This window comes from Mytilus edulis, chromosome 8 (assembly GCF_963676685.1).
Source record: "Mytilus edulis chromosome 8, xbMytEdul2.2, whole genome shotgun sequence".
Lineage (NCBI taxonomy): Eukaryota > Metazoa > Mollusca > Bivalvia > Mytilida > Mytilidae > Mytilus > Mytilus edulis.
The window spans coordinates 77,785,912-77,930,090 of NC_092351.1; the positions used below are offsets into that span (position 1 = coordinate 77,785,912).

The following is a 144,179-nucleotide window of genomic DNA, read 5'->3' on the forward strand; positions in this document are numbered from 1 at the left end:
AAAATCACTCCACAAAGAATCAAAAGTCCTTGATATTTGTTTAAAATAAACACTCAAGTTTAAACAGTTTCTAACAGGTATAATACAATGTAATAATTTAATTTAATAAATGTTGTTTTTATTAAAAAATCAATAGATTAAGATTAATAACATGAATATTACTTCAGACTTTTCAGGACATTTCAAATAATGTAGCCCCTCCCTTTTTTCCCTATTGATTTACCCACACACAATCATAAGATTGGCTGAAGCATTAATTATTTTTACCTGGAAATAAAATATATTGTACAAATCTATCAGTTAATCCTGAATTGAATTTAAACCAACACTGTAAAATGTAAAGGCCACTTTCTGGTGTTTATTTTTAAATATAATTATCAGTAATTATTAAAAGGCACTAGCTACGGTTACATGGAAATGTAACAATAATAAAAATATTATTGTTACATTGGAGACTAATTGCCGGAATGCAAAGTTGGGTAAGGAACCGATTAATTACGAATGTAACAATAATTATTGAGGCTACGGTTACATTGCGTTATTGTTACATGAAAAACAGCAATGTACGCTAGATTGATTAAACTTAAATCTTCTATATAGTTGTGTTGCTTAATTTATTCATGTCTACTAAATAATACTTGTTATAATGATAAATAATAAATATTATTATTCAACAAATGGTGTCTAAATAGTTTTAGGTATTAATGGATTTGATGTTCTTAAAGATACTACTTCAAATTAGTAGTGCCAAAGGCGAAAAATAAAGTTCAATGGTTTATTGTTGAAAACTCGGGCTGAGAAAACTGTTCACTTTTAAGTATTTAACTGCACACCTACTCGTATTACTGTCATTATACTTTGAACAAAAGATGAAGAGATTCCTATTACCAATTTTGTTTGGGTGAAAAATTTAAAACTTGCATGGGATGCGTTTGAAACGAAACTGAAACAATATCAAAACACAAATTTCATACAGCTATACGAACGCACTTACCAAAAATTGATACATCAAAAGCAAAGTCTGCTAACTGTGAACTAACACTGTGAACTTCTGTATACATGTATAAAATTGAGAATGGAAATGGGGAATGTGTCAAACGACAACAACCCGAACATAGAGCAGACAACAGCCGAAGGTCACCAATGGGTCTTCAATGTAGCGAGAAACTCCCGCACCCGTCGGAGGCGTCCTTCAGCTGGCCCCTTAACAAATATGTATACTAGTTCAGTGATAATGGACGTCATACCCTCCCCTATACCTCTAGCCAATGTAGAAAAACAAACGCACAACACTACGCACAGTAACACTCAGTTTAAGAGATGTCCGAGTCCGATTTCAGAATCCATGGAGGACGAACTATAAAAAAATAAAAAAAAATGTATTTTTACTTGTATGTTTTGTAAATATAAGATAATGTCTTCAACTTTTATTATTTAGTACATATTACTAGTCCCATCGAACATTGCTGTTATTCATGTAACAATAACGCAATGTAACCGTAGCCTCAATAATTATTGTTACATTCGTAATTAATCGGTTCCTTATCCAACCATGCATTCCGGCATTTAGTCCCCAATGTAACAATAATATTTTTATTATTGTCACATTTCCATGTAACCGTAGCCAGTGCCTTATTAAAATGCTTCAACAAATAGTAATTCAGCAAAAAAAATTAATCAAAATATATATATAATTTACTTATCTGATAACAAATCTGCTTTAGTTGACAGCTAGATTACTTCACTGCTCATCAAACATCTTCATTTGTATTATAAGCGTCAAAAACACCATTTTGCTGACGTAATAATGACGTTTTTCTATTCCCAGTATGTATGTATGTATGTTCCGTATCTCCCTCCTTTAGTAGGAGCACCACCAGTCACTTGTAATCATTTGTCTGCATTGCAATCTTTTGTCAAAGTCATTGAAGCGTTTTACAATAGGTAAACGTAATTCATTAATAATGATAACTATTGACACCGGTCTGCAATGTTTGGAAAAAAATGAATTGTTATTAATCTGTGTTTTTTTCCAAGTTCTTCTATGTGCCGTAGGATGGTTAAGAAAGGCACGTGTTTGAACTTGGAGAGACAATCAGAAATTACATCTATAGAAGAAAGAAATTAAGTTTACCATTGTCATGATTGTAAAAACGAAACATGAGAAACATCTCCAGCTCAAAGTAAGTTACAAAACTTCAAAGTTAGTCCCAAATTTTGTATGACTCTCAAAATGTAACACTCTTCTGGCGTAATATGAAAAAAAGAAAAAGGTGCTGAGCTAATTTCTGTTGTTAAATGAAAAGGAAATAATTTTTGAAGGACATAATTTTGCTTTATTAAACACATCGTGTATCACATGTATTGAAGTGATATGAGGCTTTACCTGTGAAAGGGAACTAATCAAATCTGTATGATCTGTTTTTAATTTTGCCCCTGTCGTAGCAGAGGGGGCATTAAGTTTTACCCTTGTCCCTCTGTATAGATGTACATGTACGTCCCAAAGTTGGTTTCAATTCTTTAAACTTTTGGGGAGTCGCAGCACAGCAAAAGTGAGTTTAAATATTTTTAATGCTTTTTGATATATATATACATGTATTTACACTTTTGCTATTCAACTGAATTTTGTCTCAAAATGATCTCAAGATCTGTAAATGAATAACCTGGAGGTCATGCTAAAAGCACTTTAATTGTGATGTCATGATACAATGTATGGATGTCAAATTTTATGAGGACTTGTAAAAATTGACAGTCAAATTTATGAATTTATTTATGAACTTTATGAATTCATTTATTCATTAAAAGTTCATAAAATGTTCATGAACATGTGTTATGAACAGTTTATGAACATAATGAACTGACTTACAGTTCATTAAAGTTCAGAAAATATTCATGAACTGCATTTTATGAACTATTTATGAACTAAATTCATGAACAAACTTAATTAACTCATTATGAACAGTCATGCATTGTTCATGAACATTCATGAACGGTTCATGGTGGTTCATCAGTTCATGAATTTCATCTCGCAGGGGAAATTAATAGACATTGATTTATAAATCAGGTTGGTTAATGGTCATTAAAATAAAAACATTAAAATCATGTCAAGTAATGGGCATAACTATATAAGTTATGTAAAGTAATGGGTCATTATATAGGTCTTGTACTAATTAATGGCCATTAAAAACAAAAAAGGTCATAACATTGATTTGATTTAATTTAATGGCTATTAGTTTGATATTATTTATCTCTTCCATGTAACAGGTGGGTGGTATAAGTATACATTTATCTGTTCTATGTGACAAAAAATGTCCATGTAACAGGTGAGTGTAATAGGTATACATGTATCTGTTCTATGTGACAAAAAATGTCCATGTAACAGGTGGGTGTAATAGGTATACATGTATCTGTTCTATGTGACAAAAAATGTCCATGTAACAGGTGGGTGGTATAGGTATACATGTATCTGTTCTATGTGACAAAAAATGTCCATGTAACAGGTGGGTGTTATAGGTATACATGTATCTGTTCTATGTGACAAAAAATGTCCATGTAACAGGTAGGTGGTATAGGTATACATGTATCTGTTCTATGTGACAAAAAATGTCCATGTAACAGATGGGTGGTATAGGTATACATGTATCTGTTCTATGTGACAAAAAATGTCCATGTAACAGATGGGTGGTATAGGTACAGCAATGTATACATGTGTCTGTTCTATGTGACAAAAAATGTTCATGTAACAGGTGGGTGGTATAAGTATACATTTATCTGTTCCATGTGACAAAAAATGTCCATGTAACAGGTGGGTGTAATAGGTATACATGTATCTGTTCTATGTGACAAAAAATGTCCATGTAACAGGTGGGTGGTATAGGTAGACATGTATCTGTTCTATGTGACAAAAAATGTCCATGTAACAGATGGGTGGTATAGGTATACATGTATCTGTTCTATGTGACAAAAAATGTCCATGTAACAGATGAGTGGTATAGGTACAGCAATGTATACATGTATCTGTTCTATGTGACCAAAAATGTCCATGTAACAGGTGGGTGGTATAAGTATACATTTATCTGTTCTATGTGACAAAAAATGTCCATGTAACAGGTGAGTGTAATAGGTATATATGTATCTGTTCTATGTGACAAAAAATGTCCATGTAACAGGTGGGTGTAATAGGTATACATGTATCTGTTCTATGTGACAAAAAATGTCCATGTAACAGATGGGTGGTATAGGTATACATGTATCTGTTCTATGTGACAAAAAATGTCCATGTAACAGGTGGGTGGTATAGGTATACATGTATCTGTTCTATGTGACAAAAAATGTCCATGTAACAGGTGGGTGTTATAGGTATACATGTATCTGTTCTATGTGACAAAAAATGTCCATGTAACAGGTAGGTGGTATATAGGTATACATGTATCTGTTCTATGTAACAAAAATGTCCATGTAACAGGTGGGTGTAATAGGTATACATGTATCTGTTCTATGTGACAAAAAATGTCCATGTAACAGGTGGGTGGTATAGGTATACATGAATCTGTTCTATGTGACAAAAAGTGTCATTTTAACAGGTTGGTGGTATAGCAAATACCAATAATATGAGACAGGCGTTACCTGAAATGCCAGCGAATACGGAATTGAGCCGCTGTTGATTGTGTTTGAACTGCTATTAAAGTTTCTAAAATTTAGAAAATTAAGACATGCACGTCCTTTACTTTAATTACAATGCATATATGATCTTGTTAACCTGGAATCCTGGTGAAATATTTTCGTTGTCGCAAGTAAAATTATATACCGCTTACGGTATTGAAATTAATCGTACAAGATTATAGGAGAGCGATGAAACTTTTCAGATGGGTCATATGGAAAGAGTTATCGTTCTTTAATTTGATACCTTTACCATAAGTGCCTGCTTCGCAGACATATCAAGCCTTTGGTGATCAAAATCTGAATCTAACAACTAAAAATAGAATGGGAATATTTTTTTATCGCTCGCAACATAGGTTTCACCTATTGACATATTATGGCTTCACTTGGACATGCGTTGTCCAGATTACACAATCTTCAGTAAGTTGAAGGCGGTCATCACAGAGTAGAAATAGAAGAAGTAGAGTCTAGAGAAATAAATATGTCAACAACCTCCCCCTTTTTCAACATTCAAGTTGCTATAAATTTACCAATAACGATACAGGTAGAATATAATTAAAAATCAACCCACGGGCTAACCACCAACATCCGACTATTCGGAACTCCTAAGAAATCTCGCGATAAATTTCAAGACTCAAATCGGTACGAAGCTGGGTACGATTATCGACGGAAACGTACCCTATTGGTACCATTCATCCAAAACACGGTACCCAGGGTACCATCATTGAAATTAAAAGTACCCAGGGTACGTTGATGGAGTACCCAGGTCGACAACGACCCGTTCGGCATTGGGCGTTACTTTTTTTTCTACAGAAAATAATGCCCATCATTATCTTAATTCCCATTAATCTCGTGGACTATTTCAGTCAAATTAATGAAAAAGTAATGGTAATTTCATTGATGCTTGTCATTAATTTTTATTTTAATGCCATATTTTACAAAACTATTAATTATTTTCTGACAGAAGTATGTATAAATATAATCCCTCGAAAACTCCTGCAATATAACAAATCTTCTTCGAACAATATTTGCCAATATCATTTAAATCCCTAATAAAGTATAGTGGAATACCCTTAAATGTATCTGTATACATAAAAAGAGTGCATCATATTTTTGTGACCGGTAAAATGTTCACACTAATTTAAGATCCAGATACAGGATGATAACGGAAATGGGGAAAGCGGGACAAGGGAAGGTTATGATTGGACTTGTCAAAACTCGATGAATTAATTGTACATTAAGGAATGAGCGTCCCTAGGCTTCCTTCTTACACTCACCTGTTAACTTGCAATGCTCATATATGCAGGTTAAGGAAACTTGTCTTAATAACAGTACAAAACTAATGATTCAAGTTTAATGGTGCATACTTTAGTCCCAACTCGAATTAATTTGCAGTGGCCATGTAAACGGGTTCCTTTCTACCAATCCCTTCTTTTCCTTTCTCTGTGTTCTGTTTCTGTCACCAGTGAATCAAATTCAGACCCAATTTTAACCTACACGTAGAATGCGTACGAATGCTAAACACACGTTAATTTCGCTTCCCGCCCTTTTTACTTCTTATTTATTCAAATATTTTTTTCACAAACTCTTAATTTATTGCCCCACCTCTTCTGTACTTATGAACACGTTTTATTTATCTTATGTCTTATAGATTCCAGTTATATATATACTCGAAGTAAGGATTTGAGGTTTCAATTTTAAAATGCATCGAGCGGTCTAATGAAGAAGACAACACACTGTACAAATTCAACCTGTATAATACGGAAGCCCGGGAGTGCCATGCAATAATAATTATATAAAAAACTTGCGCGCACGAGTTACTAAACTCCGAAGTATACAAATGAACTAAAGTTAAAATTCTAACTAACAAGAGCCGGTGACTCTTGACTTGAGACAGGCAAAAAATGAAGCGGGATTACACATTTTTTTTAGGTATCCCACTCCCCCCTACTCTTAGTAAAAAATACATTCGACTCATTCAGTGTATTGTTGCTTCGATTTGACCACACTGTTCCTAAATTCTGCTCTCCGAGTTCTTGCAGTCAATTAAATTTTGCCTATGAACAAAACTTACCTTAATTTCCTTTAGAATGTTTATCCGGCAGGATCAGTAAGCCTTTTAGGCAAAATGTGCGTTTGCCAATTAGATCAAACAACATAGTAACTCGGTGCGCACAAGTTGTAATTTTTTTTGGGGTGACACTTTAGGGCTTCATTCCGTATTAGAATAATACCCGAATCTAATTATTGGAGAATTTATTTTAATAAAACAAAACAAAAGTGTAAGGCCTTTTTTTAATTTACAGTAGATTGGTGTGTTCCCTTAATCAAAGATCAACACGGAATCATTTACGCATTTTTAAACCATTCAATATATTAAAGTGCAAATTACTATCATTTTTAAATGAGGAAATGCGTACTACCAAGTATCGTTAGATAGCCTAATTTATAGTTGAAAATCACGTGATGAAAAAGGCAGTAACACATGATGTTTGTTTATTCATAATGTTCATTGATTATTCTTAAATACATGTATTACATTTTATCATTTGAAGTCTTTGAAAAGTCGGATTATTGATGACAATAGCACACTACAGAACCTAAATTATTTTTTATTTAGGCAGAGATAGATATATATAAAATCCATGATGGGAGGCAAGCAATCGGTAAGTAGACATTTCTTGTCATGTTATTTTGTAATCAATATACAATGTGTATAAACTACGACCTAAAATACTACACAACAAAAATATTTATGTTTATGTAAATAAACAAGATTGATATGGTTTCATTGCGTTTGGAGGCCCTAAGTACTTATTAATGTTATACAGAAAAAGGGGGATATATTTGACCAGTTTCTATATATACTACCAGTATTATACCTTTCCATCTCATACTTATCACAAGTAATAACTTTTCAAAAGACAGCTACCTGCCTCTTAGCTGATGAAAGTGGAAAGTGTTCTCGCTATGTACATGTTGTAGATTAATTAATTCAGAATGGCCTTGCATTTCAATCAACAAATTTTACCACACGTAATATACATATGTATCTCTTTTTAGAGCAAACAATAGAGCTTTAAGTTGTGAAAAAGAAGTAGATAGTTCAAGTTTTGCAGAAAAAAAGTCCAATTGAAAAATTACATTGGCACTTTTGTAATTTTTTACTAGGAACTAGAAAGAATGCATCTAACCTTGCATTGGGAAGACTTCCTATAGAATTTAATATTAAAACACAAACTTTATTATATTTAAAGAGATTTGAATGCTGTAAGTTAAATCCTCTTTTGAAAGAAGCTTACACGCTTAGTAAAAACTGAGACTCAGAAGGAGTATACGTTTGGTTTACCTAGTATGTAAAAAAAATATTTTAAGTGAACTTTATGTAGATAAAGCACACATTCAACAAAATACTAGTTCAGACAAAAAAAAATCATTTAAAGTTTATATAAAAACAAGCTCTAAATATAAAAAAGAAGATGTGGTACGATTGCCAATGAGACAACTGTCCACAAGAGACCAAAATGACACAGACATAAACAACTATAGGTCACCTAAAACTACTTTCAAAATTTGATAAATAATAAGATGCAAAACATCGATGAAATTATGAAAAAGAAGACTTTATTTATATAAGAACCGTAAACAAAATTCATGTTTTGAAGACTATTTAAGATCATTAAACTTTACTTATAGAAAATTAATAATAAAACTAAGAATTAGTGACCATAATTTAAATATAGAAAAAGGCAGGCATTCATAACATTCCTACAGAGCAGAAATTATGCCTTAAATGTAAAACATAAGCAAACAAAAAACATTTAATATTAGATTGTAAATTAAATATGGAACTAAGAAACAACTTTTTGAACAATTTGGATTTTAATTTTTCTGTTCAAGATTTATCTGATGAAGAAAAGTTGTTCATTAGTAATTATATATAATCCCTGGAAATGACCAGTGATTTTAAATAATCACTGAACATTTTAATAATTATTCTACAAATTCCCTGATATGATTTCAGGGATTATGAATAATTTAATGGTCCTTTGTTTAATAAACAAAATTAATATAGACAAATTATCATTTTAAGTTTCTTTCATTTTCCTTGCCAGATGAAATAATTTAGCTTTTAAAATGTACACAGATGATGATCTAAAAGATATAACCAACACAAGGTTTCGCGATAAAGTTGAAGACTTCAAAATTAAAAATATTAACCTTCCCTTTATAACGATAGCTAAATACATGTATTGTTTGTTTATTAAAAGCCAGCGTCAAATGGAAATGCATGCTCTATTTGTAAATCCACAAGCATGTTATTTGTGATACATGTAAAGCAAATGGTGAAGTAGATTATGGAACAACTGTTTTGTGTGTGTTTTATTTGTTCAAAGAACAATTTGCAAGAAATTCAAACTGTGGGAACTGAGGCATCTAAATGTAAAGAAAAACGGGCAGAACTTGGGATTGACAAATAGAACAAACTTTAAGAGGAAGCTTGCATATTCTCATAGCAATTCGACAGGATAAATAATAAAGGGAAAACCAAAAAACATAATGGCAACTCTGAAAAAAGGTTTAATAAGGATATTGCCTGACCACAAAACAATGGTATCTTTATCTTTCTTGCTCGAATCAGTTCAAGATTGCAAATTCCCATTTATTTATTTTATTATTTTTTTTTTGGGGGGGGGGATACCTTCGTATGTTTTACTGAACTTTTTATTTCTCTTAGGTGTGTTGTTAAAATCTGATTCGATATGTGCAGGAAAAGTATTTTTAAAATGTGGATATTGTGGTAAAAACATATGTGAAGCATATTATTTTAATATATTGTGTTTAACATTTTAATAAAGTGTGCCTAATTTTAAAAAAAAATGGGTTTATCATTTTGATAATTGTTACAATTTTTGTTACTTTATCATGATGTTTTTATGAGATTTTATAGAATAAATTATTTAATTTTTATTAACTTTCTTTATAAATACAACTATTTCTTCATTTAAGTTATTATGTAGAATCCCTGACGTTTTTTCTAGTGATTATACATAATCTCTGAAAATTTCAGGGATTCTACATAATCTAAACTAGCCAGTGATTCTACATAATCCCTGAGAATTTCAGGGATTCTACATAATCACTGATTATACAAATTCACTGTAACATATATATATATATATATATATATATATATATATAGGTTTGAACGTAGTTTTCAATTTAGACTCGTTTATATATATATATATATATATATATATATATATACAACTCGTCTAAACATTAACCCAACAATGTTAGATCTGTAAATTTGCTTTCGCAAATTTTTGGTTCTTCCCTCGCCGGGATTCGAACCCATGCTACTGTGATATCGTGACACCAAATCGCCTGCACTGCAGCCGTCCCGCTAGACCACACGACCACCTGGGCTCTACAAAAATAGAGCTTTCGCTGGCCGTATGTTACCTTTCCTCGTCAGTTTTAATCTAGCGGCGTACTACTGTAACAGTACATGAGATATAAGGCATGAAGATGTTATTGTTACAAATCAGCTAAATTATCTATAGTAAAGGATCCTACAAATTAATGTAAGATACAGTCACATATATATATAAAAGCATATATATATATATATATATATATATATATATATATATATATATATATGAATAATTATATGAATTATAGTTATATTGTTTACTTATTGTATATGTCACAAACTTAATGTTTAAAGGTTAAATGGCAATAAATATTTGAATTTTTGAATTTATGAAGCAGTAAATCGTTTAATTTTGTGAGTGAAATAAGGTCCTTATCGTACAAATCCTTCAAAACATGGTTGCAAATGCTTTACATATTTATCAAACAATTTATTCTCTCATCATGAAATATCATAACCATGTTAAAGTGTTCGTGTGTTTATCGTGTATAAAATCACCGTGTATCATCAGTACAGCGGATATAGGTACTAACCAAACGGACGTGAGAGATTTGACCTTACACGGTAACGAAAATTTGTGTTTTGTTCACATAATATCAATGTGTACGTCAATGTAAACAGTTGTTGTTTTTGAGAAATTATTTGGTCGTAGGTTGATGATCAGAGATGTCTCGTTATTTTCCCAAAACAAGAACGAATACTCAAAACATGTGCAAAAACCTGTCAAAGAAGGTCACTGTGTGTGTGTAAAAAGTATACATGTAGCTGTTTCAATAATTGGCATTGAAGTTTTTCATACGTGAATGTATACATATGTTATTTTTTTTGATATTTTATTCCGGTAAGAAGCGTTGAGTAGGTACCAGTCTTGTATTACAACTCCAATTTCCGTCAAAACATGGAGGGAAACAAAACAGTGCATTTTATTCTGAATTTTTTTCTGAACTCAATTTTTTCTGTTTGATTATAGGTTTATGCTGAATTGAAATATATATATAGACTTTAAAAAAAATCTTGCATCTTTTGGTGATATCAATCCAGGAAAGTGGAAGGATATCATGTTTACTGGAAGCGGTGCGGCCTAGTAAAAATAGCAAACAGAAAGTAGAAAAAAAATGTTTTGACTTCAGGATTGCGTAACTTTTTATTCTTCTTGGCAAGACCCCCTTTTTTTCGATTAAATCACAATTTCACATTAGTACATACATGATATGAACATGATTTTTTTTTCTATTTAGCATTTTTTATTTTCAAAGATCAGCTGTTTTGCTATGGAGCAGTCAATTACAAGACTGCAACCTGTACGGTGTTTACCTGACGACATAAATCCTCCGTACGATGCATAGTTAGATTGCTGTACAGCGTAAACAAACTTTATTTTCATGAGTTTATGAGTTTATGATTGGTAACTATTAAATTTGCCCTGTATTAGCTATCTTTCAGATACAACATGTAAATGTATCAACAATTGTATCGTAATTGAAAGTTGATGTTGACATTCACAACTATTTGCACATTTACAAGTTTAAAATTGTTCTTATTAGAATATTAAAATTGTCTTATAAAGAGGAAAAAAAATCGGTGCGAAAATTATTTGGGAGCAGGAATTTCAGAGAAATGTTCACTGAATGTTGATAAAACAAAACAAAGATTTTCGTTACCATGTCACTTCAAAATCGATCATGCCCGCTTGGTTAGTACCTATATATCCGCAGTACGATGATACTCGGTGAAAATGTACGTATAACAATGTGTGACTGGATTGATGTAAAACACATCTTTTTGACCACATACTGAAGCCGATTTTGTTATATGGCCCAGAAATGTGGGGTCAATTCTCTCCAAATAAGTTACAATCAAAAGGAGACAACTATTTATTCCAAATGTGCAAAGATCTAATTATTGAAAAATTACATATTAAATTTTGTAAATATTCTCTACAGGTATCTAGAAGATCAACAAACCTAGCAGTGATGGGAGAATTGGGGCGCTACCCCCTATCTCTTGAGGTTATTCTAAATATGGCTAAATTTTGGCTCAGACTCACAGAACAAAATAACTCTCTCATTAAAGAAGCATTTGAAGAGTCCAAAATTTTATCTAAAACATATAAAGACAATTGGTTGGAAAGCATTTATTCATTATTTAAATATCTTAATTTAACCCCAGAATATTTTTTAAATCACAAATCTCATATAAAGTCAATTATCATTAAAATACTCCGAATTAAATATGATGAAATTTGGCTTAACCAACTAAATAATGACAAACCTGGCATGGTTCAAGGAAAGGAAATAAATTAAGGACCTTCAGACTATTTAAAAATAATATAGGCCTTGAAAAATATTAATTGTTAAATAATTGTAAAACATTAAATGAGTTAACCAAACTTAGAATTAGTGCCCATGAACTTGAAATAGAAAAGGGAAGACATAAGGGAATACCCCCAGATAAAAGATTTTGTAAATTATGTAATAATGACATTGTTGAGGATGAAATTCATTTTCTTCTTCTTGTCCATCACTTAAAACTGAAAGGTCCAGTTTTATTTCGGATTTATCCTCTAAATTTATTAATTTTAAAACTTTAAATGACCAATCTAAATTTGTATGGTTGATGTCAAATGAAGATCCATTTGTTAATAACATAATGATTAAATTAATAGATAGTGTAATAAAGACTAGAAGAGTTAAATTAAGCATTAACACATGAGTAGCCCACAGCTCTTCTTCTAATTATAAAACGGTACTGATTGTGTTCACTCACTCATTATCATTGAGAATATATACTGTATTTGTTGTCTCCCTTCTCTTATATAATATTGTTTTAGTTTTATTGTCATGTATTGTAATTTCAATGAAAAAATCAACACAATTATTTGTACACTTTAATTTAAACTGTAATTGTACTGCTCCTCTGGGCGTCTTGATTGACAAATAAAAATTGTTGTTGTTGTTGTTGTGCCACTGTGTGTTTACAAACAGGAGATTCGGCTAAAAGTAACCTTTGTACCGATAACGGATTAGTCTCGAGTACCCAGACGCATATTTGAATATAGCGTCTGGGGGGATTATCCCAGTGCATTACGTTTGCGCGCAAAAATCATTACGTTTGCGCATAGCTGTTGATTACAGTTGCGCGCATTTTTTTGACAGGTGAACTCTGGTGAAATACAGATAATAATACTTATTTATTTACAATTTGTTCAATCATTTACAAGTATAAGCACTCATACCGCTAGTCTTATTTCCCTGTTCACCAACGATTAGGCGGGATTTCGAGCAAGATAAGGGAGCTTCCATTTGATTAATATGGGGAGGGGGGCTAGGATGAAAAATGTTGTCCTGCATTTTTTTTAGCTGTAATCTCTGTCCTGCCTTTTTATTTTTCACTCTGTTCGGTCCTGCCTTTTTTTTTATAGTTTATCCTGACTTTTTTTTACCTAAATTGTCGTCCTGACTTTTTTTTTTGGTTTTCTGTATACCTTTGTTCAATATAGGTGATACCAGAACAAATGATATACATGTACGTATGAATTGTCAATAAACGTCTCGCAGTAAATGATTAATTATAACAAAAACTGTTTCAGAAAAAAATGTTATTCGTTGTCTGAATAGAACTTATTCCCCCGTTAGTAAAATTGTATAAGATATTATGGAATGCCATAGCTGTCTTCCGTTGTTCGTATTTAGTATATGCTGTGATTATTTAAATATTTTCAGCGTTTTTTTCTCGATTATGAGTGCCCTTTTCATTATGTTTAGTAGTATAACAATTATGTTGAGCAGTACATGTAACATCATAATGATCAGGAGTCGATATTAAGAATTGAACGATGGACACTTAGGGCGTGAATTTTTCTTGCTACCTCATCGGAAGATATTACGAGACGTGAAAAATCAAAATTTATTGATTGGTAACGACAATCCAAACCTAGAAAATGTCCTTCAATCCCGTAGAGTATCGGATTTGTCGTCTCTATTTTAGCAATTAGATTTTACACAGGGAACTTTTATCTATAAATAGACGAATCTTCTGGAGTAAACAACAACGTTAAACGATACTACTTCATAACGTGTGACCTCACGTGTGTGGTAAAATTTGTTGATTGATGCACGTGGCTATTTTAGTAAATAAATTAATCTACAAAGCGACAGTACTTTCCATTTTCATCAGCTAAGAGTCGAAAATAGCATTTTTTGAAAGGCTATCGCTTGTGTTGACTACAGAAACCGAAATATTCAGTGGTCAAACACACTTTATAATCAGTACTGTTATCAGTGTGTTGAGTGAAATAAATATTATGTTTTGTAGACTGATCATTATGTCATGTAAAATAAATATTATATGTTCAGTACAAACAACTTTATGATCAGTGGTCAAAATGTTTTATGTTTGGTTCAAACAATATTATACTATAGGTGGTTAATCAATTATATTCAGTGCTTTTTTCATTATGTGGTGGTGGTAGACTTCAGAAAATAACCGAAAACATACCAAGCCGGACAATGTTTTCGTTTTTTTCCCATACTGTCAACATGTCGTCTGCTATACAACGTGCTCTTGCAGAACTTAATTTGCAAATCTTTCAAAAGTTTAAAGATAAGAGGATAGAGGATGGCACTTTTCAGCACCTTACTGATCAAGACTTGACCAGACTAGGTGTTGAAACTATTGGTGATAGAACAAGATTGAGGGAAGCGATGAGGAAGACTCTGTGACTAAATGACACAGATATTAACAACTATAGGTCATCATAATGTCCCCCAATAATTAGAAAAGCCCCCGCATAGTCATATATAAAAGTGGGAGGAAAGATACCAGAGGGAGAACCCCCGAAATGCTGTGTGGCAGACAGTGTTATTAATCAATTATTAGCTCCCTTGGTAAAACTCCAAATTTCATATTTAATGAATGTCATTGTTAAATAGTTTACATGAAGCTTAATATGTTAATTGCATAGCTTTTGCTATATGAATTCTTTGGTTAAATATTTTTATTTATATTGTAAAGTTTAATGTTTGTATCGTTGCAAAATCTTTGGTTACCTTCTTTGGATACCTTCATATGGAAAGCCAACGGTGTCAAAATTCTTAATTGGTTGCTTGTCAATTCGTGTCTTGTAAGTGTGTAATTTCTAATTTGTCAATTTGTAAATTGTCAATTTGTAACTTGTTACTGTGAACATTCTTAATCGGTAAATTGTCAGTTTGATACTTGTAACTGTGCAATTTCATATTGCTTCATTCGTAAATTGTCGATTTGTAACTTGTCTCTTTGTATCAAAATTCAAAATACTTCATTTGTTAATTGTCAATGTGTAACTTGTAAATTTCAAAATTCTTTATTGGTAAATTGTCTTTTTGTATATTTATGTTTTGTAACTTGTAACATGTGACTTGTCGATTCGTGAATTGTCGATGTGTGAAATGTCGAAGTGTTAAATGTCATAGTTGTATTATGCTAACGATCATTATGACGACAGATGGCGCTCGGGTTCTTCTTCGGTGAATAATCCTCCTGTAAGTCGGAGTACCTCCATGTGGAATACATACCTAAGTAATTTTAATCCATTAATTACAGCAAATGCGTCTAAAAAAAGCAAAACAAAAATTGCATGTTTACAGGATCCCAGTTTTATTTTGTTTAGCGTTCGAGAATGGAAACTGTATAAAAAAACACATCCCGAGTAGTTCAGTACCTCAACAGTAGAGTATTATGAGACTGCACTCCACCTACTTTTCCTCGAGGACCCTCTAATCTCCTATAATCTTCTTAATTGAAGCTTTAATCCCCTATAATCTTCTTAATCCAGCTTATGATGCAACTTAAAGCAGCTCTCTAAGCAGCTTATTATGCAATCAATCGGATAAAGATAATCCTTATCTTTTAATCTAGATTAGTGCCCCTTTAATGTTTTTGTTCCTTTAAGCAGCTTATTATGCAAATCAATCGGATTAAGATAATCCTTATCTTTTAATCTAGATTAGTGCTCCTCAATGTTTTGTTCCTTTTTTTTTATCCCGATTAGAGTTAACAATTGCTAATTATAATCTATTTGTTTACGGATTAGAGAACCGAGTATTAACCCTTTTAATCCTGATTAGGGTAAACAAATGCTAATTACAATATATTTGTTTTCGGATTAGAGAAACGACTCTTAATTTTATATCCTAGATTAGAGGAATCCCTTTTGATTATAATTAACCAATTGTTTCCAGACAATCAAAAATCCAATTTGTTTTTCGAACTTAGTTAGTGGATCCTTTGTTTGAATAAAGGGAATTAATTGTAACGGAAGGAGAGACAGGCTATTTTTATTTTTACAGGAAATACTCTACACAACAGATTGCAAGAGAGAAGAAATAGTAACAAACCGCTAACTTTATTTTCTTACAAACTAGTTGAGATAAGGATAGTTAAAAATGAAAACAAGTTTTTCTTTCTTTCTCTTTGTAAATATATTATTTTCTTTCTTTTCTCAATTGGTTTGTTTAAAAATAAACACCTCGTTGTCTCATCTATATATAGTTTCTTTAAACACCAAATAATAACACATTTCATTATTAATCATTTATTTAAAATATTCTAGATTGTATTTGTTTTTTTAGTTAAAACATTTAAATTGTAACCATTTTTTTCTCTTCTTTTTTATTGTGAATATACTGTTTATGTCTCGTTGCACATACATTTTCTTTTGGCTTTCCAAATTAGTTTCTGTCTTTTTTGTCTTTTTATTCCGTTCGATGTATTCATTGTCACTATCTTCATCTGTTTCTTCTTTCTCCTTATTTTCTTCTTCTGTTTTCTTTTCTTTATTAAAGGTAGTCTTGAATCGTACTTTGTTTGTTTGTTCGACATTTCTAAACAAACGAAGTGGAATGTTAGTAGACTTAAGAAAGTGGTAGAAATGATGTATACCAGCTGTTAGTTTTCTACGACCAATTGGAACTGTTGAATCGCGTATCAAGTCAACGATATGAGAGTTTGAAATAACTTTTCCGTCAACGCAAACTTCACCTTGTTCGTCCCACTTAATAGATGGTCGTTTTTGTAAGTAAAGCAAAAGTCGCAAGGCTTTGTCTTTATATCTAGATGGAAAAGTGATATTGATTAACGATTGTAAATCATCATGTAACGGTTTCTGATCATAAGACAGATTGTGTTGGTTATTGTCTCGAGGTGGAGTACTGTCATTTAACACCACTTCCGCTTTCGCTTGATCTTCGTTTTGTTTTTGTAAGAGAGCCTCGAATTTATGTTTAGGAATAAGAATCATTTCCCTCGTCATTTTAAGTGAGCAAGCACAATCTTTACTACTATAGAATGAGATTTGATCGATACTTTAAAAGAAGTCTCTTTCGATGTAAACGTTGGGTGTCCTCGGCAGTGATTTTACGAATAACCGTTTTGTACTCAAACAGTTTCTTTTTATTTAGCGGAGATAGTGTAACGACTCCATGTAAAATGTTGTATATACATTCTAGTAGGATCTTAAATTGTTCGTTATTCATCGTTTTTATCATTGCGAGTCTTTGCTGATCCTCAGCGGAAGCCAATAAGGATAGAAAATTAACGTGTCTAATTACTTGCTTACTCATAGCTTTTGAAGTATTATCTCGGAAGAAAAACCACACAGTTCTCTCCAATGAATATATTTGTTCTAAGTAAATAAAGTTTGTCTGCGTGAGCGTTCAAATCAAGGTGTTTGGAAAGGTAAAAGTAAATGATCCCCCTTTGACATGTTTTGAGATCTTCTTTTTCACATATTGTTAAAATTTTTAGTTCGCGTTTTATATGTTTGATACAAACGTATATTTTTTATTTGGTTTGTTTTTGGTTGTGTTTAAGTTTTGATGAAAAACATTTTATCAAATCAATATTTACCACTCTTGCACAAAATTTCCAAATTGGTTTTCAAACTTAATAAATTACCCGAAAGCAGATAAATGACCAGCAACAATGTAAAAAAAAAACCACAAAGAAATGCACCAGTTCTATAGTGAAGAAATTTTAAAAGACAAACAAGAAAAAAAAAAAACAAGTTAAAGAATTATATTTGAATATTTATTAGACAAATAGAAATATTAAACACAGAAAAAGAAATGTCATATAAAGTGGTTGTGTAATAAAATAATCTAAATAGGACAATATACAAGAAATAGTGTTCTACTTTGATCTGACGATTTTCCGTTATTTCAAAATAGCCAGAGTTTTCAGCTACAATGAGTAAAGAGACAGTTTCTGGTAAGGGTGGTGCAAAATGACATTCAAGTCTTACTTTTCCTTGATTTACCAGTGACAGATAGTTGGCATCTAAAAAGTGAGGTTGTAAATCAAAACAGAATAAAGCATATCAATTGTTGAAGTCCGATCTAGTTATTTCATTCCCCGCATCTCCGCCCCACTTTCCACAGTTTTCAAACATTTTAACGTATGCTGCAACATTTGTTGCACCCCTGTCTTCGTTGAATTGTAGTTTCAGAGGAATTCCATCTACAGGAACTCCATCATAGTACAAAGTCATTTGTTGCAAGTCAAAATGTTGAAAGTTCCACGGATTAAGTTGATAATCACCGTTCACGGCGTTTGTCGAAGTTAGACCCATGATGATTCGTTTTGGTTTCACGTCTTGGAAAATGTTCTCCAACACTGCATTCGTACTACCCATCATAAGTGTAATATGTTTCATTACTGTTTTTGTATAGGGATATTTAGCATTCGTTAATTTCAATGCTTCCGAATGAGCAAAAATGATTGCTGGATTGACCTTAGTTTTACACACTTTAACGACAATATCTTCAATGACAATATCATAGTCTGCATCGTCTTCGCTTGACATTAGACAGAAACTCGGTCTACTTCTGAAAAGTTTCAATTTTACGTCTACCATATTTAATAAGTAACGATCCATTTCAAAAAGATCATGAAACAACATTCCTTCCATATCAAGGCTCTTAGAATTACCTATCAGTTTTTTCCTTTCGTGAAGACCCGTGTTAGTATCAAATGAGTCCATGTGTCCAATTCTGTCCTTATAAAACAACGCACTCGTTAGTTGTGATGCTTTTGCATCTTGTCCATAATCGAGTAACGCTTTCATCATGCATTTGTACGAGTAGTTGGTATTACTTGATGATACCAATGAACCTTGTAGGTAACAGTCGACCTGAGAAAAAAGTGCTTAGAAAAATCCATTTACTGGTGCCACCTTTGAATCTATAGCAATATTGTCTCCATTGCTATGTTTTACACGCAACTTAACATACAGTTTTGACCGTCTCAGATCGATGTATTCTAGTCCGTTCTAGGCACACAAATTAAATTCTATTGGGTTGTAGGCTGTAACTTGTGATGTAGGGCGGCATTCATCATACGAAATTGACTGAACTCCTAACTGGTATGGAGGTATATCGAAAACTTCTAATTGTGAAGGAATAGCTTCTGTGAAGTTGTTCTGTGATGTTAGTAAAGCAATTTTTAATTCATGTACTCTGAAAAAACGTCTCGTTTTGGTTCTCTTTTCTTTTTGCATACGCCAACTCCACTGCTGATTGCCTTATGACTGGTCTTTCGTTTACGTTTTTTTCCTTTTATATGCAAACCCTCATCTTCTAAAGACTCTTTAGCCATTTCGACCATTTGCGCACTTGAACTAACTAAATGAATATTGTACTTTTCATTAGATTTCGACGAGGTTGACGGCGATTTTTGATTCTCAATAGGTATCATAAAAGACCCATTACGTCCGGTATTTTTTATGTGCGTTATATACGTTTTGTTATTCCCCTGCACAACATTTTGATAATATTTTGACCACTTCTCCATGCTTGGAATGAACATTTTGTCTGCATTCATTGTTGACACTTCCCCTTTCTTTTTCTAATATGTAGTGTACAGGACAAACGTTGATTTAAAAATCACGCTTGTTCTCCACTTTCGTCGAAAATATGTATTTCTATGTCGCGGATTTCAGTTTTTTTCACAGGTACGAAAATAGGGTTAGAAAAAACGTAATTCCAAGTATTGTTTGGTGTAGGAAATTCACGTCGTAAAAGTGAAAACACATTGTGAAACAGACTTACACCCATACAAACGTCACAAAAAATGTATAGTTCGTGTTTGGTTTTTTTTACAGTTGAAATTTTCTCCTTGGAATAAAAATCCAAAACAGCTATTTCCCACTTTCCTTCTAAATACAACGTATCACTTAGGTGAACCTTGAAATTTGAAGGTATATTTTCAGGATAATACTTATTTGATTGATCGTTGAATAAGAAAATAATGTGATCCTCGTCAATATCGTCGTTTGTCATGATAATGTTTGAATGTCTTCCTCGGGAATGTATTGGTTATACTTATCAGGCCAACCTTGAAGCTTACATAAAAACTCGGTCTTTCCTCGCGTTTTACGCTTTTAAAGAACTTTTTCCACAACCCAAAGTGATTCATCTGATTTATCAACAGCCTGATTTATCATCCATCATGTTATACTGAACTTATATCCAAACAAACTCTTGAGAAACATACATAAAAATGGGAATTTTAAAACGATTGAAAATTTACAATAAAATTCTATTTACCGTCCACATTTTACCATAATAAATAAGTCTGTACCTTTGATCACTATGCATGTATGCTTACGTCTCAATGTCTTTATTCCACCAGAGTATCACCAATAAACACTTGTTATTATTATTTAACTAAAAAAACCTACTAGTTAATGCTTGTATTTATTTTCTTCTTCTAAACTATAACAAGTTGAGAATATGTACATTTTTATTTTCAAAACAAATATAAAACAAGATAAAAAAATATATTAACTGCAGACACACACTAAATAAAAAAAAATGTAAACAAAATAGGAAAAGAAAGTATAAAAACATTTTCTGACTTTGTCTAGCGAGAAAAGTATGAAAAGATATTTGAGATCATCAATCAAATTGTCCAGTAGGAACATGGAGATTGGGTACAATTTGGAAATTAATATGGCGTTCATTATCACTGAACTAGTATATATTTGTTTAGGGGCCAGCTGAAGGACGCCTCCGGGTGCGGGAATTTCTCGCTACATTGAAGACCTGTTGGTGACCTTCTGCTGTTGTTTTTTTATTTGGTCGGGTTGTTGTCTCTTTGACACATTCCCCATTTCCATTCTCAATTTTAACATAGCACAAATGTTTTATTCTCCTATGAAGACCACGAATAATTTATATCTTATATTTTTTTTGACAGTCGTGATATTAACGCACTTATATTTACACACCGCTTAGAAATGAAGAAAAAATTTACACAATTGTGTAAGGTCCATTTAAAGACCAGCCAATTTATTGAGAAAAGAGTGTATAATTTGTTGGTATGCTTGTTGTTGTTTGATTAAATTAAAAATGATTGGATGTTTTTTAATAATAAGTTTTTTTTTTTAGTTCATACTAGTTTATCATTTACCAATGAATATGTATCTTCAATATGTGATATTTGTCACTGTAATTTTAACAAACGTTAATGATACCGATGAATATGAATATGTATGTGGTATATGTAATATTTGTCATTGTACGTTTTATACACGTGAGGTGCGAACTTTATTCTAGTAAATCATGTGCCAATGAATATGTATGTAATATCGTTCTTTCGTCTTTTTTATCCTCGATGTTGTCAGATAATTTTTTTTCAATTTATGAATTTGAATGTCATTCTTGCATCTTTAGTCCCTCTTTTAAGAACTTTTTCATAAATTCCATTTAATACAAATAATGAATGAGATAGAGATGATTTATAACGCTTTCGTGTTCGAGGAGCGAAAAGGGAGATTGTATATATATATGTAAGTTAAAAAAACAAACATTGATTAAACTATATCATTTGTGTGTGGAAAAGAAGGAAATTGAACAGTGGAAGAAGGATCTTCTTTCCAATGTGTTCTTTACCTATAATTAATTGAAAGAGAGAAAGTTTTTTTGACTCTTTTTAAAACGTATTTAAAGGCATGAGTGATAAGCGACGTGGTTCCTTCATTATACTTAACAACATGGAAGAGACAAGAAGTAATACGGAGAGCACACAAACGACTTGGCGCTTCATGTGAGAAAATATACCCAAAGTAGGAATCGTGTATTTCTGTCAAATAATTATTGTAATAACAATTGTAATAGCATCACTTGTTAATATAACAATGCAAAATGGAAACACTGAATTATGAATTAGTTTATTGAGTGGGTGTACTGGAAATATCTTACCAAATCCTTCCATCCGAAAAGTTTAAGTAAAAAAACATGGCTATGCATGCACGAATATGGTATGACCCTACACATGAATATACCTGTATTTAAATCATCGTATTTAAAAACACCACAGTCATCATGACTCAGTGTCAAATAGATTTGGTGAGAGAAGAAACCAAATGTGATTACGAACACCTCGACACAAATTTATTGAAGAGAGAAGCTGTGTTTACCATTGACGACGAAACTCAAGTCATTATTAAGAAAACAGGAAGACGACTACAGCAAAAGACATTCATTCATATCGTTGTAAAGGGTAAAAAAAATCAAAATCAACAGAGACGTGTGGTTAAAATTGTGTAATTTGAAAGGGAGTATAGTGTTTCTACATTCTTTTATTGAAGATCACTAAACTTCATTTGTTTTGAGAACAATCGCCATGTTGGGCATGGAGAAGAAGCTTCTAACTACAGTCTTAATCTATTCTTTTGCCGAGGTGTTACAGGAATTGATTACAAAGAAAACGAAAGAAACGTGTTCTGGTTGCCAAGTTGAACACCCTAGTCAACATAACCACGAATGTTTGATGAAAAATGAACAGGAGCACTTTGAAAGACATTTTGAAACAGCATGTCGTTCGTTTTTACTTCTAGATGTGTTGATTAAATTCAGAGAAGACGTAATAAAACTGAACATGTATTCAGAATTTGTGTACAATTACTTCCTACTTAACGTGATTGTATTGGACAGACTACGTAGAAAAAGACAATGTTTACCTTTTAATGGAAAAAAGAATCAAATCACGTGAAAACTTAATATGACATTTTTTTCTTCTTATTGTTTTTCTTCTTCAGAAATTGTACATTGTATGTAATTTCAATTATTATTTATATTCTTGTATTCATGTTTGAAATTTTGTGCGTTTAATAAATATTGCTTAGCTTGTTTTCTTTTTGAAATTTGTTGGTAGAACGGAGGCTTTTCTTTCACGATTTGGTTTTACAATGTTGGTTTTCAATATTCTGTGGTCCAATGATTTTTTACAGTTTTTACATTGGTGGTCGCGTCAAAAAAGAACACCGATGCAAAACACGTAAAAAAACAACATACCAAAATATAACAAAAAGAAGCTAAATACATGTAAAAATGAAAAATCAACAAAAACTACTTATGTATCAAACATATAAAACTCGAACTTAAACTTTATTTCAGTCATTTGTGGGAAAATAAAAACTGAAAAAAACTCAGACCATGTCAAGTGGAGATCGTACGCTTTTACCTTTCCAAGCACCATGTTCTATTTTAATTGTTGGACCGACACAAAGTGGATAAACTATGTTGACTTTTCGCATAATTAAACAAGCTGGAGGTATGTTTTCAACACCTCCTGTAAAAATTGTATATTGCTATTCTGTTTATCAAGAATTATTCGCAAGTATGGAAAAAGAAATAAACAATATAACTTTTCATGAAGGTTTACCAAGCAGTGATCAAGTGGATGCATGGTCAGAAAAAAGGGAACATATGCTTCTGGTTTTAGACGATTTGCTCGCAACAGCAGTGAACGATGTGGAAGTTTTAAATTTATTTACGGTAAAATCTCATCATCAAAACATAAGTCTTTTAACGCTTACTCAGAATTTATATCATTCTCAGGGTAAATTCATGCGCACCATTTCCCCCAATGCATCTTACATTATTTGTCTGAAAAATCATCGTGATCAACACCAGTAAACCGTACTTGCTAAACAAATTTTACCAGGTCAGGTGAAATATTTCATATCGGCCTACGAACTCGCCACCAAAAAACGGATATCTGACGATTGATGTGAGACAGACAGACTTTATTTACTTAGAACAAATATATTCATTGGAGACAACTGTGTGGTTTTTCTTCCGAAATAATACTTAAAAAGCTATGAGTAAGCAAGTAATTAGACACGTTAATTTTCTTTCCTTATTGGCTTCCGCTGAGTATCAGCAAAGACTCGCAATGATAAAAACGATGAATAACGAACAATTTAAGATCCTACTAGAATGTATATACAACATTTTACATGGAGTCGTTACATTATCTCCGCTAAATAAAAAGAAACTGTTTGAGTACAAAACGGTTATTCGTAAAATCACTGCCGAGGACACCCAACGTTTACATCGAAAGAGACTTCTTTTAAAGTATCGATCAAATCTCATTCCTATAGTAGTAAAGATTGTGCTTGCTCACTTAAAATGACGAAGGAAATGATTCTTATTCCTAAACATAAATTCGAGGCTGTCTTACAAAAACAAAACGAAGATCAAGCGAAAGCGGAAGTGGTGTTAAATGACAGTACTCCACCTCGAGACAAAAACCAACACAATCTGTCTTATGATCAGAAACCGTTACATGATGATTTACAATCCTTAATCAATATCACTTTTCCATCTAGATGTAAAGACAAAGCCTTGCGACTTTTGCTTAACTTACAAAAACAACCATCTAATAAGTGGGACGAATAAGGTGAAGTTTGCATTGACGGAAAAGTTATTTCAAACTCTCATATCGTTGACATGATACGCGATTCAACAGTTCCAATTGGTCGTAGAAAACTAACAGCTGCAGAGCTCCAGATAAGAATTTACAAATTGGGTTTTTTACCCACCATTTTCTTATACAATTGGGTGATAAAGTTTTTTAATTGCATTATCAATTCCAATTCACCCCTCATGTTAATATCAAATTGGGTTTTTCACCACCAAGCTCCCTAATGTATTGGGTTTTTTCATCAACACAATATTGAATGTTTAGGCAATATCAACCCCAGATTTTTTTCCATCTTAAATATGTTTCTTTCTTTGTTTAGCTGTTTTATTTGATTTAGGGTTAGGGTTAGGGTTATTGTTAGCTGTTTTATTTGGTTTATTCACTGAGGAGCAATTGTAGGTTTAATTTGTGTTCCGTTTCAAACCTTCTGCCAGTTTTGTATTTCCTCATGTAAACTGTAAAAAATGTGTATTCACAGGCACTCGTCTTATACCTTTGTATAATAAATTCTGAGACCAGTGCATGCCTGTGTGTGTATTCATTAATTAACCGTAAAATGAAAAACAAATAGTATATAAACTCTAATTATACTTCAATGTTTTTGTTTTATTCCAATTTTCATAAATCTGGGTTTAGTTGTCTTTTATCAGAACTTTTGGTTTCTGATGCTTTATCATGTCATAATTGATTTGGCTTTTCACTTTTTCCAACTGATTTCGTTTTTGAGGAAACCCTGTTTTTAAAAGCAATGTTCTCGTTAAGGTACGCACACACGCCTGTGTGTTCGATGGACGCTTCCTCAAAACACTGGCTGAGTCTTGTTATCATCATAACTTTCCCTCAGCTTTTCAAAAGAAGCAGAAAAAACATGCTTCTATTCAATATTTTTACCGGACATTCACTTTCGTTTTAATTCAATGCATGCTATGATAAATCACGAGCAATGCGAAGAAATATGACTACATGACATACGCTAATTGGATGAACGCCGAGAAGATCGAAATGTTTTCAAAAACACGTGTACCTATTCAGCAACGGAAAACTCTAACAGGGACCCATTTCAGCTACTTGATGCAGGAATTTATTTTTAGAACGAAGGAAATTTCCAATTATAAATATTATAAAAATAGTTTACGCGATGACTGTAAACAGATAAGGGTAAATAACGCAAATGGTAGCCAATAAAAGGGTTGAGAACTCATGGTTTTGGCATATAATTGGGTTTTCCTTTGAATTAATTGGGTTATTGAACCCTGCAATGGGCAATTGCATTGGGTTTTTTATTATTTGTATTGCGTGATCACGCAAATACGCAGCTTATCTGGAGCTCTGCAGCTGGTATACATCATTTCTACCAATTTCTGAAGTCTACTAATATTCCACTTCGTTTGTTTAGAAATGTCGAACAAACAAACAAAGTACGATTCAAGACTACCTTTAATAAAGAAAAGAAAACAGAAGAAGAAAATAAGGAGAAAGAAGAAACAGATGAATACAGTGAAGATAGTGACAATGAATACATCCAACGGAATAAAAAGACAAAAAAGACAGAAACTAATTTGAAAACCCAAAAGAAAATGTATGTGCAACGAGACATAAACAGTATATTCACAATAAAAAAGAAGAGAAAAAAATGGTTACATTTTAAATGTTTTAACTAAAAAAAACAAATACAATCTAGAATATTTTAAATAAATGATTAAAAAATGAAATGTGTTATTATTTGATGTTTAAAGAAACTATATATAGATAAGACAACGAGGTGTTTATTTTTAAACAAACTAATTGAGAAAGGAAAGAAAATAATATCAGCAATTTACAAAGAGAAAGAAAGAAAAACTTTTTTTCATTTTTAACTATCCTTATCTCAACTAGTTTGTAAGAAAATAAAGTTAGCGGTTTGTTACTATTTCTTCTCTCTGGCAATCTGTTGTGTGGAGTATTTCCTGTAAAAATAAAAATAGCCTGTCTCTCCTTCCGTTACTATTAATTCCCTTTATTCAAACAAAGGATCCGCTAACTAAGTTCGAAAACAATTGGGCTTTTGATTGTCTGGAAACAATTGGTTAATTATAATCAAAAGGGATTCCTCTAATCTAGGATATAAAATTAAGAGTCGTTTCTCCAATCCGAAAACAAATATATTATAATTAACATTTGTTTACCCTAATCAGGATTTAAAGGGTTAATACTCGGTTCTCTAATCCGTAAACAAATAGATTATAATTAGCAATTGTTAACTCTAATCGGGATCAAAAAAGGAACAAAACATTGAGGAGCACTAATCTATATTAAAAGATAAGGATTATCTTAATCCGATTGATTTGCATAATAAGCTGCTTAAAGGAACAAAAACATTAAAGGGGCACTAATCTAGATTAAAAGATAAGGATTATCTTTATCCGATTAATTGCATAATAAGCTGCTTAGAGAGCTGCTTTAAGTTGCATCATAAGCTGGATTAAGAAGATTATAGGGGATTAAAGCTTCAATTAAGAAGATTACAGGAGATTAGAGGGTCCTCGAGGAAAAGTTGGTGGAGTGCAGTCTCATAATACTCTACTCTCAACGTCATTGAGGCTCTCCTAATTACGGTGTTAATGAAATAGTCGTTGGTCATGCTAATTCAGGTACATGTATATACAATATGAAAATGTGGTAATAAACCGCATTCGGGTTGTGAGTCCCGGATCATCACGGTCGTGTTTTTTGTAGCACCGCACTATACTTATTTATTGTTCATTTTCACATTTTCAGATTGAGTATCGACTTTATTTTGTTGTATACAAGTCAGATTAATATAATCTTTTCAATAATAGATACTAATTTATTTTGTTTAACCTTATTTACAGTATATATATAGTTTTTCTTTGTTTACCTTTGTCTTGTCCGCCATGATGGACGAGTCAGAAAATACTCAGTTCCGAACTGAGGATTTTTACAACGCATTGAGCAGTAGTGACCTAGAAACTACTGACAATGAAAGTCAACAGGGTCACTCATGGACAACCCAAGTTAAAAAACGTAAAAGAGTAGCAACAGGTTCCCCCGCTACCACCCATAACAACACAGTTATTAGAGTACCCTCCCTCCAAAATGCCCCCAACAAATATTTGCTCATAATAGCTAGTATAAACCCATCCATTAAACTTGGAAGACAAAACCCCATTAAAATTCAAAAGGCCCTATCGGATTCGGTAGGAGTTTCAAAAAATCTAAAGCAACTCGCAAACGGCAATTTACTAATCGAGTGCCAAGATAAACATCAATGGAAAGCCATCCAACAAAGAACCTCCATTGGTGAATGGTCGATTAGGTCAAGTTTGCCCAAATCGACTACATCATCAGCTGGAGTGATATACAACGTGCCGCTTGACATCGATATTGAGGATGAAGACTTAAAATCAGTCATGAAAGGTCAAAAAGATAGTAAGGCAACACGTTTAACATACTATGATAAAAATAGTAATACAAGAAAAACGTCAAGATCAGTCAAACTGATCTTTGATGTTCCAATACTACCCCAAACCATAAATATTGGATTCAATAGTTGCAAAATAAAGCTATATGTACCAAATCCCATCTAATGTTACAAATGTCAGGGATATGGGCATATGGCAGGTAATTGTAGCAATAAAAGAAAATGTAGGAAATGTGGTGAGGACCACCAATCCAATGAATGTAACACAGAATCCCCAAAGTGTGTAAATTGTAAAGGTCCATCGAACTATAAACTTTGTCCCTCAAGGGAGCAACAAAAACAAGCTCTAAAGGTAGTTAAAAGAGACAACATCACCTTGCATGAGGCAAATAAACAAGTAAAAGCTAAGGCTAAAGCAAGACCAGTTGTTCAGCAACTAGCTGCTGAACATACTGATATCAAAAAAGGTTATAAAAACACCAATATAATAGACCAAGTAATCCCAATTATAAGTGTTGCAATGATTAATATACTTACATCCCAAACCCCAACAAGTGAACTTAATTTAGAAAAAGTTATTGGTTTCGTATCGATGGCAACCAAACAAATGTTTGGATTTGATTATGATGTTTCGAAAGGTCTTCAATTGGCCAATAGAGTAACAACAGAAATGCTATAATGTATTATACAAATCATAAAATATTAACAGAAGTAATGTTATATGTTCTATCTGTGCTTATAATGGTTAACTTTACTAGTTTACTAATATACAACATAATGTTCAGTATTGTTCATTGGAACTGTCGTGGTATTCACAATAATGCTGCAGAGTATATAGCTATGTCGCAAATACAGCCCGATATAATATGCTTCCAGGAAACATGGTGTAAAAACGAACAAGACCATCCACATGTAATGGGTTATAAAATAGCTGATTTTTCTGTTCGTAATACTCCCATATCTGAAAAAGAATATTGATAGTAATTTAGAAATATCATGCATTAAATTTAATTTTGATAATAATGATATTACACTGGTCAATCTTTATGACACAGCATCAGATACCAAATTACCACAATATAATAATATATTTGACCAAATAGAGGGAAAATTTTTACTGTGTGGAGACTTTAATGCCCACCACACTATGTGGGGTGGTAAACATACACTCAGATACTAAGGGAAGAGAGTTGTTCTCTTTCCTTGAGTATAAAGATATAGTACTTCTTAATGATGGTACAGATACAAGGTGTAACCCCAGTACATTAGAACTGGCACCTTTTGATTTGTCTTTTTGTAATTCTAGTCTAGCTAGTAAAATAACATGGTCAGTTGACCTCACTAGTTCTTATGGCAGTGACCATCATGTTGTAAATATTAATTTTAGTCATAAACAAATACTAACTGATGATTCTGAATCAGTATATAATTATAAGAAAGCAGACTGGGAGGCATTCTCCAGCAAATGTAATGAACATTTGAGTCCTGACATGATTTCTGACAATATAGAAGAAACATGTTCAAGACTAACAAACAAAATACTCCAAATAGCTGGGGAGTGCATCCCAGTCAAATTAAAAAATAATAAACCCAAAAAACCACAAGTACCATGGTGGACACCTGAATGCACTAAAAGTGTTAAAGAAAGGAATATTTGTAAAAACCGTGCCCAACATACAGGTTTTGGTACTGATTTTACTATATATAGAGAAAAAGAAAGAGCGTGCAGAAAAACTATTAAAGCTGCACAAGCTATGTATTGGGAGAGCTATTGTAACTCGCTAAATAATGATAGTAAATTGTCAGATGTATGGAAAAAAGTAAAATCAATGTTGGGTAAAACATTTAAAAAATTAAATTTACCAACCCTATTATATAATAATACCAAAAATGAATGTACTCAAGACAAAGCAGATATACTTGCTACAAATTATGCTCAAGTCAGTAGTGATGATAACTATTCTGACAACTTTAAGTCAGAAACAAGATATAGAACAAAAGGAGTACAGTAAATTATTACACTACTATAAGGATAACTCTGATAGTTATAATGAACCATATACTATGCAAGAATTAAAAGACGCTATCAGTGATACATCTGATACCTCCCCTGGAAAAGACAAAATTACGTATTCTATGTTCAAACAATTTACAGACAAATCACTGTCTGTGTTATTACTTTTTATTAATAGAGTTTGGTTTTTACAAAAACTTCCAAGTGAATGGAAGCATTCCATTATATCTCCAGTACTTAAACCTGGAAAAAACCCCACAGACCCACAGTCATATAGACCAATAGCCCTTACATCTTACTTTGTAAAAATTATGGAGAAAATGGTCAATAATAGACTACGGTGGTATCTAGAAAATAATAATTTCTACACACCAAATCAGAGTGGATTTAGGAAAAATAGAAATACTATGGAGCAAATAATTAGAATTGATAATGATATTCATAAAGCATTTCTCAAAAAACATTTCACAGTTGGTGTATTTATAGACTTCCAAAAAGCATTTGATATGCTTTGGAAAAAAGGCTTATTAATAAAAATGGCCTCACTAGGTATAAGAGGTAATATGTTGGGATGGGTAAAGGATTTTCTTAGTGATAGAACAATACAAGTTAAAGTTAATAATACTTACTCTGAAATATTTATAATTCAGAATGGTACACCACAAGGTAGTTGTATAAGTCCTACACTATTTAACATCATGGTAAATGATATATCCAATTATTTAAAGTACTGTGCTATGTCACAATTTGCAGATGACAGTGCTATATGGTTATCTGGCAAAAGCAATAAATATCTACAAAAAAGAATACAAGAGGATATAGATACAATTAGTACTTGGTGTGATAAATGGGGTTTCCTCATATCACAAACAAAAACTGTAGCTATGATATTTAGTAAGAATAGTTCCCCTTGTATTAAAGGGAAACTTCGCAAAAAAAATAAAAAATTGATATTATGTTCATTCTGTATAAAAATGCTCAAATTCATAGATATTAAAGTTTTATTCCGCTAGATAAGCGATCACCATCGATTTTAAATTTAGAGTATCAATTCTCTGCGATCCGCCATTTTGTCTTCTTTCCCGATTAATAAAAACGATATGTCTATAAACCACAAAGAAACAAAACTACAGTAACCGATGTAGTCGTAATTGCGTGTCGATATTTTGTCAATCGTACGGTTGTTTTATCCGACTATCTAACTTGATACGAAAAATATTCTTACTTTTTTTAAATTACCATGGTCTGTTGTTTTTAAACTGTTGATATTGGAATTAGATGAAAAGTCAAAGTTGAAATCATAAATAAGTGTTCCGTGAAAATTGTTTTCGAAAATCTAATTTGTTCATAATTCTTTAAAGTAATAAACAAATATATTTTGATCTTCCCTCATCTGATCACCAGCATGGCTAAAGGTATTACTTCCAAAGGTATTGGGAGGGGTGGGAGGTGACACGTCCAGGTATTCAAGCGATTTCCTGTCGGGCTTGCAAGTTCATGCATCGTTTCACTTCTGCAGGTATTGATCAGTGTACACGGCTGATAACTTATAACTTTCCATTTTGAACTATCAGATGAATAATATACAACTCTGTCTTACTTGTCATTACTAAACTCATAGGCTTGTTTATAAATAACATTTCTGGTGTAAAGAATATAATTCATAAACATATAAATAATACCCAAAAAATAAGATTTGATGAAATTAAAATCTATTTAAATATTTTTTCCAAGGGTGAATTTGGGAAAATGTAATATATAGTCATTGTCAATAGTGAAGGACAGATTGGAACAGACCAGAAATATTGATTTAAAAAAATGTACGCACTTGCCGACGATTCGTTTATACGACTGGATAGAAAGTTACGGAACTATAGCGCAATCTAAAATATATACATGTATACATTGAACATAAGAAAAAAACATATATTTTGAATAAATAGGGGTAAAAGTGTTGTAAATAGACTAGTCCACGTATGCCAACAGTATGTAATCATCCAATGTCGATAGACTATTGTATACCAGAAGAAGAAGAGAACCAATTTGATTTAAATACAGTTCGATGTATAACTTTTGCTTTGGTTCATTGAAGCTGTGGACCTAGTAAAATCACAGATTTATATTTCAATAAGATTGTTCTCGAACAAAGGAAGTAATTCGTCATCACAATTGTTATATATGCCACTGGACGAACACTAATTATCCCCAGGGAATGTGAATATTTTGCTGGGAAACTTTTGAGTATCAAAGTTTCAAATTAATTTCGGGATTTATTTTCTTTCTTGGTATTCAATAACAGAAAAAAGAATAAATTACTTGTTCGCTAAATAGGGGTATTCTTGTCAGATAAAAGACTTTTAGTTATATTTAAAAAAATAGGGAAATATGACATTAAATTGGTTCTGTCTTTTTTTTTAAACATCGTTAAAAAGATGTGTGTCTAATGTGAACGCCACAAGAACCCTGTAATACTAGTACGAGAGTATAGCATGTAAACATTCCTTCTCAATAATATGGTTGTATTGGAAATCTTTTCATACAGATTGACAACTCATTGTCCGATATGCATGTAATATTTGCAACATGACGCCCATAGTTCTTTCTACCATCATCATCTTATTCTGTGATATTGCTGTAAACATCGATGGTTCACACCCAAACAAAATGGGAGTAATGGACCTTCAGAGCTTCTCCGTGTTATACACTTGTGAAATATATAGACGAAATTTCTGTATTGAAATGAATCTACATCTCACAAACAGGATTTTCAAATAACGATTGTGAGTAATCACCTTACAAACCAATATAAACGTATGGCAAGATATAACCATGAAGGAATTTAGTTTTTGTCAGACGCAAGAACTCATCACTATATATATCATAAACGTATACGTATATATATGCATACAGTTTCAAATATTAAGAACAAGCGGTCGATGCCGATAGTCTGTTTTCTAACTGTTCAGAGTTAGACATGTCACTTGTTCATTCTTGGAAGCCTTCATATTCCCCGTCTAACGATGGGAACTCTTTCTGATTGTGTTGACTATAAATGCTTGTATGGTAATTCTGTCGTTTATCTGTACAAGCGGTTGCATTTCCTCTCCTTTCCCAACAAACAAACGAACGAAACGCCACTAGTCTGATTTCTCTGGAGCTCATCCTCAATGGCTCTTATACGTCAGGAAACTTACATGTATACTAATAATGATTGTTTCAAGAACAACGATGTATGGACGAACTATTATAAATTCGTCAATATCAGTTATGCATGACTTAAATATAACTTGTATTACAACTGCTGTATTACTTATTTGGATTAACGACGGCTATCATGTTCAACATTGCACAAATATTATCATAGAATTTTTAAAAAGAATCCTCAAAAATCCTCAAAAGAAATAATGCCTTAGCTTAGATAATTGATATTCTTTTCACAAAAAGTTCGTGTAAATGATTGTCAAATGAATTTAATTATGTAAGAATAAAATGTTAAAAAGAAACTAAAAAAAAATCATGCATGTTGTATGTTGTATTTTTTTGTCAATTAAAAACTTTAAAATTGCAATAGTTTTATTAGCCTTTAAACACAGCCAGATTTGAATACAAGTTAAGAAATTCCGGTAAAGTCAATGATATCAAACAGATGTACAATGGTATATCAAATTGGGTAATATTGCATTTAGTTTTTATAAAAGATTAAAACTACTATTTTTTGCTTCATATTTGAATCTTTACGCCAATTGCCGCTAAGAAAGTAATCAAAAATTCTTTCCTTTTATTTTTATACACTTTCGGAATTACGAATCGGAATTTTATTTTCAATTAATTTACACAATTTAATTAATGTATCTTTATTCTCATCGTGTATTAAATCTTAGTGTATTAACATCGTGACAGCATACTCTTTCTAATCCTTTCTGTTTATCCTTTCCAAATAACAACATTTATACCTGTGTACGCTTGAACTCACACCTGCGGCTAAATAGCTACAAGGTAAACGAATTGACCTCAAGCCGAGAAATATACAGTGACCTTTACAAAATAATATACACACTCTGCTCACACATTAGTTGCATTAAAATGATTATCAAAACAATAACGGTAAATAGAACTGAAATATTTTCAGTTCAATATCAGTAAAAATGTTCAATAAATATTTTATGAAAAAAATCTCAACAATAATTAATTAAATTTATTCAAAAACATTTACTAGAGATATTTTATCATGTTTATAGGAGTTTAATTCAATCAATACAAAACGGTATATGCATATTCATTTTCGTTCATTCTTATATTGTGGTTAATAACTTCGACCATTCGTCAGCTGTGCGCTTTTAATAACGTATATTGTTGATAAGCTATAAGAGTTAAACAGATTTTATTTTTGCCCAGAATTCAATAAATCGGGCTAATACGTCACGACCCACTCGAGAATTCAACCAAAAAAGTTACAAATACTTGATTTTCTCCGATATTAGAAGGAATATAAATTTAAAACTTTGCAAATATGTTTTTTATGTTAAGATGAACATAATTAGATGATAAGTAAAAAATCGCGGAATTTCCCTTTAAACTTAAACTTGGAGAAACAATATTGTCATTTGTTAAAGAAGTCAAGTTTCTAGGTATGATTTTTGATTCAAAACTAACATGGTTAAAACATATACAATATATAGAAAGTAGATGTTCAAGGGTGTTAAACTGCATGAAATTGTTAACTGGTACCAAATGGGGTGCAAACTGTTCTACCCTGAGAACAATATATATATCAATGATAAGATCAAAGATAGATTATGGCTGTGAAGTTTATAACTCAGCCTCCCACTCTGTCAAGAAAAAACTAGATAGTATTCAAGCCCAAGCATCAGGAATATGTGCAGGTGCTCATAAAACTGCCAGTATAAGTGGATTACAGACTGAAATTGGTGACCCCCCATATGAGTTGAGAAGAAAAAGTCTTATTACTAAGTCTTTTTTAAATATATTAAGTCTGAATGACACAAACCCAACTATAAAGAGTTTACAAGAAAACGCTATATATGAATTTAATAAGGAAAAAATTAAGGAAAATCAAAAACCATATTGTGTTACTGCACATGATACTATAAATAAATTTAATGTAGACTATAATACTGTATACAAATGTAAAGAGTTCCCAACACCACCATGGCATGTTCTAAAACCTCAGGTCAGAACGGAACTTACAAATATTATTACAAAAAAGGATAGTCCTCACCTAATTAAAAGTGAAGGAAATATCCTCATTGATAACAAGTAGTAATTATTTAAAAATATATACAGATGGATCTAAGAATCCAGAAAACAACACAAATGCATTTGCTTTTGTAGTTCCGCAACTTAAAGTAAAAAAAGGTTTTAAATTACAAAATCATGTTTCAATATTTATGTGTGAATTGACAGCCATACTTTTATCTTTATATTGGTTAGAAGAATTTAAACCAGAAAATACTGTAATATTTGTAGATTCACTGTCAGCACTAAAAGCTATTACAGGAAGTATTTTTAAAGTTAAAACACAAATAATTTATGACATTCAATATATATATAGTAAACTGTCCAAATTAGGCTTAAATATCATTTTAGAATGGATACCCAGTCATGTGGGTTTAAGTGGTAATGAAATGGCAGACACAGCAGCTAAAAAGGCTCTCTCAATAGAAACATGTATAACTAGTATACCACTTTACAAAGAAGATATCAAATGTTTATGTAAAAATTTACTAAAAAAAATGTGGCAACAATACTGGGAAAATAACACAAAAAGTAAACAACTACACACTATTCAAAATAATGTTAACTTTTGTATTACCATACCAAAGAGTACTAGAGAAAGAGAAAGAACTCTATTTAAACTGAGATCAAGTTATATATTCACTAATAAATTCAAATACACAATGGGTAAATGTAATAGTGAACTGTGTGACATATATGTTTAGTAGTGGGGCCAAAATTAAAACATTGTTTGTTTGCCCTTTTCCGATCCTATGTTTTGAAACAGGGTAGGTAGGTAGGTAAAATATTTTATTTTTTCCCCAAAAAAAATAACGACTCGGTATATTTTTTTTCATGGGTAGACAGGTAGGTATAATATTTTATTTTATAGATACAAAATCTGCATAATGTCATTTTTGTCTGTTTTGCTTTTGCTAATACGTTTCTGGGACAACGTTTTGAGAAAAAAAATATCATGTAGAATGTGAAGTTAATTCATCTGGCTTTTTTTTTTTGCACTACTATTTTGTTCTCAAATATCAAAATAAAGAGCTGTGTCGCATATTTTAAACGTTTATTGATGCCTGGAACTTTGAAGAGTTTTAAATTGCACTAATAGTCTGTACTACATACCTTGTGCGCTTACCTCTACCTCAATGTTATCTGTAAGAGATAACTTTGTCCTGGTTAAATATGTCTTGGCGTCCGTCGTCGTCGTCGTCGTCGTCGTCGTCGTCTGTCGTCGTTAACAATTTTTCAAACATCTTCTCCTCTGAAACTATTGAATGGATTTGGATGAAACTTAGCATGATTGTTTCTTAGATTATCCTGCACAAAGTTTGTGCTTCGATTTTTGATCCGTCAAAAAACATGGCCGCCGTTACTTAAAATAGAACATAGGGGTCAAATGCAGTTTTTGGCTTATATCTCAAAAACGAAAGCATTTAGAGCTAATCTGACGTGGGTAAACATGTTCATTAGGTCAAGATCTATCAGCCCTGAAATTTTCAGATGAATCAAACAGCCCATTGTTGGGTTGCTGCCGCTTAATTGGTAAATTTAAGGAAATTTTGCAGTTTTTGGTCATTATCTTGAATATTATTATAGATAAAGATAAACTGTAAACAGCAAAAATGATCAGCAAAGTAAGATCTACAAATAAGTTAATACGACTAAAATTGTCAATTGACCCCTTAAGGGGTTATTTTCCTTTAATGACAGTTTTTCACAATTTGTTCATCATATTTGCCAACTTTAAAAAAAATCTTCTCCTCTAAAACTACTCAACCAAATTCAACCAAACTTCAACTGAATGATCAGTAGGGTGTATAAAATAAAGTTTGTGTTTTATTTTCTACTTCGTAAAAAAACATGGCCGTCATGGCTAAAAATAGAACACAGGGTAAAATGCAGTTTTTGGCTTATTTCTCAAAAACTCCAGCATTTAGAGCAAATAAGACAAGAAAATTAAAGTATTTATTAGGTCAAGGTCTACCTGTCCTGAAATTTTCAGCCGAATTGGGTAACTGGTTTTTCAGGTATAATGCCCCTGAATTGATGATTTTAAAGACATTTTGCAGTTTTTGATTATTATCTTGAATATTATTATATATACAGATAAACTGTTAATAGCAAAAATGTTAAGCAAAGTAAGATCTATAAATAAGTCAATTTGACAAAAATTGTCAATTGACCCCTTAAGGAGTTATTGCCCTTTAAAGACTTTTTTCACAATTTGTTCATCATGTTGACTTACTTTAAAAAATCTTCTCCTTTGAAACTGCTGTATCAATTTCAGCCAAACTTAGGCTAAATGAGTTTCAGAGTATCTAGTATAAATTTTATATCTTATTTCCTTGTATGTCAAGAAACATAGCTCCTATGGCTAAAATAGAACATAGGAGAAAATGTTTTTTTTTTGCTTTTGAAGAAAATAGGACGATTCAAAGATCATTTAAATAAATTGAAAAGCCAAAATAATCATTGATGAGAGATTTAACCAAAAAAATTAAGGTGAGCGATTCAGGCTCTTGAGGGCCTCTTGTTTGCGTTTTCCGAGAAGCTAGGTCTCAAGTGTTTAAACACAGGAATATTGGCTCTCAATTCTTTTTTCGCGTATTTCTAGAGACTAGGTTTCAAGTGTTTTAAACGGGCACTAGGCTGTCGCGTATTGCTAGAGGCTAGGCCTCAAGTGTTTAAAAACGGACACTATGCTCTCAACTTCTTTTTTTGCTTAATTCTGCAGGCTAGGTCTCAAGTATTTAAGAACAAGGCTCTTAATTCCTTAATCGCGTGTTCCTAGAGACTAGGTCTCAAGGGTTTCAACACTGGCACTAGGCTCTCAATACTTTTCGCGTGTTCCTAAATTATAGGTCTCAACTGTTTAAACACGAAAATATCGACTCTCAATTCTTTTTTTTGCGTAATCCTACAGGATATGTCTGAAGTGTTTTAACACTGGCACTACACAAACAAGTCATTTTTCGCGTTTTTCTAGAGTCTGGTTCCAAGTGTTTAAACACGGACACTTGGGGCAATATGCGTAATTGTTTCTACATAGGCCGTAATGGTAACGTTTTCTTCTGTTGCTCAGTCCATATTGTAAACTTGTATATGTATGATGGCTTGTTTCGAAGCTGAGACATTATTACATATGTGGTTAAATTTTCGGGGTACAAAGTGTGATTCATTTTTCCGTAAATTAGCAAACCCCGAGTATCCTTTTGCGATGTGGCTCCTCATGGTAAAAAATCCCATTTTTAACACAATAAGTGCATTAAAAATTTAATACTTTGAACACATTCAATAGCTCTATAGTTTTTACACATTTATTCTGTCTTTCCCTACTTCCTAAATTAACACAAATGGTTCAGCTCAGTCATTTTTTTATTATAGAAATGTGTCAAATATCACTACACAGAGATTTTTTGTTTACACGTGACTATTGTGTTCCTCATTTCAAGGCGCATTAGGAATATTGTCCCATATTGAAAACCATAGTTCTGATTTTTCCAAATATTTTTAGATTATCATTTTGAATAAATCTGTGTCTTTTTGTCCATTTCTGAAAAAAAAAATAAAGTCGTTTTAGCACTATATGGCAATGACAATTTTATCACTATATTCATTTATTTTGAATACAATGTGTATGTATAATTATTTTCTTCCAGTATACCTTCACTAGTCAAAACAAGCACAAAACTTCTAATGATAACCTTAAATTACAATACACAGACCCTGTTAAAGCATTTCATAACATTTTCTTGTGTCTAAAAGTACATTTTGACAGAGAAATTATGCAAAAATGTAGATTTAATAAAAAAAAAACACCAAAATAATTGTTCTTACAAGTGGACATCTGGTATCTAATACTGTAGAAACCCCTCTAAACTACTGGGAAAGTCATTCTTATCATATAATTAGAGTGCAATGAAGTGCAAATTTTCATAACTTGTTCAATCACATAATTATATTTGAGAAAAAAAGGTTATTTACATGTATTTCAGTGAAACCTTTTATCAGTGAGAAATCCACATGAGGTATTAAAGGAAACATTGTGACATCACATGTACTATGGCGTCATTAAATAACGACAGATCAAAATAGTGCTCAATATAGTTTGCAGTGTTACATAAGAAACAGTTGGCGCAAGATTTAACTCGAAATATCGAGTCGAAAAGATCAGTAACTAAGCCTTTTCATTTAATATCAAGACCATAGCAACAGTTTTCATATTAGCATATTTCCAACATACCGACTGTAATTTCAATTGCACAAATACCATAAATAAATAATTTAGAGCTTGCCTAATAAACCAAAATGCTTACCAGTTATTCCGGACTTATTAAAACCTCTAGTTTGCCATCTCATGTTAAAAAGTAATGGTATGTCTGGAACTGAAATATGACAAAAAATTTACTCAGGCTGTGTTATCATTTAATTTAAGTACATAAGTATTGTTGAGAGAGAAATATCTAATTCTTGAAAGTTTTATCACAAAGAAAGAAAAATGCTTCTCCCTTGTGGCTTAGCCACCTTCATTGAAACTGTTTATATAAGAAGCAATGAGTAGTAGCTACCTAGCTTAATAGTTGAATAGCAATGTTGTTTTCAAGAAGGTTTGACCCTCCCCCTTTTTCACTGAGAAATGACAATATCTTGTGTTGTGCTCGTGTGCATTAAAATAGTAATTCATGACTTTCTTAATACATGTACATGTTTTTTTTTCTTTCTGTTTATTTGCATATGATATCTACTGACCAGGGTCAAATCATTGGATAAAAGCATGTGATGATGTATCTCACTTTATTCGTGTGAAGTGTGTTATCTCCCTTGATTATCAGTTATTCCTGTAGACCAGAGTGATAATTTATACATAACAAATACTGTATTGTGTCGTGTTTACTTACAATTTGAAAATATTCCTTGTAAGGTATTTCTTGCCTTTTTCAATTAAATATAAACAATTCCTTTCGGATCACTCGGAGGTAAACAAAGTTATGATTGTGCCTCAAACAAGTGTTCAGCCCCGTGCCAGTAATGCATTTTAAAAGCGAAAAAAACATTGATTTTTTGCTGATTTTTATCAATAATATTTATCTTAAACCATTTAGGATAACTAGGTATAAATAAAAAACTACTAACCATCATTTTCACAATTTTCTGTGGTGTACAAGGTGGAATTGTCTTAAGATATCTCTGGAAATATCCTTAGAAGATGGGGCAATATGCGTAATTGTTTCTACATAGGCCGTAATGGTAACGTTTTCTTCTGTTGCTCAGTCCATATTGTAAACTTGTATATGTATGATGGCTTGTTTCGAAGCTGAGACATTTTTACATATGTGGTTAAATTTTCGGGGTACGAAGTGTGATTCATTTTCCTGTAAATTAGCAAACCCCGAGTATCCTTTTGCGATGTGGCTCCTCGTGGTAAAAAATTCCAATTTAAACACAATAAGTGCATTGAAAATTTAATACTTTGAACACATTTAATAGCTCTATAGTTTGTACACATTTATTCTGTCTTTCCCTACTTCCTAAATTAACACAAATGGTTCAGCTCAGTCATTGTTTTATTATAGAAATGTGTCAAATATCACTACACAGAGATTTTTCGTTTACACGTGACTGTTGTATTCCTCATTTCAAGGTGCATTAGGAATATTGTCCCATATTGAAATCCGTAGTTCTGATTTTTCCAAATATTTTTAGATTATCATTCTGAATAAATCTGTGTCTTTTTGTCCATTTCTGAAAAAAAATAAAGTCGTTTTAGCACTATATGGCAATGACAATTTTATCACTATATTCATTTATTTTGAATACAATGTGTATGTATAATTATTTGCTTCCAGTATACCTTCACTAGTCAAAACAAGGACAAAACTTCTAATGATAACCTTAAATTACAATACACAGACCCTGTTTAAGCATTTCATAACATTTTCTTGTGTCAAAAAGTACATTTTGACAGAGAAATTATGCAAAAATGTAGATTTAATAAAAAAAAAACACCAAAATAATTGTTCTTACAAGTGGACATCTGGTATCTAATACTGTAGAAACCCCTCTAAACTACTGGGAAAGTCATTCTTATCATATAATTAGAGTGCAATGAAGTGCAAATTTTCATAACTTGTTCAATCACATAATTATATTTGAGAAAAAAAGGTTATTTACATGTATTTCAGTGAAACCTTTTATCAGTGAGAAATCCACATGAGGTATTAAAGGAAACATTGTGACATCACATGTACTATGGCGTCATTAAATAACGACAGATCAAAATAGTGCTCAATATAGTTTGCAGTGTTACATAAGAAACAGTTGGCGCAAGATTTAACTCGAAATATCGAGTCGAAAAGATCAGTAACTAAGCCTTTTCATTTAATATCAAGACCATAGCAACAGTTTTCATATTAGCATATTTCCAACATACCGACTGTAATTTCAATTGCACAAATACCATAAATAAATAATTTAGAGCTTGCCTAATAAACCAAAATGCTTACCAGTTATTCCGGACTTATTAAAACCTCTAGTTTGCCATCTCATGTTAAAAAGTAATGGTATGTCTGGAACTGAAATATGACAAAAAATTTACTCAGGCTGTGTTATCATTTAATTTAAGTACATAAGTATTGTTGAGAGAGAAATATCTAATTCTTGAAAGTTTTATCACAAAGAAAGAAAAATGCTTCTCCCTTGTGGCTTAGCCACCTTCATTGAAACTGTTTATATAAGAAGCAATGAGTAGTAGCTACCTAGCTTAATAGTTGAATAGCAATGTTGTTTTCAAGAAGGTTTGACCCTCCCCCTTTTTCACTGAGAAATGACAATATCTTGTGTTGTGCTCGTGTGCATTAAAATAGTAATTCATGACTTTCTTAATACATGTACATGTTTTTTTTTCTTTCTGTTTATTTGCATATGATATCTACTGACCAGGGTCAAATCATTGGATAAAAGCATGTGATGATGTATCTCACTTTATTCGTGTGAAGTGTGTTATCTCCCTTGATTATCAGTTATTCCTGTAGACCAGAGTGATAATTTATACATAACAAATACTGTATTGTGTCGTGTTTACTTACAATTTGAAAATATTCCTTGTAAGGTATTTCTTGCCTTTTTCAATTAAATATAAACAATTCTTTTCGGATCTCTCGGAGGTAAACAAAGTTATGATTGTGCCTAAAACAAGTGTTCAGCCCCGTGCCAGTAATGCATTTTAAAAGCGAAAAAACATTGATTTTTCGCTGATTTTATCTTAAGTATTTATTTAATATTTATCTTAAACCATTTAGGATAACTAGGTATAAATAAAAAACTACTAACCATCATTTTCACAATTTTCTGTGGTGTACAAGGTGGAATTGTCTTAAGATATCTCTGGAAATATCCTTAGAAGATGGGGCAATATGCGTAATTGTTTCTACATAGGCCGTAATGGTAACGTTTTCTTCTGTTGCTCAGTCCATATTGTAAACTTGTATATGTATGATGGCTTGTTTTGAAGCTGAGACATTTTTACATATGTGGTTAAATTTTCGGGGTACGAAGTGTGATTCATTTTTCCGTAAATTAGCAAACCCCGAGTATCCTTTTGCGATGTGGCTCCTCATGGTACAAAATCCCATTTTTAACACAATAAGTGCATTGAAAATTTAATACTTTGAACACATTTAATAGCTCTATAGTTTTTACACATTTATTCTGTCTTTCCCTACTTCCTAAATTAACACAAATGGATCAGCTCAGTCATTTTTTTATTATAGAAATGTGTCAAATATCACTACACAAAGATTTTTCGTTTACCCGTGACTTTTGTGTTCCTCATTTCAAGGCGCATTAGGGATTTTGTCCCACTTGGCTCTCAATTCCTTTTCCGCGTATTCCTAGAGGTTATGTCTAAAATGTCTTAAATGTTTAAACCTGGGCACTAAACTCTCATTCCCTTTTCGCGTGTTCCTAGAGACTAGGTCTCTAGTGTTGGAAATTAAGAAATAATGGTTCTCAATTCCATTTCTTCGCAATCCTAGATACTAGGTCGCAAGTGTTTAAACACGGGCACTAGGCTTTCAATTCCTTTTTTGCATGTTTCTAGAGGCTTGGTCTAGAGTGTATAAACACGGGCACTAGACCCTTAATTCCCTTTTCGCGTGTTTCTAGAGACTACGTTTGAAGTGTTTAAACGCCGGCACTCGGGTCTCAATTTCTTTTTCGCTTGTTTCTAAAGACTAGGTCTTAAGTGTTTAAACACAGGAATAAAGGCTAACAATTCCTTGTTCGTGTATTTCTAGAGGCTAGATCTCAAGTGTTTAAACACGGGCAATAGGCTGTCAATTCCTTTCTTGCGTGCTCCTAGTTACTCGGTCCCATGTGATTAGCCATCAACATAGTAGTCAACTAACCAATCATTGCTTGCATGCATGTTTTGGTCCCGTGTGTTTAATACAGGGTCCAAGATCTCATTTGTTTATTGTTCGCTTGTTTCAAGAGACCATATCCCACGTGTTTAGTTAGTCAACCAATCAATGAAGCAATCAATCAATCAGGTGTTGGATTGGAAAGACCGCGCACAGCTGTTTTTAAAACAAAAAAAATATATTTATTATTATCATTAGTATAACTAGTATTTTTTATAATTAAGGTCTTTTCTTTTTCAAAAGGGCAAGACCTTACTATATTTCTTTTGTTTATTATTATTCCTTTTAAGCCAAACTTTTAAGGAAGTTAGCAGCCCTTACCGTATGACGTGTCGCTTTTATGTTCACACTTTGTATCGGTGTCATGAATACCTATACGGAACCCACCATGAGAGTCGAAACATTTTGTCGGTGCGGAGTAATCCCACCGAAACCAAAAAACCTTGATATCATTCAAACACTGTAACTGTAACAGGTAGAAAAAAGCGAAGAGTGAAATTTGTTCAGGACCAAACCCCGGTTCTTCGTTACATTTGGATCAAAAAGGTTCAACGACTCATTGATAGTGTTATGCCCTATACAAATTTACCGGTGTCAGTTGGCCACCAAAACGCAGAAACCGTTAGTCGTAGACACCTAGGATCTTCATCATTCATCATCGATTCATGTGACCGTGAAAAATATCTCAAGGTCAAATGTGTATGTTGACCTTGACATTTGATCTAACACCTTGTTATGGGATAATCTCAGCAACCTTAATAAATACAGAAGTGTTGAATAGTGGAAACAAATTGGTTATTAATTCGCAACTTTGTTACATTTTGACCGAATAGATTTGACCTTTAAGGAAGGGGCATAACTCTTGTTAAAGGTCATGGCATAAATAGCGAATTTGGTGGTTTTTGTTATAGTTTTACAGTTGTAGGTGTGTTTAAGAGCTTTTCAATGCATGCTACGCCTATTGGAACATGTATTGTACATTACGAAACAATTGACATTTTAATAATTATGTTCAGGAACAATTGACATTTTAATAATTATTAAATCATCTTCTTTATCAGGTACCTTTTTATCATATCCTTCTTTTTTTCTCTGCTTCTTCTCTTGTTTTTTCTTACCATTCATATGATAAATCTATTCTCCTTTAATATCATTATACTATTACAATATAGTTTTTATATTTTTTAGACAAGTGTGCAACAATCGAGGCATAGTACGGCACCACCAGCATCACGGGTAAAACCTTTACTTAACAATATAATAATTTGATATATAAGAATGATAACGATAACGATATATTTATATAAATGTACATTACTAGTATACATTACTGGTATATCATTGATGGCGATCCGATGGATACATCTGTTGTAGAGTTGTCACTGACTCAGACGTACTTATGCATATAATTATTTTCTGTGACTGTATCTTACATTAATTTGTAGGATCCTTTACTATAAATAATTAAGCTGATCTGTAACAATAACATCTCCATGCCTTATATATCACTGTAGTACGCCGCTAGATTAAAACTGACAAGAAAAGTTAACACACGGCCACTGAAAGCTTTATTGTTGAAGAGCCCAGGTGGTCGTGTGTTCTAGCGGGACGGCTGCAGTGCAGGTGATTTGGTGTCACGATATTACAGTAGCATTGGTTCGAATCCCGGCAAGGGAAGAACCAAAAATTTGCAAAGCAAATTTACACATCTAACATTGTTGGGTTGATATTTAGACGACTCATCAATCCAACAATGTATGTATATTATATAATTATGGAAAATGTTGTTTGTGCTGTTTTTAGACCCTTCTACAACGAAACTTGTTTTACATGCACACGTATACAAATTGCGGTTTTTATCCAACGCAATGATAGGTTTGAACGTAGTTTTCAATTTAGACTCGTTTATATTTTTTCGTTTGGGCTTGTATCATATTTTCCCTCCGGTTTATATAATCCGTTCATCCTATATTGTCTCTTAAAATTGAGTCTATCTAAAAATGAGGGTACTTATTATATGGCCTTCCAAATACCGTTTCGATCCATAACCTCACTGAAGAGACATTTATTGTCGAAATCCGGATCTGGTGTACCGTGTACTAAAAAAATATTGACACCGTATGTTTGTGGCATAGCATCGTGGCCACAAGTTAATATTTTTCTGTTTAGTTTTAAATTTATATTAAGATCCATTTTGTTACATGTTGTGATCAATTTTAATTGGCAATCGCCAATGACAGTCAGTAGGGTTAAAGAACATCGGTTGTTCGACCTGTTGGTCAAATGCGTTTTGTTTAAATATACTTTTTCACTTTTTTGGTCTTTTGGGAAATGCTGTTTTTGCTGTTTTTAGACCCTTCTACAACGAAACTTGTTTTACATGCACACGTATGAAAATTGCGGTTTTTATCCAACGCAATGATAGGTTTGAACGTAGTTTTCAATTAAGACTTTTGTTGCAGAAAGCTCGACATAGGGATAGTGATCTGGCGGCGGCGGCGGCGGCGTTAGCTAACGTCTTCAAAGCTATATATTTTAGAAGGTAGAAGACTTGGATGCTTCATACTTTGTATATAGATGCCTCATGTTACGAACTTTCCGTCAGTCACATGTCCAATGTCCTTGACCTCATTTTTATGATTCAGTGACTACTTGAAAAAAAAGTTAAGATTTTTTGTAATGTTAAAATCTCTCTTATTATAAGTAATTGGATAACTATATTTGGTATGTGCGTACATTGCAAGGTCCTCATGCACGTCAGATAGTTTTCACTTGACCTCGACCTTATTTCATGGATCAGTGAACAAGGTTAAGTTTTGTCAAGTCCATATCTCAGATACTAAAAGCAATAGGTCTAGTATATTTGGTGTATGGAAGAACTGTAAGGTGTACATGTCCAACTAACAGGTGTCATCTGACCTTGACCTCATTTTCATGGTTCAGTGGTCAAAGTTAATTTTTTGAGTTTTGGTCTATTTTTCTAAAACTTGATGCATTAGTCAACTATATTTGGAGTATGGAAATATTTTATGATCTGTTATGCAGGTTTTATTTGACCTTGACCTCATTTTCACAGTCCATTGGTAAGTGTTAAGTGTTTGTGTTTTGGTCTGTTTTTCTTAATTTAAAAGCAATAAGTCAACTATAATTGTTGTATTGAAGAATTGTTAGCTGTACATGTCTGTCTGGCATGGTTCATCTGACCTTTACCTCATTTTCATGGTTCATTGATCAATGTTTGTTTTCGTTGGTAAATGTTGAGTGTATGTGGCAGTTGTAATAAAGCTTATTATAAGGTCTATCAACATAATATCAATGATTATTAAAGAAGGCGAGACATTTCAGTGTGTGCATTCTTGTCTAAAAATGAGGGTACTTTTTATATGGCCTTCCAAACACCGTTTCGATCCCTAACATCACTGAAGAGACATTTATTGTCGAAATCCGGATCTGGTGTACTAAAAAAAATTGAGACCGTATGTTTGTGGCATAACATCGTGGCCACACGTTATTTTTTTTCTGTTTAGTATTAAATTTATATTAAGATCCATTTTGTTACATACAAAATGTATAATAAAATTAACGGTACCAATTTCCTTGCACCAGATGCGCAATTTGACAATACATGTCTCTTCAGTGATGCTTGTGGCCAAAATATTTGAAGTCCAAAGCTTATAGAAAAGATGAAGAGCTTTGATACAAAAAGTCTAAAAGTAAAGCCAAATCCGCGAAAGGAATCAGAGCTTTGCATGAGGGAGATACATTTCTTTATCTATAATAATTTATAATATTTTGTAACAGCAAATTTTAATAACTCCAAAAATCCGTATGTTCATGCCAGTTCCGAAGTACTGACTACTGGGCTTGTGATACCCTCGGGGACTAATAGTCCACCAGCAGAGGCATTAACCCAGTGGTTGTAATAAAATTAAAGGTACCACTTTTCTTGTACTAGATGCGCATTTCGACAATACATGTCTCTTCAGTGATGATCGTGACCAAAATATTTGAAATCCAAAGCTTATATAAAAGATGAAGAGCTATAATCCAAAAGGTCCAAAAGTATAGCCAAATCCATGAAAGGAATAAGAGCTTTGCATGAGGGATATACATTCCTTAATCTATTATAATTTACAATATTTTGTAACAGCAAATTTTAATAACCCACAAAATCCGTATTTCAATGCCAGTACCTCGGTACTGGCTACTGGTCTGGTGATACCCTCGGGGACTAATAGTCCACAAGCAGAGGCATCGACCCAGTGGTAGTAATAAAATTAACAGTACCAATTTTCTTGCACCAGATGCGCATTTCGACAAAACATGTCTCTTCAGTGATGCTCGTGGCCAAAATATTTGAAATCCAAAGCTTATATTAAAGATGAAGAGCTATAATCCAAAGGTCCATCTTGTGATCAATTTTATTTGGAAATCGCTAATGGCAGTCAGCAGGGTTACAGAACATCAGTTGTTCGACCTGTTAAATATACTTTTTCACTTTTTTGGTCTTTTGGAAAATGCTGTTTGTGCTGTTTTTAGACCCTTCTAAAACGAAACTTGTTTTTCATGCACACGTATAAAAATTGCGGTTTTTATCCAACGCAATGATAGGTTTGAACATAGGTGTCAATTTAGACTCGTTTATATTTCTTCGTTTGGGCTTATATCATATTTTCCCTCCGGTTTATATGATCCGTTCATCCTATATTGACTCTTAATATTGAGTCTATCTTCAAATGAGGGTACTCTTTATATGGTCTTCAAAATACCGTTTCGAACCCTAACATCACTGAAGAGACATTTATTGTCGAAATCCGGATCTGGTGTACTAAAAAAATATTGACAACGTATGTTTGTGGCATAACATCGTGGCCACAAGTAATTTTTTTCTGTTTGGTATTAAATTTATATTAAGATCCATTTTGTTACTTCTTGTGATCAATTTTATTTGGCAATCGCTAATGGCAGTCAGCAGGGTTAAAGAACATCAGTTGTTCGACCTGTTAAATATACTTTTTCACTTTTTTGGTCTTTTGGAAAATGTTGTTTGTACTGTTTTTAGACCCTTCGTCAACGAAACTTGTTTTGTCATTGTATAACCCAGCTGATTTAATTTGACAACCCCTTGGCTATGTTGATATATTAATATGCAGCCACATCTGATTTGAATAAGACCATGAAATCCAATACTGCGTTTAGAAAAAGAGAGCATGTGGTTGAAAACCACTTAGACAATTTCTTAGGGCCGGGATCACTCATGGCATTATGCACACAAATCGATCCCCTAGCTATTACATTTGCTTGTAAACTTGAATAAGTATGACGTTCATTATCACTGAACTAGTATATATTTGTTATGGGGCCAGCTGAAGGACGTCATCGGGTGCGGAAATTTCTCGCTTCATTGAAGTCCTGTTGGTGACCTTCTGCTGTTGTTTTTTCTATGGTCGGGTTGTTATCTCCTTGACACATTCCCCATTTCTATTCTCAATTTTGTTGAAGTCAATATGCCAGACATCACACCACCTTTTCTGCAGAAATAACCATATTGAATTCCTTATTAATTTGTTTTCTAAGTCTGGTACATTTATTCACATAACGAGGGATGTGCTTGCATAGCAGATTGCAAATCAAGCAACGATTTAACAAACATTGAAAAAAGAATGAAAAAAATAGATCAAAGCACAAAAGATAAGGAACTTCAATACAAAATACAATGTAACAGCAATTCTATGTAACCACCAGACAAATTGGGACACGCATACTTACGTTGATTTTCTTGAAATTGTGTGATGAAAGAAAATGCCAAATAAACAAGAAATATGAAATAACAAAATAAATTCGTATTACAATCAAGGTTAATGGAATATTCAGCAGTCATGTCATGTGTTTCTTATATAACATTTGAATAGTCTTTGACCTTTGGTAATGATTTGTTTCAAAATTTCAATAGTGAATGCAGTGTGTCCGTTAAAAGCTTCAAATAATCCTATAGGTGACTGTTTCTTTTTATTAAATGGAAGTGGCAAGAAACAAACAAAAAATCACAGGATGATTCGAAAACAACATTGACTTTTGGCAGGTGACCTTTTTGTTTTGCTAAGAAATGATAAAGGTTAAAGTATTCCGAATAAATAAGTCTTCAGCCCCAGTCCAACTAGACCACGATCGCACCACGCTCGTCGCGATCTAAAATAAATTCAATTCGTGGTGAGGTTGCGGTATATGAGCAGCATGAAAATGTAAGTGTTCGTTGCCTTCACGATGCTACTACGTCCTCATTGCGCATCTACAACGATCCCGCTACGATTATACCTCGTTCTCACCGCGTTTATTTTGCGACCTCACCACCCTTATTAATATCTGTCTACGCTCATCACGTTCACACTACAACCGTACCACGAGTTATTCGATTGCAACACGTTCTTATCACGATTTTACTACGTTCATACCGCAAAAACGTCAGTATCGTGTTCCACATCAAGACGGTTCCATTCTTTCTATTTCTGATTAAAACGTAGATTTGTCGGAAACAATACAGCCATGTCACCACAATCTACTAGAACACATGGGCCTGGTGGTAGGGGTTGATTTAAAGGCAGAGGGAGCTCTCATAGTAACGAATTCTGATCACGCAGAGATGTGGGACCGAACAATCCAACATAAATAACAACCTATCTTGCTGGTCCATAAAGCTCAAATGACGAAAAACAGGAAAACCAACGGTATAATAAAAGCGAGGAGGATGGTTGAGCCTTTAAAGAAAATGGACAAGAAGTCATAATAACATACAGACATACAAAACCTGGAGAGATTTAATATCTTTTATGTGAAAATGACAATGAGAATGGTGGTCGTAGTATGAACGTAGTCAGGTCGTAAGAAGAGCGTGATAAGGTCGCAAGGGTGTGCTAGAATCGTACTATGGTCTTGAACAGCGTGTTGTAAATGTGGTATAGTCGTAGTTGAATTGAGTTGTAGCGGAGTCTCCGAATAGAATCACGCTCTCGCTAAAATGGTACAGCGACCTTTGCGATTATACTACTACCTTAGGGGACTCTCACTACACTTATACTACGACCTGATTTCAGCACGACCGCACCACGATTGTTTTGAACATGTTCAAAGTTGGCCACGCACATCACGATCTTGAAGACCTCACCACGACCGTGCTACGACCTTACTGCTATTTACACGATCGTACAACGATCATCAACATTTGCATTGTTATCACAGATCGTAGTGCGATCGTGTCCTAGTGAGACTGCGGTATTATCCAGTTCTATTTTCAAACTTACTTCATTTTACTGTTACTATGGAAAACAATGGTTTTGCCAAGAAAAATGCGTTTAAATTGTTTTGATATAGTTTTTTGATATAGATAAAGTTAGAATTGAACACTTGAACAGAAACAAGAAGACGTTGTATGATAGCAAATAAGACAACTTTAGTATAAATTCAACAAATAAAGATAATCGGTAAGGTAAATTCGTTACATAGTGTGCTAGTGACCTAATATCACCCAATATGGAATTTACTGACCCGGTATATATCATATTATCATATATATTACTAACACTCTATGTAAGTAAAAATAACGGATCATCTGACATAACATTTTTAATGTTTAAATATTGAATTTCAGTTACCTCCAAATCGCAGTGAAGACTTGTCAAAGAGAAACAGAACATACGCTTCCGAGGTAATCGAAATTATAAGTGCATTTTTCATGGGGTTTATTGTGTTTTAGTTGTTCATTTGATTTTGTTTACTTTCGTTTTTATGTGAGATTTTTCCCCACGATTTGAAGTGGAAGTGGTTTTTGTTAAAATTTTCAAAATATAGACAAGATGTTCTTGTTTATTGTATGTCCTTTCTTTCGAACGTTTCGCTTTCGATTTGATGATTTGAAATGATGTATGATTGTTCAAAAATAACGACAATAAAAACATATGCCACACAAAAATAACTATTGCTGCAATTTTGTTTTAAAGTGTGCGTCATTGGAATATTGTTGAATTTGAGTACACTTAAGTGCATGTCTAACAGAAAACCATGCAAAATGGTCCAAAAGTACTATTATCAAATTCAAAGGAATTCTTTTCCAGATAGTACATTGTACATGTACATAAGAAAAGGTAAAATGAAAACACAAAAATATGGAGAGGTGAAACTTTACATGCCATTTTACATATGCAAATAGCCAAAAAATCACAATTTTCACAATTTTCGACCTTAAATATTTATTTACCAGTAATAATAATGCATTTTTTAATTGTTTTTTTTTTTCAAGAAGAACTACATTTAATGAGTTACACCAAAAAAAAAGTATTATCCTGCACAACATTTTGTCAAAATAATTTCAAAATATTTATATAAAGACACTTTGCTCAAAAAGCTGAAATGGCATTAAATGAAACAAGCGTATCTTCATAAATGATGAAAATATATCAAAACGAAAAGACTTTTATTACCTTAACTTAAGTGTTATAACATGTTTTACATATAAACAATCCACCCACGGCAAATAATTATGAGATAAAGGAAAACTTTTCAAAATTTGGGTACATGAGCACTAAAATAATTTTCAACAAATTGGCATAATAAGCTGTTATATCTGTAAAATGCATATACTTCACACATATAATACTTTTAAATTACTGATATGTAAGATTCATTGTTAAAAAGGGTGCTGTATATGGTTAAATAAAATTTTCTTGAAAATTTTAATGAAAGGAGAAGGAAATGATTACTGAAATATGCAAATTAGGTTTTTACTATAAAGATTCAACTTCGAAAAGTTTGAAATATTTTTTTTAATTCCTTAGACATCTATGAACTGAAAAATCAACCTAATTAGGAAAATTTCAAACCACCCTTCTTGACATTTTTATGTGAGACAAATACTTAAGTAAATGCTAGTACACTCGTCTTTCCTTTGAAGGGAAACTTAAATCTTGATTTTTATTTTATATGTTTTTCTTTACAGGTGGAACATGATCCTGCCAACATTGTCCAAGACATTCAGGTAGGTCTGCAAAATGTTTTCTTAACCATGTTAACTTCCAGTGGCAAATGGTACATATATTTCAAGAAGAGAACACGTTTTAATACTAAGAGCCCTGTTTGTTAATCGTGCTCGATAGAACTACATGTACCTTGATTTTGAACGTACTATAAAGCTAGTTCATAAGGTAACAATTCGAAAGAACAGATAATTTCTAGCTAACATATTGTTCTTTCTCCAAGTAAACTAGTCTATGTTCGTCTCCGCTGAAACTACTGGGCCAAATTTAACCACTTGGCCACAATCATCATTGGGGTATCTAGTTTAAAAAATATCCGTCGTCGTTAACTTTTACAAACATCTCCTCCTCTGAAATTACTGGGCCAAATTGAATTAAATCAAAGCTAAAAATCAGGGGAGTTATTGGCCTTCATAGTAAATTTTGAACAATTTTCATAATTTTTGTAAATTTTTACAAATTATTTTCGACTGTAACTACTAGATAGATAATGATAGAAGTAAGCAGCAAGTATGTTCAGTAAAGTAAGATCTACAAACACATCACAATCACTAAAACACAATTTGGTCATGAATCCGTCTGTGCCCTTTGTTTAATGTGTACATAGACCAAGGTGAGCCTCTCAGGCTCTTTAGAGCCTCTAGTTTTATTTTAAATACGAAGAAATTGTACCATAAACCTCTTTTAAAACGAAAGACTATCATTGCGAAAATTTTTCAAACCCAAGAAAGGATTGAAACATATTTTTAATTTTCAGAGTAAAAACGAATTCAAACTTCTAGTCGCTGCAATAGACTTTGGGACAACCTATTCAGGATATGCTTGCTTAACTAAGGAAAAATTTGAAACCAATAAAGGTGACAACTCTAAAATACATTGTCCTGCCTGGGAACGAGTTGGAGGATTAAGTTACAAGGCACCTACGTCTGTTTTATTACGTCCTAACAAAACCTTCCACAGTTTTGGATTTGATGCAGAGAATTATTACTACGAACATTCTTATCATATTGACTTCGAAGAATGGTACTTCTTCAAAAACTTTACAACGAAACTCTACAATGATAAGGTAATTTTAGTCTTCATGTAACAATCCATACTACTAAATCTAAAGACCGTTTTTTGTTCACCTAATAAACATGTTACCGAAGAAAGCTAGAGAGAAAAGACCGATAACTCTGCATGGGAGATTGATATCACATGTTCCTATTAAAAGTTTTGTTTCACAATTTGTCGCTTAGATATTTTTTATATAGTATCGTACAATTGATGCAATTTTAAATTTCACATTGCTAAGACGAACAATTTTCTATGTAAGAATTATCTCCCTATTTACTGTTTATCTAATGTGTGCATCATCTTCGTAACAAAAAATGATATCAACTAAATTTCTTTTACAAATTGTTCGTTACATCCTTTGGAATTTTTGGCTAATTTGGATCGAAGCGATTTGATAAAATTTTATAGGAGTTATCTACCTTTACACAATGAATTTGTTGGAATGTTTTGTTAACTTATAAACCGTTAACCTGATAACCCTGGAATTTTTTTATATAAATCCCCCAGGTACCAACTTAGAAAATGAGGTCAAGGTTAAAGGTCAAGATCATGTTCTCAGTTGTGACTTTTGCTTGTTTTTGCATTTTCTCTGACACTTTGGAAGATACATATAAAAGAACAAGTGCAAAATGTCTGCTTTATTGTTATGAAGATATGCTACATTAGTTCTGATACAACTTAATGGCATATTATAGGAGTTTTAATGGCATATTATAGGAGTTGGTGCCCCTGAAATGTCTTGATATGAGGTTATTTCATTATAACTCCAACTACGTTCTTTTAAAGGCATTTGACCTTGTACAAACGGTTAGGTGACAATTGACCTTAAGAAATGACTACCGGAAGTGACCTTGAGAAAACCAGAAGTAGCCTTTTTTGCAATTTATTCATATAAATTTACTCAGAATCCATATATTTTGTCATATTGATGCATAAACTGATTAATGAAGACCAAAAATGACTTCCGACAAACCGGAAGTGGCCAACTATCTCCCATTTTACATACAAAAGTATATAGAAACTATATATTTTTGGAATCAGTGTGAAAGAAGCTATCATATGATACCGGAAGTTGTTCATGTCACCGGAAGTAGCATATTATCTCCTTCACATCACTCAAAAATATAATTAAACCATTATTTTCGCATTAGTATTAACAAACTATTTTCTTATCAAAATTGTTTTAATGTGGAAAGACTTTCAATTGTTCTCTGAACAATTGGTTTTTAAGTGTTATTATAATTAAGTCTTTCCACTTTTCTGTGGAAAGACTTATTGTTGTTCTACTGATTATTACTATTTTTATTTTTTTTTCTGCCAAATTTTGTTCTTGGGATAAATGTTTGTTTCGCAATATGTTGCGTAAATATTTCTCATATGGTATCGTATAGTTTATGCGCTTTTAAATTTTAACCTGCTAAGGTGAACCATTTTCTTTGTATGAGTTATCTCCCTTTTCACTGTTTACCATCAGAGTACATCTCCTTCGTAACAAAAAAAGATAGCGACAAATTTCTTTTTACAAATTGTTCGTGACATCCTCAAGATTTTTATTAATTGGATGGAAGCGGTATGTGTTTTCAACTCATTTACCCTTAACCGTATAAGCCTGGGATATCTTTATTTGAGGCCCCTAGGTCCTTACTTAGAAAAAAAGGTCAAGGTCAAAGGTCAAAGCCAAAAGTTCTGAAATTTGTTTTTTCCGTGTTTTGAGATTTTCTCCGACACTTTTGAAAGTGTGCATTAAAGAACAAGTGCAAAATTAAATATTTGCTTAATTGTAATGAAGATATGTTGCATTTGGTCTGATACAATTAAATGGCATCTTATAGGAGTTAGTGCCCCATAAATGTCTTAATATAAAGCCATCTGATCTTGTCCAAAAGATAGGTGACATATGACCTTGACAAATGACAACCGGTAGTGACATTGAGAAAACCGGTAGTAGCTTTTTTTGCACTTTTTTCATATAAAGCTCTGAATCCATATATTTTGTAATTTAAATGCATTTACTTACCACTAAAGACTAGAATTTACTTTCTGTAAACCGAAAGTGGTTAGTTATATCCCGGTTTACAGGCAAAAGTATATAAAAACTATATATTTTTTGGAATCAGTGTGAAATAAGCTATCACATGAGACCAAAAGTAACATTTATTTAACCGGAAGTAGCATATGATCTCCTTTAGTTCACTTTCAAGAATATCAAAACCATTATGTATCGCATCAGTCTGAAGAAAAAAGCTTCTTTTCAAAATTTCTTTGATGTGGAAAGGCCTTTAATTTTAATTGATTTTTATATTTCGATTTATATTTAACTACTTCATCAATGTATCATGTGAGGGGGGATCCAGCTAACATGTTTTACCCCTCCCCCACATGCTGTATGTATGTGCCTATACCTTGCCAGGAACCTGTAATAAGTTTGTCGTTTGTTGCTGTGTTACAAATTTCTTTCGTTCATTATTTGTACATAAACTAGGCCAATATTTTTCTTTTAAATGTTTTACAAGTGTCAAATAAATTTTTTTTAAGGTATTACAGATAACAGAAACGAAAACACAAGAAACAAATGATAAGGTATCAACTAATAGCTGTAGATTGCCTGCTTCAAGTTTACCTGCTGCAAGTAATTGAAAGCAAGCTCACACTAATTGCTAGGAGTCTGCATATATTGCAATAATGCCGTCCTAGAATCTAATACAGGTTATGTACTCCATCGTACACCATCGTATTGTTCATACAGAAACTTTAAATATTTCATAATAATAAATATTATTGTATAGCAATATAATATTTCCAACAGAACGTAACCAAAAGTTAGCGTGCAATAAATTCTAATATTGCACTAGTGCAATAAATCTTCAAAATTCATGACGTCATCAACGACAAAATCTTAGTTTAAACCAATTTTTACTTTTAAATATTATATTGCTATACAATAAAAGGGTTATTGCATGAATATTTGGGAATATTGTCCCTCGTAGAACATATATTGCACTCGCAAGCTCGTGCAATATAAAATTCTACTCGGGACAATATTCCCCAATATTCAGGCAATAACCCTATATTATAAGATGTAGTATGAGTGCCATGGAGACAACTGTCCATCCAAGTCACAATTTGGCAAAGTAAACAATTAATTAGTAGTTAAGTTTATTTCACTTATAATAAACATTCCAGAACCAGTTAACACAAGATACAGTCATAGAAGACAGCAGGAAAGCTGGCAACAGTATGCAAGCTGTGGATGTATTTGCCATCGTCATTAAGTACTTTAAAGACCACCTACTGAGGAACTTCAAAGACAGAAATAAAGACAATGAGTATTTTGTCAACAATGACATTCATTGGGTGATTACTGTTCCAGCCTTCTCGGATTTTAAGGCAAAACAGTTTATGAAAGGTGCAGCATCAAAGGTAACGATTTTGTGTATCTGTGAAATATTGAGCAGGATCTGCCGACCCTTCCCAAGCTAATACTATTTGGTGGGTTTCATATTGCTCAATAGTCAGCTTCTGATGTTGGGTTATGTTAACTGCTATTTGTCTTTTGGCCATTTTTTTAAGCTCACCTGGCCCAAAGGGCCAAGTGAGCTTTTCTCATCACTTGGCGTCCGTCGTCTGTCGGCGTCCGTCGTCTGTAAACTTTTAGAAAAATCTTCTCCTCTGAAACTACTGGGCCAAATTTAACCAAACTTAGCCACAATCATCATTGAGGTACCTAGTTTAAAAACTGTGTCCGATGACCCGGCATACCAACCAAGATGGCTGCCACGGCTAAAATAGAACATAGGGGTACAATGCAGTTTTTGGCTTATAACTCAAAAACCAAAGCATTAAGACCAAATCTGACATGGAATAAAATTATTTATCAGGTCAAGATCTATCTGCTCTGAAATTTCCAGATGAATCGGACAACCCCTTGTTGGGTTGCTGCCCCTGAATTGATAATTTTAAGGAAATGTTGCTGTTTTTGGTTATTATCTTGAATACTATTATAGATAGAGATAAACTGTAACCAGCAATAATGTTCAGCAAAGTAAGATTTACAAATAAGTCAACATGACCGAAATGGTCAGTTGACCCCTTTACGAGTTATTGCCCTTAATAGTCAATTTTTAACCATTTTTCGTTTATCTAAGTAATCTTTTAGAAAAATCTTCTCCTCTGAAACTACTGGGCCAAATTTAACCAAACTTAGCCACAATCATCATTGGGGTATATAGTTTAAAAATTGTGTCCGGTGACCTGGCATACCAACCAAGATGGCCGCCACGGCTAAAAATAGAACATAGGGGTTAAATGCAGTTTTGGTTTATAACTCAATAACCAAAGCATTAAGAGCAAATCTAACAGAGGGTTAAATTGTTTATCAGGTCAAGATCTATCAGCCCTGAAATTTTCAGATGAATCTGACAACCTGTTGCTAGGTTGCTGCCCTTGAATTGATAATTTTAAGGACATTTCGCTGTTTTGGGTTATTTACTTGAATAGTATTATAGATAGAGATAAACTGTTATAAGCAAAAATGTTCAACAAAGTAAGGTCTACAAATAAGTCAAACATGACCAAAATGGTCAATTGACCCCCTAAGGAGTTATAGCCCCCTTTAACAATTTTTGTAAAATTAGTAAATTTTCACTTACATTTTCACTGAAGCTGTTGGGCCAAGTTCATTAAAGATATAGATAATTTTAAACAGCAAGAATGTTTAGAAAAGTAAGATGTACAAACACATCACCATCACCAAAACACAATTTTGTCATAAATCCATCAGTCTCCTTTGTTTAATATTCACGTAGACCAAGGTGAGCGACAAAGGCTCTTTGGAGCCTCTAGTTTGCAATGGCATTGCCAGTTTACGTTTGACTTAAATTTAGGCAACCGTAGTATACCACTGTTCCAAAGTCCTTACTCGATTACGAGAAAAAAAAATCCGGATTACAAACTAAAACCGAGGAAAACACACATCAACTATAAGAGGAAAACAATTGAACAATATAAACATGATAAATAAACACCGACACACTTAGACACGGACTATTTGACGACGACGGTCATATTCCGTACTTGGTTCATGAAATTTTAAGAAACAAATGCTGGTTTGAATCTTGTTTTATGACTAATCAAACGTCCGGCTTTAATGGCAATGTTAATCAAAGTACTGAAGTACTGAACATCAGAGGACCTCAAGTTGTGTTGAATTATTGATAAATGACAGGTGTTTATATTATACCTACCAGACAGATATGTTCACCATACAATATAGTACAAATATTAAATATAATATGCTATCATATCTGAGATACTGACTTGAACTAGGAAACTTAACTTTGTGAATTATCAATGATTACTTGGTCAAATGAGAACTGTTAGATTGGCATTATGACCATATAGTTGCACACATACAAAAATCGTTAGCGTATAACTTATAATAGATAATCAACATAGCAAACATTTCTTCAAGTAGCTTTATAGTCACTCACTGAACTATGAAAAAGAGGTTCAAGACAATCATATCAAAACAGATAAATTGTAATATTGTGGCTAATTAAAAAATAAAGTGGGGAAAAATATATTGTTTTGGCAAAAGGGGTGGAGAAAAAAATAATTGGCCCAGGGGAATCTTTGGGGCTAAAGATACCAGATGAACAGCAAACTCATAAATGGAAAATAAACTTACAATTCCATGACAAAAACTGAAAAAGACATGCATACAAATAAAAGTACACTAGAAACAACATAGAAAACTAAAGACTGAGCAACACGAACCCCAACAAAACAGGTGATCTCAGGTGCTCCGGATGGGTAAGCAGATCCTGCTCTACAAATGGCATTCATTAACAATGTTTGTACATGTAGTATCCAGGTCTTTTTTCTGAAACATTTAGCTTTTGGATCAATTGCTAATTAAATGGATGTTAACACAGCAAGATTACTATCCCTTATTCTAGATTTTTGTTGCAGCCAACACAAACTCTTTAAATGTTCATAAATAGCTTCACTGAGTTACATTTGTATCTTGGTTTTATTGTAACACAGTCAATCATTTATCCATTATATTTTTTTTTTAAATTAGCAGCTATACATGTACATTGTAGGTTCTGTTTTCTAATTAGGTCTTTCCACCTTTCCGTGGAAAGACCTATTGATTTTGTTATGATTATTATTTTTATTTTTTCTTCCGCCTAATTTTTTTTCTTGCTTAATTTTGTTGTTTCAAAAGATGTCGCTTAGATATTTGGAATATGATATCGTATAGTTTATACGCTTTAAAACTGACAACCGTGCAACTAGATACTTTGCGTTGTAAGAGTTATCTCCCAAAACATTGTTTTTCTTGTGGCCACTACTCCTTCGCAACCGTAAAAGATTACGACAAATTTATTTTACCAAATGGCTCGTTACATCTTCAGGATTCGGAGTTCAGTTTTAACCGAAGCTATCCGGATACTGCATATGAGAGTTATTCCCCCTTATGTATTTGATATAAGTGATTTGCATTTCTAACTGGTAAACCATAAGTGCTAGAGACCTAAGGTCTTTTAATTTGAGATCCTTGGTCCAAAAAAATGAAAATTAGGTCAAGGGTTAAGGTCATATTCCAAATATTTTATTTTGGCTTATTTTTACTTATTTTCAAAACCTTATAACATATCTACATCTTATTTTCACTAAATTGTTAGTTGCGACATGCCGTTACTTATAAATTTTGGTTGAAAGGGTGCGTAAACAATAAATAGGAGTTTTTGCCCATCTTATATTTAGAATTATGCGTAAAGTCATATAACTCATTAACCATACATAATAAAGACCTAGGGTCTTTTGATTTGAGATCCTTGGTTTATGACCTTGAAATTGAGGTCAAGGTCATAGGTAATTTGCACGTTCTAGATTTTGACCTTTGCTTTAAATTCATATTTATATATTATAAAGCCATAGGAACTGACATTTTAGATTGATTTTTAATATTTTGATAATAAAATAGATCTTCACTTGTGGAAAGACCTTCAATTGTTCTTTGAACAATTGGTTTTTAATTATTAAATGGTTCATTGTAAATATTACAATGTATTACATATATATGTAGATAGCCATTTGCTAATGATGGTAATTTTGTTAATTGAATATCACAACATTTGGATAGTTTTTCAACTGTTAGGTTTTTTTTACTTTGTTCTGGATTTAATACTTTGGATTATCATACCACTGGTTTAGCAATGAGAACATTTTGCACTATACATATAGAACACAACTACCATATGAATGTGTCGGTCCTTTGTAAGAAACCCGTAAAACCGGCCTTGTAATTTTTTGGTGTATATCTTGATTTCCCGATTGTACATTGATGTGGCCATTAGTTTTCTTGTATATATTGTTTAACATTTGACATTTCATGGCTATTTGTAACTGATTTATGTATAGTTTTTTTCTGATTGTAAAAATGTTGTATGGTTATAAGCTTTATTTCTTTTTCATCATTTTGTCTAGAGCTGGTGTCTGATTTATACCAATCATACCTCCCTTTTCTTTTTTTATGAATAATGATTTTGGGCAATTTTCAGACCTGAAAGCTTTAAGCCTTTAGGAATAAAGATTTGGCCGCTACCTACATGTACCATCCAAAATGTTTTGTAACCAAAAGAATCCAAATCTGATATATATAATTCATCAATATAAAAACTTTTTAGATCTTGGATGGCAGCCAAGTTTAATTATCCCAAAAACAATTAAAGTTTTACCATAGTTATCTGTGGTATAATTTTCACAATTATTCAATGGTTTTGTTGTGTCTGATTTTCGAATAGAAATATAAAGATGGCAAGACTTTAACGATGCCGCCTAATTTTTTTAAGTAACATATGAACAACAGAGTCAGTGTGGGGCAACTAAGCTAAACTGCCCGCTTTGCACCAGCCAATATAAATGAATGCCTAGGGTGGGAATCGAACCCACATACACCAACTCTGTTGTCCCTATATTTTTTTTTTAAATAAACAAAAAATTGTCAAGAACAAATTTAAAAATATAGCGCTCATAGGTTTGTCTCAATAAAGATTTGCTTAGTTTGCTCATGCAGTATCCCAATATTGTTCTCAATAGTATAAATAGACCCATGTGTGCTCAAATAACCATTTAGATTAGTCTCAATATTGATATATATCTAACTCAATTGAGTAGATCTAGCTCAAATTTTACTCAACATATAACTGATCATATTTGCTTAATTTAAGATCTCATGGGTGCTCATAGATAAAGTTAACTGATTGTATTTCTCATAGATATAACTAATCATATTTGCTCAATTCAAGTTCTCATATGCACATATGCATGTATGTGTGAACAAATGTCTAATATAAGTTACTAAAATTTGACATGGATATGGTTACACATTTAAATTAAATAATGCTGTAGAGAATGATAAGCACAAGTATGTCATCAAATTATCATATAATTTTGACGATACATGTCATGTATGGTCAAAATAATACAATACTACAAGCTAAGGAAGACTTAAAAAACAGGACAGTTAATCTATATTTATATCTCCAAAACTGTAAGGTTTCTCCCTATATATCTATAGTAATTCAGTAAATGCGATTAACCCAAATTCTGACATTTCAGTGTAAAGTAAGACTCTTGATTTTACGAGCAAGAGTCTTTATACACTCAAAAAGAGTCCAACTCTATAGGAAGAAGAAAAAGTCGAAGATTCTCTGAATATTATATAAACAATAAATTCAACCAATAATTATATATTAGAATTACTTACATAGACATAGTCAAAGTCATTACAAATTCCGCGTATTTTCCAGTCAAGGGACATATTCACATATATACTAATGCAACAAACTAAGTCGGAGAAGGAGCGAAAATCCGAAACAGTAGCTTAAAAAACAGAAAATAGTTCCGTGTGTGTGTCCAAGTGATCAATCTACTTGTTATTTACGAAGAAAAGAAATTTTTTAACTCCAAAAATTGTTGAGATCTTTATAAAAACAAATTGTTGTTATAAAAAATACACAAATAGTAACCTTATCTTTAAAGGCCTTGCAGGTTCTTGTTACTCCTACCCAATCTGCTGGTATTTTCAAAATGGCTGCGGGGGACGTGACCTGATAATTTATTTTAATATTATGACAGATTAAATTTTCCTGGTTTTGCTACGTTAATATTATAGACAAATATGCTACAAATGTACAAACGGTTTAAAAAGGTTGCTCCAAATCAAATAATTGAAATATAATTACCTTTCTGTGTATAGATGTGTGAATTGATTTCCTCTCGATTTTCTACACGCTCGCTCTTGCCCTCTTGCGCACTCGTGGCATTCATCCGTAACAACAATTTTTCGACACGTCATTGATATTGAAGATCGTTTGATTAAAATACAAATATTTCTAACGACAAAACATTTTCATATTATAAATTTTGCATTAAGAAAAATTAAAAAAACTGAGTATCCATTGAAAACATGAATTTAAAAGAAGCGATACGGAATTTTATTCTGCACTATATAGGTCCGCGGGTCTATAATGTCGGTTATTATTCCAAAACTAATTATATATGCATCTCTTTGATCTTTGCGCGATTTGAAAAGTAGGCGATGGTAATACACCCGAGGCCCCTCAGGGGCCTCTGATGTAAAAATAACGCTAACATGACTACATGACAAACGCAAGATCACTCATCATAGATGAATACATAGATACATAATATAATAGTACATTACAACATGTACTACGGTTATCTCCTATGAATATACCACAGCTGAGGACACCACAACAAGTGACATATTTTTGTGACATATATCTAATGTATATTATCAGAGGTACCATAAAATTCATATAATTGTAAAGATGGAGATCCAAAACATTATTTTCACAATACAATTCTCATGAGTATGCTGGTTTTGAAGGGCTGTTTTAAATGTTCTGATGACATCATAGTTTCATATTTGGACAATAGCTTATTTATGAAAAATTGAAATTGTTTCGACTATACTGACAAATAGACATAAATTATGTGAAATGTACCGAAAATACAGAATTCAAACCACAAACAATAAGACATAACACAATATCCCATAGTTCTTACAATATATATTTGTTAAACTTATTACAAGAAGGCTGGATGTATAAATACAGAAACACTTCGTATAGTAACACCAAAAGTACTATAAATTGAATATGGGATTTATTTAAAGCAACTTCACAAAATGAAAAGATACAAATATTCCGTATAACGTTTTAACACATATATAGACACCACCTTCCCTTGCTGCATAACAACCTCAGAAAACATGATAACTAGAAATAACATCTTTTACTCCGAAACGTGCCTATGATTAACACATTAAAATTAGACCTGACCTTCCAACAGATGATCCTGACCAAAGTTAGAGCCATAAATCGAAACCAAAGATACTCTTCTCTTGCATACAATTAATTAGAACTGACATTGTGGAGTTGCTCCTCTGAATAAGAGGGCCGGTTAATTAATGATACTACACAAAAAGCCAACCTACAAAAAGAACAATTCAAATTTTCACCATCGAAACAGATCATAATATGCCTTATATGGACGAGTGCCCATCCAGACTGAGTCATATCATAACTCACAATTAATACACCTAGCATACAAAAATGTTTACACAATGTCAATCCATTAAAAGCAATTAGCCCAGAAAATATTAGCGGCAGAATACTTAAACAACTCCAAGACGTTACGGCATAATGCTTTATCATTTCCTCTTAGAAATCACTCACAACTGGCTGGGAAAATGCAAATGTTGCACAAGCATACACACAAGGTGAAAAATACAACGCTGTCAATTACAGACTAATCTCATTTGTAACAGTTGTAAACAAATATTCCCTCAATATTTTTGGATTGTAATACGAAGGGGATTTTAAGTGTTGCCTTTCATATGATAGATAGACAAGGACGCTAGTAGAAATCAACATATCAGAACGTCCTTACGTAAAGCAGGCACACTTACGAAATATAAATACATGGAGATAAATGGATTGAAACATTTAAATAGTTATTCTACTCTGACTTGTATTATAAAGAACTTGATCAGTTGTTGGTTGTGTAGTAATACAGTTTTCCCAAAAATACAAGTACATATTTATGAATAATATAAACCATTTCTAGTCCTTGCGTAGATTATAATGAGATAGGGATGATCTAATTTGATCCAAAAAAATACAAAAGTAAGTATGCTTCAAATAAGGTAGGCGTCGTGTTAAAAACCGTTATAAAAAGTGCCGCTATAAGATAGACAATTTTAAAAAGGCTTAATGAATAACAGACTATTTTAACACCTCACGCTATGTTTCAGCCATTTATAAACTGTTTAACTAAAATCAACACACACATACATAAAACAAAGTCCAAGCAAGCCCTTTACGTTTCTGTAAATACAATTGTGTAAAATTTGAATCTTAAAATAACAAAATGCTTATCAAACTCTGTAAATGATAAAGGATATTTTTCTTCACGAATAATCAAACATTTACAACGAATAGTAAGTACATTGTATGTATAGTATTGTATACAAATCGAATAATTTCATTATGACACAGAAACAATATTGAAACGTAAAATGGGAACACATGAAATGCAATTGGAAAATTACGTCGACTAGTATTTGCAGTTTAATTACCGTTTTATTTATGTCTTCCATTTATTTGTTACAATGGTGATATTTGCCACATTTAAATGTAAGTAAATTAATACTTTTTTATACAACCGCAAAAATTAAAAAAAATTTGGTCGTATATTGGTATCACGTTGGCGTCGTCGTCGTCATCGTCCGAATACTTTTAGTTCTTACACTCTAACTTTAGTAAAAGTGAATAGAAATCTATGACATTTAAACACAAGGTTTATGACCACAAAAAGAAGTTTGGGATAGGTTTTTGGAGTTTTGGTTCCAACATTTTAGGAATTAGGGGCCAACAAGGGCCCAATTAAGCATTTTCTTGGTTTTCGCACTATAACTTTAGTTTAAGTAAATAGAAATCTATGAAAGTTTGACACAAGGTTAATGAACACAAAAGGAAGGTTGGGAGTTTTGGTTCAACAGTTTAGAATGAGGGGCCAACAAAGGGCCCAAATAAGCATCATTCTTGGTTTTCGCACAATAACTTTAGTATAAGTAAAAAGAAATCAATTAAATTTAAACAAAAGGTTTATGACCATAAAAGAAAGGTTGGGATTAATTTTGGGTGTTGAGGTCCCAACAGTTTAGGAATAAGGGGCCCAAAAGGGTCCGAAATTGAATTTTGTTTGATTTCATCAAAAATTGAATAATTGGGGGTCTTTGATATGCTGAATCTTAACATGTCCATAGATTTTTTATTATGGGCCCAGTTTTCAAGTTGGTCATAATCAGGATCCAAAATTATCATATTAAGTATTGTGCAATATTAAGAAATTTTCAATTGCACAGTATTCAGCAATAGCAAGAAATCTTCAATTGCACAGTATTGTGCAATAGCAAGAAATTTTCAATTGCACAGTATTGCGCAATAGCAAGAAATCTTCAATTGCACAGTATTGTGCAAAGGCAAGTATTTTCAATTGCACAGTATTGCGCAATAGCAAGAAATATTTAATTACATAATTTTGTGCAGTAGCAAGAAATTTTCAATTGGAGTTATCTTTCTTTGTCCAGAATAGTAGTTGAATTAACTTAAATCATTGTTTTATACAATATAAAATGTATATATTTACTTTTACTACCAACTGATAAATTAAAACAATCTTTACCATTCAGTGATAACAAGCACTTTTTTTTACATTTTAATGTTTTATGATGTATTTAAATCAGTAGTTAGTGTTAGGGGCCATTAGAAATTTGAATTGAGATCCGTTTTGGGATAAGGGAAAAGGGGATTTGAGAAAAAATGGGGGGGGGGGATTTTTCTCATTAAATTTTAGATTTCAACTATTTAATCACAATTCAAATTTAGAGCTGAATCCAGCTTGAATGTTGTGTTTATACTTGCCCAAACCGTTCAGAGTTTTACCTCTGCGGTCGTATAAAGCTGCGCCCTGCGGAACATCTGGTTGATTTTTGTTTTATATTTTATACTTTGAGTTGCGTCTTCATCAGTGAACCAGCAGTAGTCATAGTAAATCTGCAAAAGTTTGTTTACAGATCGAGTCAACTTTCGACGACTCCTTTGCATATAGCAAAGCCTTCTGCTCCAAGGCATATAATGCATCCTTTGAAAAAAAAGATATCTTTAAGTAAGATCATATGAGTTTTGTTCTTTTAATTTCCTTACTTTTTATGCAGTGTTTTGTAATCTTGTTGGGAATCGTTTTGATTTGATCGTTAAAAGTAAAAAAAACAAAATTATTGAACTCCAAGGAATCCCACCAACAGCATGGTAATCATTTGTATTAGTTGTTAACAAATGGAACATCTCATAACAAAACATATAATTATTAGTTGCTTTTTCAATTTAAATACGTACAACAAAGCAAAGCAAAAGTACAAATAATAAAACTGAGAAATAGATAACATTTTTTTTTACCAAACTCTTTCAAAAAATATCTGCATGTGTGTCACTCTTCAAAATCGCTTATCTAAAAATACTATTATCACTTCGTTTTTAATATTAAAGATCGTGGTTACCCATCTATCGAGAAGTATGATGTCAAAAAGTCTTACATGTCTCAATCTTTCCACCAACAGCAAGGTAATCATGGTAATGTCCCTGTTAAATTGTCGCACATTTTTCTAAAAGTTGGAAACTGATATCATTTGGAAAACTAACAGCATTATCTAATATTTGCATATTGTTATTCCAAACTGTTCCCGAAAATTGGTCGCCCTGAAGATAAAAAAAAAATATTTTATTGAAAATAATTATGTCAATACAGGTGATGATTTTGTAAATATTGTGAGATCATTCCTCTGTAAAGAACCGATATCACCCCATCACGTCATTTATTGATTGAAAAAAGGGTCGCAACACGTCTCACTTTGAACCTACCGCTCGAAGTGGATAAAATGCGAACTGGCTGACAAGAAATCTTTAGATTCTTTTTATAATACAAACCATTTTACTCGTAACAACAACCATAATATCCCTATTTCTCGTATAAAAAAAAACAAAAGAACTCGCAAAGGAAATTGTGTTTGTCCCGGCTGATAAGTCTGTTAATAATAACAGTATTGTTTGAAGTAAATTTCACATTGAGGTTAAGCAAAAAGAAATCACGAATTCACCGACATTCCAACTGAATTCATTTTCAGAAAATGACATCTGTACCAAAAATAAGCTTTTAGCTACCTCTTTACAAGCAGAACCAAATACAATGAAAGTCCCAACTTAGTATGTACTTACTTCCGAAGCTACACCAAACACCTTACAAATATAGATTTATTTCGTCTCTATCCATAATTCCACTACTAAACTGTCTTTTTACCTACACATATACTTGGTACTATCAAGAACTTTGTATTATTTTGTTCAATCCTGTTTGACGCTACAGTTGCAAAGAAAACAAAAGATAACGGAAATACCGGAAGTAACTTACACGGGAAGCTTTTTTATGGTATTTTTTGCACGAGAGGCCGCTAATATGGGTTATCAACCCGGTTGTGAAATTATGGCTTGTGTAGTTCCGTTCATTACACATATGCAAAAGCTATCATATTAATGCCAAGTGTATGATACATGATACTTAACCCCTAATGGGAGACATTGTGCCAGATTTCCATATGATGAAGACATAATCGTGTAATCAGTTTAAATGAAGTCTGGAGGTGGCATGTCCAGTGACTATTAGTATTCCTTTGTAAATTAAAGTATGTATCATAATCATTATCATGTTGCTTAGTTTCTTTTGTTTTCTATTCTAACATCGGACTTTGACTTCTTTTAAACTGTGGGGTTTTCTGTGATTTTGTTTATTCCACATTGGCTAGTGGTATAGCAAAACACGTTCAACCCCACCGCAGGTTTGCGTCTGTCACAAGTCAGGAGCCATTGGCCTTTGCTATTCTTGTATGTTATTAAGTTATAGTTCATTTATATGTTTTGAGTTAAGAATGACGTTTATATTCACCAAACAAGTACGTATTTGTATAAATAGCTCAATTTAATAGCAAACTACCTCCAAATAAAGTACTTTTCCTTACACTATACATAATTTTAGATAACAGTTGACACCTACTGTCCTCCAAAATATAGTAATCAAAGGTACCAGGATTATAATTTAGTACACCAGACGCGCTTTTCGTCTACATAAGACTCATCAGTGACGCTCATATCAAAATATTTATAAGCCAAACAAGTACAAAGTTGAAGAGCATTGAGGATCCAAAATCCAAAAATGCCTGGGATAAGAAAATCCTTAGTTTTCGAAAAATTCAAACTTTTTTAAACAGGAAATTTATAAAAATGACCACATTATTGAAAACAGTAATCCTTAGTAGCTATATGTTAACAGTTTAAACCATATGTCATGTTTGTATTTATTTTTTGGCACTATTCTTTTGTATCATGGATAACTAACTGGATACCATAAGAATAAGATATACAATTTGCCAAACTTAATGATCACAATGGCTTTATATGCTGCGAGACTACAACAGATCTACCAAAAACACCTGCTTTGCTATATATACCAGAGATACATAACTTTATAAAAAAACTTCCAGAATTTTCAATGAATTTGGACTTTAATCATTTTCTTTTACTGATAGGCAGGTATATCTGGTGATCAGCTGACTTTGGCTTTAGTACCTGATGCAGTACTTTTGTATTTTCGACCACTTCCTGTTTCAGTGGAAACAACAACGGAGGATGATGAAAAGACTGTTGCAGCAATGCAGATTGAATCACAGTACATCGTTTTCCACTGTAGGGGTAAAAAACAGTTATCAGTGTACATAAGAGCCAAGGTTTTATATCGTAATTAGGGTTTTCAACTCAGTGAAGAAATTCTCATCGAGAAATTGTTCTTTTTTTATCGTTGCGGTATTCGGGTACTTGCTCAGAAAAAAAAAATTGTAAGCACTTATTGCATTTTATGCTTTGTTGGTCCTTGTTTTATTGACACTATAACACAATCGCGAAATCGCAGGCGTTAATAGCGTATGTAAAGAATTGTAGGATGAGTTTTTACAAAACGTTTAAGACTGACGAATTCAGGTAAGCAATAAAAGGTACTTGGTGACAGGACAATTTTTTTAGCTCACCCCTTTTTTAAAATCCGTTATTTTTTTGTTTCCTATTAAATTCAATTATTTTCGCGTGTTTCTGTATGCTATGAAAAGGCATATACAATAACCCTATAACACCATTTTCGTTGTATTGGAGTATTATTTATCAATCAATCAATGCCTAAAAAATAGTGCATGAAAATTCATGATGGATTTCAACTGAATACAGAAGGCCGAATGTAACGTAACAGTGCATTATTCATTCAAAATGTTTGAGGACAATTCATGCCCTCAGATCATAATTCTACAGCAAACAAAAACGATTGTTCCTAAAAAAAACATCTGGTAGGAGTTTAAAAAAAGCAATTTGCAGACATTGTTATTTATTTCAACTTATAATTGAAGGACATATTTTGTAGAATATACTACAGATATAACAGTATATGAAGTTACTGGTCCAAATATGCTAAAAGAAATTTACCAATCTTGTGACCTTTATTATGGTGGAAAGACAGTCAATACGGAATTCTTTAAATTTCTGACGACCCTTTTCAGTGGTCCAGTGATAAAAGAGATTCGCGATAAGTTTCCAGGCGAATATTTTAATTTAATTGAATCATTCGATAACAGAATGTCAAATTTCTCTTTTGACGACAAAACTATGGTAACCATACGAATACCTGTTGTTTTGAAGATCATATTTGAACACTTTACGGGTGAAACTATAGAAGAAGTTATCTGTCATTCATCCTACAACGGTAAGATCGCCATAATCAAAGATAGACTAAGAATCAGCAGTGACCTTTTTCTCAAGTTTTTGGACTATTCAATTAACTATGTAGTGGGAGTCTTCGAGGAACTGTTTAGAAAACCAGAGATAAAGAATAAAAGTACATTAATGGCTGTATGCGTTGGTTTTGAATCATCTGTTGTAATAAACGCCATGATACAGAGGTTTCCCAATCTTACTTTTATAGTTCCAAAAGACCCAGATCTTGTTGTTTTGAAAGGTGCCGTTATGTACGGATTGGATCCCCAGATAACTACCAAAGTGGTATGTATATGCATTCTATTAATTTGATAAAATTGTCACATATGTTGATTTAAGGTAATCAATTTTGTCATTAGGTTTCTGTATCATTGATATTCATAACCGTTATTTCAGCTGTCTGTTTATGAGTTATACCATTAATATTAACAAACATCGCTTAGTAAAAGGTATGTTAGTGTTCACAGGCTATAAGATAAACAGCTATTCTACATTCTGAAATAGAACGTGTGTATGTTAGTTCTCAGTTTTACGGACGGGGGTCGCTCCATTTTGAGTGTAAACACAGACGTATCTCTTGAATAGGTCAGTAACATATATAAATTGGGTGCTATTTCAATAAAGGTTTAAACCAATGGGTCATTATTTGTTATCTTCGGATTAGATGTTCGTATACACTTTGCTACATTTAATTACTATAAATGTTTAAACTTGTTAAAAAAAAACTATTATCATTTAACCTAAGTTATCATTGATTGTTTATGTTACAATTTAAACTAAATGAATGAGTTATGATTTTGCTTTGAAATACATGGGTTGAAACAGTTACACTGAAGAGACATGTATTGTCGAAATGCGCATCTGGTGCAAGAAAATTGGTACCGTTAATTTTATTACTACCACTGGGTCGATGCCTCTGCGGTGGACTATTAGTCCCCGAGGGTATCACCAGCCCAGTAGCCAGTACTTCGGTACTGGCATGAAAATACGGATTTTTTGTGTTATTTAGATTTACTGTTACGAAATATTAGAAATTATTATAAATTAAGGAATGTATCTCCCTCATGCAAAACTCTGATTCCTTTCACGGATTTGGCTATACTTTTTGGACCTTTTGGATTATAGCTCTACATCATTTATATAAGCTTTGGGTTTCAAATATTTTGGCCACGAGCATCACTGAAGAGACATGTATTGTCGAAATGCGCATCTGGTGCAAGAAAATTGGTATCGTTAATTTTATTACTACCACTGGGTCGATGCCTCTGCTGGTGGACTATTAGTCCCCGAGGGTATCACCAGTCCAGTAGCCAGTACTTCGGTACTGGCATGAAAATACGGATTTTTTGTGTTATTTAGATTTACTGTTACGAAATATTAGAAATTATTATAAATTAAGGAATGTATCTCCCTCATGCAAAACTCTGATTCCTTTCACGAATTTGGCTATACTTTTTGGACCTTTTGGATTATAGATCTACATCATTTATATAAGCTTTGGGTTTCAAATATTTTGGCCACGAGCATCACTGAAGAGACATGTATTGTCGAAATGCGCATCTGGTGCAAGAAAATTGGTACCGTTAATTTTATTACTACCACTGGGTCGATGCCTTTGCTGGTGGACTATTAGTCCCCGAGGGTATCAGCAGCCCAGTAGCCAGTACTTCGGTACTGGCATGAAAATACGGATTTTTTGTGTTATTTAGATTTACTGTTACGAAATATTAGAAATTATTATAAATTAAGGAATGTATCTCCCTCATGCAAAACTCTGATTCCTTTCACGGATTTGGCTATACTTTTTGGACCTTTTGGATTATAGCTCTACATCATTTATATAAGCTTTGGGTTTCAAATATTTTGGCCACGAGCATCACTGAAGAGACATGTATTGTCGAAATGCGCATCTGGTGCAAGAAAATTGGTACCGTTAATTTTATTACTACCACTGGGTCGATGCCTCTGCTGGTGGACTATTAGTCCCCGAGGGTATCACCAGCCCAGTAGCCAGTACTTCGGTACTGGCATGAAAATACGGATTTTTTGTGTTATTTAGATTTACTGTTACGAAATATTAGAAATTATTATAAATTAAGGAATGTATCTCCCTCATGCAAAACTCTGATTCCTTTCACGGATTTGGCTATACTTTTTGGACCTTTTAGATTATAGCTCTACATCATTTATATAAGCTTTGGGTTTCAAATATTTTGGCCACGAGCATCACTGAAGAGACATGTATTGTCGAAATGCGCATCTGGTGCAAGAAAATTGGTACCGTTAATTTTATCACAAGTAATCACTATATGCATGGGGAGAGGATTCAATCACAATTTAGTAACAAACATTAAAAAACAAGAACTTTCTTTAAAACATATATCCGACGTATTTAAATTTGAGTATATGTTTAAAACTATCATTTTGATAACCTTCAGAAGCACAATGACTTAATGAGGGATGACCTTTTTAATTAAATATCCATCTGAATGTAACTGCAAGAAATGTTTCTCTGTTTGTGTTCAAAAAATTGTTCTCATAATATTCATAATTAGTGTTAAATTAACTTTAAAGATATAAAGGCAAAAACCTAAAGGACAAAGACCAAAATCTTTTTCTTAGTATTTCATTTTCACTGGTATTAAAGAGATTATTGTTTTGATACCTTTTCTTTAAAGAATCAACATGGTTGCTCTACGTACAGTCACTGCTAAAATATATACATAAATGCGTGTCATTAACTGTATCTTCCTGAACTCCGTCAACATCAAAAATCAAGTTTTTCCGGCGTAGTCGGTATAGTTTCGGTGTGTGCCCTTTGAACGTAAGGACGCTTAACTATGGCAACAGAATACGCATGCTTAAAAATCTTTTCTGTGATTGGACAAAATGCTGTCATGGTGGGTGGTTTGGTTGTGTTTGAAAAAACGTCTCGTTAATTGTATCGTGATGGAAAGCAAGTGAAAAAACTATAAATATTTGAACTAAATCGAACAAAGATTTATATTTTTATTAAAATAATTGTTTCTAGTTTAGTTTAGTTTATTAGAGAAAACTCAGCCGCAGAAGACTGCGTAACAGGAGCATATTTATGTACACAATATTAATTACAACATAGTTCATAATACAAACAGAATACATTCTCTAATAGCTCTTTGCATCCATGACAGCTGTTTATTCGGGACAATTATATAATATTTAATGTAAACTTTGTTGAACGAACGTACATGACTTTTAGAACGCACCTACGCATGTGAGATTTCCGCGGGGTTTTGGTGAATTTAAACAGAAAGATAGGACCTAGAATACTGAACTTCTTCTTCTCTGGATCTTTACACCCTTTATAGGGTAACCATACTTTCGTATGTCGAACAGTTCCACCTCCAAAAAAAATAAAAATTATATATACATGAAGAATAAATTAACAATCGTAACACAACAACATTATATACACTATGTTTACATTTTTAAGTCTTTATGTGTTTTTACAGAGGAGGTTTACATGTTTTATTTTGACTTTTACATGGGAAGTGTACAGTTATTAATACTTTAAACATGCAATTAAAGGAAAAATTATGATTTTTCTTTTAGCAGTTATTTTTCATATATTTTTTTTTTTTTTTTTTTGGTTACTGATCAATATTTAATATGATAACATTTATAGATTAAGTTACATATTCACTTTTTAGATAATTAACAAAATCACTTGTTAAAAAGTAACATTATTGAAGATCGTTAGTCTAAATTTAACGACAAGATTCACATTTTTTTTTATTTGTTACATTCACTTTCAGCACATTGTCAAAGTGGAATATAGAGATTTGCTATAAAATGATGATACAATGTTTTTAAAAAGAAATGTTGAATAAATCTAAAAAAAAAAAAAAAAAGACTTTGTATATCAAGAAATAAATCTACAGTTTTGCACCATATATATTGTGGATTTTATAATGACGATTTAACAGTACAAATGTTTGGAAGATAGACACGAAGTTGTCACTTATCGTCCAGTGGCTAATATTTCATGAATGTTCTTGACTTAGGTAAAACGCAGTTATACGTTAAAAGAACCGTTCCATTGCTCCGGTGTATCATATATCACATTAAGCACTGGTGGTAAGTAGATGGTCGTAACTAAAAGTTACGACCATCCGGAGATGGGAGACAACTCTAGGGATACATTTTTCTTTTCCTATTTTCGTGCAGTAAAAGGTTCATTTGAGCCAAACAGCTTGCCTCATATACACTTATCGTGAGTGCGTTGATATTGAAACCAAATTTGATACACTTAATCATTCCAATTTTCGTAAAATAGTCATTCAAAACTTCGAGCATGATGGTCGTAACTTTAAATGTGTGATGGTCGTAAATTCAACTATAGTATTTTGGATGATGGTCGTAACTTTTAAAGATGACCGTAACTCGAGTATTTAGACAAACTTTTATTAATGTATTTTAAAAGTAAAAGTAATAATCTAAGATGTCATGTATGATTTTTTACAAAAAATATTATTTGTTACTCTGATAATGGTATGCAGAAATTAATCTAGAGAATTAATTAAACATACACAGTTCTGATGTATTCCAAACGCTCATCATTTAGGAGCAACAGTGAAAACTTACTGTACGTTGACTTAAGGCATAAAATTAATAAATGCACGTGTATTCCTTCATATTATTATTTTTTTTCATTTAGGATTTTTTTTATCTGCAATCATGTTGGCAGATGAAATTATTAAACGTACAAATCTGAACAATCATCTTAAACTTTTAATCAGCTTTTGCAGTTTTTATAAACTATTGGCCTTCAAATATTCGGCTTTTGGTCGTTCATGAGGAAATTAAATCCACAAATACACTTCGGAGTCCTGGGTTGAGTTCAATATCATTGCAGCGGCGTAGTGCTATTTAACGTGTAGATATAGACTAGTTGCTACATAGATATTGATAGAAGCTACGTAGCCGCTACGATATTGAACTCAACCCAGGACTGTATAACGTGTGGTTTTTATTTTTTTATCGATTACATAACGATTTATATTGCGGTATATCATTGATATTAGTTCTAATTATTGGTACGGAATGAAAACTGAAGCCATGGTGTCGCAATGAAAATTGTCTTAACCTCGAAATTACACTGCTTCACGCGTTGAATTTAAGAGGAAAATAAAATACTAGTTTTTAGCCAGGCTTAAGCTTGTAGCCAGGATGATATTACAAGGACTTACGTAGAACTATTGGACATAACTGTGCACCTTATTGTAGCTTGATTTCACCAAACAACAATATGACTTCTAAAAATCCAGGCTAAAAATAAAGCGTATATTTTTTGCACTCAGGTACGGACCTGCGAATTCGCGCGAATGGTCTAGTCAAGATAAGAACCTTTATAACCTATCAATATTTTTAGATGCTTACTAATGCTCTTTCGACTTAACGTATCAATCTTAAATTGAAGATTAAAAATCAGCTTGTATGTACATCCTCAATTTGTTTTTAAAGTTTTTGCTTTTATGACAACTTTACCAGATATTTATATAAACAGATTTGACACAGTAATTGTTCCACCAAAAGGAAGCCTAACTGCATGTCGTTGTTTTACACTTCAACATACGAGTTGTTACGTGTACACAATGGAGATTGTTGTCTGTTCTACTGCCCTTTTCCTAGTTTGGCAGTATAAATCTAACCCCTGATATGGACTACTTTATTAAATGTTTACAATCAAATAAATGCAAAGAGAAAGATTCGGAAAGAAATTCAAAAATTTACACTAAAAAATAAAATACACAAAAATGAAAAACAGTTTAAGACAATTATCCTTTGAGAACTATATTATATATAATTAGCATGCATCACTAAATGAAACTGATAAATTGATTGCTCCTATATATAATGTCCAGTGGCAAATATATCACGCACATTCATGACGAGATGCGAAATGGATAGACCTGAAGCAAATGATTGATTCATCACTAAGATAGAGAGTTCGCTAGGGATAAAACGCATGCCGTACTAGAATAAAGTTAAATATGACCAAAATCTTGAGGTAAGCTATTGCCCTCTTTTTTTTTCTCCACAGAAGACCCACGCCAAAAACATAACATGACAATAGGGTCATTCCAAATAATATCTGCTAAAGGGAGTAAAATTTATACATCTAAGGGGTGAAAATTTGGGTTTTTTCATCTGACACGTACACTTATACGCAAAAATCTTCTGAGGGTCTTGCAGTAAATAATTTAAAATAAATACATCTTAGGGGTTACAAAAATGCCTATGTCAGATATTAGGGGTGCTTTTAAATGTAGACAGTTATGTATTATGCATAATCTGGTATTGTATTTAAAATTCTAATTGGTACAATCCTTGGAGTAAAAAAAGGTCATTTTTTCCCACAAAAGCCTATCCACCAAATATGAACGGAAACTCTACATCTGATAGGTCTTCATTTTTAGATCTGCTAGGTAGTTTGTCATGATGTTTTTTTATGATGTATAAACAAAACTCTCCCCATCCATCCCCACCAGTCAGAAATTAACTGGAATGGCCCATTATTAGATATAGGTTGGAAAGTCACAAAAATGAAAAGGACAAAACGGTAATATATATTTTTTTTTTCGGGGAATGTGTTTTTGTTTTTTTAGCAAATTTATTTTTAGATCTTCATGCTAAAATAATAATTGGTTAAAGTCAGATATTTTGTTATGTTCATTCATATTTATATTGATACATGTAATGTAGAAGACGTTTCTAAGTTAAAAACTTCTGTCTAATCCATTTGTCATTTTTTAACAATAAAATATGTTCAAACTAAAAAATCTTGGTATGGTTTAGAAAAGAAAATCAAACACATTTTTTTTCAACAAAATTGAAAATCCAACTGATTAAAAGTCGTTTTGCCCTAAAAATTCTATCATAGAAAACAAGTACTTATTGTTTCTCAAAATGTCCAAATATAGCCCGTTTTATAATCGCGCAGTGGACATAATCGTTATATTTCTATTCAGACATTACACATTTCATCAACCGTTTCAGAACGATTTTTCAAGATTACGAATCCGTGGCTTCATGGCACATTTAACGCAAAATACATGTTTCAATTCTTTATTTACACTCAAATACAAATATGTGTTAAAGGGGCACTAGTTAAGAGATGTATCAAAATTTAAAATATGATTTGTTTCTGTTCAATCAATATTAAAAGTGAAATAGTGAAATAATAATTCGATTTTAGCAGCCAAAATGGTTCAATTTTGTCAAATTAAGCTAAATAATATTGATAATGAATTATTCACTTGCAAGTGAATAAGTCGACCTCACTAAATCCGTTTTCATGTGAACTTCAATTTAGCCCCTTATCTAGAGATGGACAACGCATGCTTTGTACGTGTTCTGTTTATTTAAACAGTCAGGATCCTACTTCGTCAAAATTTTCTCCCCATTACGCCAGTTCATTTTCACAATCGAAGAAATGGAAGCCATTGTAGGGATGACGCGCTACCAAGTTTGCTCTTGGAAACCGATAAATGTATCCACATTGCACCAGTACGATCCTTATATGTCAGTTGCATTTTAAAAGACAAATGTATCAACTCGCTAATGAGCATCAGTTAATGATCTTGTCTGCATTGATTCAACTGAAAACTATTGTCTGATCGGTTGTCAGGTGGAATTTTCGAAAATTCATAAACATTTAAAAAAAACCTAATTAAATATTTCGTGGAAGGGCAGACTAGATTGTTTTAGTGGTTGAAGACTATAAACCCTAGTTATCACACACAAAGTGTATATAAAGTCAACCTGTAGCTTTAATATATAAAAATGATAAAATCTGAAGCGAAACGATGTATGAAATATTCTTACTTTGTACGATATCAAGACAAAATACTCAACTCAAACGCGCCCTAACATAAAAAGGTGCACTCGATTTTCTCTTTTCGATACAATTGTTACCTATTTTTTGGATTTTTTTCTTCAATCACATAATGGAAGGGCAGACACGAAAATTACTGAACGAATAGATTGATATATTTTTCGTTCGTGGTATTTATTTCAAAAAAATCGGAGGTTATGCATTTTCTTCATCCAACTTGAAAGTTAAGTGACAGTGGAAAAAGCAGCTTCGTTTATTATTTTGGACTTTAATATAAAATTCTTAATTTTGATATTTTAGACTTTAATTCTCTGTGATTTATAATTTTATATTTTCGTTTCTATTTACATTTCATATCTAGGACTTAAATTCAACATGCTTTGATATGCAATTTAATTCTCAGTTTGGACATTGAGTGACATGTAATACTCTGTTAGCTAATTAGTGACATTTTACCTTATTCATAATGTATGTTCTTAATTGTCATAATCAGATTATCATTTAATATTTATTCTTCAAGTTCTAAAAATAGTTTAATCTTTGTCAGTGAACAATATTACTCAAATTAACTGTTGTTTGTTATGTCTATACTTGTTAATTCAATTGTGTATAAATACTTGTTTATAATTTCTATAAAGAAGATTCGGACTCAGGACTTTACCCTGAACACAGTCCATCTGTAATAAAAGTATTAGTATTCCATGCTGGATAATTGGTTTATTCATCGCTAGTTCCATAGTCTCAGTAGTTAGTTTCACCAGAGTTTCAAAGTTCAGAGTTCTCATTGCTATTCACAGCAATCGTTCATTGTGTGATCAGGTGCATCACACAATTTCAGTAACAAGAGGCCATTCAGTCAGGCTATTGTTGCACAGCTTCACAAGTCACCCAGTTTTCCCCGGTGACAGATGCCCATGTCGTCGACTTGATATCTAATTGTTCTGCTTAACTATGTACTAGATAAATTGAAAACTTATACAAATGGTGTTTTTAAAATAAAACACCTAGTTATTGAGAAGAAAATTGCAATTTTGTTTGTTTCTATCAACTTTTAAAAAATGTGTCACTATAGTAAATAATACAGTAAACATTTATCGCCTTCTCTAACAAAGAGCTTCGATTCTTTTGTTCTATTTCAACCTGGTTTCCGACTGTAAAGGAAAGGAATGTCAACAGTGAAAGTTAAACAAAGATAATTCATTTGATGACTGATTCGATCCACTAAAAATCTTTCTTCTACGTGTAAAAACGACAGGAAACATATATTTTAAAGTAAAATTAAACAGACCTATAAAATTCAAATGCACGTGTTGGCTTACTCTATTTATATTTTATCATTAGTATATTTATGTTTACATCGCTTATATGGTCATTTGAGGTCAACTCGATATTTAATTAGATGGAGTCTAGACTAAAATACACACGAAACGAAACTACATATTATTGACCCTATGCTCTGAAAACTGTTTATTTCACACTTTTGATAGTTTGGATAAATGTTTAAAATTGTTAGGAACGTCAAATCGGAGACCATAAATTTGAAAGCTAGTGCCCCTTTAAATGAGAACAAATTAAAAATCAAATGCAATAAATGACAGAATAGACAGGAAACTAATAACTAATAACTAATAATAATAGGACGTGCGCCAATTCATGACCCAATTCATGAGGGCGTGTCAAATTGTAACGAATGTCCAATCAGATTTTCTATTGTTCAAAGTTTGACTTGAGATTATGTATGAACAGTGTTGAGTGTATTTTACATTTGTCATTTCAGAGTCTTTAATATCTAACTATGCTGTATGGATTTTGCTCATAGTACAGAGACCTTTGATTGGTCATTTCTACGTTACCCAGTCTCTGGTTAAATTCTCTTAGTACACATTATCCCATCATTGATGATCAAGTGTGATATAAAAAAGAAACCTAAATTATCTTATCTCGGATAAATATATCTACTAAATATGATAAAGGAAACTATTTTTAGTAAGATTGAGTACAACAAACGCTTTGACTTATTAAATCCTTGATGCTGTCTCCTTCAGACTATTAAACACTGTCACCCTTATTGTTAACGTGGTATTATATGTGATAACTTTTTGTAAATAATAGTAAACTGAGTATTTATTCACAGTACGCACTTCCTATTTTAGTTGTGGTGATATAGAAATCTTAATATCATTGATACACAGTTGAGAAATATAGTGCAGTTCGTCAAATGCAGATTTAAGTACTCTCAAATCGTATTTTCTTGTTAATTCGACCTGTTGATACTGTTTATAATGTTTTTTTGTTCTTTGTTATTTATATGGATCTTGTCTGTACACCAGCTTTGATTATTTGTAATATCTTCAATTTTTCACTTATTCTTACTCCATTTGTATAAACTTCAAGATTATAATTATTTTTTTAAAACCGGTTTTTTTTCTAAAGTGAATATTGATTGGTTAAATATTTCTCAGTGATGTCCTGCCATGGCTTTGTTTGAATTTGTTTGTTAGCTTGTTGGTCATGAATGTTTGTCTCTTAATATTTAATTAACTGTGCATTTGTATTCAGATATCGCAGATCAAATTTATTCGTTCATTGTGTAATCATACGTTTTTTGATTGAGTTAAGTCTGCCAATTGATATTTTATCGTGTGTTTTTCTATGTTGTGATGTTATGCTATTGTTTCAGAAAAAGGTAGAAGGTTTGGATCCATTAAAACGTTTAATCCCGCTGCAAATGTTTGCACCTGTCCTAAGTCAGGAATCTGATGTACAGTAGTTGTCGTTTGTTTATGTAATATATACGTGTTTCTCGTTTCTCGTTTTGTTTATATAGATTAGACCGTTAGTTTTTCCGGTTGAATGGTTTTACACTAGTAATTTTGGGGCCCTTTATAGCTTGTTGTTCGGTGTGAGCCAAGGCTCCGTGTTGAAGGCCGTACTTTAACCTATAATGGTTTACTTTTTAAATTTTTACTTGGATGGAGAGTTGTCTCATTGGCACTCACACCACATCTTCCTATATCTATTAAACCTTATAAATAGTGAACTCAGTCCCGCATGCAGCTGTGGTCATCCTGTTGAGGATAGTATACACCTATTGACTGGGTGTGCGGGTAATAGAAAGTTTTTTTGTCCCTGAGATGCCAACTATTGCTCGAGACAAAGCCGAGGGCAATAGTTGGTATAGGAAGGGACAACAAACCTGCTATTCCCCACACAACAAGTCATTAGGTGTTTCAATATACTGAACAACACAGTCATTAGGTGTTTTTATATACCAAATTAACTAATTTTCTAAAAGTGTACATATATCGTCTGAAAGAAAAGAAAGAAAAAAAAAGTCACATAACTTGACATGCACAAGATGAACTATACGTTTTTTTATAGTTCTTTTTGTATTCGTAAATACTTCATTAAGTGCCAGTTTTTGTAAGAATCGGGAAATTTAGGTAAAAATCAAAACATGGTCAGAAAAAAGCCACCCAGCTAATCATGCTATTTGTTACTAACCATCATCCTGAGTTTAAAATAATTGGTCTTTCGTTTGTGTGTGTCTGGTCATATCAAATAACATGGTTAGAAAATTGGTTAGAATGATAGCAAATTACAGAGTTTTCTCCCCTTATTCGTTAATTTCTAGTGCATTTCAACCAAACTGTATCTTCTATTACCAGAACAAAAAACGGAAATGAATGTTATTTTTGTGCATAACTACATTTTATGAACTGAAATCAATGTCAACTTGGGTGGGGGTTTTTGGTCATGTTTTTACTACTGCCTGATTCTTAGGCAGACTGGTACTTAATTGCAATCAAGACTAGAAATACTGAAATCAATGTCAAATTGGGTGGGGGTTTTTGGTCATGTTTTTACTACTGCCTGATTCTTATGCAGACTGGTACTTAATTGCAATCAAGACTAGAAATATTTAAATGGTCCATGCATATAATCAATTTAAGCTAAAGTACAACCGAACCCATATTATGAATAACGTACTACATTTTAGATCTTTAAAAAATGCTCGCGAAGATTTTTTTCCCTTTTATAATTGCCTCTTGTAAGTGAAATTACACTCGACACAAAGAAATTATACCGTTAACACTATTAAAGTTTGACGTTGCCAATTAAAATAGTCAATGACATCATTATTGTTCAATGAAATATAAGCAAGAAAAAGTACGGGAAAGATTATTATGAAACTTATAACCGGGGTATTAGCATTTGAAACTATTAACTGTAAAAAATTTCATTATTTTTATATAGAAAAAACATACTGAGGTATAATGATATTCACTATTTTTAAGTGCCCTTTATCAACGAAGCAAGAGAAATGTTGTTTTCAAAATTAGAAAGATCTACTAGATATCTATTTTGCCCTTATTGGCTGGTGACGGTGCCCTTCATTTTAGCAAAATAAAGACATTTTTGAGTCTGTACAATCATATATCAGAAATAACTAAGATTTAGAACATTCAACTAAAATTCGGAAAATTCAATTTAAATTCAATTTAAATTCCTACTTCCCAACTCTTCACTCTAGTCCAGTTTTATATATATCTCTTATACGTTTTATTTTTAAGACAGGCCATATTTTGTTAAAAGACAAGCACAATTACCCCAAAACGAATTACGAGAGGTGGTTACGTATTTAGTCGTAGAAAAGCATTTACTAATAATTTATGTAAAATAACGACTCTCATACGGTTTCGCGATTATATCTTTTTAATACATTGGTGCAATTGAATGCAAAAAATAATGACCATAAAATGTCAGGTTGGCGAGATCAGACAGTTAATGTTACCTAACAACTAAACAATTTAAAACATAGAGATCAATGTTTAACATTCGTCAGCAATGGGCAATTTTCATAAATAAAACATGATTAAGTCGAATACTAAAACTGCGAGTAAAGAAAAAGAGACTACAATATATTTGTAATTAACCACATATGCTTGAGAGGTACAAATCAGTATTCAGAAGTTATCTTTTTTGCATTGCACCATATTAGACCTTTTCAACATCTCTCGACACCGACTAATGACACCTACAGTTTACAGGTAAAATTGCTCGGTTGTCTCAAAGACAAAAACCATCATGATTATCATTGCGTAACATATTGGATTGGCTGTTATATACTGTCTTGACTATATAGGTTCAGAATATATATCAACCAAATGAATAAATAAATATATTTTCTGTATATTTTCTGAAAATGACCTTCGTGTTTCTTATAAAAAGTTGATCAAATTTCGTTGATTTTATTTATACACTGTCCTTGCTATATTTTGTTTTGTTTTCACCGGGTCACAGTTTGTTTCTCTATATCCAATTTCCAGTACATAGTTTGGGTTTTGAAACTTTTTCAATTTTTTTCGTACTAAAGATTTTTTTCTCATCTATGACCATACATAAGGGAGGTTTTGGATCAAATTAGACTAGGAAAACCCCGTCGCATGTTATGTGTGCCTGAACCAAGTCCTGAATATGTTGGTAATTTGTACGTCTTTGATACGATAGAACTTATATTTAATGATATGATAATTTACAGTATGCTTCGCCTTCATATTCGATTCCATTTTAGTCGATCAAAGATCACTGGTTTTTTTTTATTGTCTTCATATTTTGTTTCGTCCTTTTTTGTTCGTAAAAGGAGGATCATACCATAAGGAAAACATGCATTAAATCTAAATGAGGTTCAAATAACTTTTTTTATGATTTTAATAGGAATCCGAACCGGAAGATACACCGAGGGCCTTTAACAGTTAGGGCATTTTTTTTTTGTTATATTTTTTTTTATATTCCTGCTGTTTTTCACGAATAAGATCCATTATTGACCGCTTTTTTTTTCATTATTTTTTGGCCGAACAACATGATTTGTTCTTTTCATTTTCCGAATTCCACCAGGACAGCTAGAAGCTTAACGTTTAAATAGATGAAATTTGAATTAAAGTACATCATTTTCTTTATAATAAATGATAAATCCATGTCATTTGGACTCTGCAGGAAAGTTGTACCATTATCACTGAAAGAAATAAAATCAATAATTAAAAACCAATTGTTCAGAGAACAATTGAAAGTCTTTCCACATGAAAGAAACTTTCATAAGAAGATAGTTTCTTCATACTGATGCGATAAATAATGGTTAAATTATATTTTTGAGTGATATAAGGGAGATAATGTAATGCTTCCGGTGAATTCAATGTCACTTCCGTTTTCATATGATATCTTCTTTCACACTGATTCCAAAAATATATAGTTTCTATATACTTTTGTATGTAGAATGGGAGATAATTGAACACTTCCGGTTTGTTGGAAGTCATTTTTAGTCTTCAGTAATCAGTTTATGTATCTATATGACAAAATATATTGAATCTGAGTACTTTTATATGAAAAAATTACAAAAACGGTTACTTCCGGTTTTCTCAAGGTCACTTCCGGTAGTCATTTTTCAAGGTCATTAGTCACTTAACCTTTTGTACAAGGTCAAATGCCTTTATAATGAACTTAGTTAAAGTTATAATCAAATAACCTCATATCAAGGCATTTCAGGGGCACCAACTCCTATAAGATGCCGTTAAGTTGTATAAGACTAAATGTAGCATATCTTCATTACAATAAAGCAGACATTTTGCACTTGTTCTTTTATATGTATCTTTCAAAGTGTCGGAGAAAAGGCAAAAACAAGCAAAAGTCACAATTGAGAACTTGACCTTGACCTTTGACCTTGACCTCATTTTCTAAGTTAGGACCTAGGGGCCTCAAATAAAAACATTCCAGGGTTATACGGTAAACGGTTTATAAGTAAAAAAAACATACCGACAAATTTATTTTGTAAAGGTAGATAACTCCTATAAAATTTCATCGAATCGCTTCGATCCAAATTAGCCAAAAATTCCTGAGGATGTAACGAACAGTTTGTAAGAAAAATTTGTCGCTATTTTTTTTTTTTGTTACGAAGAAGATGCACACAGAGGGTAAACAGTGAAAAGGGAGATAACTCTTACATAGAAAGTGGATCGGCTTAGCAGGGCGAAATTTAAAAGCGCATAAACTATACGATACCATATGGGAAATATCTAAGCGACATATTGCGAAACAAACATTTTGCGCAAGAACAAAATTTGGCGGAAGAAAAAAAAAAAAAATAATAATAATAATAATAATCAGAACAAAAACAATAAGTCTTTCCACAGAAAAGTGGAAAGACGTAATTATCTCACTTTTTTTACGTTTTTGATACCTCTCATATTTTACCTGTCGTAGTCGTTCTCAACTGTAGATATCGAGAGTTGTTGAAAAGGTCTATTACAACAGAAACTAGAAAATACGATATTGAAGTATTTCTAAGGCATTGTTGTTTTCCTGTTCTATGTAGCTTTCTTTCTGGCAAACCTGGTGTTAGATTTTATAAATTCTGACAAGCACCGACAACAATCGATCTGTTGCAGATAAGAAATAAAAATAATTTTTTTAAATTTTTTTTAATGGCAAATAAGAAAATGACCATTTGATTTAAATTGTTTAAAAATATTTAGAAATAGATTTATGAAAAAAATGTATTTTAATGTGAAAAGGCTAGACTTTAATTTGTGCCGTAGGGATGTGATTGCAGTCGGAAACCCGGTTGAAATCGAAGCTCTTTGTAAGGGAAGGGGATAAATGTGTACTGTATTGTTTACTATAGTGACAAAATTTTTAAAAGTAAATAGAAACAAACAAAATTACAATGTTCTTTTCAATTACCAGATGTTGTATTTAAAAAAAAAACATTTGCATAAGTTTTCAATTTATCTAGTTCACACTTAAGCAGAACAATTAGATTTCAAGTCGACAACATGGGTGTCTTTCAAGTTGGATGAAGAAAATGCATAACCTCCGATTTTTTTGAAAAAAATTACCACGGACGAAAAACATATTAATTTATTAGTTCCAAAATTTTCGTGTCTGCCCTTCCATTATGTGACTCAAGGAAAAATTCCAAAAAATGGGTAACAATTGTATCGAAAAGAGAAAATCGAGTGCATCTTTTTATGTTAAGGCGTGTTTGAGTTGAATATTTTGTCTTCATATCGTACAAATTAAGAATATTTCATACATTGTCTCGCTTCAGATTCTATCATTTTTATATATCAAAGCTACAGATTTACTTTATAACACAAAAAAATAACAGTACTAAAAGATGAAATATATGGGTCAAGTGAAATACCTATCTAATGAGTCACAAATACAGAGAAGGTGTGTTCGAATAGCTATTTTTTTACTGAAAGTACTTGACACAGTCTTTCAAGTTTGATGATGAAATTGCATATCTTTGAAATTTTGTAATTTTTTGTGTGTAAAAACTAGGGTTTATAGTCTTTATACACTGAACAAATCTAGTCCTTCCACGATATTTTTAATTAGATTTTTTTTTAAATATTTTTGAATTTTCGAAAATTCAACCTAACAACCGATCAGACAATAGTTTTAAATTGAATCAATGCAGACAAGATCATTAACTGATGCTCATTAGCGAGTTGATACAATTGTCTTTACTACGTTTGCGCGAATTTGGGGATTAAAATGTTTTACGTTTGCGCTTTTGATTACATTTGCGCGCATTCATTTTACAGGTAATCTCTGGTAAAAATATAAATACAAATCAAATTAAATTATAAATGACTATATTTTTTTTGTAACTAATAGAATGACTTTACAAGTAAACTATACGTAATAAAACTATCTACCCAATCCAGGCTACCTCAGGTTTAGATTTTCTTTTCTTTATTGACATTATTATTATTTATATTATACGTTTATTGAAAGATTCAAAATATCATTTTTATGTACTTGTCTCGATTTTGCTGATGTATCAACTTTATGTACTTGTCTCGATTTTGCTGATGTACTATGGACTTATATACTTACAATAAACGCATTACAAAAAAAAATATATTTTTGCATTTTCATAACGTATATGACTATCAATTATTATTTTTAAAAATAGTTTATAAATTCAAATTATATATTTTTCATAATTAGACCTTAAGATCAAATCACAATAAATTGGCTATGTCACAGATGCTCTTAACATTTTGCATACACCTTTGACTTGTTGAATTGTATCTGAAATTGAAAAAAATATCCCGCTTTATCTCTACTTTCTTGCCTTATGAGATTTATACGAACGGAAGTATTATTACCTGAGTTTACCTGTCAAAAAAATGTAATCAAAAGCTGCGCGCAAACGTAATGATTTTTGCGCGCAAATGTAATGGTAATGCGCGCAAACGTAATGCACCGGATCAGACAATAGTAGAATCCTGACTGATTGAGTGTTGGGTTTTTTACAATTCTTTTCCATTATTTCCGTAGTGAAAATCATGTTGTTTTCATATTATAACAAAACTAAGAATATGACGGATGAAATTATAGTTAGCTGTTTAGTATCCAGTGGTAACTATTAGATGTATTATTAGGGACCATTTAGAATGTTATAATTTCTTTAGATTTATGTTTCATTATAATACGTTACTCTGATTGAATACACTGCTATCTCGCGTTATTTCTTAGTCAATTTCATTACACAATAAAATTTATCATTCATGATGAAACGAGATCCCTCAATAGAGTGCACAGGTAAATTAAATAAAGAAAATGATAAAATCGTATTTTCATAATCCTAGCTAAAAATGTCATTATAAGTACTGAATGCTTCATTTTGTAAGAAATATGGTTTAATTGGCCGTTTCAGAATTTAAAGCATCATGGGTTATTTCATTGTTCGTACCCTAAAGTGAAAATAACGTTACCCTATTGGTTGAATTTCCATTGTTGATAACGTTTTAAACCAATCAAAACGCTTTGGTGTACGCTTTTCAAAATATTACCCAGGATGCATTAGATTCTGAAACGGCCAATTACGACATAAAGTTAACAGTGCTATTCAGTCGATTTTAGAATACATGCTATAAAAGAGAAAACATAAAAGATATTTAACAAAACTTTTGAACAACACATCAACCTTAAGACCCCGAATATACTTTTGTAAGAACATTAGATTAAGTTTCGAATTCCATTTAAAATAAATTCACCAAGTACGTATTTCTACGGCTAAAAAAATCATAATTGTATTTTTTAATTTGTTTAAATTTATTTCAGTGTTTATTTTTCAAACTTTTTATGTAAATAATGTTGGATATACATCGAGTTAGCTTACATTATTACAATTATTAATTGAAAACTAAAACATGCCGTCAATCTTAATTTTGCGCATGTTATCACCTATATAAAAAGATTTAAGAGAACACAATTCATGTTTTCTATTTAAAAAAAACATATACGCTAAACGAAACTATGCACGCCAAGAAACGATGTACGCTAAACGATACGATATACGCTAAACGAAACGATGTACGCTAAAAGATACGGTATACGCTAAATCAAACGATGTTCGCAAAACCATACGATGAACGATAAAAGGGCGGCAATGTTATCTTTTATGGTATGGTTTATGGTACATGGTTTCGTTAATACATCATTCGTTCAGCGTCCGTACAACGTTCGGCCAGCGTTTCGTTTGCATTCGTACACCGTTCGGGAAGCGTACGTACATCGTTCGGGCATCGTTGTTAACTTTTACGTTACACGGATTGTAACATTATCATGCAAAGAGGCTTTGCAAGCCTTAAAATTTCTAAAATGCTAGTCAACAAGTTTTCCGAAAGACTCTTGACAGAAACAAAAGAAAAAGGAGGTTCGTAAAATAACGTAATTTCCAAACAATATTTTTTACAGACTACCGATATAAAAGGATTTTCCTAGACATCACCGGTGCTTATCCTTAAACATCTGAACAAAACATTTTCATGCAATATATCAGGATATGTAGAGTAACAGGAAACATTCTGAATCAAAACAATAACTTTGGTCTAAAATAGGCAGTTTTGTTAGATATCTCAAAGCTTGGAATGATAAAACGATATTTGAAATTACATGTAAAACACGAGTGTAAAAAGACTCATAAATGATCGACCGACCATGCAAGACCCCGAAGGGTAGTCAAGGTGGTAATCAAAACTTATTATCAAAAATTATCGTTATGAGCTATATTGGTTTATCCTCTCTCAAATGCAAGGAATTTCGAATAACGTGAAATTAATTACATGTATAACAACTGGTAGTTTTAAACTACCTTTTCTGTCTATTAAGTTAATAATGTGCCACCAAACACGGTGGTCAATAACCCTTTGAGACTTAACACAAGGTATCTTCCATCAACATGATATCATCGACAGATGTAAAAATAAAATGACAAAGGCCATAATAGAAGTCTGTAGACTGCAGTAACAAAAACATACATATGTGAATTCCATCTTTTTTCGGAGATGGCTTTTAAACTACAGCATCCTAAATGGTCTTCATATTTTCTTTTTACTATTTTTGATATTTTCCCTTTTTAATTTTCATAATTGAATTTTTATATATTGGTATCACGTTGGCGTCGTCGTCTGCGTCGTCGTCCTCCGAAGACACTTGGTTTTCGCACTATAACTTTAGTATAAGTAAATAGAAATCTATGAAATTTAAACACAAGGTTTATGACCACAAAAGGAAGGTTGGGATTGATTTTGGGAGTTTTTGTCCCAACAGTTTAGGAATGAGGGGCCAAAAAGGGCCCAAATAAGCATTTTCTTGCTTGGTTTTCGCACTATAACTAAGACCACAAAAGGAAGGTTGGGATTGATTTTGGGAGTTTTGGTTCCAAAAGTTTATGAATTAGGTACCAAAAAAAGGGCCAAAATAAGCATTATTATTGGTTTTCGCACAATAACCTTAGTATAAGTAAATATAAATCAAAGAAATTTAATCACAAGGTTTATGACCACCAAAGGAAGGTTGCGATTGATTTTGGGAGTTGAGGTCCAAACAGTTTAGGAAAAAGAGGCCCAAAGGGTCCAAAACTAATCTTTGTTTGATTTCATCAAAAATTTAATAATTGGGGTTTTTTGATGCCGAATATAACTGTATATGTAGATTCTTAATTTTTGGTCCCGTTTTCAAATGAGTCTACATTAAGGTCCAAAGGGTCCAAAATTAAACTTAGCTTGATTTTAAACCTTGGGGTTCTTTGATATGCTAAATCTAGAAATGTACTTCAATTTTTTATTATTGGCCCATTTTTCAAGTTGGTCCGAATTGGGGTCCTAAATTAAACTTTGTTTGATTTCATCAAAAATTGAATACTGTGGGTTCTTTGATATACCAAATCTAACTGTGTATGTAGATTCTTAATTTTTGGTCCCGTTTTCAAATTGGTCTTCATTAAAGTCCAAAGGGTCAAAAATTAAACTAAGTTTGATTTTAACAAAAATTGAATTATTGGGCTTCCTTGATAAACTGTATCTTAACATGAACTTTGATTATTGATTATGGGCCCAGTTTTCAAGTTGGTCCAAATCAGGATCCAAAATTATTATATTAAGTATTGTGCAATAGCAAGAAATTTTCAATTGCACAGTATTCAGCAATAACAAGAAATCTTCAATTGCACAGTATTGTGCAATAGCAAGTATTTTCAATTGCACAGTATTGCACAATAGCAAGAAGTATCTAGTTGCACAATATTGTGCAATAGCAAGAAATTTTCAATTGGAGTCATCTTTCTTTGTCCAGAAGAGTAGTTGAATCAACTTAAATTTTTGTTTAATACAATATACAATGTATATTCACTTTTACTTCCAACTGATAAATAAAACAATCTTTACCATCTTTAACAAGCACTTTTTTTACATTTTAATATTTTATGATGTATTTGAATGAGTAGTTATTGTTGCAAACTCCATTAGAAATTTGAATTGAGATCAGTTTTTGAATAAGGAAAAGGGGGATGTGAAAAAAAATGGGAGGGGGTTTAATTTTTCTCATTTCAGATTTCATAAATTAAAAGAAAATTTCTTCACACATTTTTTTGAAAGAATTAATATTCAATAGCATAGTGAATGGCTCAAACGCGAAAACATTTTTTTAAGTTCATTACACCACATTTAATCTGTGTCAGAAACCTATACTGTGTCAACTATTTAATCACAATCCAAATTTAGAGCTGAATCCATCTTGAATGTTGTGTCCAAACTTGCCCAATCCGTTCAGGGTTCAACCTCTGCGGTCGTATAAAGCTGCGCCCTGCGGATTATCTGGTTCTCATTGATGTAGTTTTGGTATGAATCAAGCTGGTAGTTCAAATCTATTAATCTTTTAAGCAAAAATGTAACATGTGTAAAGTACAAAATGTAATCGCTTTCAAAATGGATATTTAAAACTCAATGAAAGAAACATAGTACTAATTGAATCATTGATGGAAATGAACATTTCTCAGAATCCCGTAAATCAGATAAATTTGTTTTCAGCATTAACAAACAAGTGTGAGTTTGTTTATATACATGTTTCATGAATCAACCAACTTTCCAAATATAAAAAAATCCTCCCACATTTCTAAAGCCATCTGCAGCAGTTTTGAATCAATACTACACGAGATATTTTTTGGTTAAAACTATGAAAATTTTGGCTGCACAATTGGTAAAAGGTAACTTACTATAGTAGCGCTGAAATAAAATATGTTAACTTATTTATAAACTATTAAAAATGAGCATATTTAAACAAGTACAAGAGTTCTTTTTAAGGGTTACGGACTCGTTAAAACAGTCTTAAAGTTCTACTCAATAAAAAATGCGAAACTGTTTTTCCTCTATACACTTATACTGCAGCCCTGCAACTGCACTCCTCCGATATACTGTATAACTAGTTCCAAAATTAATAGACATCTTCACCATAATCTGCAACCAAAATCGAAACCTAGACCAATATCAAAACCAACGAAGGCTGTACCATGTTACTTAAAATTAGAAAAAGGTTTGGTCAATAATGCGAATCGGAATTTTACAACATTTAACAAAAGAAAATGGAACAAAGAGATTTGATCCAGTATTGTTCAAGTTCAAGTTGTATATTGGAGCTTTACCGATTTGTTTGAAATATAAGTGCAGTAAGGCTTGAATTATTCCTATATTTGCATTGGTGTGATTCGAGAAACTCAGTATGAAGTTTTCTATGTTATGCTTTACGTACTGTCACTTGTCTGTTTGTCTTTTTCATTTGTTATGCCATAACATTGTATGTTTATTTTGGACTTTTGAATGTGCCTTTTCTATCTGTTGCCTTTCTTTTATAATGGAAATCAAGACTATACTTTAAAATCAAACGATTCAGAAAGACAGGTCGAATGCTACAAAGGTACACAGTATTATTTTTGTTGAAAAGTTTTACTATTTTGTTTTATAGAAATGTAAGACAGAATCAATTTTGACCAATCTCAGCCAGTTAAATAGAGATGATTTCCAGGATCTTGTAGCTCTGGGAACATTTGCTTCCTATGATAACAGGGTTTATTTGGCCGGACCTTGTAACATTGGAAAATCTTCTCTAGCAAGTATTTTGATTGGTGAGGCAATTCCAAAGACATGGTTTTCAACTGATGGACTTATTATTCATTTTGGAAGAAATGGCATCGACTTGCAACACCGAAAGATGATTCCTTTAAAAAAGGGTAAATAATATATATTTAATGTTATGGCTGAGCCCTTTTAGCTAGAACGTGATTGACAAAATCTTTCAGCGTATAAAAGAACATTTCAGTTAAATACCTAGTATGTATGAAGCTTATTTTGGATGCAGTCTGTCTGATGTCTCGTATAAGTTTTTACCAATATATTTCGCTGTGTAGTTAATTTGGTAAACTTATGTTATCATTCATGTATTTGTTGTCTTGTTGTTTCTTGATAATCAATAAGGTAGACAAGTAGTTCATTCTCTGATTTTCAGGAACCAGCATTATAATTTAGTACGCCAGGTGTGCGTTTCTTTACCGACTTTCGGAAAACAAAAATATATGTCTCGCACCCTGAAACTTCCAAAAATAATATTTCAAGATATTTCTCTTATATACTCAAACAATTGTCAACATATTTTTTTGTGACTTTTTGTCCTGTGACTTTTTGTCCTACCAAATTTGTGACTTAATGTCCTGTGACTTTTTGTCCTGTGACTTTCTGTCCGTTTACCGGCGGGAAAGAGGTATCTTATGACCAAGTTACCTAATATTTGTTTCATTCATATTTGATTCGCCAGTTGTTAAGACAGAACCTGTAAAACACTATTTTTTGCCTCAAAATTTCTACGATATAATTATCAATATGGCTTAAATGTCATATCAGGTCACAAAATAAGTGTACGAAGGCCAGTTAAGGTCAAATATGTCAAATTCAAGATGTTGATAACGTCATATGATCTCATATGAAATGTCTCGATTATTTCATTCATTTTATTTTTCAATAAAACTAAACATAGTTTATTCCTGGGATAAGAAAATCCTTAGTTTTTCGAAAAATTCAAAGTTTTGTAAACAGAAAATTTATAAAAATGACCACATAATTGATAGTCATATCATATTCATGGTGATACCCTCGGGGACGAAACATCCACCAGCAGTGTCATCGACTCAGTGGTTTAAAAAGTTATCAAAGGTATCAGGATTATAAGTTAGTACGCCAGACGCGCGTTTCGTCTACATAAGACTCATCAGTGACGCTCATATGAAATCAGTTGTATAACCAAACAAGTACAACATAGACAAAATTATATAATATATTCTATAATACGATTTTTGAACCTAAGAAGATCTTTTCTTATTCTTTTCTTATTTTGTTATCCACATACATGTATTTTGTATTTATCATTTTATGGTGTTTTGGAAACGAAACATTGTAGTATGCTCCGTTTATACCCCTTTGCTTACAATTTGTTTATTAAACTATTTTAGGTAGTGGTGATATTTTAACAAAACTTCTACTTGGAAATCCTGAACTAAAAGTACAACAAAAACCTTCTGGTGTATCCCAAATAGATCAGAGAATAGTCAAAAATAAAGGGGCAGACAAAGGTGATCCGATATCAAATCTTACAACAAACGAATCTAAGATAGATACGTCGAATTCAGATAAATTTCCGCCAAAGCATCTGGTACAAAACACAAATGCAACATCTAGATTGACTTCTGCTAGGAGACGTGAAAAAAATCCTTCACCTCGTGAAACATTCAAGGAGACCTCAAAGGGATTTCAAAATCAAACAATTCATACTGCCCATTCCATTCAAGATGACTTGTTGGAGAAGAGTAAAAAGGAAAATTACCGTTTGAGTATATCACCTTCAGATTTGGTCGATTTCGGTGGGCAAAAATCATTTGACATGACTCATCAGTTATTTATTCAGCACAGAGGGACGTTCATTCTGATGTTTGATGGACGTAAGGGCCTTTATACAGAATTGGAAGAATATCCACAAGGAGATGTCACAGCTGCATGTAAGTTTCGTTGTTTATACTATTGCATTTAAATAATTTCGTTGAACAAAATGAAATATGTTAATGCATATATTGAATACGAAAACAAATATGGATAATTTAGTAATCCATCCTTAGATCACATTTTACTAAAAATTATCCGCAGTGTGCATCAAGTCTTTTTCTGTTATGTTTAAAAAGATCAGTTAAAGAATGATTGAATAGATCATCCAAATGCACACTTTACAATTGTATGCTAAGTTCAGAGAACATGCTCACATTCAACTATTAATCCATCTACCCTCTTTATTTGCATTTTTCGTGTACTGATCTATGCAGTATACTGTATTAGATAATGTATTGATATATATATTCATGGCAAATATTACACCCCATAATTTATTTTTATTTATTAAGTATTTAATATTTATGCAGCAATCCTTATACATTGGATTAATTCTGTATTGACCTATTGTAACAAAAGTGAAGACAAAATGCCGAGGATGGTGTTTGCTGCAACTCATGGAGATAGCTTTTCTGAGGTATGTTTTACTTCTACAACTGGTCACTGTCAGAAAATCTTAAAGCAGTCATATAACACTTCTTTGATATATCTTCAATTTAACTTGAAAAAATATGTTTCTTCTCTTTCATTTAAAAAAATATATTATACATTTGCATGACAATGACAATAATAGTTATCAAAGGTACCAGAATTATAATTTAATATTACGGATTACAAATGTGTCGAGGTTTGTGATTGGATAACAACACAGAGATGTCAGTATATATTCAGGAAACTGCCGGGGTATATACGACGTTTTTATCCCCAATTGGAACCTCAAAAACGTCATCATAACACCGGTTACTATGTGACGTAGTCAAAAGCTATCAGACTGTCAGAGGCTCACAGAGGGAAAATAATGACTTGCTTCAGTCAATAATACATTTTTGATACAAAATCACGCATTTTACACTTTTAATACTTAAATTTAATGTTAAAAGTGTTATTATAAATTATTACATACACGATAAAATTATGTTCACAGCAAATTAGAAAATCCTTCACGTATGCCGAACATATCAGGTTGGGTTTTTCAATATATATGTGTTGTCAACAAATACCTGCACTGGAAAATAAAATTAAGTCAGGGGTAATCCGTAATATATGTGTAATTCAGGTCTCAGAAAGGGTATATACTGTGACATTCCCGGCTTAGGGCTTATATCCCCTTCGCCTTCGGCTCAGGGGATATAAACTCTAAGCCGGGAATGTCACAGTATATACCCTGTCTGAGACCTGAATAACATATATTATGCCAGACGAGCGTTTTGTCCACATCAGACTCCTTAGTGACGCTCATATCAAAATATTTATAAAGCCAAACAAGTTCAAAGTTGAAGAGCATTGAGGATCCAAAATTCCAAAAATTTGTGCAAAAGTTCAAAGTTTTGTAAACAGTAAATTTATAAAAAATGACCACATTATTGATTACCTTCACTTTGTCTCGAAGCCAGTGAAATAAGTTTAAGATATGCGTATATAAGCATACGCAACAATTTATATAAAGTGTAAAGAAACACTATTTTATACATATTAAGTATATAATTCGTTGTATTCACCCTCGTTAAATATATGTTTGATAGTTTACAATCAAAATGTGTTGCATAATACAAGCGATTAGGTCAACCAATCCTTCCTAAATTATACACTAACTTCAACTGTATAATGGAAGTGCAATACCTATTTCTTAAGCCTAATGTATTTTTTTCTGCGCTGGGTTTTTTGAACAGTTGAAGTATTCACAACACGTACAAAAACAGGACGTGATAAACCCATTGTTTGATTTCTGTCTAACTGACATATTTCAATGGGAACAAAATGTGCCCCTCTACTTGACGACTTGTTTCTTTATTTTTTTGAGACTGACTTCATGCAGGAACTTTGTAGGAAGAGAGATAAAAAGTTAGCAATATTCTTTAACTCTACTTTCCGCTATATATATGATGTTCTTTCACTAAATAATTCAAAATTTGATGACTATGTGCAACGCATCTATCCCATCGAACTAGAAATAAATGATACTACAGATACAGTTAAGTCGGCCTCATATCTGGACTTACATCTAGAAATTGACAATGAGGGTCGGTTGAAGACAAAAATTTACGACAAAAGAGATGATTTAAGCTTTCCAATTGTGAACTTTCCATTTCTAAGTTGCAACAATCCAGCAGCACCTGCATACGGGGTATATATCTCCCAATTGATACGATATTCCCGTGCTTGCACTTCCTATCATGATTTTCTTGAAAGAGGGTTGCTGCTCACAAGGAAGCTATTAAACCAAGAGTTCCAAACGGTGAAGTTGAAATAATCACTACGTTAATTTTACGGACGCCATCATGAGTTTGTTGACCGTTATGGAATAACCGTTTCACAAATGATATCGGATATGTTCCTTACGTCGAAACTACAATCCCCTTCCTTTTCATGAATGAGACCTACCGAATTAGACAATTACCGGATTTGCTATCACATAAGCAACACGACGGGTGCCATATGTGGAGTAGGATCTGCTAACCCTTCCGAAGCACCTGAGATCACCCCTAGTTTTTGGTGGGGTTCGTTTTGTTTATTCTTTAGTTTTCTATGTTGTGTCATGTGTACTATTGTTTGTCTGTTTGTCTTTTTTCATTTTTAGCCATGGCGTTGTCAGTTTATTTTAGATTTATGAGTTTGACTGTCCCTTTGATATCTTTCGTCCCTCTTTGATTCCCTAAATCTAATTTTCATAAATATCAATTACATGTAACAACATGTGCGACATATTAATCAATTCAAAATAAAAACGAAAAAAGTATGGAATAAAATGGGTATGTTGACATATAATATATATCTGTTTTTACAGTAGAACTGATGAAATAAAACACGGATTCCAACTCTTCAAAACATTTTTTGGAGTTCAAGGACTTGTTCATGTTTTGATTAATTGCAAACGGTGAAATATGTATTGATCACATTACGATATATAGATTAAACTTTCGATTTTCATGGAAATGAAATATACATTGATATCTTTTTGGGGTATAATTGACAGGATGAGAAGCAGAAATTATGCGTAACATTTCAAAAGGAGTTGACACAAATATTTTCATCGCACAAGCTACAAGACCATATCCAGTATGACAAAGTCTTTTTCATCGACGCAACAGACGCAGAAGACCTAGAAATTGATCGTTTGAAAGATACGTTAGTTGATATCGCATTTCAGCAATCAACATGGGGGCAACAAATGCCGATTGTTTGGGTGCCTCTTGATTTATCGATTTCAGATATGAGAGCAGATGGAGTGAAGTTGATAACAAGAAAACAACTTTTGGAGATAAACCAGTCCCATGGGGAAAATGCTCTAAGTGAAACAAGAGTTGAAGATTTCTTACTAGTTCAGCACTCCATAGGAAAGATATTGTATTTCGATGAACCAGCGTTACGAGGTTTCATTTTCATTCAGCCCACGGCAATGGTCAATATTCTAAGGGCCTTCATAACAGACATAATGTTTTGGCCAGCAAAAGGACCCATTCGATGCATACTAGATAACTTATCATCAACTGGAGTTTTGAGAAAACCAGATCTGTTTACTCTATGGTCCCAACCAGCTTTTAAAGATATTTTATCTGATGTCCGAAAAATGGAATATATAGTGCAGGTCCTTCTTCATCTTGACATCCTTGTTGAACCTAAACGCTATATCGAAAAAGAAATATCTGCGGATTTTTTTCTTGTTCCCTGCATGGTGAAGGCAATGATTCCCCCAAAAATGCAGAGTAATGCAACAGATGACAGAACGATATGCATAGCTTATAATTTGAGGGACATGGTGGTTCCATCAGCTTTATCATTCAAATTTATTGGTGCCTCAATCAGCATCTGGCCATTGAGAGTCGTGGACTCTCGTTTTTGTCTTTTTTATCAAGCTGCAATTCTCAATGTTGATAACAAAAATGAAATTCAAATCCATATTAGAGGGCAGAAAATCATTGTGTACCTCATTAATGAGGATGCCAAGCAGCTCATATCACCAGATCTAGCGACAACAACTCAGGAAAGCTTGACATTGGCACTAGAACGAATTCTCCAATTTTACCATCGTTGTTTGGGTAATCATGATATTCCAGTTGTGTCCGATCTGTTTGAAATAGAAGTTGGAGAAATATGCAAAGGTGAAACATGTTTAATACCTTTGTCGGTTGCAAAACAGCAAATGCATTGGATATGCAAGAATGGTAACACACATGAAACTAAACTGCCTCTGTTTTGGTTTTTTGATAAGGTAAGTGATATATCTTTATATCCTCAATTTTCTGGATTCATACACATGCAATACTTGCTGAATGACTAATGATTCTATTGCTTTGCATACACACGATTTGTATCTGAAATGGATTGTTTGAAAATCGTTAAAAGCTGATTGGTTACAATAAAACACACGTAAAGAGTTATAACATGTCACAGTATTGTCGTCTACATTTATAACTACACATATATAATCAAAATACATAAAAATAATTGTCCATGCGACAATATTCCATTAGATATCAAGGACAGGGATGTAAGTAGCTCCGTTTTGTTGCGCAAAGATATTTTCAGCTGTCAGTTTTACTTATACATACAATTAAATGTTTCGACATACATACTTAGTTTAAATCTCCTGTATGTACTAATTAGTGGGCATATGTTATTGCAGGCAACATTGAACCCAATACGAATATTTTTTTTCAGAATAAAGAGCACTGCGACCAAAACTGTACAGGTATGGAAACAACACAAAACATTGCAAAAAGGGAACTAAGAAATAAAAAAAAAAAAACCGGAAAAAAAGATGGCCGAAAAGAAAGAAAACAAAACACACAGCAATCAATCAGTTTGAGATAATATACCTGAACAATTTGAACAACACAGACTAATAACATATACTCACCCTGGAACACTTATATCAAATCATCAATTTGATTATAATAATGTTTAATTATACCATACACAGCACTGACAATGTTTTTTTTCAACCAAATACACAAATGTTTGTTCTTCTAATTACCACCGTTTCACATCAGGGCTTTTAAACAATATTTGAGCCAGTCGGACCTTTTTTTGTCATATTTAGATTTCAATCCCTTCAGACTTTAGGGAATCGTGGTAACTAGTTTGGAATCATTTATGCAATAATTGAAATAAAAATGATATTTTACTTGACTGTTTGGATAATCGGATTTTCTTACGTTACCTTTTAAATAAATGTGCATCGTTCGAAATGTGCAACATCAGCGTACTATTATCTGCCTAGGCCACACAAATTTATTTTCTTGTCCTACAGATTTTTGGATTCGAAAAATTGGGGCGAGCGAGCGATTTGAAAATTTTAATAAAAAAATATTTAATTTGCTAATTTTTGAGCCGAAGCTTGAAAAGTAAAGGTGAGCGATTATATAATTTTTTTTTGTAAACATAAAATAGTAGGTTTTGACAATTTATCACTTGAACTTTGACATTTCCTTAACTTATGAAGTATTTTTTCCCTGTTCACCAAGAAATAATTGAATAATTAAATCTGGTCTATGTATGTGTGACTGACAATGAGACAATTCACCATCCAAGTCATAATCAGGTTGGGAACAACCCCTTAATGTTATAAATATCCCTTTTATGAGGGGTCAATATAAGTTATAATATATATTTTTGTAAAAAAACACTTTTAAGTAAAAAAGGGCTCAAATTTTCCCAAAGAACTATATATATATATATCTAGTATTAAATGGTCAAAACATGTCCAAGAATTTTTTAATATTCCTGGACTTTAACCATGTTAACACATTTACCTTAACTATTATTCAAAATAAGTGGACGTCTCTTTAGAAAAGTTTAAAATATGATGTATTTCTCCTCTTTTTGAGTAAAAAATTCTTAGTTTTCAGAGTTCTGTATAGAAGCACTATAAACATCCTTGGTAATTCTATTTTCTTTTCTGCAACAGTACAATGACCCCTTGTCTGAGGGACGGTTGTTCCCAACCTGGTAATAACAAACACAGGTCAAAGTACGGCTTTTTTCACAGGGCTTTGATCAGACCAAACAGCAAGCTATAAGGGACCCCGAAATTATTAGTGTACACAAGTCGAACAGTAAAACCAACTATATAGTTTATATATCCAAACGCCTGAAACGGGAAAATACCAATCAACCACACCAACATACGATAACTGCTGAACGACAGGCCCCTGAATCAATCAGGACAGGTGCATAAACATTTAGCGGCTATGGATAATTTTGTTTCGCCAGCATACTATATAATTGCAGTTGAAGGCAAATCTTTCAGAAGATCTTTGTACTTTATTCTAACAACGAACATCTTTTTGATAGGGACTATAAGTGAGGGACAAAGAAACCAATGTGTTGTTCTGTACAGGTATTTTCGCTGTTATATATTTATAACAGAACACTCCCACTTGGGATAAATTGGTGTCATGCTGAAACAAATATTCTCACAGATATTTATAAAGTGTGGTGGGGTGCTGAAAGGTTTAAATAAAGGCAACAGTAGTATACCGCTAAAATCGTTATATACAGGTGATTTTAAAAACAAATGATGATATCTTTCTATAATATTTACTAAAAAAACGGTGCGGGAAATGGACATGATTTTAAGCGGGAATATATTTAATATTAAAAAACAAACTGTTTTGAAAAAAATAGGTTCGGGCAGGTCCGTCGAAAAAAGAATTAAATTGGTGTGGCCCTATGTATTAGTGCAAACGTACCCTGTCAAAAACTTTACTTTCGTTTCTAAAAAGCACATTTTCCTAAGACATGGTGTTGACAGACATTGCAAAAACACGGACCAAAGATGGATACGTAAATTGTCAAGGATTATTGAAGAGTTCGGATGCATACTAAGATTTAACACCCACTTGTTATATGCGTACATGTGCACTAGTTCGAATATCTAGGTTCTAATGATATTTTGCTTAAAATAAATAATTACTAGCTTTAATCATTTTTCACCAAATCATATTAATTTTATAAAATGTATTTAAGATAATCTAAATCTGATTTACTATAGATGATGAACTTTAAGAAAATAATTTTGAATAGACCGATCATTGTCCGGCACTAAAAATGTCCCTTTTGCCTAAACATGTTAATCGCAGCTGTCAGACAACTACTTCACATATATTTAATAAGATGGTATTACAGTTGAGTTTATTTTGATAGTTCCTTTTCCATGTTTTCGTCACATCACTTTTATGAGCAGAAACTTGTCACTGTTTATAGCAGAAACACCATGACCTTTTTCTCCCCTAAATTATCATAACATGCCAAAACCTTGTTATATGTCTGGGTGAGGCTCTGCACAATCTTCCAGAATCATTTGACTGTACACTTTCAATCCACCTTTTCATTTAAGGTGTCTGAAGAAAAATAGACATTCATCTAAAAATAAATATCTCGACTCGAATAAAATTGACGGAAGGAGAAAAAGTTGAAAAAGACTTCCATTTAATCTTATAAAAATTATAAATATACATCACTTTTTAGGCAGACAAGTTAAAACTAGAGGCTCTAAAGAGCATGTGTCGCTCACCTTTGTATATGTGCATATTAAACAAAGGACTACAGACGGATTCATGACAAAATTGTGTTTTGGTGATGGTGATGTGTTTGTAGATTTTATTTTTCTGAACATTCTTGCTGTTTACAATTATCTTTATCTAAAATGAACTTGGCCCAGTAGTAACAGTTGACAATATTTTGTAAGAATTTACAAAAGTTTACAAAATTTATGAAAAATTGTTTAAAATTGACAATAAAGGACAATTACTCCTTCAGGGATAAACTAACCATTTCGATCATGTTTGACTAGTTGTAAGATCTCACTTAGCTGAACATTATTGCTGTTTACAGTTTATCTCTATCTATAATAATATTCAAGATATAACAAAAAACGGCAAAATTCCTTACAATTACTAAGAGACAGTAACCCATCAACGGTTTGTAAGATTCATCTGAAGACTTCAGGACAGATAGATGTTGACCCGATAAACAGTTCCATTCCTTGTCTGATTTGCTCTAATTGCTTTAGTTTCAGAGATCTACAGTTTACCCGTATGTTCTTTTCTTAGCCATGGCGGCCATCTTGGTTGGTTGGCTTTGTCACCGGACACTTGTTTAAACTAAATGACCCAATAATGACTGTGGTTAAATATGGTTACATATGGCCCAGTCGTTTCAGAGGAGATGTTTTTTGTAAAAGTTAACAACGACGGACGAAGACGACAGACGACGGACGACGTTGGACGACGGACGCCAGGTGATGGGAAAGGCTCGCGTGGCCCCGTGGGCAAGGTGAGCTGCTAAAAATTATTGAGATGATTACTTGTTATCTCGTAGATGACATTTTTATAAAATGTTAATATAAACATATCATTGTCAGGACAATACGACAAATTTGAAAGCCCTGTAGCTCATTTTAAGTCAATAACAAAAATTGAAAACAAAATAGATTTCTTTCTCTCTAATTGAAACCCTTAAATCACCCATGCTAATATAAGGAAAAAGTTCCCAGCCATTTTTTTTAATGAGATATCTCAAAATGATGCTTCTTATCTATTACTCTTCTGCCTGATAGTATCAATTCTAACTTCTAGATTTGTTTTTAAAATTTCACCTTACAGACGGATACCTAGTTGAGATTAAACTAATAAAAGTAACTCTGTGTTAGAAAATGTGAAAAAGCCAAATATGTATATTTGAATTGATTACATCTTTTTGTGTGGACATGAAAAGTTGACTGTATGTGCATAATTTAGGATTGCATGCATTTTTTTTAAATTTTATATTTTAGTATTGAGTTTGAGATATTTCTATTCTTTTATTTTATTAAAGTCATATTTTCATAAAACAGTCGATTGTGGTATGTGCAAATACAAGTAGATTTTTTGTTGTCGCATAAGCATTACTTTTGCTGGACAAATTTCTAAAAAGATAATAGATTGATTTTTTAAAGCATTAATTTAGACCTCCTCCAAGGTGACAGTTTTTTGGATTAAGAATCATGAAGGAGTAAGATTCTATTTTTGTCAAAATATCTCCCCATTACGCCATCCATTTTATAATCGAAAAATGAAAGCCATTTAAGTGATGAAGCAATGTCGAATAGTTCTTGAAAACTGATGTATTTATCTGCATAGTATCATTATAATCTTTATATGCCAGTTGTATATTAAAAGACAAATGTATGAATGTATCTCCTTGCCTTTCGTAAAGGGGCAGATCAAACATATTCAGAGGTTGAAGACTAATCATCTTAGATAACACACACAAACAATAAAATTTTTCTTAAGTTATGCATTTCAAAGATCCACCAGAAAATTTGTCGTCAAGTGAATTAAGAAAATATTTTTTATTCGAACACACATACTTTGTCGCTATTACTCATGAGAATGGTATATCACTTGACACACATATTTATTCTTTTCGTATTGTACATTTTATTGTTATTGTTATTGTATTCACTTACAGCCTAAATATATAAATATTATAGAATCTGAATCGCTATTATGTATCCAATGTGTTTCCTTTAACTACAGAGTAGGTGTTTTCAAATAACACATTATCACTTAAATTACTTGATATCCAACTTAACAAGTTGATGTTTTACAATGTATAACTTTGAAAAACCTTTATTTTGTGTAATCAATATATAGTGTTATTTTCTTCAACCTCTAAATGTTTGGAAGTAAATTACCACTTTCATATAAGGATCGTAATGTTGCGATTTTAATACATTTTAAATTATCTGTTTTCAAGACGTAAATTGGCAGCGTGTTTTCCCTAAAATGTTTTCTATTTTTACGATTGTAAAAATTAACTTGCGTAATGGGGAGGTAATTTTGACTAAGAAGAATAATGACTGCTAAGTACATCACTAGCTAATAAATAAAAGTTCAAGTTTTAATTGCGTTTGATCCAGTTATTATGAAGCTGATTTTGACTTTTGGCATCATTGTTTTTTTTTTTATAAATTTTGAACTTTAGCCTTTACAATATTTAGAAATGAATTGAGGAAATGTTAATATGATTCTGAGTAAAGAAAATATATCAGAAATAATTTTATCTTATATAGTATACTATCTTCTTTTGTTGCTTAACAAAACGATAACCAGACAGAAAAAATAAGATAGATAATGATTTATCTTTCAAGGTCTCGAAAGAGAAACACTTCTCTTAAGACCCAAGGATCAGCATTTTGTACAGCTAGCAAGAACAATAGGAATTGGTGACTTTCAAAAATTCTATATGAACCTTGGCATGAAGAAAGCTGATTACGACAACATACATTTTCGTTATTTCTCTAATCCTATGGATTTTATGTTGTTTGGGCTCTTTGCGTGGAGAGACAAAGAAGACAGTACCCCATCGAAAGCAACATTTGAGAAATTGCTAACGGCGCTGACAGCTATTCAAGAACCACACTATCTCTGCCAGGTAAGATTTGTTTACTCTTCCCTTTATTTTCTATGCACAGTTTCTATGCAAAAATATACAAAATAAAAATTGTTTAAAAATTTGTAATCATACATTACATATGTATAGAGGAACCAACTTCTTTGATCAGTACAAATTCATCAAAGATATCGACGTTTTACCAGAAAAGAAACTAAAGAATCAATAGTTTCTGTTTATCTCCACACTAACCAGATTGCATCTTTCAATTTTCAAGAACAATATGTGATTCCCATAATGTTCATATCAAAGTATGAATTATATAACATTTCTTAAGCCATAATTAATCTATCTAACCATACATGCCTGTATGCACTGACGATAAGTTCCAACCTGTTAATTTGAGGTGTGATTGACTGGTTTAGTTTTTTTGTTTGCGTGTTACATACTTTAACATAGTGTGTAACTTTTACCTAGTTTCCATTTGTCATCATACAGGTACACAGAGAGGACCATACGTTAGTAGGTACGTTTTTGTTTTGTTTTAAAAAAATACTACTATCAACATAATTTTCCTTTAAATTCTTGTAAGGTTTGTTTGTGTACAATGCCTTTTTAGATTAAATAGCTCATAGCATATTCAGGTATTTATATAAATTAAGGTTACTGATACACTATTTTCATGTATAGAATTAGGCAGATATATTATTATTATTATAATTCTCGTTTTAGATTTGCGTTATGGTAAGAAATCTAAATTTAGGAAGTGTAATACATTTTATGTTATTTGGAATTTTTATCTGTTATATCATTTTCATAGCATGCATAATGGAACTAAAATATGAAAACAATACGTTATAAAACATGCCTTTCAACGTACATTTCTGGATTACCTTCTTCGGGAACGATAAAAACTGAATATATAAAGCCAAGAAAGTATAAGAACAAAAAAGAATTCGAAACATCTGAAAAGCCAAATGACCAAAAAATGACAAAAAATAGCTAAATCCATCTGAGGTCACTTTAGTCTGAGGTAGTTGAAACTTAAGTTTCTTTATATTAAAAAAAAACAATGTTATAAATCATGGAAAGAATGATAAAAATATCACGTTATACATGGCATGCGTCCGAAACACTCTTCTAGATTTACCTTTAGCATGAACGCTTAATATAGAGCAGGATCTGCTTACCCTTCCGGAGCACCTGAGATCACCCCTAGTTTTTGGTGGGATTCGTGTTGTTTATTCTGTAGTCTTCTTTGTTGTGTCATGTGTACTATTGTTTGTCTGTTTGTCTTTTTCATTTTTAGCCATGGCGTTGTCAGTTTATTTTTGATTTATGAGTTTGACTGTCCCTCTGGTTTCTTTCGTCCCTCTTTTTTAAAGCTGAATATTTGAAAGCCAAAAATGTATATGAACCGGAACAATTGGAATCCGTTATATAAACACAATTTGATATCATATGACGGTCCCTTTGGTATCTTTCGTCCCTCTTTTACTATATACACATTTTAATCTTTTTAATAGAAAATGCCCACAGTCGCCTGCAAGAAATTCCGTCAGATCATGTGGTTAATACTTTAACAGAAAAGAAGCTGATAGGTGATTGTGTTGTTCACTTAGGCGTTGAATTGGGTCTAAGCATAAATAGCATCAAGGAGACAATAGTCAACAATCCAAGGGATTTATATGATCGAATACATGATCTTCTCATTAAATGGAAAACTGGCAAAGAACCCAATATGGTAGCTCCAACAATATACCGACTAATGGTAGCTTTAAAACGTATTGAAGCAGCCGATGGACTAGCTTTTGTGATGAAAACATATGGTGTTGAGCAAAGTTTGGTAAGTAGATAAGCGTGATGCGTATGTTAAGGGGTAGGCCTTGGTAACACCAACATTTTCCTCTCGTTTATTTTTCTGATAATAACATCATTGAAAAGCTAGGGGTCAATACATCATCTGCCAAAGTCTTAAGGAAATTCACCTTTTTATGTTTAGGCTATATTGAATATGACCAATTTTGGGGTACCCTAAAAAAACGGTCGAAAACACTAGTAGGTAAAATCATTGAGTGTTTTTGCAAATGCTGTCATTAGAAACACCCCTGACTGTTAAATTGCGTAAAAGAAACATATCTTCAAGTAAATCTGAAACATCATGGTATTACAAATAGCCTGAATGCAAATTATTTTTTATATCAAATGATACGGCGAAAAAGTCTGGCCAGCTCAGGTGAAACTTTTATTTTTCAAATTTAGTCAGAAAAAAAATTAGTCGTTTAATTCCTGTGAAAAATTGTTTAGAAATACATTGGTTATTAATCTTTAAAATCACAAAATGTTATCGAATTTGACCGTTTGAAATTGTCAAAATTTTTCACTTGTTAAGTTGGTTAACCAGGCACATAAAAAAAGTAGAATTTTGGGACAACATTCATTTTCCCCTTACAAAACCTCCAACAGACTGTCTATGAATTATGTGTGTTAATGTAGATTATCTATTAGCATAAGCTTGTACTAGGATCGATGTTCAGATCATATCTTCTAGAATAGTGACTTTTATTTTTGAAAATAAACCAAACACAAACAGTAAGTACAAACTCTATATCAATGATTTAGCGCTAAAATTATATTACTTCATTATTTAATTATTTCATATGTTCAAATCGAATTTCCAAGATTTTTTTTCTAAATGATGCCACAAGGTCCTTTAGTCAGTATAGTTGCTCCCGAACTCATCAGACTCAGTTCATTGACCAGTGTTTTTTTTAAGCATTTCGTGTATGAATGGTAATTTTCTACCTTTTCATCCACATCATAAAAAAAATCTTTAGTTTAATGTTTGGTGGTGTCAAACATGTACAGCTTACTGGATCTGTCTGCATCATTCTCACAGCCAAATATAAACAACATCAATGCTAAATCACTGTTTTATTTACTGCTATGTTGTCTCCGATATACCAGGTCTACCCCTTAAAGGGCATTAGTTTACTTATCTTAAATATAGTTACTTACTAATTGTGATGATAATTTTGTGTTACGGTTTACATATACAAATATCTCTCAGAAACATCTAAACCGACCACTTGGTATTATCAGGTCATTTTCTCCCAGTCACATATCATAAAGTACCTGCATTAATTATTGTTATGGTATCAGCATGTGCTACCATTTCAACGAAAAGAAAAATATGAAGGTAAAAAGTTCATTAACGAATCCCATATAATCAACCTTAAATTGTGCTACAATTTTGTAGCACAAGTCCGTTTTTTAAAGGTTATTGAGAATTGCAGGGGCACTAGATGTCAAATTTATGTTCACCGATTTGATACAATGTAAAACAAAAAATTATATAAAGTCTAAAATAATCAATTTACAGGGCATGGATTTGAAAATAAGTAGCTTCGTTTCAAGACTAGACTCCATCTAATCAACTATCGAGATGACCCCAAATACATTCAATGGTCATATAAGCGATATTAACAAACAACGATATCGAACTCGTGCTATTGAATTTTTTGTTATTCTGTTTATTTTCATATTAAAGATTATAAATATATATAAATCATTTGTTATAACTGTATTAGAATGAGTTTTTTTTATGATTGATTCAGTCAATATAATGTTTTATATGTTTCACTTTCATTGTTGACAATCTTTTCTTTTTAAAAAACTCAATATGCATCACTCATGCGTTATCAATTTCTAGCTAAGGGTTTTAATTGAATTTCACATGAATACGGATTCAACGAGGTTGAATTATTTACCTGCAAGGGTTTGTAAGCTTATGTGTACAAATTTGAACCTTACAGGCTGCTTAAAGCGAAATATTATTTCATTATTCCATTTTCAATAATGATAGAACAGTAGCTAGTGCTTCATTTATTGCTATTGAAATTCTATAATGAAATTTGTTTAGAAAACATTTGTATTTTTTTTAATTTATTCACTTAAATTGCTTTACACACTTTTGTATATATACTTTAATTTAAAAAATGTGTAGACTGCAATTTCAGCTAAAATCAATAGACACCATCAATCTATAAAGGCTAAAAGTTAGTGTTGAAAATTATTCATTAAAAAAAATCGGAAACGCGTAACCATTTGAATTAAATTTAAGATACTTGAAAATATGGTCGAAAGTTCTTAGACTAGTTTTATTGATGTACAAAAGGCAATGTGAATATTATATCATGTATATAAAATTCATTTAATCGAAAAACTTAATTTATTACAAAATAACTTGTATTAATCAAAACAAACACTACTTCCTGTGATCATATTATATATACATAGATAATTACTCTAAATATAAACACAACAATATTAAAATGCGGAAGCAAAATAATGTATGTTCTCACTTGGCCGGGATTCGACTTCATGCTATAGGGATATCAAGACCACACCACTGCGTTAATCGATTAAGACAACTCGACCACCTAGCCTGAACAATAATTCAGCTATCGATGGCCTAGAGTTACCTTTCATCGTTAGTAGAATCTCGAGTTTTAACACTGTACATAATTTTTAACATGGAATAAGTGGCAAATATATATCGGACAGAATCGTAAGACACATTCACAGACATTATTATGTTTATAAGTACGTCTAAACATGTAACAACTCAACGATATATTTATCAATTGGATCACCAATTAAAGTATACACCATACTAAGTAATATGGTTAAACTATAAATTATAATTTGTCGACCCAATACTTTGCTATAATTTCAAAAACATGTCGTTCTCATTTGGTATAGTTTTCTCATCTTTCTTTTACGTCTGTTTATCTTGAACACACATTGTTGTCAGTATAATGGTATGTAATACGACTGAATTCCAGCATCACTCGAAAACCATAGAAAGTTTGGGCTCCAAAGTCTACTTAGTAATTGACTTTATACTAAAAATCCACCCTTTTAAAACATCTATTGCTTCACAAATAAACATAGATACAAAATAAAACCATGTCTAAAACATTGCAAACATGTGTATTCTGATTGGTACATTTGTATTTTATAAAGTGGGTTTAAATGAACCGTTGTAAAGCAAATATTGAATTCCCTCACGAACTGATATTGCACACTATAGCTAAATATCGTTGGTATGAACCGTTAACACTTTTTTTCGATTGCGAGACATATTTCGGTCAGTGACATTTAAACATTGATATGCAAGACACTTTAAAAGATCTGCTGACAAATATTTGCATGACGATGCCATATAGAGAAACTTTTTCTGTCCCTGATTTGTTCATTGTCCTTGTCTTTCTCCTATTAGTTGTGCTTGATTAAAGAAACATTAAGAACTGTATGGAATAAGATTATTCTTTCAGTTATTATCTTAATAGCTTTTATATCTTTGCAACCAATGTAAGTTGTTATGTGTTGTCAAAATATTGCATAGATTTATATATAATAATAACTTTTATTTTTTTTTAAACCATTTTAGTTGTCTCCAAGTTCTGCAAATGTTCCAAGTTTGAGTCAAATAAAAACGACCAGTACATCCACCAAGGTAACAATCTTATGTTTCTGACACACTTCTCATACCAATATTTGCATACTGTAAATTCAGAAATTATTGCGTGCTGGTTATTGTAACTTTTTTTTATAATGGACAAAAATGGAACAAAAATCATTGCGATTTCGTGAAAATTTACATATGAGTATCAAATACATTTTAACAGAATGCAACTTTTTATTATTGAATTATTACAGACCTAGTCGCACTTTTCGCATTATTATCTGAATCGACAGTAATTGGAAGTTTCTATTATGCAATTTAGGTACAGGTTAAGATTAGATTAATTATGAAATCTTGTATATTGTTTTATTTAAGGTATGGCTGTAATATTTTCTGTCTTTAAAGAAATAACATAAAAATGTGGTACACACTGAATAACCTGCAGAGCGGTTTATTTAAAAATATGCACCACATTTTTTATGTTTTTTTCACATAAAGATAAACACATATTAAAGTCTTTCCTTTTAATTTGAATTTTAAATTTCACTTTAAGCAGTAACTTTTGTTTGTTAGTACTTTACATGTAGAGTATTAGTTTGTGATGAGGTAAGTTAAACCGGAACAACATGTGGTGGTTCATTTATATCTGGTATGAAGTTGTATTATCATTTACACATCTCACGTCCGAGAAAATTAGTTTGCCCCGCCCACTCGGTCATGGTATATTTACACTGAAAAAGTTCCTGATTTCATATATATTAGTTTGTGTTAAGTCCGTTTAAGAGGAATCACATTTGATAGGTCAATTATGTATCTTATGTACATGCATTACCGTAGGCACATCTTATTTCCTTGACGATTGATTGAATGTTTTCAAATAAAACCAGGTTTGATTCACCATTTTCTACGTAAGAAAATGCCTGTACAAAGTCAGGAATACAGCAGTTGTTATCCGTTCGTTTGTAGTGTTTGAGCTTTTTGTTTTTTGATTAGGGACTTTACTTTTGAGTTTTTTTTCGAAGTTCAGCACTATTTATGACTTTCTTTTTTTGCATACACTTAGGTTTGTGAGTAGATCAATGTAAGATATGCCACTAATAAATATTGTAAACACATAATATTGATGGATACCATGTATAATTATATATAAGCAATGACATGCGACTGTAACACAAGTGAGAGGTTTAGCTAGCTATAAAACCAGGTTCAATCCACCATTTCCTACACAAAAAATGCCTGTACCAAGTCAGGAAAAGGACAGTTGTTATCCATTTGATTTTTATTTCGCCATTTGATTAGAACTTATATCTAGAAATTGACAATGAGGGTCGGTTCAAACAAAACTTTACGACCAATGAATTTATCTTTTTCTCTCCCCAATTGTGACCCTTTCAAAAGAGTTCCAAAAGGTGAGGTTTAAATCATCACTTCGTAAATTTTACGGAGGCCTACACGAGTTGGTTGACTGATATTGAATATACGTTCCACAGATAATATCGGATATGTTCCTTTTGTCAACTACAATTCCGTTCCGTTTTCATGAATGTGACCTACCGAGCTAGGCTATTTACAGGATTTGTTATAATATGAGCAACACGACGGTTGCCATATGTGGAGAAGGATCTGCTAACCCTTCTGGCGGACCCACTTTTTTGGTGAGTATGCGTTTTGCTGATGTACCCCTATTTGTGATATTTTTACTTATTACGTCTATTTGTTTTGGTCCTTCGTCGTTGTCAATATAATGAAATTTGATTTGACTGTCATAGAAGTGAGAAGTTTAGCTAGCATTAAAAACAGGCATTAGCAACCATTTTCTCCATAAAAAATGTCTGTACCAAGTAAGGACTATGACAGTTGTTATCCATCCGTTTAGTGTGTTTAAGCTTTTGGTTTTTCCATTTGATTACGGACTGTCCGTTTTGAATTTTCCTCAAAGTGCAGTACTTTAGTGATTTTTATTCTGATATGCACTTGTATTAGAAAAAAACCCAATCTTCTTTTATTGTAGGTTATACACCCCACCCCTCCTCATAGACTTTTCACTGAAACTTTTTTAGCTAGCTTAAAAACAGGTTGAATCAACCATTTTCTCCATAAGAATATACCTGTACCAAGTAAGGACTATGACAGTTGTTATCCATCCGTTTGGTGTGTTTAAGCTTTTGGTTTTGCCATTTAATTACGGAATGTCCATTTTAAATTTTCCTCAAAGTTTAGCATTGTTATGATTTTATTTCTGATATGCACTTGTATTAGAATTAACAGTCTGCTTTTAATGTAGATTATATACCCCACCCCTCCTCGTGGATCTTTCACTGACACTTTAATAATTAACAGTTGTGACTATTTGGTAAAATTCTTGCTTTTTTAGGAGAATTTTTACAAATATGCTAGAATGGGTATATAGATGAAATATAAATAAACATGTTCAAAAGCAAAAACGAAAAGGGACTGATTGTCAAAAATTTGTTGTTTATCAAAACAAGAAGATATACATAAACTGTAAACACTAAAAAAATAATCTAGTGTAAAATTCAAATAAAATAATATAATTCTAAGGGGAAAAAAACAAAAATACTATAGTCAAAACAACAGATCTACAAAAAAGATTTCTATTCTAATCCTTATTTTTAGAGATAAAATTGAGAATGGAAATGGGGAATGTGCCAAAGAGACAACAACCCGACCATAAAGAAGACAACAGCAGAAGGTCACCAACACGTCTTCAATGCAACGGGAAATTCCCGCACCCGGAGGCGTCCTTCAACTGGCCCCTAAACAAGTATATTGGTCGAGTGATAATGAACGCCATACTTAACTCCAAATTGTACACAAGAGACTAAAAGTTAAAATAATACAAGACTAACAAAGGCCAGAGGCTCCTGACTTAGGAGAGGCGCAAAAATACGGCGGGGTTAAACATGTTTGAAAGATCTCAACCCTTCTCCTATACCTCTAGCCAATACAAAAAAGTAAACGCATAACAAAACGCACATTAAAATTCAGTTCAAGAGAAGTCCGAGTCTGATGTCAGAAGATGTAACTAAACAAAAGAAACAAAATGACAATAATACATAAATAGCTTACAGACTACTAGCAGTTAACTGACATGCCAGCTCCAGACTTCAATTAAACTGATTGAAAAACTATGTCTTCATCATATGAATAGCAGGCACAATCCTTCCCGTTATGGGTTTAGTATCATACCATCATAACATATATGAGAAGAACATAACCCGTGTCATGCCAAAACTGGTTTATTAATAAATGTGTTTAGTTCCGATGCAAAGACCCTATAAGTGAATAAATATTAACGCCACAGTATGCAATCTTTAATGATCTGACAACAGTATCGTAACTATATCCCTTCTTAATAAGTCTATTTAAAGGTTTGTTAGCTTCTGGGGTGAATAATGACATGTGTGTGCTTTATAAAAAATATTTCCATAAAATATTGGATGCGAAATACCTAAACGTATAATAAGTCTGCATGTTGAGCTACATTTACGAATGGTGTCCTTAAACCGATGATAAAATTTAGTAAATGTTTTGACTAGTTTGTGATATCAAAATCAGTGATACATAAATTTATCTCGTTAACATCTAAAACATTGTTAGATACACGGGCGAATCGTACAAGTTGATATATATAAACACCATAAGCTGATGACATGGGAACGTCACCATCTAAAATTGGATAATTAACGATAGGAAATGAGAAATCCTCTCTTTTATCATAAATGTTAGTATATAGCTTTCCGTTAATGATATAGATATCAAGATCGAGGAAAGGGCAGTTAAAGTTGGTTCAACATAATAAATTTCTATATTATACATACTGAAGTCGGCATTATTGAGAGCCAAAATATCATCCATATAATCCTTATTTTTAGAGAGACCATTATTGAAGAGACTTTAGTACCTATCTGAGTGCCGGGAACTTATCAGAGCCACTTGTTTTCATTCAACATTCAATTTTTAACAATGACAACGACAATATTAATCACGCGCACAACAAAGGCTTTTTGATAACCCTTTTCGAATGCTTTCATAAATAAGCCAACTAATTTTGACATTGTATTATTATTTGATTAAACCTGTGTCATCAAATTTGAATGAACGAAAATGATAGTTGCTGCCCCCATTGACACCCATCCCTTGAAACTCTTCAAAAAATTCCCCAACTGTTTTCTATTAATAATGAAAAACATACTTTTTTATTTACAGGTTCGTGTCCATGTCAAAGCTGGTGAGAGGGTGTTTTCAAATGTCAATGACGAGGCAACAGAAACAGCCAGTTCGGCAGGGGTATGTAACGCCATATTGTATTGTCTTGCTATGTTCACTAAAAATATAAACTAATTAAACAGGAGAAGTTAAGTTTTTCATTCTGCCGTTTGATTCTTTAATTTTGTTTTATTTATTTCTCCATTTTTGTTTGCTCATAAGAGCCAAGTTAGCTTTTCTAACAATGGGCGTTCGTTGTCTACACTATGGCTTGAAATAGAATATTGGATAAAATGCAGTTGTTGGTTCATTTCTCTGAAACTTAAGCTTTTAGAGCAAATCTGACATGAAAACATAATCATCAGGTTAATATCTGTCTGCCCTTAAATTTTTAGACACCATTAAGAATTATTGCCCTTAAGCGTCAATTTTCGCAATTTTTCACAAGTTTTGTTATCTTTTACAAAAACACTTTCCTCTGAAACTACTGGGCCACATTAATTATATATAGTGATTACTGTAAAGAGCAAATGTTCTGTAAAGCAATATCACCAAATCAGAGACTTTTGTCTATAAATCTATTCTTGTCTATAATGTTTAAGAGTGTCATTTGTTTAATATGCACATTAACAGCCTCTAGTTATAATTTGTTGGAATTCGGTATTTTTGTTACCTTTTTTTGTAGTAAATATCAAGCAAACAAAAAATAAACCAAAACAAACCAAGCAACTTCAATGAACAAAACTTCCTATAGATTTAATAACGTGATATAAGTAGGTATGGGGTAAACATTGGACGTAAAGATTGTATATAAGTGAGTATTATTTGTTCAGCATTAATGGACGTAAACTTTTATCAAATGGATAGATAAATATACTCTACAAGAATCACTAAACAAACCTACGTAATTCTATTTATAAATGTACTATGTATTAAGTTATAAGTTTGTGATCAGCATTTGGTGTACACTTTTGGAATGTTGATAAACTATTGAGGTATTTCAGTGGTTTTTGATTGTTGTTTAATATCATATTTGTTTTGGTTCATTGTTACTATACATATCAGGTCGTTGGTTTTCTCGTTTGAATCAATTAACATTTGTCAGTTCAAGGATTATTATAGCAGAATATGCAGTTTTGCTTATTGTTGGAGACTATGCAGTGACCTATAGTTGATCACTACTATGTCATCTGGTCGCTGATGCAGAATCGTCTCATTTGTAATTATACCACATCTTCTTTTTTTTATATATATGAATACATACATAGCTGAACTAGTATCCACTTTTCAAATGAAAAGTATATGTTCAGCAATGGTCGTTTTCGTCGGGCTGCTGAACACATACCCAACAGCTACGCTGTACTAGTTATCACTTAAAATGAGTGTGTGTCTTTATCATTTGACATTAACTATCACAGGGTTTATAAACATACACAAACAGCTACGCTGTACTAGTTATCACTTAAAATGAGTGTGTGTCTTGATCAGTTGACCTTAACTATCACAGGGTTTATAAACATACACAAACAGCTTCACTGTACAAATAGTGAAGTTAGTCTAGCAGATCGTCAAAGATGAATGGATACACAAAAATAAACAATTTCACTGTAATTGTATTGATATGTACAGTAAGCCGTATGTGATCAGCATTTTATGTAACCTTTCATACAGTGAATAAACATACAAACACAGTACTATGTTTACGTGTCAAGTGAGTATTGCATGCTCAGCCTTGGACTTAAATTGTCCTTTGGTTAATAAACCACTATCATAAATTACGAATTTTTAAATTAAACAACCTGTTCATAAAATAATCATTTGAAAAGGGACAATGTTTGACAAGGTCCTGATATTAATTCACATTAGAATGAATTCCACAAACTCACAATGAAAAAAGCTATAACAATGACAAGCTATCAAATAGATTATTTTGTTTTTAAAAAATTAATGTAAGTGTTCTTTTAATTTAAAAATGTAAATATTTGTGCGTGAAAAAAACATATGGACAAGCCAATTATATTTCTCTTTCTTATTTGTCTTTTCATTAAAACGAAAAATCATTTTAATAATCAATCAATGGACTTAAGGATGCATTCTTCTGACGTTCAATCACGTTGAATTTGACAGCATGGTAAATTTGACACAAAAAAAACGTTAAAATAACATAAAACTTTCTTATATTAACACCTACCTGTACTTTTTAAATTAAAATTATTCAGATTGATTTACTACATCTTTATTGATGAAAGTATGAAAAAAGGTTTAATTGTGGAACTGTTTTTTTCATGATAATAGCCCAAAACCGGGTAAAAATTGACGAACAATGGGAAAATCATCAAAGTTGAGTACTTTCAAAGGACCGTAGCAATAAAAAGTGCAACCTCATATGATTTTTTTCTTCACCAATTATTGCTTTAAAGTCATATAAACCCAAACATCATATAATAAATTCTAGAAAATTTTTGACTCCTCAGAGGTGTACATACTTATTGTTCTGTCCGAAAACCCCAAAACTGTCCTACTGATTTCAACATTTGATAGTCATCATACTGCTGTTCTTTTGATAATTGAATCAATTGTCTCAGTATAAATGTTTATACTGTAAGACCGGAAGCTAACACGTTTTGATAAATGATACATGTGTGATCCAGTTTAATCATTGTGGTCTTTTTAGTTATAAAGAAAAACATTAAATTGACACTGTTTACTTTTCATTGATAAATTATTTCTGAAATATTATCGGCAAGATTTTAAACAGCATTTGCAGATTTTGGTTAAAAGAAAATTTCTCCAATTCAGCAAGAGTTAGTTTTGAATTTTCTATGCCAGTTGCTTAATTTTATTTAAATCAGCTATTTGTGTTTCGTGCAGTAACTACATGACCTACTGTGCCTTCATGACCAATTTAACTGAAAATTAATTAATCAAAAAATATGTAGTGTCTTAATGTAGGTAATCTGTTTCGTAATTTACATCACAATTCTTTTCTTTTATATTCTTTCCAGTTCACAAATGAGGAAATTAATTTCACAAAGATGGGAATGATAGCATTGAATATTCTTGCTGATGTTTTATATGATCTATTAAAACCATATAAACCACATCTACGTGCAAGGTGTGATTGTGATATAACATACTTATACAGGGAGCACAGGAAACTTGATATACATATTCCAAGTAATTCAAACCAACGACAATATCCTCATGGACCATGGGGAGGATGCTGGCAAGATATTCTGAATACGGACATAGCTATTGGAGATGATATTGAGCGCATAAGACTAACAAGAAACGAATTAGAACATGCCAAGAAATTTAACCTTGACGATACACGTTTCAAAGAATTATGTAATATATTAAGCGACCTTTTGAAACGATTTGATCACCATAATAAACCAACAAGTCCGTATGCAGATGAAATGAATGGAATATTGGCTAAAACTATTTCTGTTAAGGAAGTGAAATCAGTTGAAAATTCAATATCAGGTAATTATACTTTGATTTCTGAGCCTTTTCTGTGTTTTTCTTGTAATTTTCAATATGCATTACTTTTTATTCAGGCTTGTTTGTTTTCAAGTATGAATGAATGCAGACAGCTAATTTTTATCTTTAATCATGCCTGTTGACTGTTACCACGTCTCGGAAAACGCTTTCCTTTATTTGAAATATAAGTGAGTCAGCTTGGATCAGGGATAATTTCAGGTGTTTTCAAATGAGTCTCTTGGTCATCTCATATGGGATTCACATGTCAAAAATAGAGTCTGACTGTAGGAGATATATCAAGAAGTAGCCATGAATGATCAGAATGGGTACGCTAAATCCGTTGTCATGTGTAAGGACCCTTGCAACAGTATTTTTATGGGTCCGTAGGTGACCTTTGACAAGGTTGTATCCATATTATATCTTCAATTTTCAAAAGCAGTTCAAATATCATATACACGTACGTCATTCTGGTGGACGCCTTCACAAGCATGTTTGATTATACCTATTGTTAATTTGTTCTCACTCTAAAAATGCATTCATTGAGTGATTGATGAATTTGTATATAACACTTCTTTGACAACTATTGTACAATGTCAATGTAGTCAGGGTTTATTGGAAGCATGAGTGAACAGAGAAAATCACAGACCTTCGTTGTTCTAACTAGTTCGACTACTCAGACCGCTCGGACACCAAGGCCCAGATAGCATGCATTATATAATTGCTTCTGGACGTTTAGAAAACAACAAGAACCAATAAGAACTTTTTTTATACCTTTTCAGTATCCACTTTATTTAATTTCAGGAATGACGATTCAAGTTGAAATTGAACACTGAATCAAACAGTTATTTATATACGTGATGGAAAATATACGCATATTGTATTACCATAGCAACAGATTTGCAGAGGATCAAACTTGTCTGGGTAGAAGACAGTAATGTTTAATTGGGATGTAAATCTATAGAAAGAAATTACCAAAATAAGAAAAACGTGGGCATAATGGAAAAGTTTGGACTGTAGTTAAAGTTTGGATCAATATTTGACTGTACAAATATGACTTATCAAATATTATCACATGCAGCAAAAACTGTAATTTGAATACATGTTTTGCCTAATTCCTTACTAACTATATAATATTTATGTACATACATTGAATAGCTGTTAAAAATGTATCTAAGTTTATCAATTAAATAAAGAAAATTTGTATAGTACAGTAAAGAGCATGAAATAAAACAGAAGGCATTTAGTAATTTCATCTCTCGTTTTTGATGAGAAAGATACACGAGTTATCTTTTTGTTCGGTCCATGAGGGAATTAACTGTTAATGCTAGATTTCATTTTTATATATTCTATATGTTCACAGCTTTATAACATAAGCCCCATAGTGAAAGTGGTTGAACACGTGCTCGATCAAGGAGACACACTTTTTAAGAAACAGCAGAGTCTTTCAAGGGCTCTCGTGCGTCATAAACAAGACATTTCCATGATGGTACAGTAATTTTCTAATGCAAAGATTTTGACCTATATTTTACTGATGAATGATCCCCTAATGATAACTATGTAACATTCGAGGAGTAGAGTCATGATTGGGAAATTCAAATATCATTAATCACAGCTGGTCTACAATATTGAAGATTGAACTAAATATTTTGATATGTGATCATTAAGAGTATGTTTCTTCTTTATGTGTTCTTGTTGTATACAGATTCCATGATACTCCTTATGCATTGGACATTTGCATGTACCCGTCAAACCTATTACTTTCAGTAACCCTATGTGATACTTATCCATTTACTATACAGTTAACGTGTTTTAAACCCGTCTTTGAAATGATATAACGTGATCAGTTTATCCACATTATTATGAAAGCATTTGAAAGCTTTAGACGGTGGATGTTAATATTTCGGCCTTTTACACAGAGGGCTACTTTGAAATAATGCAGATTGCATACATGTATGCCCTATTGGCCACAATATATATCACAGAGATATCTGCTTTTTGTAATGATGTAATAAATGTAGATGACACATATAAAACAGAAGTGACGGTAGATAACAATACCGAGGGTAATGGTGCTGTTTTGCCTGTTTGTTGTGTTCAATATACTGGAATTTTATGTGAATGGCAAACAAGTGAGGGATTTAGCAAAGAATAAAACCAGGTTGAATCAATTATTTTCTACAAGAAAATGCCTAAACCAAGTTACATATTTAAGAATATTACAGTTGTTATCTATTCGTTTGATATGTTTAAGTTCGGTGTGTTAATGATTTCACTTTTTTGTACTATGAGGCCCCTCAAGGGGGGGGGGGGTCCTAGTAATCACATAATCACCATTTTTTTGCCAATATAATCACATAATCATTAAATATTTGCTTATCTTTAGTAATCAAATAATCATAAACTAAAAATACAGTCCTAGGTAATCAAATAATCATGAAATATTTGGCTTAATAATCAAATAATCATTAAAAAAACGGCCAAGTAATCACATAATCAAAAACCCCATGAGGGCCCTCTACTATGCACTGCTATGCTCAACTTGTTGTTATGAGTGTGTCATACACTAAATTGTCTGCCCTTACGAATTTTTTATAAACTGCTAATTAAATATGTTGTTGTATAGTTGACTAAAGATCAAAAGATACGTAGGCACTCAAAAAATATTTAATACTGAAAAAAAAACAAGATAGAACATGGATAAATAACGCAAAACAAAGACAAACACAAATCAGTATATACAGATCTAAGAATTGAGCAACATCAATCCAACTAAAATAGGTGATCCTCTCAGGTGCTTCAGAAGGTTAGGCATCTCTTATTCAAAAATTAATACCTAGTTAGGTGCTCTTGTTTAACTAAATTGATGAATCATATCTAGTAATGAGGCTTAGATGATATCATGGGGAATTTACAAATGGCTCCTTTCAAACCCTAAGAATCACCAATTTCATAGAATGAAAAAAGCATGGAATGTGTACATCATCTTAAGCTTGATTGGATCACTTTTTAAAAGCCATTTTCAAATTCTTTGCATTTTGAAGAAATAAAATAAGTGTCAATTATAACGTTATGACTTACTTAAAACATGGAATTAAATTTTGAATGTTTTTGAAACTTTTATTGAATACTATTACCTTTAATTTTGACATTGTTTTGAAATTTGAACTGATTTGCAGATATCTATAAAGGGGCCTCCCTATTGTTTGTGTTAGATAGGGTCAATAGATTAAATTGACTATAAAATGTATATGTACAAATGCACAAAGTGCATGCTTAAATATTCAAAGCCACAATTCTTCAACAAATAGCCACGAATCAGCTGGAAAATGAAAACCGGTTTTGACCAGCGACACTACTGTAACCAATTAAAGAAAGGTACAGCAGTCAGATGAGGAACATGCAAAAGTGTATATGATAATCTTGACAACTGATGCGTATGAGAACATGCGGAATAAAAAGAGAACTTAATTCATGAAATACTTTCAGTTGCTAAATTCATTTCAGCAACAATTACAATACTTCGAACAGAGGTATCAAAACAAGTACACCATTTTATTTAGGGGCCAGCTAAGGACTAACTCTAGGTATGGAATTTTCTCGTTTATATGAACCATTGGTGGCCTTCGGATGGTGACTGCTCTTAAGTCGAGTTGTTGTCTCTTTGACATATTCCCCATTTCCATTCTCAATTTGATCAATTTGATTCAGTATTGTTTTATTGAATTAAAGATAGCATGTACAACTGTGTCAAATGGTTATGATTAGTTCATTATAGTCACATGCAGCTACCGTCTGCCCATTTTGAAAGTTCCCTAAACGGCTGTAACAAATACATTTACCATGAGTGTTACATAACTTAGATAATAAAGGTGTTCCTCCTCAATTCATACCAATTTTCATTCACTCTGCTTAAAAGTATCTTGGTATGCCTATGTGACTCACAGTTTAAAACATGGAAAGTAAAAACATGGCAATATGTGTTGCATTTACACAATTCTTGGACGCATACGTTCAAATATGCGCCTTGAATATACACGTACAAACATGATTTTTTTCTCACATGGAAATCAAGTATGAATCGTCACAGTATTGTTATTTCCTCTAATCTCAACACAAGTAAAGTAAGATGAATATTATCGTAAGTCAGAAAATGTCACTTCCTTTAGACTTATCACAGTGATGCATGTGTAACACACGCCTATGTCTTAGGTATTCTTGTTTATATATTACAATTAAGTTTTATTAAGCATATACTAGTAGTTGATTTTTTTAATTCCCAACTTTAAAAATGTTAATGTGAAAGGAAAGTTTTCGTGATTTTAAAGTAAATGGCTCAATAATTGTTTATACTAGTTTCTATTTAAAAAAGACTCATAGATCGAAAATAAACTGAAAACGCCATGGCTACAAAAGAAAAAGACAAACACACAAATAATAGTACACAAGACAAAACATAGAAAAAAAAGGACTAAGCAACACGAACCCAATCGGAATTAAGGGATGATCTCAGGTGCTCAGGCAGGGTGAGCAGATCCTGCCTTACATGTGGTACCCGTCGTGTTGCTCATGTAATCACAAACGCGGTAAATAGTCTAGTTCGGTAGGTCGTATTCGGGAAAAAAGGAACGCAATTGTAGTAACAACATAAGGAACATATCAGATACCATCTGTGAAACGGATTTCCATAACGGTCAACCAACTCGTGATGGCGTACATACAATTGACGAAGGATAGTTTCAACTTTCACTATTTGAAACTATTGGTTGATAGCTTCCTTGTTAGCAGTAACTCTCCATCTAGAAAACATGATAGTAAATACAAGCCTGGAAATATCGTATTAACTTTGGATATATACTCATAATGCAGATACTGCTGTTTTGTTGCTAGACATAAATGGAAAGTTCACAATTGGGAAACTGAAATCATCTCTTTTCTAGATGCGAGTCAAGATATGAGGCATACTTAACTGTATCTGATGTATTCTTTATATCTAGCTTGATAGGATAGATGCGTTCAACGTAGTCACCAAATTTGAATTATTTATTGAAAGAACATCATATATATACCTCACAGAAAAGTTACAGGATATTGGAAATTGTTTTCTTTCGTCCTAGGAAGATCCTGCATCGAGTAACATAATCAAAATTAAGGAACAAGACGGCAAGAATAGGGGCACAATTGGATTCCATTGTGATGCTGATAGTTTGTTCAAAACACATCCTCCTAACATAACAAATATATTGTGAATCAAGAAATCAAACATATTAATAATTTCAGTTCCAGGGATTTTTTTTTGGTTTGACTTATCCTTCACTAGGATAAAATACTTGTATATAAGTTGGCTATTCTTTTTTATGAAACAAAGCAGCACTCTTTCCATTTGTATTTTAGTTTGGAATGGTGAATACTTGTGTGAATATAGAAAAGTCAAATATCTAAATACTATTGCAAGATGAAAGATTACATGTACTCTTAAAGATCTTTGGATTTTTTTAGTTTTCTCATCTGATTCAAGTTATCTCAAGAATATATAGTTTTTTAATAACTATGAAGTCCGGTTTTGATTGCTGATAAACTTCGTGTTAATAATGTAGTTTTTTCGTGAAGAACTTGAAAGTCTCCGCAATATACCGTTATTTGTAAGGAAACGTATGTAAATAGGTTTCCAATACTGTGTTGGAAGATCCAGTTCTTTATCTTTGGTTGAAATTCCAAACGGATGCAGTCCTAACCTGTACAAAAGTTAACTTAAAGCAGAATTGTTGACTGCTTTCCAAGTTAACTTGAGAAATTTTAAGCAGATAAGCAAGTCTTCGTTGTTTGAAAACCAAACCTATGTCTGCCTTTTTTGTATGACTGTTGCAGACCTATATCAGACCTTTGACAAATCCGCCATTGACCATTCTTCAGGACAAGTCTTGAAGACAGGTCTGCTCCTGATAAAACATGAGGACAAGTCTGCTTATGAGCGATTTGCGTGTTTGAGACTTTTCATATTAGACCTCACCTTTTCAACAAAAACCTTGTTCTTTTTTTCCGAGTATTTCAAAGTACTTTGCTCGTTTTATTTATATAAAAATGTTATACACATTAAAAAAATCTTTTTTTTTCATTTCATATGCTTCTATACTAGTACATTAGACAAAGACTACAATATTACAATCTTGTGATCACATGCAGCTATCATAAAAGGAAGGATATTTGTTCAACATGTTTAACTAGAAAACGGATGATATGGTTATCAAACGCATTTGAACAATGTTTTTTATATACTGGGATATCAACATCATTGTTGACGTTGCTTCGTTCTCCATTTTGTACAGATTGAATTAAACTATATGTATTACATGGATATTTCATTGTAATTCACATTGTTTGTCTTGGATTAACAATTTGTTTTCCACAACATGTTAAAAGAAAATTGTACAGTGGTATTGTACAATAAAGAGGGGCGAAAGATAGCAGAATGAACTCTTTTATATAAGGAATGACTTTGATATTTTTCTTGAAGTGAAGACATAGCATAAAACACTCAGTGCATACTGAATAACGAGTTAATTTAAAGTGTGTGTCACATTTTTTATGTTATTTCAAAACCAGTGTATCTGCTGTTTGTTTCTTTCTTTGTAAAATCTTGAAACAATTTTACTATTTGAAAGCAAGCGAAAAAGCAAGTAAATAAGGTTGTAAACGAACATTTAACTAAAATGCAAACACCTTTATGTTTTATAAAAATTTAATTCGGCGACACATGGTTAAAGGTTAACAAGTCAACAGTATTAGATCAAACTCAATTGTTTTTTTTAGAATGTGCTTAAGTTTTGCTACATACATAATAAATGCAAATCTTATTTTTTCAACAATAGTACATTAAAAAAAAACCCAGGTAATAGTTATTAATTCGTTTGAGCTGTTGTTTATCATATCATTGTACATGTTCCAACTAGTATTCAATTCAAGGTCATGGCGCAACTCTAACACATGTACAATCATGTCTTTCCAGGTCGATGTATGTCACATAGGGACAACATACACACATGTGAAGAAGAGGCGAACTGAGGGGAACATTTTCACAATCTGCAAACACATGTTGTCCGTTAATCAATGTAGCACTAAAAAATGATAACAATTAGATAATTAGATCATCAATTGTTAAAAGTTCTATAGTGTTTCCTTAAATATAAAACAAACAAAAAATGTTCCGGTGAAAATGGTTCCAATATTGTTCGAAAAAAGTAGTCTTCTAAAAAACGGACAGAAAGCACATGTTTGTACAAATCCTAGTTGAGTAAAGAGCAATATATTTCAAAACGTTGATCTCATTAAATTTAAACTACGACCGACAAGACTATCGCACCTAAAAATCGAGAGTCTAAAAATTCTTTTTGTGTTATAAGTATCAAATATCATGTCAATAATTTGCAGACAAATAATATTAAAAAAAAGCAAACAACAATGTTTTTTTTTCACATCTATCTTACTGTTTGCATATTTGAAGGTGATTTGAAGATATTCCTGAATAAAAACCATACTTCACCGATGGTTGTTGTTCATAACAATCATGTTCTAATGTTGATATACTTCTTTTATGCGTCTACCTGGGAACAAAATATTTTACTTCTGTAATCTGCTTTTTAAATGTTGTCTTTTGTAATCCACAAAGGACGGGTAAAAAACAACCTCTTAGAAAGAAGTTATGTGCAGTCAACAAATTGACACTGAGTTAAGCCTGCCAATTGATATTTTATCGTATGTTTTTCTATGTTGTTATGCTATGCTATTGTTTCAGTAAAAGAGAGAAGGTTTGGTACCATTAACACGTTTAATCCCGCTGCAAATGTTTGCACCTGTCCTAAGTCAGTTGTCGTTTGTTTATGTAATTTATACGTGTTTCCCGTTTCTCGTTTTTTTATATAGATTAGACCGTTGGTTTTCCCGTTTGCATGGTTTTACACTAGTAATTTGGGGCCCTTTATAGCTTGTTGTTCGGTGTGAACCAAGGCTCCGTGTTGAAGGCCGAACATTGACCTATAATGGTTTACTTATTCTAAATTGTTATTTGGATGGAGGGTTGTCTCATTGGCACTCACACCACATCTTCCTATACTGTATAAACATTAATTTTCGTGGGGTTAAATTTCGTGGTTTTGTATCCAAAAGTAAGTTCGTGGGGATAAATTTTCGTGGTTTTTAAGTTTAGAAAAAAATTATACAAATGTCACTTTATAATTGACAATACTCAATAAAACTGATTTGAACTTTTGCCGTTGGGAAAAATCAATAATTGCATTTCATAGTAACAGTGAGCACTAATCAAGTGTTGTTACCTGCACACGCTAATTGGCTGTTACACATCTTTGATGTTTTATCCAAGGACAATGATTGTGTAATAAATGTATCACAACTTGAGGGCATTACAGACGCATTAGACTGTTAAATGACATTGATTGACAGTTTTTGGTGATTATTAATTACTGTACAAACAAAGGATTAGGATTATCATCTGACTTAAAGAAAACCTTTGAATATCGATGTCTAATCAATTAACCTACTTATTTCATTGTCTGCATTTATGTTCATCAATTATATAATGTCAATAAGATTTAGTCAGTTCATAAAATAATGTAAATCTACAGTTAAATTTTCGTTGGGGTTTTAATTTCGTGGATAATTCTTATCCACGAAATAAACGAAATTAAATCCCCCACGAAAATTTGTGCTTTTACAGTATATATTTGCAGAATTGAGAAAACATGAACCAGTATCGTTTTGCTGTATTATTTGCAACTTAAAGGAGTGGACAGAAAAACATTTACACAATTGAGAATCTAATATTGATTTAATTCTTGACATAATGTCTTTATTGCAATATAAAAAAATCTGAATAACAAACTCACCAAACTCTGTCATAAAATTAAACTGTGAGAAGTCACTAAAAACTGACAAAACAAAAGCGATCCACTTTATTCACCAATGGAATGATCTAAAACAGCAGTGATATACCGTGAAATACACATGTTTGAAGAAAATGATGGCTTGATCATGTTTGATAGCTGGCTAGATCCCTTATATTAACACAACTATGTGATCGGCCAGAAAAGACATAAATGGATAACGTGGTCCGTATAAAAAACACAAAAGCAGCGTGTGCAAATACAAAGCCACTTTAAGAATAATACAACGAAAAATGACAAAGACGTACAAACACAATTTTGATTAAGAATTGAATGTCGGGAATTAGAAAAGCAAACGAAAAACAGGTTAAACTTTCAACGAGTTTTAATCAGCATATAACTTCAAATTAAGATTTAAAGAACGATTCGTTACTCTGATTTCATAAATACTCTTACCGTAGACATATCTGATATAAATACTGGTTTTCTCTGAATAAATTTTGTTTAATGTTCTTTTCATAACGAGTGAAAATAGGATATCCATTGATATCAACTTTTTGATATAATAATAAACGAGCCTTCAGTGAGTTTATTAAATAACGAGAGCTGATATCAAGCGATATCCAATTTTCACAAGTTCTTATACCTATTTCTATTATGGTAGATACTTTAAATGTGTTAAAGAAAAAAATCCGCAATTCCAGCATGACGTCAAATGTCCTTTCCCGGTGTCAAACTTTGTCATAAGACATTTTAAGACTTCATAATTTCATAAAATAGGAAAATATTTCAGGTGAAATGCGTGAGTTATTTGAATATTCTTTAAAGAATCACATATGTATGTCCGTTGCAATGGACAAAATGTTCATTGTTTTAACCTGAAACAGTCATCATTAACCAAACGGATAGCCTATGGAAACGCCGTGATATCGTCTTGTGCTGCCGAATAAACCAGTCAATTTTAAGCAAGTGCAGTGTGATACGAGAAGTGTCTATTCATACAAGAAATAGTCAACAAGCCACAATCATAAAATATCCAGTTTTTTTTAAGAGTTAGGTAATAATCATCTAAAATTGTTTACCTGTTTTTAATAGTCTTATTTCATATTTAGAATAGATGATATAGAGAATAGCTAGGAATCTCGTTTAAAATGCGTACCTGTGTTATAAGGTTGATTAAATATTTCAGCCTCATGTTGTAGTTTCTTTTCCCTGTAAAGAGGGAATCCGAACCTAAGATAGAATTGCTTCAAATCCTCTCCAAGTATATTGGTGTCACCAATTTCAGATTCATCAATGTGATACAACATTTTTCTAATTGTAGGCTTTGCTGTCTGTATACTGTTAAACTAAAATGAGGTATTTGATTCATTCTTAAAAACACAAACTGAGCAGATTGGTCAAATGTTCTTAATGTTAATTCATCAAACAAAATCCTCCTACACAGCGTCATAATTATATTAAATTTATAATGTTTCCTTACATAACGTTATTATGATTGGCTAACATCAATCTCGCGTTATTTCTAAAATCGACCTTAATTTCAAAATGAAATGTAACTTTTAACAACAAAGTGAGCAGGGAAATAAAAGAAAAGCTTGATAGAAATCGAGTTTTCATGGTACTAGCAAAACAATGGCATTTTAAGTATTGAATCCGTCATTTTATTTCAGTTCATATTTAGCAATATTGTAGGGTTGTAAAAGCGTTGACCGTGTGCACATCTTTAGAATGAGGACATTTGGTCAACGCTTTTACATCGCAATAAATTTACAAAAAAAACATTCAATTCTATAAATATGAATTCATTGAAAAAATTCCCTGGTTATTCAGTGACCTATTCACAGGGATACATGGCCAACTGTTGTAGGTCGAGTAATTTGTCATAACAGCAAAGAAAATTGCAATAAAGTTATTATTTTAGAGAAAAATGGGAAAATCTCGGATAGTACTGAAAGCGAAAGTAGATTCTGCACCACATATCATCCACCACGCATCCGTTGCATCATTCATACAGGTATCAATCCAATGAAATGTTTATTTCCGTTGGTTATAATCGGGAGGAAAGGGAACGACACGATTTTGAAACATATCCGTCGTGATCTTTGACACACAATCTACATAATAACAAACCCATACGTGCAGTCAATTATCATTATGAACTAATACAGTACTACGAAAAAGACTTAACTTTTTTTATATTAACTTTGGAAAGTAATGTGAGGTATATTGTCGGTATGGAAGTGAATAGGCAATGCACAATTTACGCAACAATTATGTTGTCGGGGAATTTATTTGAGGGGTGACAACATAATTTGGGCAAATGGTGGAAGATCTTTTAAAATTCATGGTGTTTAAATATATGTATATGCTTAATTTGAACATCTACGTTTTAATGACTTTTGACAAAGAATGTGTAAACATTTCAACCTGTTTCATTTATATATTTTTCTTGTGATCTTATTACATCATGACAACTGTATTTTCGTTTCTTTGAATGAATCATTTTTAGGTTGTGTTTCTTTTGTGTCTTATATTTGAGTGTGAATTCACATTATTATAAGACGTGTCACGGTACTCTTCTATCCCAAATTCATGTATTTACTTTTGATGTTATGTGTGGTTTATTTGTTATTCTCATCGGTCTTCGTCTCTGTGTGTGTTACATTTTAAAGTTGTGTCGTTGTTTCCCTCTTATATTTAATGAGATTCCCTCAGTTTTAATGTGTAACCCGGATTTGTTTTCTATCGATTTATGAGATTTGAACAGTAGTATACTACGGTTGCCTTTATTTGTCACACCTTAATATAACAGTTTAGAGTCAGGTCCAGTTAGCATGATAGATCAAGTCCCTTCCACCTGATTTGTTTGTAAAACAGTAATGGGAATATTAAATCACGCAGATATTCAATAAATTAGAAATGTTTATTGCTCCTGACTGTTGTTGTGATATAAATAATAACAATAACGGTATAAAGAGGATCACGTATTAACGACAGTATAATTCTCACCAAGCTCGGAATCATTTCTTCTCTGATAAGGCTAGTGTCAGTATCATTTTCTATTCTGAACTCATGGAATATACATTGTTTTAATGATGGAAAGCATGTGATCTGCTGTCCCTGTAACAAGTACGTGAAATTTAAGATGACATCATTTTATACATATTTTTAAGGGGCCAGCTGAAGGACGGCTACGGGTGCGGGAGTTTCTCGCTACATTGAAGACCCATTGGTGGCCTTCGGCCGTTGTCTGCTCTATGATCGGGTTGTTGTCGCTTTGACACATTCCCCATTTCCTTTCTCAATTTTATTTGTTACGAGTATAATTTGATATAGATGATTACATTTAGATACAGGAATAAATATTTCGTTTTTTTTTATCAAACAGGATCGTACCTAATTATAAAAGTTTCTATATTGGAATACATTTGCAGATGCTAAATGACAATATATTTTTCTTCATATTTTCTTGTCTGAACGAAACATTCAGCATGGCTAATTTACTCAGCAAAATCAATATTTTCAGATTATAGACAATAGACAAACATCGGCAAATTGTGTTTGCAGTCAACCCTAGCTCTTTTAGACATAGTTGTTGTAAAAGTTGATGTTCAGTGCCTTTCAACTTTGTATTTGAATTATGCTTTTCATTTTTTTTGTTACTAAGTACAACTGATCCGTTTACTGTGGAGTTGTCAAACATTACAAAAAATGTAGCAGTTTATCATTTGACAATGTGAAATTAAACAATGAACAGGTAGTCCTTAGTTTTTATCATAGCTTTTTATGAAAAGTACAGTTTAAACTATACTTCAGTATATTCTCCCTTTTCTTTCAGAATATTATCGAAATATTATCGAAAAAGATCAAGATTAAATGCATAATGTCTTATGCAATCGATTATCGCTATCAGACATTTTGATCTTGCAAACCTTTTGAAAATCTTGCATCAAGTGTGGAAATGTATGAATTTTCAATACATTCATGTCTAGATTCGTTTCCATCTGTTTTTCATATCTGTCATTTCCGTCATATTTTTGATAATCCAATTTCTGAAATGAACATCAAAAGTAAAAAATATTAATTTCTATAATATCTTTATTTAAAATCAAATCCCTATCAATTGACAGTTTTAATAGACAATTATGTTTCTGAATCATTGTTTTTGCTCAAACAGAAAAGCATGACTCAACAAAACCCTATATATATTGAAATAAATGTGTGGTAAATGCTTACTCAATAAGAAAAAAAAAGGCAATCCACACAAGTAACTAGAAAATGTATAGATTGCAAAAAGTATTCTCGAACAATGTACTGAGTTTCATGATGTTGTAAATGTACTCAGGTGTAATATTAACTTTAATCAGACAAAATGCAAACACGTTATATTACAAAGTAAAACTTATACATGTCATTAAAATATTCGATAATCTTAGAATTCATTTCCTGGTTATGATTTATTTTATTTCTAACATTATTAAACACACTTTTTGCAAGGACTAAATTGACTTCCAGCATGTGTCTAGATAATATTTATGACATTAAATATACGTACCATACCATGAGCGGTTATAACAAGCAGGTAGATAACATTGATATAAATGGGAGTTATGCAGATCATTTTAACGTTGAATTTAATATCTACAAAATGAGAAAAAAAAATAGGCAATGCTTTAACTTTCAATCTAGCGAATAAGATCTATTACAGAAACACGTCTGTGTAAATCTTACTGACTTATTAAGAACTTCACCTAGATTGGGCAAATATTGAATAGATTTTAAGTCAATATGTAGCTAGAAGTACAGTTTTTTGAAGATGATTGAAATAGATTGAAAAGTTAATACTAAACCGTTAAATTTAAATACTAGTAGAAAATTAATCTCAGATTGAGACCATATCTCAGCTAGAAGAAGCATCACAAAAATTGAATGCACAATATATAAACATAGGTAAACTACTACTGCTGTAAATAATATTTTTTAAACTGACAAAACAAAACAAATGTGTAAAGTCACTTACCTTCTAAAATGCGATGACCACTTACAATCAAACTATCGTTATAAATCTTTATTTATACTTAGATGTAAGTAAGTGTGGGTGACAATAAATACACCACTTTAAACGTAACAAGTACAAAACTCGATGATGCCTCATGGACATTTGATACAAACAATATCTTTTTTGTTTCTAAATAATACCAAACTGCGTTATCATGCTGTTCAATTGTCACCTTAAAAAAAATAAAAATAGTGTGTAATATAAAGCTTAATACGAAACAATAAACATTAGATACGATATATTATATCAATTAACAACATATCTTTATTAGTTTACAAGCTCTTCATATTTTGTATTAATTTGTATTTTCTAAATGAACATCCGCTGTGGCAAAATTGGTACCGTTAATGTTATTGTTTCAGGATACTTATTTACTAATTATTATTATTTTTTGTTGGGTTGTTGTCTCTTTGACACATTTCTCAATGCCCATTATCAATTCTATTGGTGTAATTATGTAGATTGAATTAGTAATTTTATAAAGTGTACACTCGACTTTTGATGTGTACGTCCTTTATGAACAGGTCTATACAACAGTTTGTTTTCTGATTATTTCATTTTCTTCGTACTACATATTAGAATCAAAAGTCGGAAATACTAACCCCGATTTATACAAGGAACTGTTCCTACAAGAACTTCAAAATTGAGTCAACAACACAAATTTCAGAAATGTTTTCTCTTACTGACTTTCTTGTCTGAGTACGTCATATATGTACTAGTTCAAAAAAAAAGTAAAATCACAAAAATACTGAACTCCGAGAAAAATTCAAAACGGAAAGCCCGTAATCAAATGGCAAATTCAAAAGATAAAACACAGCAAATTAATGGATAAAAACTATCATGTTCCTGACTTGGTACACGTAAAATGGTGGTTTGAACCTGGTTTTATAGCTAGCTGAACCTCTGACTTGTATGGAAATTGAGTATTTAAAAGTGTTCTGGTTTGATCATAATCATCGAAACGACAGCCTAGTTATATCAGAAAAAGCTTCATATACGGGTAAATATTACATGTTTTGGAAATGTTTTCTCCTACTGATTGTCTTTGCTTCGTACTTCATACTTGTTCTTGTTTAATCTTGAAAATGGATTATTTTGATCCTTTGAATTTGCCATTTTAATCGAAATGAATGCCCAATTAATACAAAAATGATTTTATCCACCATTTTCTACACATGAAAATGCATGTGCCAAGTCAGGAATATTACCGTTGTTGTCCATTCGTTTGATGTTACAGGTTTTTTCATTTGATTTTGCCATTTGATTACGGACTTTCCGGTTTTTTTTTAGTTCATATAAAAAGAAGATGATTGCCAATGAGACAACTCTTCACAAGAGATCAAACTGACACAGAAAAGAACAACTGTAGGTCACCGTATTCAGTATTCTTGTGATTTTACCTTTTTTATACAAGGATCAATATGACAGGTTTCGTATACAGTGTATGTCTTCTCCTACTTAATTTCTTTTCGATGACTTTATCGACAATGAAACCCCCGCAAATACTAGGAATTAAATTTCGGAAGTATACATAATGTATTCAAGGGTTAATATGACAGATTTAGGAAATTAGTCTCCTACTTATTTTCCTTCTTCATTTTCATCGAAATGACAAGTCGTGTATACCAGGAATTGAATATCTGAAGTTAATCCACTTCATACAAAGGTCAGTATTACCAGTTTCGGAAAGGTTTTCTCCTACATACTTTCTTTTCCATCTTATTTTCATTTACCTATACTGGGTCTCATCAACTAGTAGTCCCTGCATCGCTACTGGCATGGTGATTTAAAAACTCGTCTTAAATTCTCTGTTAATAATTTAAAATTATTTAAAAACTAAGGTTCAACCTCCTTCAGGCAACATTGACCATAAGTGAATTGGCTCTGTTTATATGTTCTTTTTGTCAAATACATGCTTTTTGAGTGTTTTTTGGTCTTATCCTTGATGAAATAAAATCCAAACCTACACAATAAGTTATTGTCATTGTGTAGACAAGTTGCATGATTAAACAAAATTAAGTAATGATCAGTTCTCATTTCATTTGCAAGTAAAGTATTTATAAAATTGGATTCATAAAAATGTAATACGAATACCAAAGGAACAACTCTGCATAAAAGACAAAATGACATAAAAATCAACTTATATAGGTCACCGTATGGCCTTCAACAATGATCAAATCCCAAACGGCATAGTTAGCTATAACAGACCCCGAAATGACAAAATTAATGTAAAACAATTAAAACGAGGATACTTATCAATTTTGAACAAAAAACACATACATGTATATATGATTTGAATTAAACACAAAAGCATGCATATCATAAAGATTATCATGATTATCAAAATTTTTCTTTTAAACAAAAAAAATAAATAAATAAAATGCTCAATAGATCAACGTAAAAGTTAATTGCTAAAAAAATGCGTAACTACCAGTAGGAAATAAATATATATCTGATTAAATTTTCTACACATTTGATTGTATATGATTGGTCTTTATCATTATCATAAAAATAGTAAGAAATTGCACAATTGCTAATGAGACATGTATCCACTAAAGTTCCAATGATATGGTTGTTAGCAGTTATAGGCAACCGTAAGGCATTTAACAATAAGAAGAAAAAAACATATACTTTATACTTGATGATATTATGTCATTCTCAAGAAAATAAAGCTGAATGTATCTATACAAAATACATCATGCTGTAATCATGGTAATGCTTAACTGAAGAAAAATGCTAATCTGTATTATTCATGTTTTTTTCTCTAATAATTCACCAGGTCGAAACCGATTTTGACATACACTTCATATATATACCAGTATATCGTTTATGAATTATTTAATCCTTTAGAAGTTAATTATATAGAAATAAAGTTATGCACTTGAAATAAACAAATCGCTCTTGGCAATCAATCCTCACTAATTCTTTCAATTTTTTTTTGTAATACGAATGGGATTTTACTTGTTGTCCTTCGCCTAGTACATAGACAAGGACGTAAGTAGAAATCAACATATCAGGACGTTTTCGTCAAAAACTTGTTTGCCAATTCAAACCATGATCATTGAAATTGTCTTGGGTTACTTTTGTTGCTATTTCCAAAAGTTGTTTCTGATTGACTTTATTGATTATCAAAAAGACTACCTCATGTAATGGTCAAATTTAAAAATGTTAAGAAACTTTAATTATCCTTATATGGGTCTTTATATGAAGTGGGAACAATGACGAAAGTTAAAAATGTGTAGAAACTTTAATTATCCTTATATGGGTCTTTATATGAAGTGGGAACAATTACGAAATTTAAATACATACAGACACTGGATTTGTATATTCATAGAAATACTGTACTATTGTAGTATATAGAACTTGATTCGATTTGAGATGTGTGACTTAAAAATAATTTTCTAAAATTTAATATTTATAAATATAAATACATACCGATACCTGGAATTATATATTTATAGAACTACTGTACTATTGGATTATAAATAACTTGATTCGTTTTGAGTTGTGTGAGTTAAAAATAATTTTCTAAAATTTAACATAAGTACCTTTGTTATCAATAATATAAACCTTGCTGGTATCATGGAAACATCCTAACATCGTTTCTGAACACCATTAAACAACTTTCTACATGTGTTAAGTAGACGTAATCATTTGTCTTTACAATATAATTTTGCTGAGTTCGACATTTACCTATGTTTAATCAGGACTAAATTAAACATGATTGACTTTTTGATCGAAAATATACTTGTAACAACTGTTGCATTGTTGATTGGACAGATTGTTGGTATACCATTGTTGCTAGCTGTGTGTCAGTACTAGCGACTTGTCTATGTTATCAAATTAAAAACAAATAAATCTGAAATTTTCACATCATAAAAAAAAACAAAATATCTTTTGTTCGTCAGAGATATTGATGATGATGACCTGTATTTCAAAAATGCATTTTCTGTGATTCCTCGCATTTCTAATATCCCAGTAGTGTTTAAATCAAGGATACTGCCAAAGATTGAAAGGACAAAGATATTTTCCGTGTTAATTGCTTAAATGAATGACTAGCCTATACATGTATGACAAAACTGATCATTATAATTCCGTTTCTCAGCAATAATTGACCATCTATTTAATCGTTTTGCGTTAACATTGATCAATGTGCTATGGAGTCAGATATTTACATTATGCAGACTTTAAAGCGGATTGGTTTCGTGACACATAAACCATTTGTTTATACTGGGACAATTTAACGACAGACATAAATATCGGGAGACACCAGCTTAGATGTTAGACTATTGTAAAAAAATAAATAATAGGAACTCCGTTGACAGATTGAAATGTTCAACTCTTACATGTGTACATTGAAGCTTCGTCAAAAATCATAGTCTGAACCAATAATAATGATAACAGATCATTTATTATTTAACCAAACCTGAAAATTCATAAAACCCTCTTAAGATAGAGACAGTGAACACCTTTAGGCCAGAAATACCGAACTCTGTCCATTATTTCATAGGTAATTCATGTACACCATTTGTTTCCAGTAGAACCTAGTAAGATATCATAGGAAATTAAAACCCTCTAAAATCACAGGCTAAAACTTAACCTGTTAAACAGGAGGACGTAGTTCTGCTCCGGTAATACAACCCGTAAATAAGCATAAAAAGTTGCTTTCAAGAAAAGGAAATGAATTATTATGAAATTTCCTAAAGAAGTTTATGCGAGACATGTTTCAAATATTCTGCTACGTTATCTGGTGACCCACGACACAATCCATATACATAACATGATAATAGGTAAGCAATGCCGAATGATATTAAATCACCTTGCAAGATAAATCATTGGTATAGAAGAAAATAAAAAATAAAAACCACAGGCACTCTCATCTGAGCACGCAAATCCAACCATAAGCCTACTGTGTTTACGCATTGATTTTTATCTTAATAAGTCTTAAACTCATAAAAAAAGTTCGATATACCACGAACCGCGAACGTTGATCAGTAAATGCTGCATGTATCTTAATTAAGTGATGAATTGAAATTAAGTAAAAATAAAAGTTTGCCAATTCAAACCAAAATGATTGGAATTTTCTTGGGTTACTTGGGCTGCTATTTCTCCAAAATGTTTCTAATTGACTTTATTGGTTGCCAAAAACACAGCCTCGTGTAATGGACAAATTTTAAAATGGCAAGGACATCCCTTTGAGCTTCTCGTAAAAAAACTACTGAATGCTGTTGTGAAATAGACTCTCGAATTTTGCCGATATCATGTTTGCCTTCTGTGGTCTTGGTTTTCGTTATTCAAAAGTATATACAAAAGTATACTTGTTAAAAATATAATATTGTTGTCATTTCTCTAAACTTGTTTAAGTGCAAAGACATGAAAGAAGGGTTCTACACACTTTTTTGTTTTGTTTAAATACATTTCAATAAAGTTAACAGTAGTATACCACTGTTTGAGAGTCATAAATCGATTGAGAGAAAACAAACCCGGATGACAAATTAAAACAGGGGAAACACTTTAGTTATAAGAGGAAAAGAACGAAACAACAGAAACACTCAAATGCAATAAAAAACAACAACAATGTAACACACAAAGAAACAAACTATAAGATAACAACTGTCATTTTCCTGACTTGGTACAGGACATTTAAAATAAATGGTGGGTTGAACCTGGTTTTGCGGCTAGCCAAGACATTTCGTATCTCTAAAGCAATATAAAAATGTGTGTATAGTGTTAATGTCTATCATTGTACAATAGTTCACGTAACAGGATAGACAACTTAAAAGAGGAAGGAAATATCAAAACGGAAAGTCCCTTATCTAATGGAAAAATCAAATGATAAAACATATCAAACGAATGAACAACAAACTAGTAACTGTTATTTAATTTTGTAATCTAGGCATTTTTGTTATACCTTTAATATGGTCCACATAAATAACAAATATAAGAGGCTCTAAAGAGCCTGTGTCGCTCACCTTTGTCTTTGTGCATATTAAACAAAGGACACAGATAGATTCATGACAAAATTGTGTTTTGGTGTTTGTGATGTTTTTGAAGATCTTACTGTATTGAAAAATCTTGCTGCTTACAATAATCTCTATCTATAATGAAATTGGCCCAGAAGTGACTGTGGAAAATATTTACAAAATTTATAAAAATTTACCATAAAGGATAATAGCCACTTAAGGGGTCAATTGACCACTTTGGTCAAGTTGACTAATTTGTAGCTTTTACTTTGCTGAACATTATTGCTATTTACAGTTTATCTCTTTCTATAACATGTATAATAAATATCAAGATAATAACCAAAAGCTGCATGTTTCTGTTTAAATTACCAATTGAGGGGTAGCAGCCCAACAACAAGTTGCTCGATTGGTCTGAAAATTTCAGGGCAGATAGATCTTGACCTAATGAACAATTTTATCCACAGCAGATTTTCTTGAAATGCTTTGGTGTCAGAGATATGAGTCAAAAACTGCATTTTACCCTTTATACTATTCTAGCCATGTCAGCCATTTTGATCGACGGGCGGGGTAATCGGACACATTTTTGAAACAAGATACTCTAATGATGATTGTGGACAAGTTTGGTTAAATTTGTCTCAGTAGCTAGTAGAGGAGAATATTTGTGTAAAAGATTACAAAAGTTTACCAAGAATTTAAAAAAAAATACTATAAAGGGCAATTACTCCTTAAGGGGCCAACTGACCATTTTGGTCATGTTGACCTATTTGTAGATCTTACATTACTGAAGATTATTGCTGTTTACAGTTTATCTCAATCTATAATAATATTCAAGATAATAACCAAAAATGGCAAATTTCCTTAAAATTACCAATTGACGGGCAGCAACCCAACAACAGGTTCTCCGATTCATTTGAAAATTTCAGGGCAGAAAGATCTAACCCTGATAAACAATTTTACCTAGTCAGATTTGCTCTAAATTTTTTGGTTTCACAGATATAAGCCAAAATTTACATTTTACCCTCTATGTTCTATTTTTAGCCACAGAGGTCAGTTTGGTTGGTTGGCCGGGTCACTGGACACATTTTTAAACTAAATACCCCAATGCTGATTGTGGCCAAGTTTGGTTTAATTTGGCTTAGTATTTCAGAGGAGAAGATTTTTGTTAAAGTTAACGAAGACGGACGACGACGACGGACGACGGACGACGGACGCAAAGTGATATGAAAAGCTCAATTTGCCCTTCAGGCCAGGTGTGATAAAAACAGCAAAAAACTATAAAATTTAATGTCGTATCTTAAAAAAGGAAACAAACAATTTCTCAAAGAAAACAAACAAAAAAAGCAACGATAAAAGCACGCAAGTTGTTTACGATTACAAAAACAGTCTTTTGATATGTTATTTAACGATTTTCTACATGAATACTTTTGTAACATCCCTGGCATTTATCGTCCTCCTTCATGGTCACCTTTTGCTTTGTTCTCTAACTATCTATGAAAATATAAGAAACTTTGTTGAATATTGATGTTCCCATAATTTGAGAAGCAATACACAAAAGGTAGATTTTATCATGAATATCTTAGCCTCGGTCACATTTTAACGGATAGCTCGAACGGATGCTTAACTGATACCTTTTTTCAATCTGTTCATTTCCGTTAGACGTCCGTTCTTATCAGTTAGAGGTTTGTCCATATCCGTTTCATGTCCGTGTATCGTACGTTTTATCCGTCGACGTCCGTTCTGTCCGGTGGAAAATTTTGAGCATGTTCAAAACTTTGAACGGACGTCCAACGGATGAAGTGTCCGTTGAACGTCCGGTAGGCGTCCGTTTTGTACGGTACTCGTCCGTTTCGCTTCCGTTTTATATCCGCTACTTTTCCGTTATACATCCATTGGAGGTCTGGTAGACAAATTCACTAACGTACTTCTGCCGGACGTTTAACGGATAAAACGGACGATGAACGGATCTGAAACGCATAAATGCCAATTGTAAAATTTCGGATCAGGAATGCCAATTATTGGTATGTTAGAATTCCTGAGGTTCATGAATTTTAATTATTCATAACCGATCTTAAAGTAAGTCACGTCTTCACTATCAAGCAGCTCTTATTAAGGTCAGACACTGCACTTTGGCGGCATTCTGTAGAACAAACAAAAACCAGTTACACAGAAACATTTTAAACTATTATGCTATGCAATTTTTATGTATTACTATGTATCTATCTATCTTTAATCATTCCTGCAGCATACAAATGTACCAACAATCATGAAATATATTTGACTGTTTATCATTAATAAAAAAAAAGGTTTTAATATCTTAATGTGTTGGTGATATGAAATTACAGTCTGTTACATCTTTAAAGCAATAAAACCATATAAATTTAATTACTTGTTCTTAACTTAATGCAGTTAATCGTGTTTTGAACGAAAAACACAATTTGTATTCACCTTATCCTCTTCAGTCAATGACAATCAATAAACAAACGTTAGACTCTTAAACAAATCAATTACAAATAAGTATACAATATAGACTTAGCTTGGCAAAGAAATATCTAACAAATTAATAGAAAAAATTAGGAAGCGTTTTACAAATCTTAAAAACAGAAAATAAATGAATATTTCGTTTTGTTCTTGGAATTATCAATTCGTTTATGTGCTTTGGAATATTTTTTTAGGAAAAAAACTTTTGAAATAACCGTGCATAATAAATGTATGCAATAACGTTTCTTGAAAATATAATTGTTTTCTTTAAATATATCGTAAGCAAATATGTAGAATTTCGAAGAAATTAAGTTATAATCATCATGCAGAAATTGATTCTATATTTTATATCAGTTGATCGTTTATAATATTACATTGTATATCTAATTTACACAATTTTATAGCTAGCTATACGGTATGGACTTTGCTTATTGTTGAAGGCTGTACGGTGATATATAGTTGTACATGTCTTTGTCATTTGGTCTCTTGCTAAGAGTTGTCTAATTGGCTATCATACCATATCTTCTTTTTTAGTGTGTGGTGTTATTATAATAAGGTAAAACAAACACTTTCCATAAAAAAACATCGATTGGACGTCTGTTTTGTGTGATACATGCATCTTCCATTTCAGATATCTGTGATAAAAAACAGGATGTCATCGTAATAAAATTGACGACGTACATGTAATCATATATCAACTTGAAGACGTACGTATAGTTTGAAAAATAAATCACAATTATACGGAACTCCTAGGGAAATTCAAAACAGAAAGTCTTAAACCAAATGGCAAAAACAATTGATAAAAGAAATCAAACGAATGGACAACAGCTGTCATATTCCTGACTTGGTACATGCATTTTTAAACGTTAACAATGGTGGATTGAACTTGGTTTTATAGAGCTAAACCTCTCACTTGTATGACAGTTGCATCAAATTCCACTATAGTTACAACGATGCGTGAACAAAACAGACATACTAGGTAAAACAGTCAAAATATGGGTACAAATGTACAGCAGTCATCACTGTATCACAATCTCAAAACAAACAAAATATTTAACAAACAAACTTCTATCAAATTTAAAAACCACATGCTAAGCTTTGCGTGTTTGACGTCATAAAATGTAATAAAAAAATCAACGGTACCAATTTTGTTGCACCAGATGCGCATTTCGACAAAATATGTCTCTTCAGTGATGCTCGTGGCCAAAATATTTGAAATCCAAAGCTTATATAAAAGATGAAGAGCTATAATAAAAAAGGTCCAAAAAGTATAGTCAAATTCGTGAAAGAAATCAGAGCTTTGCATGAGGGAGATACATTCCTTAATTTATAATAATTTCTAATATTTTGTAACAGCAAATTTAAATAACACAAAAAATCCGTATTTTCATGCCAGTACCGAAGTACTGGCTACTGGGCTGGTGATACCCTCGGGGACTAATAGTCCACCAGCAGAGGCATCGACCCAGTGGTAGTAATAAAATCAACGGTACCAATTTTGTTGCACCAGATGCGCATTTCGACAAAATATGTCTCTTCAGTGATGCTCGTGGCCAAAATATTTGAAATCCAAAGCTTATATAAAAGATGAAGAGCTATAATCAAAAAGGTCCAAAAAGTATAGTCAAATTCGTGAAAGGAATCAGAGCTTTGCATGAGGGAGATACATTCCTTAATTTATAATAATTTCTAATATTTTGTAACAGCAAATTTAAATAACACAAAAAATCCGTATTTTCATGCCAGTACCGAAGTACTGGCTACTGGGCTGGTGATACCCTCGGGGACTAATAGTCCACCAGCAGAGGCATCGAGATATAAAATTATCCAGAAGTTCATTAGAATTTTTAAAAATCCACACGTGGTTAATATCACTACGCGAGTAGTGATGGAGGCAATTTATAATATCTTATAGATACTATCTCTGTTTAACCTTCAATAGCGTATAACAGATGTGTACAAAATGTTCCATAAAATAAAGAAATTTTAATTAAAATAAAATGAACGCTTTGCCTTCTTGCTAAACGTCCAATATTTGGATTTACTAGCTTTCTTTTTTGAATTGGGAATTTGGAACACAGTTGTTCGTTTCTTGTTTTGTATATAGATTAGACCGTTGTTTCCTATTTGCATGGTTTTACATTAGTCCTTTGTGGGGCCCACGACAGCTTGCTGTTCGGTGTGAGTCAAGGCTCCGGGTTGAAGACCGTTTTTTTACCTACAACGGCTTACCTTTTACAAATTGTAACTTGGGTGGAGAGTTTTCTCATTGGCATTCAAACCACATTTTCTTATATCCATTTACTTTCTATTTGGTTTTCTGGAAAATTAATATTTTTTATTTATGTTACAGCCAATTATGTCGACGTTAGATATTTGTCCTTCATCATGCATTGAAAAAACTGTTTAAACAACAAAAAGATAACATTGTTTACGTCTGATATCGCTAGAGATAACCTTTTTAGTACCAGGAAGAAACTTAAACTGTTTGAGATATAACATTTATAAGTCTAAATAACTATACAGTCTATACAATCTATAAACATTTTCATACATAATAAAGCTGGCAGATTAGGAAAAAAAAATAGTATAGCCTCATTAAGTTGAAAAATAATTGAAGACACAAGTTTTTAGTTTATTATTATGATTTTTTTTAGTTATGATTTTTAATAGAGTTGAAATATCGTTTTCTTTTTTTTTTATTTTGCTAGTTTTTTTTTATCGTTAATTTTCAATATGATTCTGTTCAAATAAAGCTACATTTTCGTCTGCTAGGATTAGTTAAAGATAACAGTTTCTTTCCAAAGAATTTATTACAGTGTAGAAAGTTAATTGTTAATCTAAACTGGATTCCT

General features: G+C 32.1%; 1 protein-coding gene across 1 annotated transcript; it reads left to right on the forward strand.

The window, feature by feature from the left end:
- The first annotated feature begins 7,107 nt into the window (after positions 1 to 7,107).
- Positions 7,108 to 120,120, forward strand: LOC139486325 (uncharacterized). The gene is made up of 20 exons (XM_071271195.1): positions 7,108 to 7,325; positions 45,138 to 45,185; positions 51,595 to 51,651; positions 52,939 to 52,977; positions 53,733 to 54,041; positions 57,215 to 57,451; positions 69,768 to 69,930; positions 70,646 to 71,280; positions 93,185 to 93,449; positions 94,722 to 95,264; positions 95,679 to 95,785; positions 98,342 to 99,577; positions 100,027 to 100,057; positions 105,503 to 105,786; positions 106,243 to 106,270; positions 107,271 to 107,611; positions 111,200 to 111,265; positions 115,445 to 115,525; positions 118,450 to 118,930; positions 119,729 to 120,120. The coding sequence occupies exons 1-16, from the start codon at positions 7,305 to 7,307 to the stop codon at positions 107,600 to 107,602; spliced, it is 4,335 nt and encodes a 1,444-aa protein (XP_071127296.1). The 5' UTR covers positions 7,108 to 7,304; the 3' UTR covers positions 107,603 to 107,611; positions 111,200 to 111,265; positions 115,445 to 115,525; positions 118,450 to 118,930; positions 119,729 to 120,120.
- The last annotated feature ends 24,059 nt before the right edge of the window (positions 120,121 to 144,179 follow it).

Excerpts from the sequence above, each read along its gene's own strand:
- LOC139486325 (XM_071271195.1), top strand. The coding sequence starts at position 7,305 with ATGATGGGAGGCAAGCAATCG. Across the intron at positions 54,042-57,214 it reads CGAAACTCTACAATGATAAG|AACCAGTTAACACAAGATAC; the intron begins GTAATTTTAGTC and ends TAAACATTCCAG. Across the intron at positions 95,786-98,341 it reads ATGGAGATAGCTTTTCTGAG|GATGAGAAGCAGAAATTATG; the intron begins GTATGTTTTACT and ends TATAATTGACAG.